The sequence below is a fragment of the Triplophysa rosa genome, linkage group LG10, assembly GCF_024868665.1.
Source record: "Triplophysa rosa linkage group LG10, Trosa_1v2, whole genome shotgun sequence".
NCBI classification, from domain to species: domain Eukaryota; kingdom Metazoa; phylum Chordata; class Actinopteri; order Cypriniformes; family Nemacheilidae; genus Triplophysa; species Triplophysa rosa.
The window spans coordinates 30,290-159,845 of NC_079899.1; the positions used below are offsets into that span (position 1 = coordinate 30,290).

General features: G+C 41.5%; 6 protein-coding genes across 9 annotated transcripts; 4 read left to right on the plus strand and 2 right to left on the minus strand.

Moving 5' to 3' along the window:
• Positions 1 to 571: 571 nt before the first annotated feature.
• ubxn4 (UBX domain protein 4) lies at positions 572 to 24,661 on the plus strand. 2 transcript variants are annotated; one of them, XM_057343190.1, is made up of 13 exons: positions 572 to 748; positions 1,140 to 1,242; positions 1,316 to 1,344; positions 17,228 to 17,346; positions 18,264 to 18,351; positions 18,437 to 18,542; positions 18,658 to 18,712; positions 19,379 to 19,543; positions 19,682 to 19,809; positions 21,205 to 21,307; positions 21,707 to 21,838; positions 22,194 to 22,396; positions 23,952 to 24,661. In XM_057343190.1, the coding sequence occupies exons 1-13, from the start codon at positions 667 to 669 to the stop codon at positions 24,088 to 24,090; spliced, it is 1,452 nt and encodes a 483-aa protein (XP_057199173.1). In that variant the 5' UTR covers positions 572 to 666; the 3' UTR covers positions 24,091 to 24,661. The 2 variants fall into 2 exon arrangements, with proteins under 2 accessions (XP_057199173.1, XP_057199175.1); XM_057343192.1 differs by lacking the exons at positions 18,264 to 18,351; positions 18,437 to 18,542; positions 18,658 to 18,712.
• An 8-nt stretch (positions 24,662 to 24,669) lies between these two features.
• On the minus strand, positions 24,670 to 35,972 carry parp14rs3 (poly(ADP-ribose) polymerase family member 14-related sequence 3). The gene is given in 30 exon segments (XM_057343924.1): positions 24,670 to 25,296; positions 25,376 to 25,398; positions 25,400 to 25,545; positions 25,634 to 25,697; positions 25,699 to 25,780; positions 26,191 to 26,832; positions 26,918 to 27,091; positions 27,168 to 27,347; positions 27,429 to 27,491; positions 27,583 to 27,702; positions 27,789 to 27,888; positions 28,006 to 28,178; positions 28,261 to 28,437; positions 28,548 to 28,610; positions 28,758 to 28,922; positions 29,651 to 29,941; positions 30,018 to 30,194; positions 31,539 to 31,601; positions 31,672 to 31,776; positions 31,886 to 31,940; positions 32,051 to 32,140; positions 32,143 to 32,412; positions 32,415 to 34,117; positions 34,210 to 34,443; positions 34,573 to 34,797; positions 35,103 to 35,183; positions 35,272 to 35,311; positions 35,520 to 35,647; positions 35,650 to 35,694; positions 35,788 to 35,972. Coding segments are annotated over 30 exon segments (6,147 nt in total). The 5' UTR covers positions 35,960 to 35,972; the 3' UTR covers positions 24,670 to 25,000.
• A 175-nt stretch (positions 35,973 to 36,147) lies between these two features.
• nmi (N-myc (and STAT) interactor) lies at positions 36,148 to 39,972 on the plus strand. The gene is made up of 9 exons (XM_057343193.1): positions 36,148 to 36,301; positions 36,411 to 36,470; positions 36,561 to 36,719; positions 36,786 to 36,902; positions 38,138 to 38,300; positions 38,456 to 38,562; positions 38,687 to 38,873; positions 39,382 to 39,485; positions 39,582 to 39,972. The coding sequence occupies exons 1-9, from the start codon at positions 36,266 to 36,268 to the stop codon at positions 39,783 to 39,785; spliced, it is 1,137 nt and encodes a 378-aa protein (XP_057199176.1). The 5' UTR covers positions 36,148 to 36,265; the 3' UTR covers positions 39,786 to 39,972.
• A 916-nt stretch (positions 39,973 to 40,888) lies between these two features.
• gpr39 (G protein-coupled receptor 39) lies at positions 40,889 to 43,104 on the minus strand. Its single transcript, XM_057343925.1, has 2 exons — positions 42,324 to 43,104; positions 40,889 to 41,921 (listed from the first exon to the last, which is right to left on the minus strand). Exons 1-2 carry the CDS (start codon positions 43,102 to 43,104, stop codon positions 41,398 to 41,400), a joined length of 1,305 nt encoding a protein of 434 aa, XP_057199908.1. The 3' UTR covers positions 40,889 to 41,397.
• Positions 43,105 to 54,205: 11,101 nt separating this feature from the next.
• Positions 54,206 to 63,090, plus strand: actr3 (actin related protein 3). Its single transcript, XM_057344155.1, has 12 exons — positions 54,206 to 54,349; positions 55,238 to 55,293; positions 55,422 to 55,546; positions 55,797 to 55,907; positions 56,056 to 56,151; positions 56,301 to 56,408; positions 56,710 to 56,853; positions 56,931 to 57,104; positions 57,232 to 57,324; positions 61,183 to 61,308; positions 61,397 to 61,480; positions 62,375 to 63,090. The coding sequence occupies exons 1-12, from the start codon at positions 54,306 to 54,308 to the stop codon at positions 62,468 to 62,470; spliced, it is 1,257 nt and encodes a 418-aa protein (XP_057200138.1). The 5' UTR covers positions 54,206 to 54,305; the 3' UTR covers positions 62,471 to 63,090.
• A 4,855-nt stretch (positions 63,091 to 67,945) lies between these two features.
• LOC130559888 (inactive dipeptidyl peptidase 10-like) lies at positions 67,946 to 109,038 on the plus strand. Of its 3 annotated transcripts, none has more exons than XM_057343206.1 (26): positions 67,950 to 68,213; positions 78,988 to 79,102; positions 79,707 to 79,802; positions 82,666 to 82,760; positions 83,039 to 83,113; positions 83,405 to 83,457; positions 83,597 to 83,678; positions 85,634 to 85,754; positions 87,025 to 87,179; positions 92,468 to 92,565; positions 92,753 to 92,876; positions 93,192 to 93,230; positions 93,366 to 93,473; positions 101,519 to 101,610; positions 101,874 to 101,921; positions 102,142 to 102,263; positions 103,010 to 103,054; positions 103,162 to 103,260; positions 103,382 to 103,451; positions 103,762 to 103,956; positions 104,081 to 104,135; positions 104,227 to 104,326; positions 104,418 to 104,476; positions 104,555 to 104,627; positions 107,016 to 107,089; positions 107,744 to 109,038. In XM_057343206.1, exons 1-26 carry the CDS (start codon positions 68,148 to 68,150, stop codon positions 107,879 to 107,881), a joined length of 2,397 nt encoding a protein of 798 aa, XP_057199189.1. In that variant the 5' UTR covers positions 67,950 to 68,147; the 3' UTR covers positions 107,882 to 109,038. The 3 variants fall into 3 exon arrangements, with proteins under 3 accessions (XP_057199192.1, XP_057199189.1, XP_057199190.1); XM_057343207.1 differs by lacking the exon at positions 67,950 to 68,213 and adding an exon at positions 75,659 to 76,066; XM_057343209.1 differs by lacking the exons at positions 92,468 to 92,565; positions 92,753 to 92,876; positions 93,192 to 93,230; positions 93,366 to 93,473 and having other exon boundaries at positions 67,946 to 68,213.
• Positions 109,039 to 129,556: the final 20,518 nt, after the last annotated feature.

Sequence of the window (129,556 nt, forward strand, 5' to 3'; positions counted from 1 at the left end):
AGTCTGCTCTCGCGGAGCTGTGATGTCACATGAAGATCTGTCTGCGCAGCGCCACACACAGAGACCTAGGGCGCCGTGTTTAATCGTGAAATCAGGATTTATTGGCCATTTCGATTTTTTAATAAACCTACAGTGTCAATCAGCACCCGGGCTGTGCTCTGATTTTCACAAAAATTAAACTAGATCTTCTTCCAAACATGATTAAAACATCCGAGTTCCACAGCGAGCATATCGAATTGGACGCGATGTTGAATCTTGGTCCGTGAAACGCTTTGCTTTATTGTTCATTGGTCAGCCATTTATCGTATAGCGTATTAATTACATTTGTTTTATTCGCGCAATAGCGTATCGTCACGAAACGGCTCAATGGTAAAAGAAGTAACGAAATTAATACAAATGAATAGTATTAATAATGGCCCATTTGAGTTGGTTATTGCTTTTATAGTCGCTCCCCCGTCCCGTCCACCATTTTGAGTTTTATAATAATATAGTCGCGTATCATCTGATCCGCTTTATTGCCACTGGTCTCGGTGGAAATACATCTCCCATGGTTCCCCGCGTCATTCTACTTCCGTGTTCTGACTGCAGGTTCCGGTGGCTGTGGGTTCTCGAATCTTTCGGAACGTTTCAGACTCAGAGGCGTCGCGAGCAGCACTCGTGGACATCATGCGTTGGTTCGAGGGTTCGATCCCGGCGGCCATCGCGTCAGCTAAACAACTCAGATGTGTGTTTGTGGTGGTGATTACAGGTAACTGTCACACAGATCCGATGTGCGTTTGACATCACAGGTGACTGACTCGCATTAGCACTCATGCTAGTCAGCAGATTATCAGATCAGATGAGATGTGTGTTTGTGGTGGTGTCACAGGTCGGGACGATCAGACTCTGCGGTGATTTTATTATACTGATGTGATGTGCAGTCAGTGCTCATATTGACGTGTTACAACATCAGCGAATAACCGGATCGTTTCCTCAAAGTTATGAAATATTTGCATATTGTGCCATTTGTACAGTCGGTCAGCGCTTCTGTTTTTGTTTGTTCGAAATGTTTTGAATACATTTGTGTGGTCATAAGTCAAAGCTTTTACACCTGAGCTCCACACTGTGTGTTGATCCATCATCGGACTGCTCCTTTACAGGAGATGATGACCAGTCCACTCAGCTGATGTCCAGTTGGGAGGCGGACAGCGTGTCGGGTGCAGCTCACAACTGTTGTGTTGCGATTCGACTGGACGCTCAGAGGTCAGATGTGTGTGTGTGTGGTTGCAGATTAGACTCAAGGGAACATCACTCATCTCTGTCTTTTATCTTCCAGTGAAACATGTGTGCAGTTTTCTCAGATCTGTATCCTTCTGTCTGTCTGTATGTTTAATGAGATTAATGAGGACGCTGGAGAAACTCTTCAAAACATCAAATCACAGTCCTCATCATCCATCCCCGCTTGGTGAGATATCAAAGTATTTTAAGGACCACTGCGGTCTGCCAGGTGATCATTTTCTGAAGTGGCAACCTTTTTCCAAGGCTTATTGTACCTAAATGGACAAATAGTCACAGTGTTATGTCATAAACTTGACTCAACTCAATTTTATTTATATAGCGCTTTTTACAATTTTCATTACAAGCAGTTACAAAGCAGCTGTACATGAGACATATTGACTATAAGCAAAACAATTAAAGTTGTACCTGCAAAAACAAGAAAAAGGTGAAAACACAGAAGACAGACATACCCACACACGCACGCACGCACACGCACACACACACACAGGGATGGGTACCGAGAACCGGTACTTACACACACACACACACACACACACACACACACACACACACACAGGGATGGGTACCGAGAACCGGTACTTACACACACACACACACACACACACACACACACACACACACACAGGGATGGGTACCGAGAACCGGTACTTTTTTGGACCGGTGTTCTGCCAATTTATGCATCCCTATCAAATTTTGCTACCTCCATACAAAACAGGACTAACCCCTCCCCCAACCCAACTCTTACACCTAAATAACCCCTCCCCCAACCCAATCACAACACGAGGGTAGCACAAATTTATGGGTAGCATAAATTGTCAGAACACCGGTACATAATTGGGTCGATACCAGAGTATGGATAAGCTTCATGACAAACGATACTGTTATCGATACTTGCGTTGTTTTATCTCTGTGTATTCGGGTGTTAAATGGCGAATTAGAGGAAGTTTGCTCGACGTATGTGTGATATCTAGGGCCATATGATTTCCGCGATGTATTTGTAATCTGCTTGTTTTGCGTGTTTATGAGTGAAAGGGTGGCATGGTTGCGCTTGTGGAGCTTTCACAGCGTCCGCGTTTCACAACTAGGAAGCTTCCGTCAAACACCCCTTTGCGGCAACCCGTCAAAATAAAAGTCCTTTATTTGAGAACAAGTTATAACATTGTTTTTAATAATTCGGCGTACATTTACTTACTTTAGTAAATTGAAAGTAAATGTGCTAGTAAAATTATAAAAAATAGTACATATAATTAAAAAAATATTGCTTGCTTAGAAAATAGTACTTAAATTTATGTAGACCTAAAACCAGAAAGTAAAAAGAAATATGGTCTACCAGCCAAATAACCATAGTGATGTAAAGTAAATATGTTGAATTACATTATGATGTGCTCCTATGCACATGCTAAGTGCAGTAAGTGGTATGCTAAGGAACACACGCATGTTTTGTTATGTGGCATTTTCTGTTTGCTCAGAAGCATTTGTAAACTGCAGTTCTAAAGCTCAGCTGTAATAAAGAAACTTAACATGTTCTTTTCATCATTCAATCTTTTCACATGATGTGTTTTTGCATCAAATTATAGAGCGTAGTATCGATAACAGTATTGATAAGTACCGGTATCGATAAGCGGTATTGATATCGATAAAATCTTAACGATACCCATCCCTACACACACACACACACACACACAGACAAACACACAGACACACGCACAGTGAAAGCACACATTTAAGATAAAGGAGAGAGAGAAGCACAGGTCAAATATTAAACAGACTATAAATTCCTATATGCAATATTAAGCAAAACTTTAAATGGGACATTTCATGAAAATCTGACTTTTTCAATGTTTAAGTGCTATAACCGGGTGTCTGGTGCATCTACCAACTCAGAAAACGTGAAAAAGGACAATCCAGTAACTTTGTTTACGTGAGCCTATCTCTGCAAGCCTGTGAGAAAACGAGCCGTTCAGATTTCGCTCGCTTTCTGACGTAGGTAGTTGTTCTTATTATAATATTACCGTCCCTTTTTCTGAACGTGTCCACCATGGCGCTGCCGCCATTTTTGTTTTCGCAAGCAACATATGTGAATTAGTTCCGACACCATGGCAAAAGGAAGCAAAGCATGCTAAGTGTTGTGTTGTTGGCTGCACAGAGCAGCACAGAACACTGTTCTCAGCCTGACAGGAGAGCAATGGATTTATTTTGTTTTCAATGGAAATCCACCAGACTGAACGAGGCAAAGCTGCAAATAAAGATATTGTAAGTACCGTTATTTTTTAAGTAAGACCTCGGGGACCTGTGGCAACTTAAAAGTAGGTAAAACGTCATTGTGAAACGTTTGTCTGTTCACGCAAAGAAAGCAATGTGTATGGCTTGTAAACCAGAGGTGTAAAGAATACCTGAAAACCATACTTAAGTAAAGGTACAGATACCTTGCAGTGAAAATTACTCCATTACAAGTTACAAGTCACCAATTCCAAAACGACTTCAGTAAAAGTCTTTGAGTATCTGATTTTAACAGTACTTGAGTATTTTACTCATACTGAATGTAGGCTCTAAGCAGCACTAGTCCTCAACACTTAAGAGACATGTCAGTGAAAAACTAGAAACAGTCGATTCGTGAGGAGAGCAATCGCATTTATTTTCTTAAATCATAATAAGACTGAACACCTCAAAATTGCAACAAATCATGGTCGACACCATAACCTACATCTATTACAAACACCCAAGTCTTATTTAAACTCAAGTGCTCATAAGTAAGCCAACATTCTTCAAAAAGGTCTCTTCAATATAACGGATAAATAAAATAATGTTAGGTAAAATTAAAAAGTCAAAGCCAGCGATTGTCAACTACCTGATAATGCACTCGTATTCACATAAAGAAGTAAGGGCAAAATTCACAAGAAGTACCTTCAATGCCCTTTAAATGGCAATATTAATTCTTCTGTAGCAAAAATAAACTGCTGCAAAAAAAGATAGGTGCCATGCAAAATGTAATGTGTAATTGCATTAGTCATTACAAATGCAGTGGAGTAAAGAGTACATATACTTGTGAAAAAATGTAGTCAAGTAGAGAGTAAAAGTTGCTAATATCTTTAATACTCAGTACAACTACAAAGTAGCCAAAAAGATACTTAAGTAAAGTAACTAAGTACATTTACTCCAATACTTTACACCACTGTTGTAAACACGCGACGGGATTGTCCTGTGTAACGTTACTTTCACTTAGAGAAAACGCGATGCGTTTGTCTTGAGTACCTTCACTTATAGAAAGCAGTGTGTATGGTTTGTAAACATGCAACGGGTTTGTCATGGTAACATGATTTCCCGCCACCCTCCCGTTTTGTTATTTCACCCGTGAAACCCCGTGACGCGATCGCGGGTCTCACTCCCGAAAGCAGTCGTGACCGGAGCGCCTTCGCGAATGGCCCCGGGGGAAACGGGTGCTTATAGAAAACAATGAGCGCTTTTCCACCATCGCGCCAAATCGTTCTAAGCACAGTCTGAAACGGTTAAGGGCTCAGCATACTACATTCGAAATCGAAAAACGACCGTCTGTGACCTGATTTCGAACAAAATCTGGTCCAAACGTCAATTCGTTTCACTAGTTCGCGGCAGCAAACCAAACAGAACTCTCCGGGAAAGTTCGTGTTGGCCGGTAAACACACTTGAGCCGCCATTGGTCCATGGCCATTACGTAATAGGTGGGTGTGTTGTTTGTGTGGCCACGTGCGCTGAGGCTATTTGGATACGTCATGTAAACCCCGCCTCCAGAAACAAAGGGTGTTGGATTGTTCGAAAACACTATACTGTCTCTTTTACTTCTACTGTCATTTTCGAGCTTCGTTTTACCCCAAAACGCAGAACTCAACTCAACTTTATTTATATAGCGCTTTTTACAATTTTCATTGTTACAAAGCAGCTGTACAACAATTAAAGTTGTACCTGCAAAAACAAGAAAAAGGTGAAAACAAAGAAGACAGACATACCCACATACAAAACACTCCACACACACAATATGCACACGTACTAACACACAGACACACACACACGGACGCGCACACACACACGTACACAGACAAGTACGCGCACACACAAAGACACGCACGCACACAAAAAGACACGCACGCACACAGTGAGAGCACACATTTAAGATATAGGAGAGAGAAGCACAGGTCAAATATAACAGACTATAAATTCCTATATGCAATATTAATTAAGTAAAACTTTAAAATTCTAAAGCAGCCCCCCCCCGGCCAGGCAGATGCAAAACAGTATGCAAACGGTGGCGAGGAACCCAAAACTCTAATCGAGAAAAAAAACCTCAGGAGAACCCAGGCCCAACCAGGGGATTCCAGTTCCCCTCTGGCAAAAGCTGCTGCCTCTGCACAAGCTCCAGAGAGCTTGCACAACAAGGCTAAATAAAATAAATAAACTTAATAATAAAATAAATTATAGTTTAAGATTATCATTAATAATCTAATAGCATTTGAAATTTTGTGGTGAAGACATGTCAAGAGACCGCGTCCTTCTTTATCCAGCTCTATCATCTCAGCTCTTGTCAGGTCCCCACTTCCCATTCTCCGCTCTACCATCAGGTCAGGCCATGAACTGCATCCTGCTCGCTGTGGTAACCTTGGAACAATGAGACAAGACTGGCTGAGAGTAGAGTACTGTTCTGTACTCTTTGATGCAACAAGTACATCAGTTGTGTTTTTGGTTCCGGTTGATCTAACTAATGCAGCCTAAACCCTCTGAAGATTTATATTATGGAAGAGTAGTGTATGCAAGATTAAAAAGATGCGTCTTTAGTCTAGATTTAAACTGACAGAGTGTGTCTGCCTCCCGGACAGTGCAGGGAAGACTATTCCAAAGTTTAGGCGCTAGATAGGAAAAGGATCTACCACCTGCACTTGATTTTGAAATTCTAGGTATTACCAACTGACAGGACGCCTGAGAGCGTAATGCACGTGAAGGACTGTAATACAAAAGGAGTTCATTCAAGTACTGAGGAGCTAAACCATGTAAGGCTTTATAGGTAATAAGCAAGATTTTAAAGTTAACGCGATGCTTTATAGGTAACCAGTGCAAGGTTGACAGAACCGGGCTAATATGTTCATACTTTTTTGTACGTGTAAGAACTCGAGCTGCCGCGTTTTGGACCAATTGGAGTTTTTGTAATAAGCCTGCAGGGCAACCACCTAACAGTGCATTACAGTAATCTAGTCTTGATGTCATGAATGCATGAATTAACTTCTCTGCATCTGAGATTGACAGCATATGACGTAGTTTAGATATATTCTTAAAATGGAAAAACGCAATTTTACAGGTGTTGGCGACGTGGCTCTCAAATGACAGATTACTATCGAATAGAACGCCAAGATTCTTTGCTGACGACGAGGGTTTTATGGAACATCCGTCAATAGTTAAACAGTATTCTTGGTTGTTACTTATAGCAGTTTTCGGTCCAATAAGTAACACTTCCGTTTTGTCCGAGTTCAGTAATAAAAAGTTGTTACTCATCCAGTTTTTTATATCGACTATGCATTCCATTATTCGATGGAACTGCTGTGTTTCATGAGGCTTCGAGGAAATATAAAGTTGAGTATCATCAGCATAACAGTGAAAGCTAACTCCGTGTCGCTTTATTATATCTCCTAGAGGTAGCATGTATAATGCGAAGAGCAGAGGCCCTAAGACTGAGCCCTGTGGTACACCGTACTGGACTTGCGATTTGCGTGACACCTCATTGTTTATTGCTACAAATTGAAAACGGTCGGATAAATAAGATTTAAACCATTTCAAAGCTATTCCCTTAATGCCGACATAATTTTCGAGTCTATGTAGGAGTGTGCTGTGGTCAATGGTATCGAATGCAGCACTAAGGTCTAGCAGCACCAATAACGAGATACAACCTCGGTCAGACGCCAATAGCAGATCATTTGTAACTCTGATCAAAGCAGTCTCTGTACTGTGACATGCTCTAAATCCAGACTGGAATTCTTCATTGATGTCATTCCTTTGGAGGAAGGAGCATAATTGAGTTGAAACTACTTTTTCCAGAACTTTAGATATGAAAGGTAGATTCGATATAGGCCTGTAGTTCCTTAGTTCTCTAGGGTCGAGTTGGGGTTTTTTGACAAGGGGCCTTATAACAGCCACCTTATATGCTTTAGGCACATGTCCTAATGTCAGAGATGAGTTAATAATACCAAGAAGAGGATCTATAATTTCTGGGAGCATCTCTTTCAGTAGATTTGTAGGTATAGGGTCTAGTATGCATGTTGTTGATTTAGATGATCTAATAATTTTAGACAGCTCATCTTGATCTACGGTATAAAATAATTGCATTTTCTCCTTAAGGGCGCTGTAGTTAGTTTGTTCAGCGGGTTTCACTTCTGATTGCATTGTTATAATTTTTTCTCTAATATCTTGGATTTTATATGTGAAGTAGTTCATAAATTCATCACTGCTATGCTGATATACAGGATCAGAAGTCACTGACGATTTATTTTTTGTTAATTTAGCCACCGTGTTAAATAAAAACCTAGGGTTGTGCTGGTTTTCTTCTATTAGTGATGAAAAGTAGGCGGATCTAGAAGTTATTAGGGCTTTCCTGTATTTTCGAATACTATCCTTCCATGCTGTACGAAATACCTCTAATTTAGTTTTCTTAAAGTTGCGCTCCATTTTTCGGGCCGCTTTCTTTAGAGCCTGAGTGTGTTCATTATACCACGGTGTGGGGCTGCCATTTTTAATCTTCTTTAAACGTAGTGGAGCAACTTTGTCTAGCGTTACCGAGAAGGTGGAATTAAAATTTTCAGTGGTAATGTCAAGATCTTCAACGTTATTTCTCATGATTTGAGACAATTCGGGCAGATTATCGAGAAACGCATCTTTGGTAGTTGAAGTTATTGTTCTACCATATTTGTAACAATGAGTTTTATTTGCAGCCGTAGGCCAGTGAAGCAAACATAATACCAGATAATGATCCGAAATGTCTTCACTCTGCTGAAGGATTTTAACGTCGTCCACATTTATACCGTAAGACAGTATTAAATCTAAAGTATGATTACGAAGGTGAGTGGGTCCTGACACATGTTGACTAATGCCCATGGAGTTAAGAGTGTCTTTGAAAGCCATTCCTAAGGCATCTGTAACGTTATCTACGTGGATGTTAAAGTCACCAACGACAAGGAGTCTATCTGCGGCCAGTACTAGTTCTGATAAGAACCCACCAAATTCTTTAATAAAATCTGTGTGGTGCCCTGGAGGCCTATATACAATAGCTAGAATCAATTTAAAAAGTGTTTTATCTTTAGTATTAGGTGTTGAAACATGAAGAACCATGACTTCAAAAGAATTATATTTAGAGTTCGACTTCTGGGAAATGCTAAGAGAGTTATTGTAAAGTGCTGCGACACCTCCCCCTCTGCCTTTTAGACGAGGCTCGTGTTTATAATAATAATCTTGGGGGACAGATTCATTTAAAGCAATATAATCATCTGGTTTTAGCCATGTTTCTGTCAAACAGAGCATGTCTATTTTATGATCTGTTATCATATCGTTAACAAAAAGTGCTTTATTAGAGAGAGATCTAATATTTAGCAATCCGAGTCGTAACAGTTGATTATCTGTATTTTGTTCATGTTTAGTTTGTTTAACGTTTATTAAATTACTTTCAAGAGGTTTACGCATTATTTTATGTTTGCTAATCCGGGGGACAGACACAGTCTCTATTTTGTGATGTTTGGGAGAACGGATTACTACATGTTGTACATTTTGTGTATTCTGCGACGTGAGACGGCAAGCAGACAGTTGGTTAAGCCATACTGTCTGCTCCCTGACCTGGGCCCCAGCGAGTCAAGTTTTAGCATTAGCATTAAGACTTTTTGCCATATTTCTAGACAGGATGGAAGTCCCAGCCCAGGAGGGATGGAGACCATCTCGTTTCAACAGGTCAGGTCTGCCCTCAAAACTCTTCCAGTTATTTATAAAAACTATATCATTCTGCAGGCACCACTCAGACAACCAGCCATTTAGTGATGATAATCTGCTATAAATCTCATCACCACGATAAGCAGTGAGGGGGCCAGAGAATATTACAGTGTCTGACATCATGCTTGCGAGCTCACACACCTCTTTAATGTTATCTTTTGTGATCTCCGATTGACGGAGTCGAACATCATTTGTGCCGACGTGAATGACAATCTTACTGAATTTACGATTAGCCTTAGCCAGCACATTTAAATTTGACTTGATGTCAGGCGCTCTGGCTCCCGGTAAACATTTGACTATGGTGGCTGGTGCCTCTATGTTAACGTTCCGAACAATAGAATCACCGATAACTAGGGCACTTTCAGCAGGTTTCTCAGTCGGTGCGTCACTGAGGGGGGAAACCTGTTCGAGACTGTAATTGGAACGGATGAGTGATGTTTTGTCCTGCGACTACGCCGTCTCACAGTCACAAAGTTTCCCAGCTGCGGGGGATTTTCAACCGGAACCGAGCTGTGTGCGCTAATGTTGCTCGCATCCAAAGTGTTTTCTATCGTCGTTAAACTCTTACTATCCTCAGATAAAGATAGGATGCGAGACTCTAATTCTAAGATCTTCTCTGTCAGCCTAACTATTTCCCTGCATTTATCGCATATAAAACCCTCGCAGCTGACAGAGAAGGCTAAACTAAACATATGACATGAGGTGCAAGTAACAATAATAGGAATAGAAGCCATAACTCACCCGGTTTGAAGTGCAATTCCAACTTACCAAGGTTGCTCAATGAATCGTAGTATACTCGCTTAAAAAGAGAAACAGTTAGCACACAAGACAAACCAGAGGCAAGATGATATTCCACAGTGTAAACAGAAAGCAAGCTAACACGCTATTGCTATGCTAGCGGCGTTAAGTTAATTATCACTTTTGGTTTAGAATCTTCAAGTAAATGACAAAAGCAGGGTTATTGAGATATCAGGATAAGTTAGCAACGACAATGATAAGTAACGATAATAAAATACACTAATATTAGAGCGAAGTGTGGGGATACAAACAAACCGCCGGCAGCGATGCAGACAGGAACCGGAAGCAACAGGAACCAGAACGAGAGGAAACAGAACAGGAAACAGAACGAAAGCACAATTCGCCTGGACTATGCTGAGCCCTTTACAGTTATGTTTCCACGTGAGCCTGGTTCAACACGACACGATTACAAACTGTTTGTGTTCTCGGCTCGGAATTTTCAGCACGGTTCTATAAGGGGCTGTGTCCACGAGGCACATTTACGGGGCTGTGTCCACCGAGGCGCATTTACCGAGGTGCATTTACGCGGCTGAAAACGGCAGGAGCTTGGCTGAAAACGCCAGCTGCAGGCAGAGGTGTATTAAGGACCTCATGGTGCCCCTGGGCAACAGCCCCAGAGGTGCCCCCCATCAACCCACCACCCACACGCAAGAATCCACTCATTAAAAGATTTATATATTAAAATATTTCATAAGAATGAAACTCAGCAATTTACAACATACTATTTTACAAGAATTACACATTAACATGATACTTTTGTAGAATAGAACAAAAAAAAAACTATTTTCCATTAAGTATTTTTAACAATTAGGCCTACTGTAGTTAAGGGGCACCTGCTTTCTGTTGTAATGTTACATTTCAGGTTTTGATGTAATGAAAAAAAACCACTAACATTTTTTAACAGGTGTAAATGTTGTGCGTGCCACAAAGTGGGGGTACAGGGACACACACACACACTATAGTTTGCATGCATGTATTCACATTAGGGGGACAATGGAACAATGTACATATTTTCAGGACATTGGGACTTTAATTCACCAAAGTGGCATTCACCAGATTACAATGTATAGCAAGGTTATTCATAAAAATAACATGAAACGTTACGTTATTGTTACTATTTTAACTGCTATACAGTTATTCAAACGCTCTTTTTAAGCACAGTATGTGTATATTCTTCTTACTAAATGATCACATAAGTACTGCGATAAAAGTGTACTCCACTAAAAAGGACACATATGAATTGATTGCTATAGTGATGACACCGTTCTTCACTTTCACATTAAAACCCAGGTTTGGACCTTAAATAGTGGCCTTACCTCCACGTACTATTAGCATATATTATCGGCACTATAACATCTTATTTCTGACGCATGCCATGTATATACAGGTGCTGGTCATATAATTAGAATATCATCAAAAAGTTGATTTATTTCACTAATTCCATTCAGAAAGTGAAACTTGTATATTATATTCATTCATTATACACAGACTGATATATTTCAAATGTTTATTTCTTTTAATTTGATGATTATAACTGACAACTAATGAAAATCCCAAATTCAGTATCTCAGAAAATTAGAATATTATTTAAGACCAATACAAAGAAAGGATTTTTAGAAATCTTGGCCAACTGAAAAGTATGAACATAAAAAGTATGAGCATGTACAGCACTCAATACTTAGTTGGGGCTCCTTTTACCTGAATTACTGCAGCAATGCGGCGTGGCATGGAGTGGATCAGTCTGTGGCACTGCTCAGGTGTTATGAGAGCCCAGGTTGGTCTGATAGTGGCCTTCAGCTCTTCTGCATTGTTGGGTCTGGCATATCGCATCTACTACATTTATTTATTTTTACATTTATTTATTTCTACATTTATTTATTTATGTATTTCTTTGTCTGTATGCTAATGAGTGGGGGCGTGTTTCACCTCAGACATTAGCAATCGATCTCAGAGCGGCGGTGCTGAAGCTTTGAGGCCACAGGGACACCTTGTCATTTAATATCACCCTAACTGTATGTAGATAGGGTTACCACACATAGCCTACATACTCTTTATTAGGGACATTGCCGTAAAACATTATTCGGTCGAGATTTCTAAAATGTCTTTGCACACATGAACAGAAACTGCACAACAACAGGTCTGCTATGAGACACTTGGAAGAATACACTTGGACATGGAAGCGCGTGAAATTATCCACTAGTGATCACATTTATTGTAAATGCGCTGGATGGAGCTGATAAGAACTTGAGTTGTTTGTCGATGAGACTCGCACAAACCAGCTCAGAACGCCGAGAGAAACCAGCGCATTTCACTGAAGTCTACGCAAGCATTATGATCAATGCGTTTGAAACGCGTCTGCAAATACAGTTTACATTCGCGTTTCCTAACTTTGCAATGCATAACACGTGGCATTTCGAATGCTTAAATTATAACGCATATTTCCATAGGCGTAATTTGCGGGTGGACGGGTGGGTCATGTCCCCACCACTTTTTGCCAAAGTCAATTTTGTTGCTTTGTAAGCAGAGGCAATTTCTAACAACTCCGCCCATCAGTTTCAGATTGGAATAGACAAAGTGTAAGAAACGCACACGAACATCAACTTCTCCAGTGGCGTAGAGCGTAAAGCGTGTGTTACCTACTTCATGTCGTCGTGGGTTCGGAACTGCTGTCCGCTGAACTTTTTCCCTGTCACATATCAGATTGTAAAGGTATTTATTTGTAATAAACGATGAAAATATTTGAAAATGGCTGTTCAAGTCATACATGTACCAAACATTTTGCGCTTAATTGCACTTTGATGCTATATATTCGTCCTTATTGTTCTCGACATGCCGTTGCTATCGTCTATTGCAAGATTAATTACATTTTGATACTTGATAGAAAACTCAAATAAATGGAAAAAGTCACAACTTTGTAGTTTCATGAGTTCAAAACAAAATTTAGAAAGTTTGTTGTATATTTGTAGCCTATCTGGCAATGCCCGTATAATAAGTGAAAATAAGATTTTTTTAAAGATATTATTTTTCCATCTGTTTCCCCTGTATAACTTACTTGAATGTTTGTCCTTATTAGCAGGGGGTTCCCAAACGTCTCAATCCTTGACCCAGCAACAGGTAATCTGTGTTAAACACACATTTTTAACATGGGGAAAATACATTCGTTTCAGTAGTTTTTATTTTATCACAAATTAATACGTTTAATTACGTACGGCAACAGCCATCCTTACATATAATAAAGCACAACATGCTTTAAATGATCTATTAATGAAAACATGATATAGTTTAAAAACAAATGGAAGCAGATCTGATATGTGGAAATTTAGAATAGTGAGTTTAGCGGATTCGTACGGTGGCGTATTGCTGCCACGTATTTTTCCACTCAATTATGTCGTTAAAACGAGATAATATGTCGTTTAAACGAAATAATATTTCGTTTTAACGACATATTTGAGTGGAAAAAATAAAATGTAAGTGGCAGCAATACACCACCGTAGTAAAGGGATAATATGACGTCTCATAATAATTACACATTAATCTATTACGTGAAAGTGACATGTTTTCTAGCTGGACATAGGTAAAATGTCATGTTTTCGAACCACGGCCCGCTGTACGGTACACTAAAAAAATCCGTAAAAATAGGGCACAATATACTGTATTAATATGAAGGAATTTTCTGTATTCATTTTTACAGTTGTTTTACCTGTATTTTACATTTTGCACTGCATTAAATTGCATTTTAGCATTAACGGAAATGTCCATAAAATAAAGGAAAATGTACTGGTAATTTTCTGCAACTACTTTATCCGTTTTTTTACGGGATTTCTTTTTTACAGTGTAGCCAAAATCAAGAGAGCGATTTCTCTTCTGAGTTGTGCTTACGGATACAGAATATTTAATAAATGTTTGACTGACAACAAATCCAGCCTGAATACATTTCAGATGTAGTAGTTTATATCCACGAAGCTTCCCATAACGGTCTAGTTCATCAACGAGGAATAATGCCACTTCCAATGGGTCCGCTCAGCTACCACAGTGACGACCGGACCATATTCGTTGCCACGACGTACCAAATAACGTTTATGGGACGTGACGAGTACATCCCAACAACCAAACAGTTAAAATCGTTTTTATAATTGTATTTAAACACATCGTCCCTCGCATGGAGGATTAAATTAATTTGTGATTTAATCTGTGCATTAAAGATTCAATTTTATGCATAATTTAAATAATTTTCTAGTTAAATATGTATTATACAAAATATGACGATTAATAAAACTTAACACAGCACTGTACATCAGCATCAGACACTTTATTCAGATAGGCTACTGAAGTAAATGACATAAATAACCAAAGACTTCAACTCAATGTAGAGGATTCAAAGCAGATATTTATTGACAAAGATTAATAAATATTATCTTTAAGCTTAATATTACATTCTTGTTTTACCACAAGTTTAGCAGGATGTCCGTTTTTTAGATACAACTATCAAAAGCTTCTTCAGTCACACTCGCAAACATCAGGGTCCGTTCATTTAAACGCGCCAAATCGATCGAAAATGTGTTTACTCTCACATCTGTGAGGTATAAAGAAAAAAAGTTAAATAACCGTTAATGTTTTAATGATGCCAGAGTGTGGCTCTTTGCAGAACAGAGAACGCGCGTGCTGGACAAGCGCGCGCATTAAATAAATAGGAACAGTTTTAATTGTTTTATCTTATTAAACTCCAGTTTAATAGCTCAGTTAATAGCACCAGTTCAGTTAATGAACCATCTCGTCAAAAAACTGAATTAATTTACCGAATTCATGCAATTCCGTTTGAATTGTCTATTAATGAAACCAGTGAGAAAAATATGTTGTTTAAAATGATATAATATCTCGTTAAAACGGGAAAAATATGACGTTTACACAAGAAAATTATTTCGTTTAAACGACATATTATCTCGTTTTAACGACATAATTGAGTGGAAAAATACGTGGCAGCAATACGCCACCGTACGAATCCGCTAAACTCACTATTCTAAATTTCCACATATCAGATCTGCTTCCATTTGTTTTTAAACTATATCATGTTTTCATTAATAGATCATTTAAAGCATGTTGTGCTTTATTATATGTAAGGATGGCTGTTGCCGTACGTAATTAAACGTATTAATTTGTGATAAAATAAAAACTACTGAAACGAATGTGTTTTCCCCATGTTAAAAATGTGTGTTTGACACAGATTACCTGTTGCTGGGTCAAGGATTGAGAGGTTTGGGAACCCCCTGCTAATAAGGACAAACATTCAAGTAAGTTATACAGGGGAAACAGATGGAAAAATAATATCTTTAAAAAAAAATCTTATTTTCACTTATCATACGGGCATTGACAGATAGGCTTCAAATATACAACAAACTTTCTAAATTTTGATTTGAACTCATGAAACTACAAGGTTGTGACTTTTTCCATTTATTTGAGTTTTCTATCAAGTATCAAAATGTAATTAATCTTGCAATAGACGATAGCAACGGCATGTCGAGAACAATAAGGACGAATATATACAGTAGCATCAAAGTGCAATTAAGCGCAAAATGTTTGGTACATGTATGACTTGAACAGCCATTTTCAAATATTTTCATCGTTTAATACAAATAAATACCTTTACAATCTGATATGTGACAGGGAAAAAGTTCAGCGGACAGCAGTCCCGAACCCACAACGACATGAAGTAGGTAACAGACGCTCTAAGCCACTGGAGAAGTTGATGTTCGTGTGCATTTCTTACACTTTGTCTATTCCAATCTGAAACTGATGGGCGGAGTTGTTAGAAATGGCCTCTGCTTACAAAGCAACAAAATTGACTTTGGCAAAAAGTGGTGGGGACATGACCCACCCGTCCACCCGCAAATTACGCCTATGGAAATATGCGTTATAATTTAGGCATTCGAAATGCCACGTGTTATGCATTGCAATGTTAGGAAACGCGAATGTAAACTGTATTTGCAGACGCGTTTCAAACGCATTGATCATAATGCTTGCGTAGACTTCAGTGAAATGCGCTGGTTTCTCTCGGCGTTCTGAGCTGGTTTGTGCGAGTCTCATCGACAAACAACTCAAGTTCTTATCAGCTCCATCCAGCGCATTTACAATAAATGTGATCACTAGTGGATAATTTCACGCTCTTCCATGTCCAAGTGTACTCTTCCAAGCGTCTCATAGTAGACCTGTTGTTGTGCAGTTTCTGTTCATGTGTGCAAAGACATTTTAGAAATCTCGACCGAATAATGTTTTACAGCAATGTCCCTAATAAAGAGTATGTAGGCTATGTGTGGTAACCCTATCTACATACAGTTAGGGTGATATTAAATGACTCGATTGCCTTCTCTATGCAACTTCGTCAACCTCGTTTCGTTTGGTCACACCACAAGGTGTCCCTGTGGCCTCAAAGCTTCAGCACCGCCACTCTGAGATCGATTGCTAATGTCTGAGGTGAAACACGCCCCCACTCATTAGCATACAGACAAAGAAATACATAAATAAATAAATGTATAAATAAATAAATGTAAAAATAAATAAATGTAGGAATAAATACATACATACATGAATAAATGTGGAAATAAATACATGTATAAATAAATAAATGAAAAAATAAATAAGCGTGAAAAAATATATAATTACCCATAAATAAGGAAATAAAAGTATAAATACTCATTTATTTTTGCTTTTTTACATTTCTTAATGGATTTATCTTTGTATTTATTTATTTTTAATATTGTCACTTTTGGAATTCCATAATGTGACCCTTCTTTCTTATTTTGTCGATGGAAGCACAGGCTCTAAGCCCTGGCTGCGTTTTCTGTGAAAAGGGGGCGGAGACTAGCAGCTCATTTGCACTTAAAGAGACGCACACCAAAACAGCGCGTTTCTCCTCTCCTTTAAAATTCTAAAGCAGCCCCCCCCGGCCAGGCAAATAGTGCAAAACAGTATGCAACAAATGGATAAGAAAATTCTAATGCTGTATATGAACACTGCACAATTATAAACGTGGGTTCTTTACAGTTGACATGTATGCGTTTATATATGTCTATTGTTACGTGTGATGATTCCTCACATCAGCACTGTGTTCTGTGGATCTGTTCTAAATCACATGAGTCATGTCCTTAACTCTGAGCTGATCAAGATCCAGTCGTGTGTATCCCGTCCTGCTTCTTCATCGGTGAGAACGGCGTCCCGCTGGAGGTCATCGCTGGCAGCGTCACGGCAGAGGAACTGACACAGAGAATCAACAAAGTCAGACAGGTGTGAGATCTTCTAAGCTCTGCCTTTCATGTGCTTCACACATGTACGTTTATTTAAAGCCATAGTTCAGCCCGGAATGAAAATGTGTTGTTTATTTACTCGCTCAGAACAATAAAGCAGATTTTTAGGTAAAGGCCTCTGTGGTTTAATGGGGTCTTCTACAAGCACATATATCCCGCGGCTCCTGGCTGAAAAAGATGGGCGGTATTCTACAGCATCTGACAAACGTCCTGATCTGATCGCATGAATGAGGCATGTGCGATCTCAAAGAGGATCGGACAGCGGTGGGTTTACATAGTAGAGGGAGGACACGTGTGCAGATGTTCAGATGCGTGCGTCATTAATGCGACAGGAGGTTTGGCAGAAGCTGTAGAATACCGCTCATCATTTTATAATTGACGTTCAGTTTATTGGTCACCAGGAGCCGCGGGATCACGCTTGTGTTGGATATTTGTGCTATTAGAACTCTTGACCCCTAGAACCAAATTTACATCCATTATATGAAGCACAGAGGGCTGCGGATTTACCTCAAAATAATTCTTTATTGTTCTACGCGAGAAAAAATGTCACCTGCATCTCGGATGACCTCAGGGTGAGTAAATAAACAACACATTTTCATTCTGGGCCGAACTATGGCTTTAAATGCACTGCTGGTCGGTGAGCTGTGAGTGATGTGCTGGAGGGAGATGCTGCGTTCCTGTAGTTGTGTGTTAACAGATCAGCGCTCGTGGCTTTGATTCCAGGGAAATGTACGGCTTGAATGTAGTGTAAATCACTTAGAAAGGCGTCTGCCAGATGCAGAAATGATGAAGGGCAGATATTACCAGGCAGATATGGAAGTTTACAGTCGTAACACTCGACCCCAGCACAAGTTGTGAGTGTGTTAGTCGTGCTCATGTTTAACTGTGTCTGGACAGATGCACACGCAGCAGATGGATGGAGAGAGACCCCATCAGCCAGCGCTCGTCTCCCATGCATCAGACTGCAGCTCTGCCACATCTAAAGGTGACGCTCCAAACCAACATACGTGTTTGAATTCATGATTTGATTGCTTGTGGTGGTCCAGTGGCTGACGGGCGTCTGCTTGCAGAATCTCTGTCTGCGCCGGTGGAGGAAGCATCTGGACACCATGATAAAAGTCTCTCCTCAAAGGACATCCCTCAGTCTGAGGAACCCTTAGATGCCAAAGTGGAGAGGTGGGCGGAGCTACAGTGCACATGGATGCCTTTGACAGACATTTGTCTGCTGGCGTGTCTGAAGCTCAGACTAAAATGTCTTGATGGTATCTGTTTTCTGAATCCGCATCTGTAGGTTAACAAAGAAACTTGAGGAGAGACATAAAGAGACGAGAAAAGTAGAAGAGGAGGTAATGTTGTGCTCTGTGTGTGTGTGTTAGGATGGGCGATATGATATAGTTTGTGAAATACCGGTAGAAGTTCTCCCCACGATAGGACTTTGTCTTCCCACGATATAAAGCCTAAAGCCTAGTTGATGACTCATTTCTGCATGAGACCCATTCACAGCTCTTATGCTGAGTGAAAACAGGCAGCGGGTGGCGGGTGGGAAGCTGAGGATGAGTCTTGTGAAGGATGGCACTGTAGATGCGTCCCAGTTAATGGTTTCTTTACTGCGTTGGTTAAATATGTGCTGATGGTCATAATACATTAAAACAGAGCAACATTTCATTTGGTCAAAAGTTCTGAGGCTCTCAAGACTACATGCAGCTACAATCATGGCCTCCTAATAATCCCCACCCTCTCAATTCTCTCAGTCTCTGGCTTTATTTATCCTGATATAGTTATGAGGCCGTATCGCCCACCCCTCCGTGTGTGATGTAACATTCTACATCATATGATCTCACCAAAGGAAACTTCCATCGCCTGCTGACTTCATTTCCTTGTTTACGTTGTCAGTTTTCTGACTGCGTTTCTTTCTTGGTGGTATTTTTATTTGAGCATGTTTGCGTTGTCTAAATGTTTGCTGGGTTATGAGGTTGTTTTCAATTCTAATGCTGTTCCTGTCACATGTGCAGAATGTGCTGAAGAAGGAGGTGGACAGATGGAAGTTAGGCAAAGAGGTGCTGGACTACAAGAGGAAACAGGAGGAGGAGAAAACCAAACGTCTGCTGGAGGAGAGAAACCGTGAGAAAGCGGAAGAGAGAGCGGCCAGAGAGCGAGTCAAACAGCAGATCGCTCTGGTGACGTCTTTGTTTCGTGTCACGTGATAAAGTTCATTCACGTTCTGGGGATACAGAGAAACGCAGCATTGAAGGGGTCTGTTTGTGGTGTTGTGCGGTCAGATGACAGCGGCTGATGTTTGTGGTTTTGTTCTACAGGACCGTGCAGACAGAGCCACCCGTTACTCTCAGGTCCAGCAGGAGGCAGAAGCGGCCAGATTAACGGCTCTACAGGCCAGAGCGGCCGAAGATGAAGCCAAGAGAGAAGCCACACATCGAGAGAGAAGGTGCCTAACCACTTCTGTAACGCTGTCTAACAGTAATATTTGTCAGCGTGGAGGCAGCAAAACGTGAAAATCCAAAGGATTCATTTCTTCCATGAGTTTACTGATATAACGGGAGTGTTGTTCACCTGCTCATGTGAAAGAGTCTTCTTCTAATGTAAACACGCACATGGATTGATGATGCATTGCACTGTCACTTACTTCCTGTGTGTGTTGTAATGAAGAGTGCACGGTGAATATTAGGGCTGTGTATTGGCAAGTGCCTCCCGATACGATACATATCACGATAGATGGAGTTTGGGTTCCTCGCCACAGCAGAGCAGTGCAGTGTTGGCTTGCTCACCGGGAGACTGCATTTATTCATTTATTCATTTATTTATTAGATATTATTTATTATAATGATCTTGCTTGGTCTATAAACACCATGCACTGTGCTGTGTTTTACCTTTCTGTGTTTTTCTTATTTGCTCCTGTAAAGCTGCTTTGGAACAATGCACATTGTGAAAAGTGCTATATAAATAAAATTGAATTGAATTGAATAGATGGGTCACGATATAATATATTGCTATGTATTTCGATACGATACACATTTGCGATAGATTGCAATACTTTAAATAGAAACTGTAAAAAGTAGAGGTAGAAATACAACATGCTGTGCACCAGCGGGGGTTTTCTGTGAGGATAAGTGTAAAAACATCCCTTACCTCTGCAGAGTGTGCGATGCATGGACCTTTAGATCAGAGGTTTGGCTTCTCAAACTGTGGGTCGCGCCCCTCAAGTGGGTAGCACAGGGGAATAAGGCGGCTCACGCAAGTCACTTGTCTGTTGTGGTGCATTACAGTTAAAACACTGAACATGGGCAGAATGAAACCTCTGCTTCATCCGTGCTGTAAATGTGCTGGTGTCACATCCGTGAAAGCACAATAAATGTCATTGTTACTTTTCTTAATAAACTTTTTATCTAATGCGCTGCAGTAGCCAAGTGACTTGTGTCATGACTTGAGATGCTACAAACAGCATTATTTGATATAACTCATTACTCCATGACTTCTTTTGAAAACCAAAGCACACCCACACATCAGCTCGGAGAGATCGAAGTGTTCTTATATTTTTCGCCATGCTCGCTTCCACTAACTTTTGGCCGTATGTATATGACATGATTTAAAAAAAATTATCTATAGTAGAGGTATCACTATCGATACATTATTGAAAAAATATATATATGTATCGATATTTTTGCACAGCCCTAATGAATACATTGTGACGGTGAATAGTTTGTTTGTTCACTGTCACATTTTGTGTTGAAGTTGCAAATACAGTATTCTCCCAGCGCTTTGAAATCAGTGATCCAGAGCAGCTGCTTGTATGTTTGATATTTCATCTCTGCTTCTCTTTCAGCGCTGTCGCCAGGATTCAGTTCCGTCTGCCCGACGGCTCATCCTTCACTAACCAGTTTCCATCAGAGACGCGCCTGCAGGAAGCCAGACGATTTGTCGTGCAGGTCGGTTTCCATGGTGATGACCCGCGTTTGGAACAGACAGAGCAATGTTAATGTTTCTCTTTAAGATGACTCGGAGAAGATTATTAAAAGTTTTCATTGGATGACTCGACACAGAAGCACATTTAGAACAAAATCACGTTGAACTATTATGATGATAACATGAGCTAATAGAGTAAAACTGACAGTTACATAAATGCATAACCCACAACGAGATTTATATCGGCATATTATTGTATATATTGTTCTTCCTTTACATGGATATTTTCTTCCTTCTAACTGCGTGGATTAGCTCGATGTTACTGTTGTTTTCTCCAGTGTTGTCTTCACTGCCGTCACGTGTTCTATAAATATCATCTGACTTTGGAGTTTTCATCACGTCTGTGTTGTGTCCTTTTACAGGAGGTTGGAAACAGGTACGGTCATTTCTCACTGGCCACCATGTTCCCCAGAAGAGAGTTCACAGCTGAAGATCTGGTGAGAAGTTTACTGGAGCTTGAGCTGGCACCCAGCGCCTCCATCGTCCTGCTTCCTGTGAGCAACACACCACCGCCGCACACCCATCAGTGTCACTGACGGCAACATTACAATATCACGACACGTAGTCCAGTTAAACTACAGACATATACACTAACGTCATCATTAGGATATATTACATCCAAAGATCCAATGAATGTCTGTTCATAAAGACATTACATTTGTACTCGTCTGATTTGATAAAAAGGAAAGAGAGACACGTCACTTCAGTCTGGTTGTTCTAAATTCATGTAAATGATTCATACGTTATTCAAGAGTGAATCAGTTTTGATTCAAGAGTAGAATGAGATGAGCTGTGTTTGCAGCCCAGTCTCTTTAGTCACGTGACATGAGATTATTCTGTTCCCAACAGCAGTCCAGTCGAGCATCCAACACTGTGATCCACTCGTCTGAGGGTGGGGGCATCTGGGTTGTGCTGGGATCTTTACTCTTTCCCCTGCTGGCCGTCTGGAGATTCATCACCAGCTTCTTGTTCCGGACGCCCCCTCCGCCTGCGTCTCCTCGCCCTCAGAATCAACACACGCCTAGCTCAGGCTCCTCCTCAGAACCAAAGCGGTATGTCTGTCTTTTCTGAATCCTGTTTAAAGTTCACTCTGATGAGATGATGTAAAAAAGCTCTAACTTTATTGAATGAATAAAATGCTGGATGCAACGATCCGATACTCTGGATCGGAATCGGGGCCGATACGGGTCATTTTGCCGGATCGGGTATCGGACTGACGGGTTCCATTCAAATCCAGTCCGTTGCGTTACCTGGGGGTGTTACTCGTAAGCTTCAAAAGGACTATAAATCAGGAAACACCTTAAAAGTTCTCATGCACTGTATTACACGTCATGTATTTCGATAGCTTTATGCGAGGAATAAACCAATATAGCATCATTAAGAGACTCTGACCTCCGCTGGTGCTGTCATCTGTCAATCTCCAGTCATCATGCATGTGTCCGGTAACAGACAGGATGTTATCATTATTCTTCATAATCACTAGATAACAGTCTATGGTTTTGTTTAAAATGCATTTTGCCAGAGACGGTACTCGCTGTATTATATATATATATATATGATAAGTGTATTAGATTAAAGCACTGGAAGTGGTCTATGTTGTGCGTCATTCATACACAATAATTCTTTTTTTTTAACTGTTGGATGGATACGATGCACTATGTGTAAAACACACAACATATCTCTTCTCTTTGTGTTATAACTGTTTTGAATTTGAGGAGCAAAGGTCCTCGCGACATCAGAAGGATCATCATCAGGACGCATCATTATGCGTTCGGGATGCTCGTGAGTGAAGCGTGGGCATTAAGCGCATCGTTCTGCATCCGCAATGTGCATGAGCGAGTCTGTTCCACTATGCATCGGAGACTTTTATACGGTGATAGTTGTGTGCAATAAACAGAGATTTTAGTATTTTACTCAAGTACATTTTTTAAGTATCTGTACTTTGAGACTTCATTGTAAGGCATTATATCATACTCCAGTGTGATATAATACAATTTATAAATACATTTGTATATGTTTTTTTACCTTTAATACAGTACTTAATTACATTAAAAAAATCCTACTTTTCTACATTTAAAAGCAAAAATACTTAAATAAAAGAAAGTGGTAGATTTTAATGTACTCAAGGATTCAAAGGTTAAAAACAACATTTATTTATGAAATGTAGTGGAGTAAAAAGCATGATGTGCTTTATAATGTAGGGAAGTATTTTTTGTCTGAAGTAAAAACACTAAAGTACAGATATTTTAAAATGTACTTAAAAGTAAAAATGCTTAAGTACTATCCACCTCTGATAATGAAGGATAAAAATATATGCAATTCTACGTTGATCAAGAAAAACAGTGCTAGTATCGGATGAGGATCGGTATCGGCCGATACTCAGAATTCAGGTATCGGAATCGGCAAAGGAAAAAGTGGTATCAGTGCATCCCCATACGAGACACACACCCTTAAAGGCACAGCTAATAGCTGCGTATAGGTTAAGAATGATGATGTCCGTTTCTGTGTCTTGACTGAGTTTATCTCCTGCTGTAATTAAATACATCTGCCTTTTCCATGTAACCCACTTCATACACAAATAACACTTTTGGTCCTGTGACATTTCAGAGATGCTGTTCGTAAGAGAGTTCTTGAGAAAAGACCCGAGGACTTTAAAAAAGACGGTAAAATATATCGACTCCGGACACAAGAAGATAGTGAAGACGACAACAACACCTGGAATGGCAACTCTACACAACAGATGTAGTGCAATAACCACATGTCTCTCTCTCTCTCTGATGAAGCGTGATGGTTGAGAGTGGGTCAGTCTTAATGGTGGGTTTGAGTAATTTAGGGCTGTGATTTCATTTTTGCCCCTTTAATCTGCTTCTTCATCACATCCCCCCGCATGGGTTAATGTAATCAGGATAGTGTCATTTCTCTCTCCGCTGTGTGTGCACTACTTCAATGAATGCTGACTCTCATTGGCCTGAAAACTGCTGCTGATGAAAAATGCTTCAAGGACCTTTGCTGTTTATTTCATATTAAATGCCGCAGGTTTGTTTCTGCGGTTTTGACTCCACAACATCATAAAATGCCTTGGCAATATAATGTCTTTACCAGTCATGCACAGAGGAGACTTTATCATAACCATCGAGACTTTAACAATAGATGTTTTTCAAGGTTAACCCTGAACTGAAATTATTTTTCTCTTTGAATTATTTGTGTTGGTTTTGTTAACCCAGAACTGTCTTCATATTTTCATGGACATGTAACTGAAATGAACTGTAATAAGACTCATCTTTATGACTTCTAATAAATATTTGGTGAAACAGTCAGACTGCGGTTATGCTTTTAATATGTAAACATTTATTTCAGTCACTAAATCAAAGTTTTAATGATTAAAAACATCAAAAACTTGGCTTTAAAACAAGAGTTAAAAATGCATTTGTAAATTTGTCAATAGAAAAGTTGAAGATATGATGTAATCCCCTCACAATGAAAAAGTATGTGCCTTTTTTTTGCAGGTGGTGTCAACAAGACCGCAGGTTTTAGATTGAATGAGAATGCTTAAAAATGTCTGCTCTGAAGATTTCTTTGCTTTGTATAAACCTGCTGGTGTGAAAGTATGTTTGGTCTACAGTACACTGCATATTTCCATCAGGTTTTGTGTCAGTTTATATGTTTTTAAAGATGATGAGGTATTCAGGATAAGCTCCTGCGTCACAGAACACCACAAAGATGAAGGGGGTCTGTAAGCAGTCTACTGCGCAGTCGTGCAGACCGGCCTGAGGGTCCTGAGCGTTGGTGGGATTCGGCTCCTTCATGCCCTTTCTGCTTTTACACAACGAACCAGTCACAACTTTTGCTCTGTAGACGTACTTGAGACCTTTGTCATCGAGGTTTGAATAGAGGTCCTGACAGGAGTACCACTCTTCTTTAGCAAAGTGTGTTCCATCACCATGTACGACAGCTTTGAAGAGATCAGTGTTACATTTTAGTATAGCAAAGGTTTGAGACTGATATGGTTATGAATAGAATCTGTGACGTACCGTTTCTCCCACAGAAGCTTCTGTCCGTTCTTGTTGATTTTTTGACAATTGTCTTTAGTTGTTCCATGATAGAGGAAACGCTCATTCATTTGTTTGGGATATTTCTTATCCACCGCCTGCTTCAACACGCAGTATCTGTGCCATTGAGATTGACTCTGTATTCTGTCGATCTGTAAAAAAATCATTTATGACGTCAAAATGCATTGACACCCCCCCCCTTCATCTGGAGACATCTTTTCATGTCCTGCCTGGTTTTACCTGTATGACCTGAACCTGGGACACATCCGAATGTATACTGGACTTGAGAAAGTCTTTTTCTATCTTCTGCCGATTCTGATTTTAATGTGATTATTTCTAAGTCCTGTCCATTCATCTTGGTCCATGTTGGGGGAGTATGAATTATTGCTGAGAAAAATGAAAGAAGGGAAATCACTTTACAAACACTTTCTACCAATATCACATTAATCATAAACGCAGATCGCAAGCTTTACTCAAGTCTTCATGCCAGGGATTAGAAATGATTCAGAAAAACAGCACAAATTCCATTTCAGTTGAAATGCTGGTTATGATGCACACTGAACTTTCGGAACATGAGAAGTTCACCTGTGCTGTGGTAAGATTATTTTCTTTATATTTATTATATATTCAAGTGCATTAGTGTGTGTAATGATGTGGCTCATATCAGTTGGAAGTTAAATCTGAGCACCTGAATTAACGGCATTATCAACAGTATTCTGATGTGATGATGATTCTGTTTTTGTGTGAATCTAGATACAAATCTTTGTTTTTTTTGTGTGATCAATGCAAACATTTACCCGTATCACAATCGCCGAGCAGAGTCCTCTTGATCCTACAAGACTCCTTTTTGCCGTCGTTCATCAGCATCATCTCTTTGAAGTCAACGGTGTATGTCTGACCGTTCTCCTGATATTGAAACGTCTTGTTTTTCTTGTGATAGGACAGCTCTACTTCGTAGCTGATGCTGGGGTCCAACGGCTGCCAGGTTTCTCCTCGAACCACCTCCCAACACAACGTCTGCCTCAACCTCTTCACCTCACCATCTCGAATCTCTCGGTCTCGCGCTTCTTGGATAAGGTTGTTGATCTTGAGCATGGCATCGAAGACGTCGTCTTTTTTCCCTGATACGGTCCACCTGTCCGGGCCAGCCACTAGAACGCTGACCTCATTGCTTTGACTGAGGTTCACTATGGTCTTCTGGTCACTTACGGGAAGTTTGGCGAGGTGACTCGACTACACATCTTTACTGATGCACTCTTCGGAGACGAGGTCGTCCAGATATATTTTCACCTTGGCAGCGTTGGCGGAAGACATCCCATAAATCTCGACAGCCATAACGGGGAATGACACGGAGGCCGTTTGCTTGGCCAGACAGAATGGCGGCCGCTGCGGGGCTTTGCTGGACGCAGGGGTCCGTGGTGGCACTTTGGTCTTACATGCTGTTCAAAATGCACAAATTCCAGGAGGCACATGAATAAAAACGCAGAAAGTCGCTGATGCTAAACACGTGAGTTTCATACCTACCGGAGCTACTGATCTTCTTCAGCTTCTTTATAGCGTCCTGAAAGTCTGGCAACATTTTACTTTGGAAGATTACAATGTGGACACATTTCAGATGTTGTGGCGATTCTTTCACAAAGTCTGCCAGAGCCTCAGTCATGGCATGTGCTACCTGTGTGGCTGCCAGGTTTCCTGCTCCTGAAAGACATTGAAAGGTGAATTTCGGCATCGTTCAGTACAGCCCTGTTCAGATTTCTAAATGAACGCTTCTTACCGGTTCCAAGAGCCGGGAATGAAATGGACTGAATGTGGTTTTCTTCACACGTCTTCAGAACGTTGAACATGGAAGTCGTGATGCCTTTCACATTGGTCTGGCCGACCATATGAATGATATTTCTAATGTCTGTGAGGTTTCCGGCTTTGGTCAGCACCACACCGTCATTGGGCTGAGGTGCTACATTCAGAAGAGAATGAAGAAATAAGCCGCAGCAATATTAGCAGTGTGTGCATATATGATAAGGGAGAGATGTCATACCTTTTGTTTTGCACTCATTCACAACCGTTCGTCCTGCAGCTTTAAGAATCGCTCCTGATACCCCTGCACACACACAACACCGATCAACACTTTGTACATATGAAACCTTACAATTTTACAGAGGGAAGTGCTTACATTATGAGAGAAAACTCACCCGTGTTCAGGTCAAGACTGGTCGTCGTGCTGTTAACAATCGCATCCACAGTCTCTTTGGTAATGTCACCACATGTAACCTTCACTTTCACTGGGCCGATTATAGCCTCAACAGGGTTTGCTGTAAATGACAACAACATGTAAACATTTCAGGCAAATATGAAATCTGTTTTTATTGATGATTTCTTTAGGATGTTATTTCAGCACTTGTATCAGGTTCAGAGTCAGATGACGTGCTGTCTTCATCCACGCTGTAGTCTGAATCCTCACGCTCCGACTGATCTTCATCATCTTCCTCCTCACTGTTCTGCTCGGGTGTTCACATCATTAGTGTAGGTAAGTGATGTTATTCATCTGATGATGCTTGAAACATTTCATCCTAACCCAACAAGAACAACATCGGTAATCCTTGTGACGTGTGTACCTGTGTGTTTGCAGTCCATGCTTTGAGACCTTTCTGAAACTCCTGCAGGACATCGTCCCGGTCTATTACTAAATAGATGAGCTTGATTACTGTTGAGCTGTTTTGAGCTAAATGATCTTCAAATCCTTTCAGCATGGCATGAATGGCATCGACACTCTTAACACCGCCACCGCCTTGGAAAAAAGATGAAAGAAGAAGTGAGATGTCTGCAGAGAACATAAAACGATCGTGGGTATATGCGCTCTGTGTCTGTACCAGTGCCGACAGGAGGAAAAGAAATTGTGGTGATCTGTTTCTCCTCACAGCGCTCCAGGACTCTCTTCATGCGTGATCTCGTCTCTGATGCCGAGTGCGGTCCGGTCACGTGAATGATGACATCACACTGCAGGTTCCCTCCGCTGGTCACTGCAGGGATGTCGTTTTGGAGTGGACCTACCGAGGAGAACAAAGCGCACAGTAAACCTGTCTGTCTGCCTCTCTCTTTCTCAAATGTTGATGAACGTTTCTGGTTTTACTCTGAATTTGATATTCAACGTCCTCACCGTGTTTTTGACACTCTTGTTGCACAGAGGCTCCAGCGGCTTTAAATATGGCACCTGAAACTCCTACAAGATATTCATTTATGTTTTAGTGTTGCATATAAACAAATATCAAAGTGGCCATAAAACACACTAATGGTGGTCTTGTGTTGTGTTCAGTTATCTGCTTGTATAGTTTCGATCGTGTGATAAATAAAACAAAATAAAACACACCTCCCTTCAAGGTCATCTCCCTGTTGGTGCTGTTGACAATCCCTCGGACTGTTTCATTAGTAATGTCCTTCTTTAACTCAATTCTGACACTTCTGATTTTTACTGTAGAGGGAAAAGATTTAAAACGCTGTCTTTGAGCTACATGAAATATGACCATAGTCAGATGCATTTAATTTGCAGCAGGTATATTGTATATAAGGTCTGTGGACAAGCATTAAAAGGTCAAACCTTGATTTTCTGGCATTCTGCCATATGGGCACGTCTGCTGGAGGCCTGAGAGCAAATATGAAATGCAGGGAACAAACTCAAAATATTGACCGATAATTATTATTCATGAACGTGACCATAGGCGCCGATCCTGTGGGTGCTCCGGGGCTCGAGCACCCACGGAAATTGCCGAGCACCCACGGAAAAACGGCATATGTTTCTCAATCAATTTTAACCAATCAAAATGCTTTTAAAAATAGGGTGTCTCTCTGATTGGTTGATCTTACGAGTCGTAATTCAGATAGAGTGGTTGGCCTTGCAAACAGCAGTGGGCATTGTTAATCGTTGGGATAATGTCAATTTGTCTTTAAATTTCGAGTACAAATGGACAGGTTCGTGATTAAAAGGAAAACTTTAATTGACCCTATCTCTTCAGTAAGTAGCAGTGTTGCTAATACTTCAAGTGAACAGCTGTTGTCGTCGACGACATCATCAAGTAATGACAGCAGCAGAAGTAAAGGCGGGAGGCAGAAGCAGTCTCGAACATATCAAGAAAACTGGAAAAAAACATTTCCCTGGATAGCATACAATGCTATCAAAAACAAGGTATTTTGCGAACTCTGCGGTAAAGCAAAAGACATGCGTGCCCCACTCCCATCTACCACACACGAGCAAGAATCATATGCGGCATTTGTAAAAGATGGCTTGGTTGGGGCCTGTGGGGGTGGGGTTTGGTTTTGGCGACGTGAGCACCCACTGGCGAAAAAAGAAATCGGCGCCTATGAACGAGACAGTAAGACATTGAGTATTTACCTTGCTCCATTCACTGAAATATTTCGGATAAGTATCCAGAATCTTCTGTTCAAATGTCACTATAGTAATTTCTTTGAGACAGCTTGAGTTCAGCTCAGTTAAGTGTTTCTTAAGTGCTGTGAGAATAGCTTCAATAGATTTTTTTGGTCCAATTGCACCTTTTCCTGTGAAACACATGCCGATGTTACAGCTCAGGACCTGACCACACCACACAGGGAAACAGTCACCGCCTTCTTTTACCTGTTCCAATCGCAGGAATTGCCAGTGTACTGGCCATCTTGTCCTCACAAAGGCTCAAAACCTTTCCAAGAGACGATGTGATGTCAGCCGAACCCTCGGGACCCACCATCTGGGAAATGTGCCTACATTTAAGATCCCCACCACTGGTCATTACTACACCACCTGCTTTCAGAGGAGCTGGACAAGTAAAACAACAAATAAACAGCTGCACTAGAATTATAAGACAAACTGTTGTCTATTGTAACAAAAACAAGCATTTCCATCCCATGTGTTCAAGAACCATTGTGATTATCTGTTTTTTTTTATTGTTCGTTATTTCACAGGACCAGTGTTGGGCAGTAACGCGTTACTGTAGTTTGATTTTTTTTGGTAACGGAGTAATTTAATGCGTTATAATTCCTAAAATAGTCATTAGATTATAGTAGCGAAATAGCTTTTTCAAAGTCTGGATGCCTGCCTGTCGCACCCGCAACATCATCAAACTGAAACGCGCCTGCGCAGAAAGTACTACCAAAGCCACTCCATGGAAAGCCTGCCACCTTAAGCTAAAATCTCGTAACGGCCGATGCTATCGCCGCACAAGGAGACTAGACACCGGATATGATTGGCTGAGGTGCCTCTCGTGATCCATGTTAGCCTTTATGCTCTAATTGTAAGTATTCCAGACCCATACATCTCCCTCTCACAAGACAATATTTGGTACTACCAGCGAAAACAAACTCAGCATGGAGAGAGAAACGTATGTGTTCTGTAGCTGGAAATACAATCATTATTCTGAGTTTATTTCTGTCAAAGGCAAGAACATTGTTGTGCGTTGTCGGTCATGTGGAGGTAAGCAAAACCCTCTCTCCCACGAAAAACAACCTGAAAGGGTAGTACAGCATGGTTACACTTCTGGAGAAAGTGACGTCACCGGGCACGGAGAGCAATGAATCAACTTCTACTGTCCAGTGCCAGGCTGCTATTAGCAACATGTTGTGTTTTGTCAAACTAGTTTTTGCTGCTCTAACGCTGTTATATTTGTTAAATGATGAAGAAATCATCATAGAAATATGCAGAAGCACTAGTTAAGATATACAAGTTATAAGAAACTAAGGAGAGACTTTTTACATTATGGAGTATGCAGGTTTAGAAATACTAGTTAACATATGAAAAAAATGTTTTAAGTTAAAATGTCACAGAGTTTAATTATTATTATTTATGACAGGCTTTAGTATGGAATAAGCAGAAAGAATGTATTAAAATAGTAGAGTATGCACTTCCAGTAAAGTTTAGTCTTGAGAAGGCTAAAGAGGTTATTTTGTGTTTTTGAGGGGTGCGGGGTAGTAATGTAACGAGTAGTAACAGACCAGTAACTTTTCCAGAGTAACTTGCCCAACACTGCACAGGACTACAATCTACACATGTACTCGATACCCGTTTCTGTCATATGTAAGTGCTAACAACAATCGACCTCAAGTGAATCAGATGTGCGTTTGAATTATGCATTAAATGTGTGAAATGAAATCCAACTGCTGGTACCTTGTTTTGCGCATTCAGCAACAACTGATTTCCCAGCCGCTTTCAAGATGGCACCAGAAACACCTGCAGACACATGACCAGAGTGAGCGATGTAACGTCAACCTAAAATATTTCTGTACCGAGAAACACATACCAGTGTTGAGATTTAAATGTATGCTGTTGGAATTCACTATGACGTCTGCTGTCTCTTTGGTGATGTCACTCTTTTTCAGGTATATCGGCACACCGTTGATAAGCGCTGTTTGAATTTCCACGCGTGTGAAAACAACAGTGAGTATTGTCACATGGACTCTAGGGAAAACCATGTATTTTGTGACATGACAAAAGCTAAACTCATCTATATGTACCTCTTGTTCCCTGTTGCTGCCTCTGGGATTGGACGTTTGAAGAGTCAGGAAAGCCCTGAGGGAGAAACAGGACAAGCAATGGAAACAAAGATATTGATGGTTTATTGATGTAAGCTTTTCATTGGCAGATATTAGATGGCATCTGCGAAACAGGAGAATTCATACCAGTTCCTCGATCACAGCGTTGTACTCTTCAACAGTCTTCCTATCAGAATGCACTATGTGAACATCTCTCATATTTTGGGGGAATTTTGATGGTCAGCGCAGAACTGTAGTATTGCTTCTCTGAGTGAAGTCCAACTTTCTCTGACAGAGAATCCAAAGATTTCACAAGCAAGTGCTGGAACGAGAATGGAGGTGCAGCATTGTTCCTCTGCTTTCAGAAGAGCGTTGTGTATGGCCGATTGAAGGTAGCGTGAGTCTAGGGCTTGACCCTTATGGGGCAACACGGCAAAAATGAGGCTCTTGGCGTTGAGTTGTCCAGCATCACAGAGAAGCACATCTCCAGGCAGGAGAGACTGTTTTTCCCCCTCTGGTGCTTTTTACAAACTTCTGCGATCTGATCCCCTCCAAACTGGAGAATCCGCTTGGCCACAGGGTTATCAAAAACCAGACTGCCGTTCATTGGGCAAATCAAGGCATTGGCACTTTGATGGTACCAGTCACCCCTCGTGATCGCCAGAGTGACGAAACTGCTTATTTTGTGTGTAAAACTCTGTGACGGGTCAGGATTAATCACTGGTTCTTGGGATAAATACAGGTTGCACTGGAACTCTTTAGCTTTTGCCTTCACACTGGCTTCATGTTTGCCTAGAACCTTGGCTTCTCCGGCTTTGCGGTACTCGTGTCTCTCCACAACAGTGGCTAACAACTGTTTCTTTATGACACTCACAGCCTCTTTAACGTTGTCTTTGGCAGCGGTGACCTTCAGACAAGGGCAAGCCGTGGTACTGCAGGCCAGTATCGTAGCACCAAGACGCTTGATTTCAGGGCACTCGGACAGGTTTACACAAGAGTCCACAAATTCAACCTCCCGCACAGACTTGAGAGGAACTTCCTCAGTTATTGGTTTCTTGTGTTCCAGGTAGCCGCTCACTTTGCTTGCTACTTCTGCGACTACATCAGAAAATCCACATAACGTGAGCTGCACGTCTGTCTGTGCGATCCTGATGTTGTGAGGGTTCTGTCTCGATTCCACTTCGCCTTGAAGTTTCATGAGAAATTTTGTCCAGTTTTCATCAGTTTGATTGGGAGAAAGTTGTATTAGATCCTCTCTGAGGATCTCACGGATTTTGTCTTCGGCTCTCGTCAGGTTGTCTTTCTCAACAAAAATTCTCACCAAATCTTTCTGCTTTGAGAATTTAGCTGGAATGTGATTGGAGGAGAAATGGACTCGTTCAAGCTTGTGAAGGTCCAGAGACTGAAGAAAGTGAATCAGATGAGATGAGAGCTTTAAGTGATGCAAGATAATGTTCTCATTCACCTGCTCGATGAGCATCTCCACAGAAGTCACTTGATCCTTCAAACCTCTGAGGTGAAATTTGTGCTGATTCTCATCATGTGACAGAGCAACTTGGCCTAGTTTGGACTGTACACGTTCTTTTAAAAGTTCACATTTCTCCCCGCAGTCCAGTTGAATGATCACATCGATGGTGTTCCTTTGTATTTCCATCTCAACAGCAGTGATGTCCAGCAGCCGCTTGATCTTCTCTGAGAGGACAATCACCTCCTCTTTCACACCAGCGACCATGATTTTAGAGCTGAACTCTCTGAAGAAGACGACAGCATCACCTGTGCTGAGACTCGTACAGATGCTCTTAACTCGCTGCCAGACATCCTTCTGCACGTTCAGCTCGGCTGTGTGGTACTTGCTCAAAAAGGTTTGGACTTTCCTCACTGTCTTTGTCTCCCAAGTGGGTCCGATTTGCAGTGCAGTCAAAGACGTTTTGTCAACGTCCATCTCCAGTCTTATCGCACTTGCTTCCACACTTCTGTCGATAAGAATTTTGGCATGAAGCGGTTTGACGACACTCTCCAGCGCGTTTCTACACGGGTCATTGTTTTCAATGAAACGGAGCAGATCTTCATGAACAGAGATGTTTATTCTTGTAGGGATGTCAGTCAAAGTTGGCTTTTCGCCGGTCAACGCTTTTCGTAAACTCGAGTAGAAGAGTGATGCCTTCACCTCAGTGCCACAAACACTGTGCTTCTGTTCCACCACTTCATGGGCAACTATTACAGTGGAAAGTGAAGTTCAGTTACTATCGAGTTGAAATGACTGCAACACAGAGTTCGTTCTCTTTGGTTTAAGGGTGAAAACTCACCGTCAGACTGTTGAAAGGTAATGAGAAGACTCTGTCTGTTGATCCAGATCAGAGACTTGATATCTCCTCCGCTGCTCTTCGTGGTGTTGCTGAAGTGAAGGTTGAGAGCGTCTTCACTAATCTTTCCCAGATCTCCCTGAACCAGGACCGAGTCTGTCAGCTACAAGCGCGTGACTCCAATCTCCCGACCCTGCATTGCTTTTGAGGTGCATTTGTTTATAAATGATGTGACATCTGTGGATAAAATATAACAGAAGAATGCAATGATCTGCTCATGTCGACAGAATCTTGTTGAGTTTGTTATATACTGTATATATTGTGTTAGGTGGAGATGATGTATTTGTACTGTATACACACACACACCAATATCTTGTCTGAAAGTCACAACAATCCCTTCTTCATCCAGTATCTCCCAGTCATGTTCTGTTGTCTTGCTACAGTTGCCAATGAACAGTGAGATTTTCATCCATTCGGTGCTTCCATCAAACCCCGTCAAGATGAAGCGACGAGGGTCCAACTTTCCTTCTTTATACACTTCTATAGATATATCCAACTCCTGTTTGTTCTGTCCGAGAAGGTTCTGCAAATCTGGGAAAAGAGTCAACATTTAGTTTAGATCTTTCTGGTCTTGTAGATGCATTACATGTGGATGGTTTTTGTTTCATAGCTTTTTTTTCGTTAACTGAACAAAAACGTCACACCGGTGTCTAAAAATAAGCTTGCAAAACCTTGTCTTGTTTGTTACGTCCCTGCACTTCTGCATGACTAGAATTTCTAAAGCAGGAAAAAAGTGTACAGAAGGTTGTAAATCACACCTGACTGGTTGGAAAGCTTCAGGATCCAGCTGTTATTTCCATGTTTTTGTAGCACAAAGTGTTCTGTAAATCACTCGCAATACATTTGAAGCATTTCCTTATCGACAGTATGAGGAGCCGTGATTAGCAGATCAGATATTTCGCGATCCCCTTCATTGTCTGTATTATAAACAAAGACATGCGCAAAATTTCATTTGATGTTTTGAGAACAGTATTTCTTTTGCTGTAAGTTGTGAAACCATCAAACCTTTATGACTTGTGGTTGTAGGGTTTGTGACCGGACAGACCTTGGCACAAAAAGGAAGACGTCTTCAAATCTCATTTTAAGAAACTTTTAATAATGACTTATATTCTGCCCAGCTGTTATAACAGAGTACACATTTAGTTACGCTTCCTTGTCTTTCAACAGACATCTGAATCACGTGCGTCGTGATGAAGAAGCGGTCTGATGATGACACAATAATCATAATTGTTAATAAATCTCTAGCAGATCACCTGTGTGTGTGAAGCCTGCAGAACTTTCACCACTTTCTCCAGTTTGGGTTTTGGCAGCACTGCTGGTTTCATCTTTTTGTTGCTGGTACAGTCGTCAGGTAGTTTTACGTTCACTTCAACACTTGCGTCTTGAAATCTAGTTTATGGATTCGTTTGTCAAGCACCTTCTTCATATCTGAGAAACAGAAAGTAAACTTTCTTCTCTCTCTTTCTCTTCATATTGATCTCATATGTAATCGTGTACAGCTGCAGCTTTATGTCTTCTTACCTTCTTCTGTCACAAAAATGAGACGAGCTTTTCGTTTGTCATCGGGATGTTCTCTGATCTGCAGGACTTCACCTCCTGACCTTCTTTTGTTTTTAAAATAAAGCTCGAGCTTTGATTTCACGCGATCGAAATGATCCGGCAGATCGTGAAGAATCAGACTTCTCTCTTCCATCTCAACTGATAACTAACGTTAGTTAACCTCCTTTTTACTGCATTGACATGAAAAGCGAATGAAGAGTTTCTCTCAACTCTCACCGGAGACTTTTGTGTGTGAATGAAAAGTTTCTTTCGTGTCTGTCAGCGAATCACTTTCACTTTTGCTTTAGGATTCATCGCTCATGTCATGTGACTTCTGTTAAACAAGGTGCAGCTTCAGGAAGTTCGGCAATATAAATTCGACGAATATCTGCTGCTGTTTTACCTCAGATTTGATATTTTACTTCAGGTGTTTGTTTGTTTGTTTGTTCTGTTTGTGGTGATGTCTGACATCGCGGCAGATCTGCTGAACGGCGAGGCTCGTCTTAACACACACACACGCACACTAAAGTTTTAAAGCTAGTGAAATAATTAGAGAATTTAGAGAAATGTTGTTTTAAATCTTCAATTTATGAACACACGAACAGCCTGAAATCCTCGACGAGGAAAAGATGAGCGCTGCGGCGGAGGAATTGCAAAAATACAAGGTAACGTTAGGCCCAAAATCAGTTAAAGCGACAAATATATTTGCATAAAATTTCGCAAAAAAAATCTTTATTACATTGATGTTCAAACAGGATCTCATTCAGTGTGCAGACGACGAGAAGTCCAGATTGCTTCTGGAAAAAGTGGAAGCAGAATATGGAAAGAAAAAAGCCCAGAAAGAATTCGAAGATCTGGCTGAACTCGAAGACAAACTCGCTTTACAGTTTAAAGGGGATCTTGATGAAACACAGGTAAATATCGACCACACAGCACAATAAAAACGCACAATAACAGATGATGAGATTTTTGCTTTTCAGGAGCAGATGAAGAATCTGGATCGAGTCAAACGGGATCTTCAGAGAGAACTGCAGGATCTCCAGAATAAACTTCACATGATGAAAGCTGAAACTGCGTCACTCCAACAGAAATTCAAGGTTTAAATGCAATATCACACACTGTCTATATTTATATTGAACAGATAAGACTGCAAAGCAAAGTAGTTCTTTGCATACATTGTTTAGCGAGCTATTATAAATGTATTAAAACAAAAGCCTTGTGAAGCTTTGGTGTACCACCAAAGGGCGTTATTTGTCACTGTCAATCACACGGCTTTTATAACATTGTTATTCCATATACTTGACAAGGTTTCAAAAACTAAACTCACAACAACAACAACGTATCAAACTCAAAGTCGGGAACTATTCATTTAGTAATAGAAAGTGTTTAATAATCGGGAAAACATGAAGTTAGGAGTTTAGTTTCTCTGTCAACAACAGAAGATGTTAGAAAGTGTTTTAAAGATGTAGTAACATGTCATGTTCAACTTAAGATGTAGTATTTCTGTGCTTGATACACTCCCCAGCACAACAACTTGTTTTGGAAAGTTTTTTATAAGTCTGGATCCAAGTTTCATAACAGGGATCCTGTTAGTTTTATTGGGTAATTCTCCTGGAAAAGCACGCCCACGGCAATGTGAAAGAAAGAGCCCGCCCACGCTCCAAACAGCGAGCGATAGTGAGACCCGCCTACCATCAGGATTGGCGCTGTGGGCCTGCAGCTGCAGCTCGTTACTCTTGTGCTAGCGAGAGAAGTCAGTAGTTTGTTTGTTCACTTTCAGTGATGGGTTAGGTTATATAAACAGTGGATATACAGTAACGCTGGATTTGGAGATCGTTTGAAACTGATAGATGGCGCGGTCCCATGATGCCGGACATGAACCGCACGTGGTAAATCAAACTAAGTCATACGTCTGTGTTTTGTTGGCAGTCGGCGCGTACGTGCATAATGTACAAAACACAAAGGGATTAATGCGATGATGTGTTGTGTGCTCGTGCTCTAGTTCAGTCCCCCCTGCCCGCCTCCAGCAAATAATGGTACAGCTGTATCTCTCTTTTATAAATGTGATCAAACTAAATACTCTTCGAAGATACGACGTATGCAATACTACTCTATAGGTACTCAAGATTAACATGAGATTGGCAGAAACTGCGTGTATTACCCCATCTTTAAAATGATGTAGATTAGGGGTCTTCAACCCTGCTCCTGTCCTCAGAGTTCAACTGAACTTTCTAAATCAAGTTATTCGGGGTTACTTGAAAATGACAGACAGGTGTGTTGAAGCTAAAAGATACAGGACAGGAGATGAACACACATTCTCTCTGATGTGCAGATCAAAGCTGAAATCCCAGTGAAAAGAATGAAGTTCACTCAGACTGAAGCAGAAGAGAAAGAGGACAGAGACGAAGAAGTGACCAGTGTGTTTACTGTCACCCAGAGACCCTCGTTTCTCCTGAAGGGCGGACAAGCCCTCATCACCTTTGAGGAGGAGAACGGTGCGAACCAAACTCTCCCCCGTCTCTTTATTCTGTTATATTTGAGTCACAGGTGTAAGATGTGGTATATATTTGGTTTTATTTGCACTTATCAGTAAGAGTTCTGTCACACACAGTAATGTCAGACTGTTGATGTTGAGTGTTGTGTCGTTCAGTGGCCGATCAGATCCTCCGGCTGGCCAAGTGTTCTGTTGCCTGTGACAAAATCAAGTTGGATGTGAAGCCATACTCCTTAACCCTAGAGCCGTCTGTGAAATTTGAGGTACGGCAATTTGAGAATTGACACATGAAGAAAATAAAGCAGTCCCTGTATGACGCATATGTGTTCAGAATCCTGTGTGCACGTGTAAAGAAATGCTGTTTGTGTTTTACTTGAATCTGTGCAGGTTCATATCAAGGTATCAAAGAAGACCATCAAGTTCAGCAATGCTCCGCCCACTTTACCTGAGGAGCGAATGAAAGACCGGCTGGAGATCTCTTTCTCTAAAGCCAGTCGTGGAGGCGGTGAAGTGGACAGTGTAGATTATGACCAGCAGAACGGCACAGGCCGTGTCACTTTTGTACACACCGGAGGTCTGTCTTTTCTCAACTTGCATGGATTTTATATTTGAAACTGTAATCTCGTTTAGGTCTAACCTGAACCCTAAACGAGCGTTTCTTCGCATTGCCAAAGCGAAAACTAAAACGAGTTACCTAAAGCCTAAAGTAAAAGTGAAATGTCAAATTAAAGAAAAGGTACAAGTTAGTGTAAAATTTGTATTTGAATGTGTTCTGGGCAAAGACCTGTCTGTACTCACTCGCACTGGAAAAAAGTTTGTTTGTCCATTAGCTTCATCATTCTTTTATGGATGTGATCAAAGTTTTCTTTCTAATGTTGTCTGAGACACTGGTGGTTTCCAGCACGGTTTGATTTTCTGAAGCATTTTTCCTGTATGTTGGGGTTATATTTGTTCTTACTAACAAGCCTTATATTGGTCTATACAGATCAACATGTACTAAGTTTAGTTACAAACTTACATGGAGATGAAAACATTGATGCACCTGTAGATGTTTGTCTCTGACACTTTTGTTTTGAATTTAGTTGCAGAGAATCTGGTGCTGAGAGAGAAGTTTTCTGTAGACACCGGCAGTGATCTCACGGTTGATGTGCTTCCTCTCTATGAGTACCAGCTGAAGAAATTTCAAGTGCGTTTCCACAACACATGCTCATATTCATTCTCTAGATCAGAGTCCAGAAGTAAAAGGATATTCATTTGTTGTTGTTGTGTCATGGTATTGTAGACATACTCGGGGGTCCCAAATCACACTGTGCTGCTGGGGGGAATTCAGAACCTTCTGGATGAAGAAGATCTTCAGGACCATCTAGAAATCCACTTCCAGAAACCCAGTAACTATGGAGGAGAGGTTCAGGCCATTAAATACGTCCCTTCTGGGAAATCTCTGACAGCGTTCTTCAACGAGGCCAAAGAAGAAACAGACGGCTGAAGATCATTTGCTGTGTTCAGAAAGCACACAGACATTAATGAAATAATTAATTATTAGAATATAAATGAAAATAATAAAACTGAATATCACAAAGCAAAAATAAATAGAAAATAGCATAGATGAACTATGAACATGATTTATGATGAGATTCATGTCTTGTGTTGTGATTAAAGCTCACTAAAGCTCTGCAGGCGTCACTTTTTATTGCTCTCATGAAAGGAATGATTTATTAAAATGAACTTTGATGTTTACTCACTAGATGATGATGGTGTCAGCTTGTGATTTCACAAAACTCCACTGTGCAGGGACAGGCATAACTTCCCAAAGACTTGATAGAGTTTCTCGATATTCTCAGATATTCGCTGGAAAGAAGTTTAGTTAACCTGAATGGATGTCTTCGTGTATTTTAAATGCCTCTAGTGTGTTTTGTGAAGTTGTCCACACACAGTGATGAAGTAATTGCATTTTCATTTGATAGAAACTGCAATTTATATTGCATAATGTTAATCTCATTTCTTGTGTATCCTGATTCTGTTGAACACTACACACATCTCCTTACATACTCCCTTTAGCTCTTATCATGAGCTGAACATTCTGTCAATATTATTAGTCAAATGATTTCTGTGTGAGGTGTGAGTAGAGGTAATGTCTGAATGGTTTTTATGGAAATTTATCTGTAGCCAATGCACATGAAGTGTTTAGACAAGGAACGAAATAAAAACCATGAAGAAAAAAGAGAGGAGGCCATCATGTTTTCCCACAAACTCTTGCATCATGTTTACTCTGGGAACTAAATTCCTCCCCTTATAATAAGGGTTAGGTGTGTATCATTTTTTTTATAAAAAAAAACACTGGAACGTGAACTAAGAGTTTTATTTATTTCTATAACTGGAAATATGTCACTATTTTGAAACAATTAAATCCTTAATAAATTAAGCTTTCCTGCGGCTCTGTGATTAGAGCATGGCGCGGGCAACGCCAAGGTCATGGGTTCGATCCCATGGGATTACACATAGTCAGAAATGTATAGTGCAATGCAATGTAAATTGCTTTGGATAAAAGCGTCTGCCAACTGCATAAATGTAAATCCAAGGTTAGCTTATCCACATATTCATTCATATCTATAGGGGAATTCTTGACAAAGTCATTGACCAAAACATTTTTTCATTGTTTTCCTATTTCTGTCAATAAATTCATAGATTTCTATTGAAAGTTAGATGCAGACCTGCAGCGGTGAGAGACCTGCAGCAATTAGATGCAGACCTGCACCCGTGAGAGACATGCAGCATGCAGACTCGCAACGGTGAGAGACCTGCAGCAGTCAGACGCAGACCCGCAGTGGTGAGAGACCTGCAGCAGTTAGATGCAGACCCGCAGCCGCGAGAGACACGCAGCATGCAGACCTGCAGCAGTTAGATGCAGACCCGCAGCGGTGAGAGACCTGCAGCAGCTAGACGTAAACCCGCAGCGGTGAGAGACATGCAGCAGTCAGATGCAGACCCACAGCACTGAAATATCGGTTGGTGATTTAGACCAATCTTGGGGTTCATAGAAACAGATTGCTGATCTTTGAACAGATTGTTAACTGCTACACAAGTTAACATGATATTCTTTAGACTGTTTGTCTGCAGAGCTGGATGAGAGTTTGTGTTGTGGTCCCCTGATTTGTCTCCTCAGTCGTTTCTTCCTCCTGCGGGTGAAAGGCAGGCATCTCTGCGGCTGCGGGACGTTCAGTAAAGGGCTGAATGCTTTGTGTCTCTCCTGTTGATGGACAAGTTGATCTCTCGGTGGTGGCTCTCCGTATACGGTTTAACGATCTGCGCAGCAGGGGTCTTACTGTGTTACCGGAGCGCCTCGAGCCTTGACTACTTTCCAGCATCCGTTTGTTGATGTGCTGCAGCGACAGACGACACAGGAGCGTGTGCCAGAAGGCCGAGCGGAACTGGCGTGAGGAGAGGTTATACAGCAGTGGGTTAAGCACCGAGCTCAGGTAGAAGAAAGTGTCCGCCACTGGATGAAGCTTCACGTAGCTGCTCAGATAGCTCACGGTCCACGCTGACTTGGGTACTGCTGCCGTCATCAGCCGACGAATCTGATTTGGCATCCAGCACAGAAACAAAGCGCAGACAATCAGCACTGGAGACACACACACACACACAAAGAGAAAGAGATTTAGCTAAGCTCTGTCCCAACAACTGCACTTTTATCTTCGTCTTCATTTTCTTTTTTAGTACACAATTTAAAATCATTTGTATTTTCTTTTTATCGTTATTTTAAATTCTAAAGCATCTGTGGCGTTTAATGTCAATTTAAATCAATCTCTTTTAAAGACCTTTTATTCATGATGTATCTTTTCTCTCTCTCTCTATTTTTCTAGATCATTTCTGTGTGGATTAATTTCTGTCTAATACAAACCTATTTTTACAGATGAGAAAGCAAATGTGAACCAACAGAGAACTACTGCATTCAGCTGCTGGATTAAAGAGGTCATGTCGAACATTCATTTTACAGTACCCTTATATATATACAGTCACGTACCCAAGAAGAGGATGCTCTGTTTCCGTGACGCCTTTATTCGGGCATTCTCATGTTTGGGGCCCCCCCGTCCGGCTCCATTTGCTCCCGTGTCATCGGGGCCCATCGGGCCTCGAAGTACAACAATCATTCCTCTGCACATGAAGGCCACACCACCCAGAACGAGAAGATAGAGAACGAATGCTGTGAAGATGCTGGTGCGGTACATGATCCAGTGCTCGCTCAGGTTGGTGCAGAATGTCAGATTCTGTGCCGGTGCGCTGCGTCCATCAGGAACATAGCCTTCCATCCCTGTGGCGATCAGCAGTGGCAAAGCGACAAGGGCGGAGCAGAGCCACGCAAAGATCAGGAACCTCACCGTGCGGCCGCCGCTCAAGGCTTTGTAACGAAAGGGGTGGCAGATGGCAAGGTACCGCTCGAAACTCAGCGTGGCCACGTTCATGATGGTGGCGTAACTACATGCCTCAAACAGGAAATTGTAGATCTTGCAGGCGGCGTCGCCGGAGTCGGACGTGAACGGAAACCAGATAGCGCTGTAGAGCTCCACGGGCATGCCGATCAACAGCACCAGTAAATCGGAGCAGGCCAGGCTGACCATGTGGTCTGTCACATTTTTCTGCAGATAGCCGTTCCGCTGAAGCACCTGCGCCACGTGAATGGTAACGCTGTTTCCCAGAATGCCCAGGGTGAGGATGAGGGTGTACAGCACAGTGAGGAAGATCTTCACCGTGTAATTCGGCTCCAACGTTTTCCAATCTCTGTCCGCGTTATCGTTGTTCTCCATGATCGGTATCGCTGTTGACATGACACTCTCAGTCTTTGAGTCCTGCTTATCTCACGGTTATCAAAATGATTAATCATCAAACCGCCTTGGATTTCTGAGCTGTTTTAAGCAACAAAATCATTGTTTCTGCTCTCACCTCAACAAATCTATTTCTCCAACACATCCTTACTCCGTTTGTATGATGCTCTGGCCAACAGCAGACTGGAGTTCTTCCTCTTCGAGTTGAATTGCAGTTATGTTTGAAAGCTTCAGCTCAAGTCCGAGTTAATGATTAGAGTTAAACAAATGAAGACCAGAGCATGAACAGAACAGGCCCATACATGGTGCCGTGCCACTATTTGAGGTGGAACCATTAGTCACGTGAGGCACCTTTGGAAGGCGAGGGTGTTTCTCGACAGACCCTGTGTGTGTGTGTGTGTGTGTGTGTGTGTGTGTGTGTGTGTGTGATTACACAATCTCTTACAGACACTGTACACATTTAAGAATGTCTTTACCAGATGTAAAGATAAAGTAAAAACAAGAAAGCCACTACAGCCAATGATGTTCAGCAATGAATCACCTAGACGGAGGTCAGAATAAACAGAGCACATATTATATGAGTGACATCATCATTGTCTCCACATGATCAGAGGTGTCAAACTCAGTTCCCGGAGGTCCGCTGTCTGGCAGTTTATCAAACACACCTGGCTGGAGGTTTCTAGCCAACCTGGAGAGCTTGGTTTGCTGGAGCAGGTGTTTTGGAACTGGTTGGCTCTGCAGGACACTGCAGAACTGAGTTTCACACCTGTGACATGGGTTATTATGTGACCAAATTTAGATACAACAAAACTCAACAAGCAGTGCAAAAATACATGTATTATACACATTTTAACCTAACCTATAGGTAAAAACAAGTAATGCATCATAAGAGATGGTAAGCATGCTTGTGTAACCCTAACTTTTTTGGTATAGATTCAGCGCGAGGATGAGAAGGGTAGTAAAACATGTCAGAACATATCAGATCACACATGTTTACTGCTAAACAGAGTCTCCACCTCAATGCTGATGTTTCATTGAACTTTTTGATGTTTTGCTTACATTTTCATCCTATGTTCTATGTATTTAAATAACAATGGTGTTAATCTTGAGAGTATATTTGTGATATACTGGTAAACATCACAACAGCCCATTCATTTCATAAATTCTTACTACAGCTGCACAGACTTTCTCAAGCTGATTTTATTAATTCAGTTATCAAGACTTCAGTCATGGATGTAAATGGCCGAGATTCACTGCGGGGACTCTAGTTGGGGACATATTTTGTACTTTTAGTCCATGCAGAAAATGCCAATTTATCTATGAAACGTGTGTAGATGCAATTTCATAGATAAAAATCATAAACATTTCCTAGTCACTAACTCATGTGAAGGCTGTAAATGACTTTCTGTTAATGTAAGTGGTCTCTAACCCTAATCCAAAAAAAACACCAGAGTTGTAAAACAAATATAATGAGATATCGCTTAGTCTTCTGTACACAGAACACCTAACCCCAATCCTTTGGTGAAGTTTATTAAACCTATTAGAAACATTCTGGTCATATCTATCTCTGAAATCAAATAAAGTGAAGCCTTTTAGGATGACAATTTTTTATGTTCATTTTCCCAATTTGTCAAGTATTTAGTATAATACAACATATCTATTTATTATCACTTTTAAATGTCACAATGTAAAAATCTGTTAAAACAGAGGTCATATTAGTCTTAAAACGATCCTCTTTATTATTTGAGGTGGAACATGACCCTGACTCACAGTCCAACAACTTCAACACATTCAACAGCACTTGAAAATGAACGCCTGCAGGGTGGGTTTGGGTAAAACTATGAACAAGAAAACAAAGTGATCAGATGTTAGCAACAATGTTTTCTTCTTTGAGATCTGTTTAAACAAATAAACACATGTGGAGTGAAGCACACGGTGGTCCACACAGTAAGGGATAGTTCACCCAAAATGAAAATTCTGTCATGATTTACTCACCCTTAAGTGAAGTGAATGTGACCTATTAGTCAAATATGGTGAACTAGGGGCACCTCAGTCGTTACCCACCGGCCCTGGGAATCAAACCGGCAACGTTCTGGTCACGAGTCCGACTCTCTAACCATCAGGCCACAACTGCCCCTGTTAAGTTGTTCCAAGCAACTGACATTTCTGGGTATACCATAATAGAATTAAAACATTTTTGTTTTGTTTTGTTTAACACAAAAGAAGATATTTTTAAGTATTTAGGAATGCAAACAGTTCTGGGGCACCTTTGAATACCATTTTTGTTTTTTCTATATGGTAGTCAATAATGTCCCAGAACTGTCAGTTGCTAACATTCTTCAAAATATCATTCTTTGTGTTCAACAGAACAAAGAAATTTGTACAGGTTTGGAACAACTTGAGGGAGAATTTTCATTTTTGGGTGAACTATTCCTTTAACGTTAGGAACTTCCACACCTCCACACATCAGATCATCATAAGAATCATCATAAATCATGATAAAGAATAATCGTTGTTATGGCAGAAATAAGCCCCGACAGTGTGATCAGGACCCGACACGAAGCAGAGGGTCTTGTGTCACACTGAAGGGGCTTATTTGGCGATAACAGCCGGCTGCTTGTACATTATCCCGTTTATTACACGGCTACTTGCCACATGAGAAAAAACTGGACATGAAATGTGAATTTGAAATATTTTATTAACTCATTTTTACCGAATGCAGACCTTCCGTAAGGGAAAAGCCGCTTACTTTTGGTTTTAAGGTAAGAAACGACGTTCGAACGTCACGAACAAATTGGTTGATTCATTTGTAAATATAATGTCATGTATGTTATTAAAAGACATATTTATAATTAATTTTTGTGTAATATTAAACTGCCCATCTCAAAATGATTTGCAGCATCCGGGTTACAGGGTGTTATTAGTTTTGAGCGGCCTTTGAATGTCGCGACTGGCTAATCAGAATCAAGCATTCAAATGAGCCATGTAATAAAGGAATTTAACATATAAATAATGTATAAATGTCATGGCTCTGCCTCTGTTAGTCATGTTTTCTTGGTCCTGTGGCAGAGCCATGACAAAGCCTTAGGTTTTATGTGAGAAAGCCATGAGTTGTTTACGTTTGTACATCTCATGTGTTTTCTCATGTCTCGTCATTGGCCCCGCCCCTCTCGTTTCATGTATTGCTTCTCTGCCGTGTCTAATGTTTCCCACCTGCCCTGTGTCATTATCCCTCGTTTGTCTTGCCTATATATGCCCTCTTGTTTCATTGTCCTGTGCTCGGTCATTGTACGTTTGTCGTGCTTACCTGTATTTGATGTCAGCCTTATGGTCCATGTGCTCCCTGTTTGCTGTGTTCCTGTTTCCCCTGTCTTAGTAAGTGTTTAGTTTAGTCTTTGTCTAAGTATTGTCTAGTTTAGTGTTTAGTTAGCCTTGGTCCTGGTGTTTGTATTATTATTTTGTCACCTTGTCGTTTACCCCCTCGTGGGTGTTTTGTTTCTGTCTTTTGTATTTATCATTAAAATCTTGCCTGCATCTGGGTTCTTCTCTCCCCCAAGATCTGTGACAATAAATGTATTTATACAAACAAACGTACAGTATAAATAAAATTAATGAACTTAGTACAGATTTCTTAGTGAAAACAAGAAAGCCATCAAACCTTTTAAGTCAAAGTGAGAGAAAGACTCATAAGGAAGCATTTATTATGAATATTTCGAAAAGGCACATTTCTGAGGCTTAAGATGCCATGGAAGAATTTGAACATGTTTAATTAGTGATTCAGGCCATGCAGCTTATTGTGTGTTTTACAAGCACAAACATTTACTTACAGACAGACAGACATTAGAGATCATTCCTCTACAATAACACACCTGGGCTGCGTTTCCCGAAACCTTCTTAACGCTACGTCGTTCTTAAGTTATACCTTAAGCTGTACCTTATCGTTAATATATGTTTCCCGAAACCTTCTTAGTTAAGCTATACCTTATCGCCTTTAATATTTCATACCACTATGCAAAAAGCTTTTCTACATCGCAGTTTAATTTCACATATAAAATGTAATATACAATTCTATTTAGTATTACATTTACACTTTTGCTTTAACTTAGTTTTAATTTTACAAATAAAATACTCAGGTTTAATACACTCAGTGTAGGCTATTGAAGAGTTTTCATGAATAAAATTGCCATACACTGATGGTTGTTAGCGTTTTTAATTACAGCCTATTATCCCAAGGCACATCAGCTGGCAAACCACTTGACAGGAAAGGCGTAGTCTATATAAAGGGAATGAATGTTATGGGGAGTTTGGTCAAACTATGGCAGTGAGACAGCGAATAGTTGTCTTAAATCAAAGACGGCGCTGGCCGCGGAGCCAGTTAGTGTATTTGCACAATTTCATTAGAGAACATTTTAGTGCCCTGGCTACCATGTCAGAAGAGAAAATTCTACACAAATGTAGCCTGCCACGGGAGCAAATTCTGCAGCTCTTGCATCTTGTTGGCCCAACTTTGTCGAGACAAACTCGACGGAGCTACCCCCTCAGCCCCGAAAATCAGCTGCTGCATGGCGGCTCTTCGTTTTTATGCCGCGGGGAATTTTCTGGAGGTGTTTGGGGATGAATATGGGCTAAGAAAGACCTCGGTGTGGCGGTGCGTTCACTCAGTGACAAACATCCTGCTCCGTCATGCCACCGATTACATACGTATGCCTTTCGCCAGGCACGACGTGATGGAGGCACATCAAGGCTTCTATGCCATTGCGGGTGTCCCACGAGTGATTGGCATTCTGGATGGGACACTTACCCCCAGGGATGGATTACTTACCGGGCCAATGGGGCCAGTGCCCAGGGGCCCTTGACTACCATGAGCCCGAGGGGGCCCTGGGCTTCAAGGTTGTGCCATCCAGTTTGGCACAGAAAACCCAACAACAATGAAAACAAATGTTTATCTATGTTTAATATATGCGTCCCATAGCCTTTACAAGGCCTCTGTTGATACCCTGTAAAAAATGATATGATCAACAAATCATGGCAACATATGTTTTTATGTTACTTTAACTTATTAAATTAAAATTATATTATAAAAAAAATACTTAATTAATTAAATTAAAGCACATTCAAATTGCATTTTCTTAATCTTTTGCTTGATGATGTTTACAGACGTGTGTCAGGGGCATTTTATGGTGAGAAATCATTTTTTATTTATGTGATACATTAAATACGTGTATATTTGGCAGTTAATTATAGACATGTGTTTCATATGCCTTAATTTGGTCCATTGTTGATTTTTCGCTGTGAGCTAATATTAGATTTCTATAAACCCTGTACAGATCATTTTTAATGTAGCGCAGGCATTTGACGCAGAGCAAAAAAGGTTTTAATATTCATTATTATCTTAACTTTCACTTTCTATAACTGTTAATGTGCAGTTATAAAGGGAAAGAACAGAAAAATTGTGTGGGGGGGCCTTGGAGGTAACTGGCCCCGGGGCCCTTTGAAGTCATAATCCGTCCCTGCTTATCCCTATACACAAATGAGTGATTTACGCAAATAATGTTGTAACACTCCTGGTAATAATAAACACAAGAGTAAATACAAACAAAAAAAGATAGGGACACTGTTCCGCTAAAAATATTATATGTATTATGCCTCACAACAAGACGCAAATCATCAAACCCAGCGTGACCTCAAAAACATACATACATATGACAGTTCCTTTTATAATTCAGATTAACAACAACTACCCGGGTAGCAATGAATGAGTAAGCGTCTCCTTGGCGATCTCTAGGACCAGAAAAAAAACATTCCTGATCATCCATCTGTGCCACGCTCTTTATCCTCCACCAACCCCAGTAACTTCCGCTATATCCTCACGTGATCAGGGTCACGGGTAAGTCTCGCGAGAGCGAAAAATAGGTCAAACACTTCATGAAAAGGCAAACGCAGATCATATGGGGAAAATACAACTAATCAATCAAATTAGTGCTTTTAACATATAGCAACATGTACTTGTCTTCCCATTTGTGGCTACGCCACAATGTGAATCAACACAGATCGTGGAGAACATTAACACACGACGGCAAACTATGAGAATATAAATGACCCTTTCAAAAACAAGTGAAGCCAAACAGCCATTTAATGTAGCTGGTTAACGCAGAAAACGTATGGCTGTGAGGGTGCGGGACAACGTTATCGGGAAACGCAGCCCTGTTTATTCTGTAAATTCAGACCACTGATGTTTCTGTCGTTCTATCATTTTATCTTCTATCAATAATAAAAAAATTAAAACTATTTTATTTATAATGCACCTTTCTTACACTCAAGATGCTACAACAACATAATATCACAATAAAACCGTAAAACACAACTCCATAGTAAGCAGCTAAAAGCTTCACTAAAAAGACAGTTAAACTCTTAAAACAAACAAAAGATGGAGCATTTAGAATAGAAGGCAGCAAAGAATTCCACAACCTATGTGTCATGTGTTGGGTCTCGGGTCTGAGCACTTGTTTGTTTTGTTTCCTGTTGAGCACATGGTGCAGTTTGACAGCTCACCTTGTGCTCGGTGTCTCCTTGACTACCCCACCCTCATGTGTCTGCGCTGATTACCTCATTATTGTTTCACTCTTCTCACCTGGGTTGGCTTTGGTTTTTTCTCTCTCCCCCCTGGTTTCTCATCTTCGCTCTTGATTCTTTTCCCTTCTTATATCCGCATGTTCCTCCGTCCATTGTCAGATCGTCAGTGTTAATTCTCGCAACCTACCGGTCGTATTATCTTGGGCGTTGTGTTAATCACCCTTTTTCGTCTAGGTTCCAGAGCTGTGTTTGCCACATGGTGTCTTCCTCTTGTCTGCGTCTCCCTTGCTTCAGGGAAACTGGTCTCCCATCTGGCTGGGTTGACGGATCTGGAGGATTTCCCCTTCTGCCTCCCGAGGGACTGCTCGCCAGTCTTTAGGACTTCCTCCGGTATGCTTCTCCTGTCAGTCTAGTGGATCTTACCCAAGTACATGTTCATGTTGGTCTAGTGGATCTCACCCAAGTACATGTTCCTGTCAGTCTAGTGGATCTCATCCAAGTACATATTCCTGTCGGTCTAGTGGATTTCATCCAATTGTATTTTCCCTGTCGGTCTTGCGGATTATCCAAATTCGGTTTTCGGTTGGTCAAGAGGACGTTTTGTCCTGTGGATTTCCTTCGCAGTCTGGAGGACTGCAGAGATGTTCTGCTAACCCAGCCTTGTGACTTTTCGAGCTTTTCTTGTGGATTATTGTGAGCTCTCCAGTGATATTCGTCTGGCTCTGCCTACTGGATTATTGGACAACCAGTTGTGGATTACCTTTTTGTTATTTCTTTTGGGATCTCACCCAGTGGACTCTCGGACTCTGTCAGAGCGGATATTGGACTTGACCGTTGTGGATTACCATTCTGTTTGACTCTTTTCGGAATCTTGCCCAGAGAATTCTCTGGCCCTGTTTACGGATTGTCTGCGGTGAGTGAGCGGCACGCAATGGTGCCTCGTGAATGTCTGTGATTTTTCTCACTGGATACTGCCACATTTTCCCCAGTTATTGTGGCCGAGCGATCGAGCCTTATAGCCCAGTTATCCCCTGACTCTAGCCGGGATCTCTTCCTCTGCAGAGGGTGTGTCCTATTGGAGCCGCTAGGAGGCCTTTTTTCTTTGTTGACTGTGGTATTTTCTGTGAGATGCTTAATAAATATGTTAAACCTGCTTTTGACTCTTGAGTTTCCCTGACAGTCATGACACACGGAGGTGGAGACTCAAATGTTTATGTCCAAAAACAATAACAAAAAACAACAAAAAAGTTCACAGTCCTTGGGTGACACCAGCAGCGGAATAATCCACAGGGAGAGGACTCGATCCATCGTAGACTCACAAGGAGAGAACTTAACCCACGGGCAGAGAAATCCACGGAGAGAGGACTCGACCCGTCGTAGACTCACGAGGAGAGAACTTAACCCACGGGGGGAGAAATCCACAGGGAGAGGTCTCACCCCGTCGTAGACTCACGAGGAGAGAACAACTCATGGAGGGAGAAATCCACGGGGAAAGGTCTCACCCCGTCGTAAACTCACGAGGAGAGAACCTAACCCACGGGGGAGAAATCCATGGGGAGAGGTCTCACCCCGTCGTAGACTCACGAGGAGAGAACAACCTATGGGGGAAGAAATCCACGGGGAGAGGTCTCACCCCGTCGTAGACTCACGAGGAGAGAACAACCTATGGGGGAAGAAATCCACGGGGAGAGGTCTCACCCCGTCGTAGACTCACGAGGAGAGAACAACCTATGGGGGAAGAAATCCACGGGGAGAGGTCTCACCCCGTCGTAGACTCACGAGGAGAGAACTTAACCCACGGGGGGAGAAATCCACGGGGAGAGGACTCGACCCATCGTAGACTCACGAGTAGAGAATCTGAGGTGTCACTAGCAGGAGATCCGGGGCACCAACGGGGACTGGGCAGATGAGGGACAGAGGCTATATCACTGGAGTGACGAGATCAGAGTTTAAACTAGACAAGAAGTTTAAACTAAACAAGGCAGTCAGAACTGTGTCAGAACACAACGGTCTGACACGGGACAAGAGAACAGCAGGGAATAAAGAGGGAACCTAATTTACAGGGAGCGGGTACAGGTGCGAGGGTGATGAGGTAATAAGAAACTGTTGAGAGAGAAAAGGATGAATGGGAGAACACAGGGGGCGGGGTGAGTAACGCAGACAACGAGCACATGGCGAGCTGTCAAAACAAAGTGCCATGTGCACGACAGAACAACACAAACACACCCACATAGGACAACAAAGCCCCGAAGTGATCAGGATCACGACACTAGGAGCAACAGAAGTAAATGACCTCCCTCCCATAGTTTTAAGTTTACAAGGAGGCTGGTACAGAGCAGAGCATGTGAGCGGAGCGGGGAGCGGAGCGAGCGAAATATAGTCGGAGCGCGGAGTGGGTTTTTATCCAAAGGCCGGAGCGATCGCTCTGTCTCGCTCCGGTTCCGCTCCAATACCGCTCACACCACGAGTCTAGGGCATGCACAAATCCACCCAGAATTCACCTGTGCCTTCAACAATTAACAAAACTGTCAGCCTACACTTCAAAAATCGTTCGTTGTGAAGGAGAGATGTCTGGTGTAAACACAAGCATAGCAGTGGCGATCCGTGACTCCTCTTCAGGGGAAGCAGTAATGCGAAGCTCGGGAAAACATGTATTTAGCCAGTCATGTGTGTGTCGCGTCATGTCAAAATACGTGCCTGCTGCAGACGCATTGAAAGGGTTTTTAATAAAAGAGACGCTCGCGTTTGCTAGATACTTGCTTAGTCTCATGTGTAATCAGAGTTAAGTGTTAATGCAGTGTCTTCTGAACGCGAGCGTCTCTTTTATCATAAACCTTTTCGACGCGTCTGCAGCAGGCACGTATTTTGACATGATGCGTGATGCACATAGGTTCACGTGAAGCGCTGAACACGTATTTTGAATTCCAGCTTCCCCTGAAGAGGATCGAGGCACCGATCGCAGCTGAAGCATAGACTAGAATGACCGCGATCAGTTCCGGTAGCCGCGTCGGAGCCGTAACGTGCCGCAGATGCGTGCAGTGTAAACGAGGGGTAAGGCTTCGGTTGAAAACGGCAGGTGTTAGGCATGCAGAGGAATTTTTAATTTGAGCGAGCGTGGAGCGATTTCACCGGAGTGGGATGAAATTGTAGCTGAGCGGGGAGCGGAATTGAGCGGAGTGGTCTGGTGCGACTTTGAGCGGTGGAGCGGGGGGCGCGAACACCCACGTGAGCGGGGAGCGGAAATTCTCACTGCTCAGCTCCGCTCACATGCTCTGGTACAGAGGAAGCCGCAGAGTGGAGAGACCGAGAAGGGAGCCATGGGGACCAGCCCATGAACAGCTTTAAAAGTTAAGAGAAGAACTTGAAAATCAATACGTGATTGGACTGGAAGCAAGTGTAGTTGAGAAATGTTGAGAATGTGATTGCGAGATGACGTGGACGTTAAAACACGAGAAGCTGAATTTTGTTTATATTGCAGTCTCTTGATCAAATTGCAGGTAAACCTGCAAAAAGTGAATTACAATAATCAATAATCATCAATAATCAATGTACAATGTAGATATACCCTAACATTGGATTGAGTGCTGATGTAAATCCGGGTATCATTCATCTGCACAGCATGGATAACGCAGACGATACTTCTGGATAATCTGCCCAAAAGGCAACATATAAATCAATACCAACTCTTTCATAGTTTTAAAGAAAAAAAGAGTGTTTCATTCATGAAAAAATCATTATTTACTACACTTAAGAGTATTTATAATGAAATAATTTAAAACTAAATGTAAAACTTAAATACATATTTGCTATATTATTTAGATGTTTAAAGTTAAATATAGTTATTATCAATTACATAATAGGACATATTAATATAATTGGCATTAAAAGTTTTAATGTAAAATGAAGGAATAATAAAGGTGTTTTTTATTGGTGAGTGTGATTTGATATGAACACATGAGTCAAAAATCTTTGATGGTAAAACAACACATAAAATGGCAAAAAAGCCAATGTGGCGATAATAACATGTTAATGAAAAAGCGTGTGAATAAAATGAAAACTCTTTGTTTTATGTTTACATAACTGATGGTAATTGTGGATGTTAGACGCAGATTTGTGTCAGTCATTCAGCACGAGCGCCGCCTGCTGGAGAACCTCGTGCCTTTGAGATGTTTATTTAAAAACGATCTTGACGTTTATTGTTATTGTAATATGAATTAAAGAAGAATATTTTTGTCTGTTTGTTAATGCATTAATATACGACAACCTGATTAATTATTTTATTGTGTACAGTACATTTATCATCATTGACAGCATAACTGTCTCATATATTTTCTCATCACGGTGTGCGTGTGTATTGACGCAATACCGTATGTAAAATAAATTTGGCAAAAAGTGAAGTGAAAGATAGTGCGAGTGATGCCGTGTTAAAGTTTTTAGCCAAACAGTCGCTCAATTTCTATAATGAGGACTTCTCTAGTCTGTGCATGAATGCGGAAGTGGAAACTCGCTTCCCCTCGCGCTTCCGGGTTCCGCCTCGGCTCGCACACATCCTGACCGTCTGATCACTTCACTCGGACCCCGGAGCTCACCGGCGCTTTAACCCGCTCGAGATGGCCGCACGGTTACCGGCATGCGTTGTGGATTGTGGCACCGGGTGAGTATTTGTCCCGTATCTCATTTAACTTTCTCTCGTTGACCCAAAGCTCCGTGCTCGCACACATACTCCTGTTCAGATGCTTCAAATGTCTATCTAGTTCTGGTTCTTTTTTGTTACTTGTTTTGTTTCCTTTTTGGATTTGCTGCTTCAACACACAGACGTGCAGTATTTGTTCTGAAATGTAATTGTTAATCAGTTTGAGGTGATTGTTTGGTGATGGGTGGAGCGATACATCTGCAGTCCATCGAGCAGCTCTTTACAAATCCGCGTTGTAAGCTCCACCAACGAGCATCATCATGTAATGAATTTACAGCCATTTGCTGCGTTTAACATAAAGGACAATCGAAAGCAAATTAAGTTTGATGAGCAGTGAAATGAAGACGTTTTGTGCTTCGCGCATGCGCACAAATGCTTCCTGCTACTGCACTTCCGTATTTTTTTCTGCGGCCTTATATGGGCAAACGTAGAAAAACACGAATAATTGTTTATTATTTTCCAGAAATAATAAAAATGTTGATGGGCAGTTTTTAAAGATGAATCACAACGGTCATAACATGTGATGCCGGACGTTTGCTCTTTAATGTTTAGACATGAATGTCTTTTTATTGTCATATGTAACATGCTTTGATGATAATGAGACTGAAGTGTGCCAAGAGTCTTCTGTGTGTCTGTGTGTGTTAATGCGGGTCAGATTTTTCTCCAGAAGTAAGCTACATCTCTCAGTGCACGTTTAGGAAGTTTTTGTTTGGATTTGTGTGTTGTCTCTAGTGTGACACGCACGCACGCACACAACCAGCTTTACTTCGGCGTGTTTGTTTAGTGATGTTCCGTGTATAGTGCACAAGTTAAATGAATGTAGAAAGACATTGTGTGTTTGTGTTGCAGGTACACTAAACTGGGATATGCAGGAAACACAGAACCACAGTTCATCATTCCATCATGTAAGTGTTCAGCTGTCTATAATAATCCTTTAAAATCTTTGTTCAGTGCTCATGAACTGGATTAGTGATCTGAATGATTTGGTGAAAGTGTTTGGAAACCCTAAACTGCTCACACACATTTTCATCAGGCATAGCCATTAAAGAGTCTGCAAAGGTGGGAGATCAAGCGCAGAGGAGGATGATGAAGGGTGTGGATGACCTTGACTTCTTCATCGGAGACGAGGCCATTGATAAACCCAATTATGCCACCAAAGTGAGTGAAGCATCTTCAAATGTACATTCATGTTTACACTCAGCAACAAATATAACACTTGTTGCTCAGTCAAAATGCAAAGTTTTTGTTTTTAGAACCATACTATGAATTTGTTTAAAGATCTGTTTGGATCTCCAAAAGAATGCAGTGGATGTGATATTTGTAAATTAATTGTGAATTATTGCCTTGTGTGTGTTATATTTGAGCAGTGGGTCTCTCTCATCACAGTGTCTTTTTGTTTTTTCTCCAGTGGCCAATAAGACATGGAATTGTTGAGGACTGGGATCTGATGGAGAGATTTATGGAGCAGGTGATCTTTAAGTACTTGAGGGCTGAACCTGAAGATCATTACTTCCTGCTGGTGAGTGAAAACTGCCATCAATACAATCTCATCTCATGATTGTGTCATTTTATAAGAAGAAGTATCTTTTTCACACTGTACAGAAAGATTGTGTTGTGTGCTGAGTGTCATATTCTGTAAATAAGATCAGTTCATTTCCCTCCTGCAGACTGAACCACCGTTAAACACGCCAGAAAACCGTGAATACACGGCCGAGATCATGTTTGAGTCCTTTAATGTGCCAGGCCTGTACATTGCTGTGCAGGTACACACACACACACACACACACACACACACGCACACACATTGGGTTTTTATGTCTATGGGGTCTTTCCATAGACAAAGCTTTTTATAGTGAACAAACAGTATATTGTTTTCTTTAACCCTCATATTATGGTGACGTGTGTTTGTCAGGCTGTTTTGGCGTTGGCGGCGTCGTGGACATCCCGTCAGGTGGGGGAGAGAACACTTACAGGAACCGTCATTGACAGCGGTGATGGGGTTACACACGTCATTCCAGTGGTGAGTCTCACACACACACACACACACACACACACACACACACACACACACACACACACTCCCCTTACACCATATATGAATCCAATCAAAATTTAACAGGAACATGCTTGAAAGGCTCTAAAACCACATGCAGAGATGAAGGACCGCTTACTCGCCTGTCAAGCACCCACTGTGCTAAAATGAGTTAGCTGGTTACTTTTACAAAAGATTTCAGACCTGCCAAAGTGATAGAAATGATTTGTGATCACATGGATGTTTATGTAGAGTTTCGGTGTAATCTAGTGTTTTGATTGGTTGACAGGCGGAAGGCTACGTGATTGGCAGCTGTATTAAACACATTCCCATTGCGGGGCGGGACATCACATATTTCACACAGCAGTTACTGAGGGAACGAGAGGTGGGCATCCCGCCAGAACAATCGCTGGAGACGGCGAAAGCTGTTAAGGTGAGTGTTTGTTTAAATCGCTTTGGATAAAAAAGTCTGCCAGATACATAAATGTCAAATGTGTGTGCGTGTTTTAGGAGCGTTTCAGTTACGTGTGTCCCGACCTGGTGAAAGAGTTTAATAAATACGACACAGATGGATCTAAATGGATCAAACAGTACACTGGGATCAACGCTATCAGCAAGAAAGAGTTCACCATTGATGTGGGGTACGAGCGATTCCTGGGACCAGAAATCTTCTTTCATCCTGAGGTCTGTTCTCACACACACACACACACACACACACACACACACACACGCACACGCACACGCACACACACACACACACACACACACACACACACAGTATTGATGTGACACGCTCTGTTTCTTCCTTCAGTTTGCTAATCCTGACTTCACTCAGCCCATCTCAGAAGTAGTCGATGAGGTCATTCAGAACTGTCCAATTGATGTCCGCCGTCCGCTCTATAAGGTCAGACACACACACCGGATGATATGCCAGACATTATGTACAGCCAGAATAAACCATGACAGTGGAGGAGCGTTAACAACCGGCCAGCTATACATTATCCCCCTTAATACATGGCTGCTTACCTCATGAGTAAATTATTGGACATTGATTTGAAATATTCCTACCTGCAAACTAGTCGCTTTTCTGCGAAATTCGCCAGTTTTGAATCAAAAATAGGTCATTTATTTGAGTTTATTTTTCTATGGAGTGGGGTCTACTCTCGAGCGTCTGAAACGTCTTTGGTCCAGCACCTGGATTCGTTTGGCCAACCAGAATCAAGAGAACAGTTAACAGAATCCTGCGTCCTAAACGTCATGTTTGCGCCTGTGAAAAGCATTGCTGAAAGGGACGAGCGCAAGTCAATCTGTCAAAGAGAAAATGGCGTTGATATTTATTATTCAGTTCACTCGTGTGATGGAAACGGCTATGTATGAGAGACAATTGCCAGTCTCCCTTTGGAATTTCCACTTCCAGAGCTCTGCCCTTCTAAATGAGTAAGGCACCTGGGTGCGATTGATATTCGTCTGAAGTTTCAATCGCAGAAGCTGTAGTTTACAGATGGGCAATTCCGTGAAAATGTCAACCTTACCATGAAAAAATAAAGTTTTTACCAACGGTTTTTACTTTGGTAACAGCACAGATATTAAAGGGGCGATGAATTAAAATCACAATTTTAACCCGAGCTTTTGTTATATAAGAGGGAATCGTATTCACGCGAACATCATGTAAGTGTCAGAACTGAAAACGCCCTTGTTACTGAGATTACGAACACCGCCTCCACAGAAAGAATATCAACGAATACTTCTCTAGCCCCGCCCACTGGTTCGCGCATGACAGAACCAGTGGCGCGGAACCAGATAGAGCGAGCAAGCAATAAAGAAACATGCCGTTAAAGATAGCTAAATATTGTGCCATCCCAGGTTGTTAAGAATACAGTCGCTGCATAACCTTCCTTCGGATTCCGATATTAGGAATGCGGGGTTAAAGTTTATTTTTAAAGACGTTCCAGCTCATGTGGGAAAAACATGGAGCATTTGTTCGTTTCATTTCTCCGAGGATTCCTTCGTGAACAAGGCACTGGATTTGTAGAGAGACTAAAATTAAAAAGCAGTGCTGTGCCGTCCATATTGGATCTGATAGGAATGGCGCAGCAATCTTATGTGAGTAAAACATTTTTGTACTATGCATCACTATTGCTTTGTTATTGATCGCTTGATCTACGCAGAGGTTGTCTGTGATCTTAAGCCCGTGCGAATCGGGATCTCTGTGATTTGGCGGGCTCATATATCATTTTTCAAGGTTTTATCCACCGTTTGCGAATAATGGAGGCTGTTTGAAGTGTTTAGGTATTATTTCGGGTGCTGGGTGATATCCATAAGTTACCGGGAGTCTTCCGTTTGTTTATTTCTCATGGAAACTCTCGTACATTTGAGACCTGTGATCGCGGTGATCACGGGTCTCAAATGCTGACAGGTACGGTCATATATCATTAAACGCAATACAACTATAGGCTATACAAACTATACGCAAAGCCTTGCCATCACATCCGCGAATGCGTCACATGAAATACAGATGTGGGGAGGTCATTTATAAATCACAGGAGGTCTCCAGATAATACTAATGCCCTGCAAAAACTGTGAACGTTACGTCTCGAACCAAATTCACAGAAGGCTCCAACTACGCAAACTGCTATCCAATCAAAGCGGTGGGCGTTTACTTATAAAGTCTTCAATGCGGCACGCCCATTAAAACCGAGCGTTTGCAGAGCCGGCCTCAAAGCCTGGGTAGAAAATAGCCTATTACTTATTGATTTTGATGATTTTGAATGTAAAAACCATGCGAACGTCATAAGTAGACCTCGTACAACAGTATAAAACAATAAACAACACCACTTCATCACACCTTTAACATTTGGTGGTTCAAATACCCATGTGAGGTCTCTCTTCAAATTTGTAAAGCATTTGTTTTATTTTTAGTGCATGATTTTTCATAGTCAGGTAAGTGCCATTTTCAGGATTGTCACATCCATAACGCTACATATTCCTCATAATGGACACGTGAAAATTAAAAATAAAAAACGATTTTATGTTCTATAAAGAGGCATCCCTTCTCCATTAATTGTGTATTATTGCTTTAGGATTGTGCATTTTATTTCACAGAAATCCTACAAAGTTTGTCGTCTCCCAAAAAACGCGTCCTTTTTTTGTCACATCCATATAACGCATGATTATTTCCATTTTTTAAAATAGAAAATTTGTTCATAGACTGACTTTTTTATGTTTAGACTCGTATCAACAAGGGTTTAGTAAAATATAAACGGATGGTTCAATATATTTGTAACAAATTCATTCTCTGAGCATTTTCATGTCACGTCCATAACGCAAAATGTCACGTCCATAACGTTGGAATTGCCCAGATGATATTTAATCATTATTTTAGAGATCGATCAATTTGCTTCATAATACATTAATATGTCGTCAGGAGCCGCGCGGATTACTTTAGTATTGCTTGTATCTGCTTTTTGACCTTTCATTTTTATGAAAGCTCTTAATAACTCTTTTTTTTTTTTTTGGAGCTCTTATAACTCGCATAAATCAGGTCCTGCACTTTATCTCTCTTAATAACTCTCTTAACATCAGTCTCTCACTTTATTTTCTCAATCCTGCATGTTTTAAAACCAACTTCAGACGCGCAAGCGCTTTGCTTACGATGGACACCCGTTAGGAAAGACTTAGGAAGGTGCTCCTCTCAGAAAACGTAGACAAGTGAAGATCATTTTAGATGTTTAATTACGACTTAAAGCATTGGGATCGCGAGACGAGGGCAATGTGTTTATTTTTTATGAAAATCTCAAATTCGACCAAAATCCATATTTTTCACATTTTCCTGTTGTCAAAATGATTGTCATGTGATTAGCTGCTGCTCCATAGGCGTCATGTGGTGCACTTAAAAAAAACTTGCGCAGGCCTGAAGAAAATGACAATACAATTGAATATAGTGAATGATTTGTTCAATTTCTAGCCATGTAAACATGTAATAATTATCTTGACATAAAGCACTGACAAATAAGCTTGGTATAACATGAAAGTCATTAATCACAGAAACTAAAGTGCAGATTACGTAAATATAAAACAAAACTGTGGCTTTGTCACACTCAGTAATTTGTAAATCCAGAGTCACTGTAATAAACGTATGATAAACATGTTGATTGTACTTAAACACTGTCTGTTAACTTACGAGACAATCTTTAAATAAATAAGTAAAGCCATAATAGTCCCACTCAACTGACAAGCTGTTCCTCTTTTACACTAAAGTTTCCACAGTGCCATGTTCTGTCGAGCCTGACACCATTGTACAACAGGTCAATGTACAAATTCATTATTTTAAATGCAGACGTGATGGAAGCGCTCTTAAATAGAGAGCGACGCAACGCTCTCTTCACTTGCGCGCAGGCAGTCACCACGAGAGAGCAAGCTTACGTCCAGAGCACCTTTGGAGAAAGCCACATGCCGTGCATTTTCCATGCACTTTTTATGCTTTTGAGATGGTACTGGTCCGCTACGAGCAGGGCCGGATCAAACTGTACATCCCTATAATTAATCGCAGTCTTTGCGGTTAGAAAATCAGGTTTTATCACATTGCGATTTATTCGCAAATGCAATTAATTGTTTAGCCCTAACACGATCGTTTGTAAATTATTGGTGTTGAGTGGTTGTTATTGGGGAATAACTGACCTTGGAATGTCGTGACTAGCCCATCAGAATCAAGTATTCCAATGCGATGTGTAATAGTGTTTTTAACGGCCTTTCTCTCTTTCAGAACATCGTTCTGTCCGGCGGTTCCACCATGTTCCGAGACTTTGGTCGTCGTATGCAGAGAGATTTGAAGAGAACAGTGGATGCTCGATTGAAACTCAGCGAGGAACTCAGTGGAGGAAAACTCAAGGTCACATTTACAGAAGAACACTAGTGTTTGTGTGATGATGATAGTGAGGAGCACAGCTGAATGTTTGCTTTCTCTGTCTCTTTCACAGCCTAAACCAATCGACGTTCAGGTCATCACCCATCACATGCAGAGATACGCTGTGTGGTTCGGAGGATCCATGCTGGCATCCACTGTGAGTCACACACCTCTACATATCCACCCTCTCCCGTCCCGTCCGATCTGAGCCGCTGACCTCTGGTCATTTCTGTCCGGTCTGATCCATTGATCTCTGGTCATTTCGGTCCGATCTGAGCCGTTGATCTCTGGTCATTTCGGTCCGATCTGAGCCGTTGATCTCTGGTCATTTCGGTCCGATCTGAGCTGTTGATCTCTGGTCATTTCTGTCCGATCCGAGCCGCTGATCTGTGGTCATTTCTGTCCGATCCGAGCCGTTGATCTCTGGTCATTTCTGTCCGATCCGAGCCGTTGATCTCTGGTCATTTCTGTCCGATCTGAGCCGTTGATCTCTGGTCATTTCTGTCCGATCTGAGCCGTTGATCTCTGGTCATTTCTGTCCGATCCGAGCCGTTGATCTCTGGTCATTTCTGTCCGATCCGAGCCGTTGATCTCTGGTCATTTCGGTCCGATCTGAGCCGTTGATCTCTGGTCATTTCTGTCCGATCCGAGCCGTTGATCTCTGGTCATTTCGGTCCGATCTGAGCCGTTGATCTCTGGTCATTTCGGTCCGATCTGAGCCCGTTGATCTCTGGTCATTTCTGTCCGATCTCTGGTAATTTCTGTCCGATCCGAGCCGTTGATCTCCGGTCAACCTTTTAGGAGTCATTCATGATTCATTCATTTTCTACTGAAATTATATAAAAAGTTTTGTATTAATTATAGTTCATTTGATAAATTTGTGCTTTGGTTAGAGCTACAGTTGCTTATAGCCTCATTTAGTCTCATAGTGCTACACTTTCTCAACTCTCTTTCTCTCTGTGTGTGTGTGTGTGTGTGTGTGTGTGTGTGTGTGTGTGTGTGTGTGTGTGTGTGTGTGTGTGTGTGTGTGTGTGTGTGTGTTTGTTTTTAGCCGGAGTTCTACCAAGTTTGTCACACCAAGAAGGATTACGAAGAGATTGGGCCCAGCATCTGCCGCCACAATCCTGTGTTTGGAGTCATGTCTTAAATACTTTAACACACACACACACAGTGGATGGTTGGGTGCAGACGCAGCAACGATTACTTTTCTATTGTTGGTCCTCTCAGATAGTAAAACAGTCGATGGCTGCTGGAAACAGAGTTTCTTACTTTTTTTATTTTATCTCAATGTAAACAAATCAAACAGCTTCAGTCTGGTGTGATGTTATGGAAAATAACTGATCATGATGCTATTGATGATGAAAACTGGACTGGATTGAATATTATTGTGCTGTAAAAGAAATCACATGTTAAACTGTGTGTTTGGATGAATCCTGTCTCTCTTTTAAAGTTTTGTGGAAGAAAAAACGCCTTCCAAAACAAAGCAAAGTTATTCTTTTGCTACTTTGCTACTTTCCTGTCCTTCAACATTTGTAACTAAAGGAAAATAAAAAAATCCCATAATCTTGATTTTCTTTGCTCATGGTGTTTTAGATTCTCACCTGCTTTTACTTTCATTATTGAAAAATGAATAAGACGATGATAATGATGAGCTAAAGTGGAATAATGACAGTATTAACAAGCTTGTTTCCATAAACTAAAGATGGTTTGAAAATAAAAAATGTAAAGGCAAGAACATTCCAATTAAAGCTCGTCCTTTCTAATGAATGCTGTCTGATGTGAGTTTATGTTGTTATTGAAAACAATAAAAGTGGTGATTTTATAAGTGACTAAATAAGCATTTAAAGGTAAATGTGATCTCAAATGTTCTGCTGAAGTTTAGTGCAGAATCTAAACACTGAGAATAGTAGATTGCATATAATTCAGCAGACTTTCAAATTCTTTTTATAAAGTTTGACAATAATTAGTGTCCTGAAAGGCCTGAATCAGAAAATCATCAGTAAAAATCTGAAAAATTGATGCAGTTAAATGCACCTGTCATTAGTGGTGGCGAGATGAAGCCTCATGAAGCATTGAAGCTGTTTAGCCAAGTGGTTCACAAAAGGGTTAATTTCTCGAGGCTTCATTTGCTCACAATACCATCTGGTGGCCAAAGAGGGTAAAACAAGCAGACACATTACAGATGTGCCTGATGTGGTCTGTGATGCACTGTATTTTGCGCCAGTTAAGGCTTAGAAATAACGGTGAAGAAAAAAAAATCAATTTCCACATAGACTTATCTAGTTATAAGAATATAATGTTTATTTTCTGGTGTTATATAATATAATTATTGTATAACATAACTGTGTAATTAACGTATTGGCTTGAAATAAATGTGTAAATCAATTATTTGGTCATAATAGGCAGAAGGGGCAATATTATTATTCTAAAACTGGAAAGTGTCTGGTTTCACTGGGCAGAGAACAAAAGTGGCCTGGCACAAAGAGCAAATGTCGAAATAGACATCAGACAAGCATTACAAAACAAAATAAAACAAAATAATAATTATCATATATCTTTGTAAAAACTGCAACTATTAACAGAATAATGTCGCGGCAAGATTCGAACAGCTTACTGAACCACTGGCTTCAGACGTCATCTATGACGTCATTGGTCTAAAGCGATACAAGCCTCGATACGCGCTTCACTGAAAGTTTCCAGAATTTCTCGACACACGCTCCGAAGCCTCGGCTCAGAACGTAACATCACTACCTGTCATGTCATGTGTGAAAGGTCAAAGGCAATTGGGGTCAAAGTTGCCGCTCACTGCGATAGTTAGCTGTGTCTTGTTTCAGAAGGCTGCGTCCTTGTGTCCTCCCGAGGTCTCATTCTCTAAGGATGCGGTATACGGAGGATCCTCAACTTTTTAACAAGACGTCCTTCGTAGGACTAATGGCAGAAAAGGAAACAGGAAGTGCCACGTTGCTATGACAACACGTTGCGCTTGCACACCTGTCAAATTAATTAAAATGATTTCTACATGATTTAAGAGGTAAAAGTTGGTTACTTTCTATCCTAAACAATGTCAAAAGAGTTAAACAAATCATTAATCAGAATCAGAAAGAGCTTTATTGCCAAGTATGTTTGCACATACAAGGAATTTGTTTTGGTGACAGGAGCATCCAGTACACAGAAACAGCAACAACAGTACACAGAGACCATAATTAAAAATAAAAAAATTTGATTGAATGTGCAGCTGCTGCCGTTTATTCAAATAACAGATGTTGGTCGATGCAAAGAATTGTGGGTTATCTCTAGCAATGAAGAATACACCCGTTTCTATGCGTTCTTCAGCGGTATTGTGTTCTCGCTCTACATCATCAATAACCGTCAATGTCTGGTTCCAATACTCAAGATCGAACGCAAGAGCTGTGTCCCAATTCGGGGGCTGCAACCTTCAAAGCACGCAGCCTCAAAAGTCCAAGAACTGAACTGAAATGAGACGCCCTAACCTCGTGGAGGATTTCCTGTTTCTGACTTTTTTAAACAAATACGGAGCCAGAAAAATGATATTTTATTTTAGAGAATATGACACGTTTATGTAGACCCTGAAAGCACACGTACATCTGGCAGACATCTATTTGATGTCTGAATTTTAATCTACGTACAAGACATCTGGCAGATGCTGTTTGCTCATCTGTCCTACATCTCTGAGACGTCTGCTGTCAGATGTCATATAGACCTCTAGAAGATGTCTGTAAGATGTGTTTGATTTAGAATGGATGTACAACAGCTCTTTCTAAGATGTTTAGCAGATGTTTTTACACAGCATGGGCCCGTATTCATGAAAAATCTTTGCGCAAAGAGTTGCTCCTAGTGACAAAATTCTAAGAAAATTTTTCGAAATGTGGGCGTTTCCCCTTAAAATTAAAGAAAAGATCCTAGTAAAGAAAAAAGTAATTCATAAAGCATCTTAACCCTTAAAAGAGCTCTTAACGTCCAACATTTTAGGAGTAGCGAGGAGGACTTTTAAGAGACTTAAGAGTTTCTTTAGCAGCAGAGAAAATGGACGAAACGCGAAAAGTGAGAAGTAGTGATGGGTCATTCATGAACGATTCATTCTTTTTGAACGAATCTTTAAAATGACTCGGGAGTAACGAGTGTCTCAGCGAGTGATTCGTTCATTTTGTGTTGACCGCGCATGTGCAACATTGTACCAGAAACAGTAATGAAGTTCGTCTCTCGAGTCATCGGGTCCGAGTCCTTATACCGGAAAGAGAAATGATTAGTTCGTCTCTCGAGCCCAACTTTATGGAGATGCAGATTTCATTTTCCAACAGGACTTGGCACCTGCACACAGTGCCAAAGCTACCAGTACCTGGTTTAAGGACCATGATATCCCTGTTCTTAATTGGCCAGCAAACTCGCCTGACCTTAACCCCATAGAAAATCTATGGGGTATTGTGAAGAGGAAGATGCAGGATTTTGGATATTGCCATGTGTGTGGGGACATTCAGGTTTAGGTCCCCACCGTTTAACACACACACACACACACACACACACACACACACACACACACACACACACACACACACACACACACACACACACACACACACACACACGCGGGTAAGGTAATTATTTGGCTAAAAAAGAACGTTGTTTATAGCGTCGAGAGAGCGCATTTGCTCTGCACCCTTCATGTGTTCTAAATTTGTTGCACGTTGCAATTTCACAATTAATTTCATAATCATACATTACAATAAATACAAATGAAAGAGTGGTGTACAAATTTTATTTTTTAAATATTTAGTTGTTTAAAAGATTTTCGTTTTGATGCTTTAATCATTTTAATACAGACAGTATGTCCAACAAAAAGATAACAGGAAAAACTAAAGAATTTTCTATTTAAGGTCAAAATTTAGTTTTTAAATATTTAATTGTTTCTTTTTTGGTCTGGTCCTATATTTTGTCTACAATTGAAAACCGCTAATGGTCTTACCTTTATTTATAAACGAAGTCCATGCACCTATCTATCTCCGTCACTTTGTTGTAAAAGTCATCCTGACTGTTTGGTTCATGTCTGTCCCCTTCAGTTGCGGCACGGTAACAACTTGTGCCTTTTCACTGCGGTTTTATGTCCGATTAGCAAGACTAATTATGTCACACACATTCATGAAAGATATTAGCCAGACTGTTGAAAGTGAGAGTGTATAATAAACGTGCCTGCAAACCTTATATTGGCGACATACAGGCAGCAATTGAGAGACAGCAACAGGCACGCGCCAATTGCACGCATCAACCCAGTGTGTGAGTGAGGCTCTCCTCGCCTCGTCGCTGCCACACATCGCATTTCTCCCATTTATCTGAGCAGGAAATGTGCAAATTCAGCGATTTTGACTATAAAAATGATCGGGTACTAACTTCTTTACTAGAGCCAAGAGAGAGAGAGAGAGAGTGTCATGGCTCTGTCTCACTTAGTCATGTTTTTCTTGGTCCTGTGGCAGAGTCATGACAAAGCCTTTGGTTATGTGTGGAGAGAAACATATTATTGTCCTTTTGACAATAATATGCGTTCTCTCCAGTGTCTTGTCATTGGCCCCGCCCCTCTCGTTTCATGTATTGCTTTCCTTCCGTGTCTAATGTTTCCCACCTGCCCTCGCTCGTTATCCCTCGTCTGTCTTCCCTATAAGATGTCCTCATGTTTCATTGTCTTGTGCTCGTGTATTGCGTTCTGATGTTCTTCGTATTGCCTGTGCCTCTTGTTCCTGTTTTCGGCAGTCATTGTGAGTGTTTAGTTGAGTTCAGTCTTTGTCAAGTGTATGTTTCTCTAGTGTTTAGTTAGTTTACCTCCCTTTTACTTATATCATTTTGTTCTTGCTTACACCCCATCGCGGGTTTTTGTTTTGTGTTGTTTAATAAAAGTCTTTTGTTTCCCCGTACTCCCGCTGCCTGCGCTTGGGTTCTTACGCTCGCTGTCACACCCTCCCCGGTCGTGACAGCTTTTGAGAGAGAGAGAGAGAGAGAGAGAGAGAGAGAGAGAGAGAGAGAGAGAGAGAGAGAGAGAGAGAGAGAGAGAGAGAGAGAAATATATTTTATTTCCATATTTCATTTGTTTACTTACATATACTTTATTTTATATTTCATTCTATATTTATGCCTTACTTGGCACCTTATTTTAATTTTACTCTACATTTACATGTACATTTACATTTAGTCATTTAGCAGACGCTTTTATCCAAAGCGACTTACAGATGAGGGAAGCAGTTGGAACAACATAAGGACGACAAAAACAGAAGTGCAATAAAAGAAAACTAGAGAGAGAGGGGTAGAGAGAGAGACAGAGACAGAGAGAGAGAATTTGTTTACTTACATATACTTTATTTTATATTTCATTCTATATTTATGCCTTACTCAGCACCTTAGTTTAATTTTTTTTAATCTCATGTTGTACTTAATGTATGTCTTAATGTATGTCTTTTGTTATATGTTCAATGCTTTGGCAATATTGTAAGAACACGCAATCATGCCAACAAAGTACCTTGAAATTGAAAAATTGAAAATTGAGAGGGAGAGTGAGTGAGTGAGTGAGTGAGTGAGTGAGTGAGTGAGTGAGTGAGTGAGTGAGTGAGTGAGTGAGTGAGTGAGTGAGTGAGTGAGTGAGTGAGAGAGTGAGAGAGTGAGAGAGTGAGAGTGAGAGAGAGGCAGGCAGGCAGGCGCTGCTGCTGAACTAATTTGTTTCATTTCTTTCACTAAGCCATCATTATCATCATCATCATCATAACTCTGGATCTTCTCCCTAACAGACATTTGCACGATTGATTGCTGTTCATCACTTCTGCTCGATGAATCAAACGGCCAGCGTCTCTCATCAGGTGAAATGTCAGTCAACATCATCCAAGAGCATTGCAGTAAGTGACACTAAACTAATCAAACACACATGATCAGATATTAACATGAGCTGATGTAGTTGTTTATGATAACACTCAAGGTGTTTGCTTTATTCTTTGGCATGTCCAGTATTTGTAAATGCAGATGAAATCACATCGAGTGTGTGAAACAGCAGCTGCTTTTTTAAATCAGACTATATACAGTAGAGTGTTCTACAGGCATAGCTTTATATAACACGGCTATTCTAAGATTGTGTTTTATGTAAACATGAAACCTGTGATCTGATGAGCTGTATGTAAATCACACACAATAAACTGATGAATGGTTAGATAAACTCTCTCTCTCGCCCACGGGCTGTTCACCATCATCTGTCTGTGTAGCTTATTCAAGCAGTGCTTGTTTCATATTAAATGTGTGTTTGTAGTTTGATCTGTAAGATTAATGTCCCTCTAAATGTCCCTGCATGTAAGTGAAGCTGCTATGGGGGGTAAATATACTGTATGGTGAATATTTTATGTCACAATTCATAACAGTTAAGGAGTGTTTTTTCATCTGTATAGTGGTTTCATTTACTTATATGATTCTGATATATGTTTGGCTCATTGCTTCTAGCAGTCGTGTGTGTGATATGAGATGGATACAGCACTGTTTGTTTCTATGCTGATCTTAGAACAGTGAATGATGATGATGGATGTGGATAAAAGGTCACTGATGCTCTGTGTCTATCATCGCCTGCCATCACACACACACACGAATGTCTGGTTTATTATCTCCGTGGGGACAGTCCATAGGCGTAATGTTTTTTATACTGTACAAACTGTATATTCTATCCCCTACCCCTAACCCAAACCCAAAACCTAAAGATCATAGAAAACTTTTTGCATTTTTAGATTTAAAAAAATATTGTTTTCTACGATTTTGACTTCTGTACAAAGTTTTTTTTGCCCATGGGGACCTCACAAGTCCCCATTAGTTGGTGTACACACACACGCACACACACGCACGCACACACACACACACAGATGCACACACAGATGCACACACACATACACATGCGCACACACGCACACACACAGTGTTAGTCTTAGGTATTTGCTTGGAGTCTTTATAAATGAAATGCAACATTTGCTTAGAAATTCTGTTTATTACATTTCTATATTATTTTGCTATCACCACCGAATCACAGTGTGTGTTTCCTTAATTAAAGTATTACAGGCTGTAATACTTAGTTAATATAGTCACATATTGTAAATCATTAAATGTCCTCGTATCATTAAAAGATGTAGTCTCTGGTTTGTTGCTTGTATGTGATGAATCTTGGTGGGCGGTTGTTCTGTAACGCGCTGCACAACACCCACACAACACATGCAAACACAAACTAGTTTACACCAACGGCGTGTGATGGAGGCACTTCTGATTCTGTAGTCTCATGTAAATTCATTTTCCATTTCTATTTTACATGCATGCAGTTTAAACACTATTATCAAACAACCATCTCTTATGTTTTTGTATGGTTGTATAAAAACAATGACATTATTGCAAAATTTAAACACATTAAAACCAAATGACAGTAATGTTGCATATATGCAGTTTTTAGATTACTTAAAATTTACATTACCAAATAATGTAACAAGAAATGTTTTGTTGTTCAGTTTTTATTATAAACATTAGTCTTTGGGGCGGTAAGCCTTGTCCCAGACTAACTTAAATGTTAGAGTTGTCTTGATCGAAAACAACTGGCACTGACATATCTTAAAATAGATCATTGCCATTGTTTTGTCTCAAAATGCACACAGTAAGGTTTTTTGTAAAGTATGTTTTTAAAAACAACTTAAAAGTCCTATTTAACTAAGGCCTAGTCCTGGTTATAGCTAGTCTCTGTCCAGGAAAGCATCCCTTTATTCTTAAACTATTACTCATTACAGAATAAAACACACATTTAAGCTGACTTAACTGAAAATCAGAAAATACATCAGTGCTATTGTTTTGTCATTAATGTTTTATTTTTCTAAGACACGTTCATAAAAGCTATTTAACTTCGGCGTACTCCTGGCTTGAGTTTATTAGTAATCAGTACAAGTGGCAGACGCCGTGACTGAGCTCATGATCGACAGCCTCTGGGTTTTATTATTTATTGTGTCCTTTATTTATGAAGACAATTGACATATTGTTCATTCTGGGACCTACAGTACAGACACTAAGCAAACAACAAGTCAACACAGAGTGCTAGAATAAACAATAAATATAACCGTCAGTAGAGAGGAACAGGACAAAACTTCAGACATCATACAAGCAGCTGTTGTGCATAAAGGAGAATGGTAGGAATGTCACAATACTTATGACAGGTTGTGTGTGTTTCTGTATGATTCTAGTTATGTAGTAATGTAGTGTTAAAGTGGCACAAAGTGATTATAATCATTTTCAACAGTAATTTAAAAAACAAGCAAGTTGTTTTTAAATGATTTAATATGCCTGGTTTCAAAGACAAGGCTTAAGACTAGTCCCAGACTAAAATGAAAGTTTGAGCTCTTTTAACTCAAAATAAATGGCCCTGACATACCTTAAAATATGTCATTGCCATTGTTTTGTCTCAAGATGCACACTAGTAATGTTTTTATCTAAGGCATTTTAATAAAAGCGACTTAAATATCCTAATTTAACAAAGGCATAGTCCCGGTTTAAGCTAAGCCTTGTCTGTGAAACCGGGCCATAGAGTATTAGTAAATCTTTGTACCGCTGTACAATCCTAGTACAAATGTTAAAAGTACATTTTGGTCATTTGAAGAGCATAATGACACCCATACATTTAGTAATGGATGTTGAAACTTGTAGTGTACCAGACACAGACACCGACACAGACGACACAGACACCATCTTAGTGTCTTTACTCTGAACTTGCTTGTTCTGGATGCTCGTGTTTAACACTTTGGTATCACAATGCTGATCCTACTTTTGTAGTATGCCTGTGACTGCAGACCAGACTAGATTTACTGCACTGCATTGTTATAACCACTAGAGAGCGTCTGTCTCTCATCACAAGGCCATTCTTGAAATGAGTCAAGGGGTGCTTCTCAATATGCCTCATCGTTTCCTCGCTCCTCCGTCCTCCATCCTATGACCCGGAAACCGATCGAGCTCAGCCATCTTTAAGGACATCTCAATTCTGTAATTGCATCGGGAGGAGGCAAGGATCGAGGAGAAAGGAGGCTTTCTGAGGAGTCATGAGCGAGGATACACAGGTGTTTCCTTTGCGGAAAAGTTTTATCGACTAAACGTGACGTGCGTATTATTCTCCTCCCCCTGCACATCGTCACACCATTAGATCATATTCAAACACACATAAATGTGATAATTAAGCATTATATTATTGTAAATGTAGACCTATTTCAGACCTATTTTTATAGTTAATATTCATATACTTAATTTATTAATATAGTTAATATTTATGCATAACATATATTTGACTATTTCTGACCACTTTTAAGCATGTTTTTAAAAATTTTTATTGTAGTGGGGACATCTGCCTAAAGTATGTATTTAACTTTTTTGTACAAATTTTTTGCAAATGTGTACAGGCACCCAAGTTTTCATGAATTCAATGGCAGCCTGCATGAGCTGTATGATGTTACCTGTGTAGTGTGCTGGATCCCAAGGGGAAAACGATGGCCAGACGAGACATCGCCACAAAACTAAATCAAGAAACCTACTTTAATATTCCTTTCCATTTTTACAGATTCATATTTTTATTCTATAGCTCAGTATTATCTTGTCTAGATGCAGTAGTGTTGTATTAACATGCCAAAAGAGAACTCGTCCTTCTGTTCGAGTCTGGTTTCTCCCAAGGTTTTTTCTCCACTTAGATATAGACTTGCTCAAATTTGTTGGTACCCCTCCACATAAAACGAAGAATGCACAATTTTCTCTGAAATAATTTGAAACTGACAAAAGTAATTGGCATCCACCGTTGTTTATTCCATATTTAATAGAAATCAGACGTTGCTTTTGATTTTTTTATTCAACATAATGTAATTAAAACAAATGAAAATGTCATGGACAAAAATGATGGGACCCCTAACTTAATATTTTTTTTTTGCACAACCTTTAGAGGCAATCACTGCAAGCAAAGGTTTTCTGTAGCTCTCAATGAGACTTCTGCACCTGTTAACAGGTAGTTTGGCCCACTCCTCCTGAGCAAACTGCTCCAGCTGTCTCAGGTTTGATGGGTGCCTTCTCCAGACTGCAAGTTTCAGCTCCTTCCATAGATGTTCCATAGGATTCAGATCAGGACTCATAGAAGGCCACTTCAGAATAGTCCAATGTTTTGTTCTTATCCATTCTTGGGTGATTTTAGCTGTGTGTTTTGGGTCATTATCCTGTTGGAGGAGCCATGACCTGCGACCGAGACAGAGCTTTCTGACACTGGGCAGTACTTTTAGCTGCAGAATGCCTTGATAGTCTTGAGATTTCATTGTGCCCTGCACAGATTCAAGGCACCCTGAAGATGCCAGATGCAGCAAAGCAGCCCCAAAACATAACCAAGCCTCCTCCATGTTTCACTGTAGGTATGGTGTTCACTTCTTTGAAAGCTTGATTTTTTTTGTCTGTGAACATAGAGCTGATGTGACTTGCCAAAAAGCTCCAGTTTTGACTCATCTGTCCAAAGGACATTCTCCCAGAAGGATTGTGGCTTGTCAATATGAATTTTAGCAAATTCCAGTCTGGCTTTTTTATGTTTTTCTTCTTGGGTCTTCTTCCATGGAGCCCACTTTTGCTCAAAAAGCGACGGATGGTGCGATCAGAAACTGACATACCTTCACCTTGGAGTTCAGCTTGTATCTCTTTGGCAGTTATCCTTGGTTCTTTTTCTACCATTCGCACTATCCTTCTGTTCTATCTGGGGTCAGTTTTCCTCTTGCGGCCGCGCCAAGGGAGGTTTGCTACAATTCCATGGACCTTAAGCTTATTAATAATATTTGCAACTGTTGTCACAGGAACATCGAGCTGCTTGGAGATGGTCTTGTAGCCTTTACCATGCTTGTCTATTATTTTCTTTCTGAGCCCCTCAGACATCTCTATCCTTTGCTTTCTCTGGTCCATGTTTGTCATGGTTAGGTGGAGACAGAACCCAAGTGCAGGCAGTGGAAGGGTTAAACAAAGATTTATTGTAAATAAAAATGGAAACAAAAACCCACGATGGGAAAACACGATGTAAATCAAAACAAGAGAACAAACCAAATAATAAGTCCACAATGACAGGGCACGGGAAACAGGAACAGGGTAATCCAAAACACCAGGGAGTGTAACGCAGGGCGAGACTAGATACAACAATGAACCGACAAGGACTGGGAATAAAGACAGGACTTATAAAGGGGAAAACTAACGAAGGATAATAGGACAGGGATGGTGAAGGACAGGTGACAAGACTTAACATAATGGGAACTGGCGGGAAGATGATTGGGACAGGTGAGGGAGATCAAACACTGATGGGAGACTAACGGAGAAACAAGGGGGCGGAGCTAAACGAAAGACAGGAGGACACGCGGCGAAATGTCAAAACAAACCGCCACGTGTCTCCACACAAGACGAAACACACACAAGACACGGTACTGTCACGACCCTGTCCACAAGACACGAAAACTCCGAATAGGAAGGACAGGACCCTGACAATGTTCAGTGTGGTGCACACAATGATACCAAACAGCACAGTGACTACTTTTCTCCGTTTAAATAGGCTGAATGACTGATTAATAATTAATAATAATTAACAAATTAGTTTGAAACATCACTATAATCCAATTATGTATTATCTTTTTAATACAGATAATATGTGTCCAGGCCATTTTAGAATATCTTTGTAGAATAAGCACTAATTCATCTCTTTCCACAGCTTCTTTGCTTTATTCTATGACATACCAAAGGCATGCAAGTAAACATGATACAATAGCTTTTTATTTCATCACTCTTAAGGAGGAATGAAGCATTATTTCAATGAGCTATAAGGGTACCAACAAATTTGAGCATGTCTGTACATTTACATTTACGCATTTGGCAGATGCTTATCCAAAGCGACTTACATTGCATTATACTATACATTTGTTTCTAAGTATGTGCAATCCCTGGGATCGAAGCTATGACATTGGCATTGCTAACGCCATGCTCTAACCACTGAGCTTTTGGATACATTGTTGGAATTTTGGTTCCTTGCCAATGTTGCCACCATGAGCCTGCTGACATCAGGTGTTTTTAATATAATAGACTGACTAAACTCTTATAGACACCTAGCTACTATTCCAAGGAATTCTAATGTGCAATCCATGATGTTATTGCAAATTCTCTATTTGCTTTGTGTCATGATCCTGCCTCACCTTGTAATGCTTTTCTAGTCTTGTGGCAGGGTCATGACAGCCCCACGTGTTTTGTGTGAGACACATGGCATTGTTTGTTTTGGCGTGCCATGTGTTCTCCTGTCTCCTGGTTTCCTCGTTTAGCTTCCCATCAGTGTTTGATTCCCCTCACCTGCCCATTGTTAATTATCCCTTGTTAGTTTCCCCTATATAATTCTCTTGTGTTTGCTGTCCTGTGCTGGTTCGTTTTGATTAGTTTTTATTCCTTAGTGTGTTTGTATATCTCCTTGTATATCTAGTAAAGTCAAGTTCGAGTCCACTTCATTGTATTGTCTTAAGCCTTTTTGTTCCTGCCTTGTCCCTATTTTAGAAAGCCTTGTTTGTTTTTGGTTTTGTTCTTGTTTGCCCCCTCGTGGGAAGTTTTGTTTGTATTTTGAAGACTCCTTAGTTATCGTGTTTTTTCCCCATCGTGGGTTTATGTTTTCATTAAAAGTCCTTTTTTCTTCTATGCTGTCTGCGTCTGGGTTCTGTCTCCTCGACATTCATGACACTTTGTAACCTTCCCCAACCCATTTCAATAGTAGTCAAATTTGTATGCATTGTTTGACCAGGGGCCCATTTCAGAAAGGAGGTTCTGAGTATATTAACCCTGAAATGAGGGAAACTCTGGGTTTTCCGTTTCAGAATGTGAGGTATGTCAAACCCGAGAAAGCGGGGTAACTCAAGCCCGTTTCTAAAAGAGAGGTAACTTATACTCAGAGTCAGTAACCATAGTAACTTACTCTGTGAACCTAACCTGGTCGGGAGCAGGTTTTCTTTGGTAAACCCAAAGTTTCTTTCCATCTCCTCCCCCTTTTAAAGCGCAAGTGGTGTAACTCATTCATTCATTCATTAATACAGTCATTCATGGGCACCGTATATGCGCTATAGTTCATCATAAATTGTTTTTTTTGGCTGCCTCTCACTGTCGATGTGTAAGTGCATGTGACAGAACTGCTCTTCTGAAGCAGCACTATGGACAGCGTCTGCAAACGCGCGCTGTCAACGCCAAACATAAACCAACTGTTCGAAACGAGCTAAATACACACTTGCTTAACTAAATTTGGTATTCGTGAGATTTGGGTTCCCGAAAGCTCTCTTGGTGACTGCTGTTACGGGCTTACGCGTCATCACACGAATCCTCCCGCCCCTCGAGCGCACCATCCTTCCATTTTTTCCTGCCAGTAGACGTTAGACAGAGTTCTAAACCACATCCATCGATCAGATTTAACAGAACAGATTGAACAACGCGACTGTCCGCGCGCTGCTGCAGTGGAATGCTAACGATCCGCGCGCTCGTCAGCGGACACCGACGGAGATCGCGCGTCAAGATTGAAGGATTCTGCAGTAGCGAAAACGCTTTAGAGGACGAAGAAACTGTCCATTTTAGCGTTTCGGATAATTTTTTCTTTGGATCTTTCTAAAGCGGGATTTACATCATGACGGCCACAAAAGAGCAGCAGAGCCAGAGACCGAATCCGCAAGACGAGGTAAACACGACATTTACAGAAGATCTGTGCCAGCTTATTTCATGCTAGCAACATCTCCTGTGGAATCATGAGGACAGAAATCACGACACGTTCACTGTCCTGTCATTGCATTCGTTGAGTACAAGATTGGGTTTTATAACGACATCATTCATCGCGTTGAGCTGTCAGCTCGTGATTCTTTTGTGTTGGGCAGCTGTGATAAATCTGTTTATTGCAAGTAAATAAGTTCAGTAGAGATCAATGAAGGAGGAACATCATTGAGTTTAGGCCTGAGCATCACCTGACCATACATTTTAAACACAGAATTGTAAATAGCCTACAGTGTTTGTTTAAAACAGGTGTAGAAGACAGATTGCCTACATTTTTGGTCTAATTTTACAGAGGATACTAAACGAGTTACAACATGGTGTCGCCTACAAAAACAAACAATACTGGCACATGGATGATTCACTCTTATGGCTGTATTGAATGTCTTATTGTTATCATTCACTCATCCACATTAAAAGTTTGATATTGTTTTGAGTGGTGGTGCATTACTAACTACTCTTAAACAGAAATAAGAACTGTCATATGATGTTAGGGTTAGGGTATACAGTACTAGTCAAACGTTTGGAAATGCTTGACTGAAATGTTTCTAAAGATCTTACAAACCCTTTAATCTCAAACGGTATGCTTAAATGTCTGAAATTACTTTTGTAGACAAAAATCTGATTGTGTCAACATATAATTTTTTTTCATTATTTAAAATTCTTTTGATGGATGACTTACACCAAATAATGAAGAAAAGGCAGTCAATAAGAGCCCCAAATTTGGGAACTCCTTCAATACTCTTTAAAACGCTTCCCAGGGTGAAACCTCAAGAACCTGGCATGATGTAGCAAATTCTAGTCATAAGGTGGCAACTTTGAAGATGCTAAAACAACATATAATTTTGATGTATTTTAAATGCTTTTAGTCACAAAATTCCCACAGTTACAGTCATCCTACTCCGAAATTTGTATGAGTTTACTGATAGGTGTGAAAATCTAAATAAAGAAAGAATAAGTGTTTCCTAACTTTTGACTGGTACTGTAAATCGGCTTTAGTAAATGAGCTTCAACCTTGCACACTGTATATCTGTGATTTGGTCTAAATAACACCTCGCCAGCTGTTTTCAATTATCTTCATTTTCAAGTTCATATAGCTGGAGTCGTGTTCTTTTTATAGTGTCGTTTTTGTTTTTTTTATAGTGCTGTTGTTTGAATGAAAGGCAGGTAGGGAGTCTAGTCTTGTTTTGCGCGATTCATAGATAGATCATAGACAAAAGACTAAAGTGTTCTGGTTCCTCTCCTTTCTTACAGTGTTCAGACATTAAAGAGAGCACTTTCTTTCCAAGTTGAACTTATGCTTATGTAAGTGTGTCACATTCACATTTCTCCGGATGTGTTCCACGACTCTGGAACGATCTCCCTCTTGCCACAAGATGTCTTTAAGAATCGGCTAAAAACACATCTCTTCCGTCAACATCTGACCCGTTAGTACAGTCTTCTACTTCTTCTCTACTTTCCTATCCCCCCCCCCAAAGACCAGTTTTCACTACACCGGTGCATTGTTGTTGTTTTGTTGTACAAATTGCTTCTATTGTTTTCCCCTACTTTCTACGTCGCTTTGGATAAAAGCGTCTGCTAGATGACTAAATGTAAATGTAAGTGAGTTTGTGTGGTTCATCTGTGGGTGAGAGAACGCAGGTGAACAGCTTACAAAAGATCTGGTTAATGTGTAACTGTAGGTCCTCTGACTGTCCTAAACCTGCTCTCAGCAAGGTCAAAGCAAGGAGCTTTTAAACATCTCACCCAGCTAAAAATAACATGCATTCTCTCTCATGAGAGCTTCGTTCACTTGTGCGCACACACACACACAACCACACACACTCATCTGAAGGTTTGTTCAATAATGAGTTTCTCTATTTTCAGCTACTGTCACAGCAAATCAAGAATTCTTCTTCAGATCTTCCTTTACAGAAAGGAACAAATCAGCTGACAGGACAGGGTGTGTTCACTATGTAGGCTATACAGTCCGTGTACTTTATACACCAGGGCATGAACATCTTCATATTGATGGTGTTCAGGTACACGTTAAAATGTAGATGTACATTTACTTCTTGAATCTGTGCGGAGAGCTTTTTATCTAGGGCTCGTTTGCCCTACACCCTGAGTTTTAAGATTTTTTTATTTGATCCATGTCTGTTAGAACAAACTGACAATATTATATCATAGTGTTTGTCTTGTTTTTTTGTTGTGTTCTGTGATTTGTTTGGCTTTGCTCTGCAGATCTGTTAGATCAAAGCTTTCATACCAGCATGAACATGTTTTAATAGAAGCTGTGCAGTTATCTGCTGAAAGCTCAAAGCTTACACGAAACATTTGCTCTTATGAGGACTGAGTAACAAGAGCAGAATGCATTAGTGTCTAATGCTGCTCTCATCCACGAGGGGAAATTTGTCTTTGTACTCCTTTATGGCGTAACGGTTGGGTGTAACATGAGTAAAGCACAGGAGACATTGAACCATGTGATGATGGGTCTTTTCAGAACACCAAGGCAGAAATACAAACTGGGAATTGTCCTGGTTGGAATAAAGCCCCGTGGAGCTTACAGGGGTGTTCTCTGGTTCTTCTTTCTGAGCCTCATGTGATGTTGATTTATTCCAATGATTTCAACTTGTGTGTGCAAATGAATGTGAGAGCGGTTTACACGTATAGTAAATATAACCAACATCTCACAACATTCCACATGTTAACATGAGACTGCAGTGATCGCTCACCGTCTCCTAACACATCGTGCAGATATTCAGAGTGTGTGTGTGTGCATTTATTCCATTTTTTCGCTGTTAATTGTATCGCAAAATTAAGAAATCAAACATGTTTTTTTTCTGTTTCTGGAAGGATTTGGGTGGCATGAGTCCTCCTCAGAGGAACTGGAAAGGAATTGCGATCGCTCTACTGGTCATACTGGTGGTCTGTTCCCTCATCACAATGTCTGTGATCCTCCTGACTCCAAGTACAGCAGCACATTCATATGATAAGCATGATCACTTTCATCATCATTTATTGCAGGGGTTCTCGATCTTTGAGATTGTTCTCCCCATTGTATTCAACAATATTCATAGATCCCCTCCCACTCACAAAAACCTTTTTATCCATTAAAATATTTTAGAGTTTGACAAATAATAAGAAATATCTTCGTTTTTAGTTTTTTAATGTATTTTAGACCCGGTTTCACAGACGAGGCTTACCTTAAGCCAGGACTAAGCCTTAGTTGAATTTGGATATTTAAGTCGCTTTGATTAAAATGGATAAAAACACATTACTGGTGTGCATCTTGAGACAAAACAATGGCAATGACATATTTTCAGATATGTCAAGGCTATTTCTTTTCAGTTAAGACAGCTCAAACTTTCATTTTAGTCTGGGACTAGTCTTAAGCCTTGTCTGTGAAATGCTCTAATTTCAAATGATTAGTCATGAGATCCCCTTGGAAGTCACCTGGGGCCCCCTGTTGAGAACCACTGACTTATTGTAGTGTTTTTTCTCACAGTGGTGAATTCGGCAGGGTTCCTACTGACCGTCATGTTCTTGTCTGTGCTCATGTGTGTTTGTGACAGATGAGACCTTACCGGGTAAAGACACCAAGTTAACTGTGGAGGATCTTTTCAGCACTGATTTCTTCGTGCATGACCCCGAAGCTCGCTGGATCAACGGTAAGAAAATATCACCACACAGATCATTGAATTCTAATGGCTGTGATTCATTAATATAATGAGCGCTTAACCAGCTCGTGTGGTTTATGTGTACAGATGATCAGCATTACGCTCTATGCTGCACATTACACGATTAGTCAGATTTTTGACCATTGACATCATAGGTGAGTGATGAATCACCTTTAGGTTCCTGTTATGGTGATTGATTGGTTCCTGCAGTCACAACATGTTTACACGAAGCTCCCTGCACTTGTACAGTGTTCAGGCTTTGACAGGTGCAGGTTTACAGCTGATTTTCCCTCCTGAGATAGATTCATTCTGTTATTCAACCTAAAAGTATTTAAAGGCACAAACGGGCTGTGATGTGTTTATGGGCCGTTTATCTGTAAATGAACGGTGGTTTTCTTGATGAAAGCTCTTTGCTGATGTTGGAGAGAATAGCGTCCAGTATCTGTTCCCATGTCATAAAGGTCATTGAGAGGAGGTCAAAGTAGTTGGGCCAGCCTATAGGAAATGAAAGTGTGTAAATCAATCCAAAGAGGCATGGCTGTAAATCTCTTTAAGAGCTGAGCCATGCATGATATAAAGCTTATGATATTGTAAAATATTAATGTGCTCAATACTCCAAAACAATAATAGCTTGCTGTAAAAGTACATGGTCACCTCCCTTATATGACTGACCTCAGAACAGTGAGCTCTGATCCAGCAGGCCATCTGAACGGTAATGTGACTGACGGTTTTTGAAAAAACACTCTGACTGTCCATAAATACTGTTTAGTTACTGTTAAATATTGTGCATATCGGGCATTACAGGTGCTAGCATTGCGTGTGTGAGGATGAGGCTGAGTGGTAGATGTGCTAGTTGCTATGGTAACAGCAAGGGGGAAGGGGCACTCGGGTCTTACACTGGCGGCAGCAGCATGAATATTTCATTGTGTGTGTGAACGCATCAGAATCCTTCAGCAGGCTGGACAGAAGTGTGGTTATTATAGTCTTACAGATATCCTGACACAGGAACATCATACAGAACCCTGAGAGTGAAGCATGATGTTCCTGTGGCCCATGTCTTTGATTGAGAACTGTTTTTTTATGGCAACATTACTCCCAGTCTAACACTCTTTAGTCCGAAATCTTTTGATATACTGCTGTCTGCTTCCAGAGCTACGTGTTATTCTGTTTTTTCCCCTCCTATAACTTGTAAACAAAACATTTGGCCAAGTTTCCCCTTAACACCTGAACGCAGTACTTCCTCCGGAAGCTCATTGGTCACAGCGTCCGCTCCCCTGGCAGAACTCCAGTATCCAGTATCAGCGAGAGAGAGAATCTGTAAACTGCTCCTTGTTCACAAAGGCTGCTGGGATTTTGTTGTGTTGTAAATCCTTGCACTGACAGACACAGTCACCCACACCAACATCTCTCTTCTTCATTTGATTATTTAATTAAGTTCAATTCAGCTGAATTTTATGTCTCTCGAGCTTTTCTCAATGTGTGTGGTTGCAATGCAGCTTTACAGGATTTGCTGCTGGTCATAGTTCCTGTTGCTATGTAGAGATGTAGCAATGTTTTTTTTTTATGTTAGACAAATTCTTATGAATTGAAATGACTTTTTTAAATATGCTGAATTTAAGAGCTGTAAAATGAAATATGTAATAAACATTCAATGTTTCTCTACCATTTGCCAGTGTGTGCTGCAGGACCCTCTGTGACTCGACATCTAGTGTTGACATTGATCTGATCTCACATGACTAGAAACTCTCTGAAGCTCTTGAGTGTTTCAGCTCTACACGTCAGCAGAACCTTTCTTTTTGCTCGAAAGTGTAGTTGTACAATTTTGCTGTCTGATGTGTTTTTTCATTTTAAATACTAACAGCCAGACAGGACATGTAAGCTTACCTTACTTTAATAACTCAACTGAAAACAGAGCAGTATTGGTCTGTGTGATGTGACATCTGTCTGGACAACCTTATTTCAACATCATTTCTTAGCTCTTGCTGTTTCTCACTGTGTTTTTCAGTATTTTAGGGTTAGGGTTACTAACAATTATCGTTTCATCATAATCAAGGTTGAATTAAAATTTGAAGGACAACAGTTTTAAACTTTTCTAAATGCTGTCTTTGTCGACAGTTATACAATTTTATATCAACAAATTTAGAGTGTTTTGTTAAATTTTTTACTTTTCCTGCTTTTCCCAAGTGCTTTTTGACTAGACCAATGTGAAATGTTTTTTATTTTTGTGAAAATATTTTTTTGTCAACATTGTATGTGTAAGATTATACAACTATTAACATTTATGTATAGAATAGACATATAGAGTAACATTAAGCAAATGTACGGTTTTTATTGTACAATCCTTTTTTGTGATCTACTGGACAAAAATATAAAATTCCCCCCTGTAAAATTATTGGATATAAGGATAAATATTAAATTGTTTTCCCCATTTTTCTTGTAAATTTGTTGTCTTTTTCTGTAATTTTATAGTTTTTGACTGTATTTCAAAGTTAAACTGTAAAAACAAATCTTGTTAAATTAAAAGGGAAAAGTTTCTGGCAGCTGGGGTGCCAGAAATAAACTGTAAAAGAACATTTTTTCCCTGTAAAATTACATTTCCCCCCTGTTTTTTGATTGTATTTAAAAAAATACATAAAAAATCTGTAAAATTCCCTTTTTCATTTTATGTGGAAAATCTGTAAAAATAACAAAAATTCTGTAAAACATCATATTGATGTTCGTTATATTTGGTCGCTGCACATTTTTTAAAGTTGTGCAAAACTGCGTAGAGCGCCATTAAGCATTTCACAAACACCCTTCCCACAAGTTGCTCTAATGTAAACACTTTACTCACCATATTCTTTTTTTTCATCAGAATCTGAAGTTATCTACAGAAACCACAATGGCCATGTGATCAAGTTTAACATCCTCACAAATGAAACAGAGATTTTGTTGAAGAACACCACATTTGTGAGTAAATAATTTTAAATTCATGACAACACACATTTAAACACAGTGAATATGTAGTAAAACAACATGCATGATATCGAGACATAATGTTCTGTAGACTATTTCAGAAGCAAGATAATTTTAAACCACAGTGAAATGTATGTGACCAGCAAACTAAACCTCGAATAGACAGGAATGTAACGCTCAGTCTAACTATCAGGAGTGTTGTGATTGACATCAGGTCGTTCTAGTCTCATGCAAAAATAACAATGACAACATAATTCATGCTGTTTTTCCAGGATGCTTTTAAAGCCACCAGTTACTCCATCAGCCCCGACATGAAGTATGTGCTGTTCACGTACAATGTCAAACAGGTATGTGCTGTTTTCTGTTGTCATCTTTGTCTTCACAAAGTTTCAAAAATAAAGTGTGTTGCTTGAGTAGAAAGTGATTTATTTACCCATAAATTACAATCTGATTCAGTAAAAGCACACAAACCCTTACATTGTAACCCCAACTATTGTAAATAGTTTTGATTAGATGCCTTATTTGTTGTGTAATGTACTGTTTAATTTTTTCCCTTAAAACATGATGCGGATTTACACGTGTAGAAAAGAGTTTTGTGGAAATTGTTTGTTTTTAATGTTCCCTTTCTCTCTTCACAGGTCTATAGACACTCATTCACAGCGTCCTACATTATTTATAACATTCACACCAGGTGAAGTACACAGCAGTTACTGGACATTATAAATGTACACAGTTAAGCGAACACAAGTACAGGAACTCAGCTATCAACCACATGGTAAACATGAATGTGTTCTATATGTGAATATGTTGGTTTGTGTGTGTGTGTGTAGGGAGGTTGGTGAGCTGGATCCTCCAGAAGTGTTAAACTCTAAACTCCAGCACGCTGCATGGGGTGTCCAGGGTCAACAGCTGGTGAGAATGAGCATTTATTATAGAAAATTACCACAAAAAATTATGGATATTAACATGATGCCACAGTGTTATTACTATAAATAGGTTAGTTAATAGAGCCAATCACTGAAGACTGATGACTCTCAGGGGGAGGGGCTCCAGTGTTGTAAACATTTGTGTTGTGCATTAGCTGGAACAAAATGAAAAAAGTTGGTTGGAAATATGTTGTTATCAGCCAATGACCTCTGAGTAAAATGATTTCCTTTAAAGTGACTTTTTGTACTCTAGACCAAAAGAAACATTTCAAATGTTTTAGTTCCAAAGAAACATTTAAAAGAAGGCGAAATGTAGAACATAAACATGTTAACACAATTTCTACTCCCGCGCGCACATGCGTACACGTTTCATCAATAACATGATTTTAGTACAGCTTTTATGAAGGTAAACTCATGCCTAAAAGATTTGCATGCGCAGGATAACATTTGTAAAAGCGTACGTGACATTGCAAGCATAAAATAAATTTGCATTCGCAAAAAAGTTTTGTCAAGCTGCAAGCGAAAGAAAACAAGTTTTGCAGCATTGTATCATTTTTCGTAAGCGTAATTCATGTGTTGTGAAACGGCAACTTCATATTACGTCAAATAATTATGATCTGTATTCTTCTGACCTCTACGGAGCCCGTCTGGTCACCTCTCGGAGAAAAAAAACAAGACCCGCAAATCAGTGGCCACAGTTTTGTAATTCGTTCCCTCAGTTTACAAAACCGTGCTCTCGGATTAATAAACTGTCCCACAAGTTTACAATCCGTGCTCTCCATTTTGTAAACCGTCCCCTCAATTTTTGAAATCTGTACCCACGAATTCATAATCTGTGCCCACGCTTTCGCAATCCGTGCGCACGGTTTTGCAAACTGTAGCCTACTCGCGGAATTAGCCTCTGTCTGTCAACAGAACAAGCTCCTTCCTACAGGAACATTAACGAATATTGTATACTGTTTTATACATAAATTGTCCTAATGTGTTTACACACGAGCGGGTGGCGCATATAAAGTTTTCATCTTGCCTACGCAGGCGAAAACTGTTTCTTGCAATAACTCGATGTGTACGGTTCCGTCTCGCTTGCGCTTACACTTTTGGCACGATTCTCTCACTAATTTGGGTTTGCAAGCGTGAGTGGGGAGGCGGGGCTACCTTCTTGTGACCAATCAAATGAGGTTCCTGATGACTCATCGTTTTCTCTTATCTGATTGGTTCAATAACGCGCCAGTCAAGCAGACATCAGACACTTTAATGCAGGGGTGTCCAAAGTCAGTCCTGGAGGGCCGGTGTCCTGCAAAGTTTAGCTTCAACCCTAATCAAACACACCTGAACAGCTAATCAAGGTCTCACAAAGCAGACTAGAAACTTCCAAACAGGTGTGTTGAGCCAAGTTGGAGCTAAACTCTGCAGGACAGTGGCCCTCCAGGACCGACATTGGACACCCCTGCTTTAATGCAAATGTTTTTTTCAGAATCAGAAGAGCTTTATTGCCAAGTGTGCTTGCACACACAAGGAATTTTCTTTGGTGTTGGAAGCTTCTAGTACAGACATTCAACACAATGACAATACAATATAATAAGATTTACAGTCTAAAAAATTCTAAAATATGCATATATAAAATAAAGACTATTTTACAGAAAATGGGGGATAATAACATATAAGAGACATTGTACAGGGTAGTATATAGTAGAACATACATATTAACAGATTTTATGCTTGCAATGTCACGTACGCTTTTACAAATGTTATCCTGCGCATGCAAATCTTTTAGGCATGATTTTACCTTCATAAGCTTTCTAGTTAGGAACTTGTATCATTTTTAAAGACACGAGATACTATCAGTAATCAGTCCACATAAACGTATCGTTACAATATTCTGCCATGGTTGTAAAAGTTCACTGTTGATTGATTTTTCTTCAACTTTTTGTGTGTGTATAGGTGTATATATTTGAGAATAACATTTATTATCAGTCGGATGTCAGGAGTAACTCGCTCAGACTGACCTCATCAGGGAAGGAGGGCGTCATATATAACGGGATTGCTGACTGGTTGTATGAAGGTGAGAATCTTTGCTCGTTTACCCTCTATATGTGACCCTGGACCACAAAACCAGTAATAAGGCTACATTTTCAAAATTATAAGCTTTCCATTAATGTATGGTTTGTTAGGATAGGACAATATTTGGCAGAGAAACAACTATTTGAAAATCTGGAATCTGAGGGTGCAAAATATCTAAATATTGATAAAATGGACTTTAAAGTTGTCCAGAGGCGCTGTAGCAGGCCATTGCGAATAATAAACAGGATTGTTTTACACTCTCTATTGGCTTACCTGTAATGATGTTGTGGAGAGTAGATGAACCCAAAAGCTTTACATAGATAACAAACTTGAGTGGGTAATTCCCAAAGAGCGCGCAGCAGCGAGTGAAGTTTGTTGGTGTGTTTCTGGCCATTTTTGTTCACGATTTTGCTTCATCCACTCACAAAAATAAAGTTTTGATACATTTACGGTAGGAAATTTGGAGCATGGAGCATGATCTTGATATCCTAATAATTTTTGGCATTTAGGAAAAATCTATAATTTGACCCATACAATGTTGTCACGGTTTACGAGAAGGAGAACCCAAGTGCAGGCAACGGTTCACGAATAACAAACTTTATTAATAAAACAAAACAAAATCCCACAATGGGGGGGGGTATAACTAAGTATAACTTACTTACAAAACGATAATGACACGACTAGCTAAACAAGAACCATCAAGACACGGGGCAAGGTAATCCAACGTGTAGTTAATCCACAAGGTATGGTAGCACACAGGGCAAGGCAAACAAACAAGGCAACAATGTAGACTGGAATAAAACACGAAACAAGCACAACGCAGCAGCACAGGACAGAAAACACGAGGGCATAAAATAGGGAACCAAATCAAGAGGGGAACAGGTGCAGGGCATGATATAATTAACCATCAATAATGAGGAAACGAGAGGGCGGGGCCAAGAGACAAGACCGGAGAGAGCGCATGGCAAGCCAAAACAAACAATGCCATGTCTCTCTCACACAAAACACGTGGGTCTGTCATGATCCTGCCACAAGACTAAGAAAACATGATCAAAAGAAGCAGAATCTTGACACAATGTATTGTTGGCTATGGCTACAAATATACCCACGCTACTTAAGACTGGTTTTGTGCTCCAGGGTCACATAGGAGACATATACAAGAGACAATGCTGATGAATATTTCGTCTCAGATGAGTCATTGTTAGACAACCTGTACTCTGAAATTATAATGCTCACATTACAACAACACCCACTTTGATGATTGTATACAGAGGAGATCCTGCACACTCACGTAGCACACTGGTGGTCACCTGACGGGGAGCGATTGGCATTTCTGGTCTTGAATGACAGTCTGGTGCCAAACATGGTATTGCCCACTTTCACTGGCTCTGCTTACCCGAAGGGCAAACAGTATCCATACCCGAAGGTCAGTAGCGACACCTGACCCTCAGACATTTGCATTTATTCATTTAGCAAACCCTTTTTTATTCAAAACGTCCAATATGACTAACATGCACTGACATCCTTATGCGCAGAAATATCACAAAACAATAGATCTTTAGACTATAATATTGTCAGTAGTGTCGCTCTTACCCAGCTGTTGTTTTTTGTTTCATGGTTTGTTTTTTATGCATATATACACATTACATACTGTTCTTAAGTGGAATGGTGCCTTAGGGGCCATTCACATTTCGCATCTTTTGCGCGATATAGGGTCACGACACGCATGCGGTGCGCACATTTTTCTAGGTGCGTCAGCGCCGCATCAAGATGGAAATATTTCAACTTTTCAGAGTGCCGCGCGCATCGTGGGTCATGTGACAAGAGAAAGCGGTGCTGCTCACGTTTTGCACGGGGTTTTAGACGGAAATGTGAATGGCCCCTTAGAAATTCCCTCATTGCCCAGACCAAATGCAATGGTAAGTTAGGAAAGATCTCTCTCCTCCAGCGGACACAATATACAAGTACAAAAACTCTTCCTTATTACATGTTTGATCTTAAGACAAAACAAGAGGAAATAAAGCCTTTTGTTGATCACTTGAACGATACAATACAGGTTGTGTTTTGCTGTTGATATATGCATATATACTTGTGTCTCATGAACTTGTTATTAAAATAACGCATTCCAAACAACAGCTTTGCATATGGAAATCATTGATCATGTTAGTTCACTGTACAGTATTTATTGTTAACAGTTACAACTTTTGATTTTAGACATGTATTGTTAAATGCTGAAAATCAAATGCACCAAAAAGAATAAATGTTTTACAAGTATTTTTCATTTGTGTTAGCCACAAATGAAGATATTGGGATGTTTGTGAAAGTGAAAAGTGAAAGTGACCTATTAGTCAGATATGGTGACCCGAAATGTGACCTCTGCATTTAACCTATCCAGAGAGTAGTGAACACACGCACAGCAAGTCGTGAACACACATACATCTGGAGCAGTGGGCAGCTATCACTGCAGCGCCCGGGGAGCAAGTAGGGGTAAGGTGCCTTGCTCAAGGGCACCTCAGACGTTACCCACCGGTCCTGGGAATCGAACCAGCAACCTTCTGGTCACAAGTCCGACTCTCTAACCATTAGGCCACGACTGCCCCTTGTACAACAAAAAGGCTGTCTTCAGAGACAGCCACTTGACATCTACCCTCTCCAAGGGTTCAAACCAAGATGAACAGAGGAAGGTGAGTACGAGCTGTAAGTTCCAAATGGGAAATTGAGTATTCAGGGCAGGCTTCAAATGACGAGCACCTTTCAGAAAACTGCACGCCAGACTATGAGACCCGAGAGAAGCACCCTCAACCGGAGCATGATATGCAGAAATCGCCGCTACATACACCTTCAACATAGAAGCTGCTTTCCCTTCATCCAGTAATTGCTGAAGGAAATTCAAAACCTTTGAAACCTCACAAGTCATGGGCTCAACCTCACGCACCCTGCACCACACCGAGAATAGTCTCCAGCATGCAGCATAAATCAGCCGTGTTGAAGGAGCTCTAGTACTGGAAATAGTATGGATCACAGCAGGGTCACAATGCTGCAACAAAGGGTTTAGCACAGGGTCCAAACCCACAGCGGTAGGTGAGACAGATGCCAAACGCTGCCCTCTAACTGTGAGAGGAGGTCCCTCCTCCGGGGCAGCTGCCAGGGGTGGCCGGACAGCAGAGACAATAATAGATGGAACCACGGTCTGGCCGGCCATTGTGGAGCCACTAGCAGCACTCTGTGCCTGTGCAGGGAAATCCTGTACCGGTTGTTGCCGAAGTATTGTCGGTCTTCACTAGCACATGTCGGCCCGTCAGGACCGGTAAGAAGTACTGTAGCACTAGAAACACTGCGCGTAGTTCCAGCAAGTTGATGTGCTCTGAAGCTTGGATCTGCGACCAATGACCGCAAACTCCCCTCTGGTTCCAAGTAGCTCCCCATCCCGAAGGCGACGCATCGGTCGTGATCAACTCTCGTCGAGAGGGAACAACACCCAGGGGAACTCCCGCCAATAGAAACTTCCGCTGTCTCCATTGACTCGTATGTCGACTCTGATTGGTTCGTATGCAGTTGCACGAAATCACAATAAGCCGATGACGGTGTCTGGCCGGGCTTAACCCCAAGCCATTGTGCCACAACTGGAGTGGTCGAAGGTACAGCAGGCCCAATGGAATCACTACCGTAGCAGCTGCTAGCATGCCCATCATTCTTAAATGCAACCCATACCGTACAACCATGCCTGTTCGGAAACGCCCCAGGAGCCGGAATATGTTTGTTGTTCGCTCTTGTGACAGGGTAGCCGACATTGCAACGGAGTCCAAAGTCATCCCGATGAGCGTGATCGACTGTGCAGGAATCAGGCAGCTCTTCTTCTAGTTTACTGCCAGACCCAACCTCTGTATATGGCTCAAAAGCAAGCTGGAGTCGTGAACAGCCTACTCCTCTGTGGGGACATGGAGAAGCCAGTCGTCTAGATAAGGCAGAATACGTAGGCCTTTTGCCCAAAGAGGTGACAGTGCTGCATTCACACACCTCGTGAAAACACGAGGAGCAAGAGACAGTCCGAATGGCAGAACTCTGAACTGGTATACTTGGCCTAGAAAGCCGAAACGCAGGAATTTCCTGTGGTGAGGTGCTACAGGAACATGAAAGTAAGCGTCTTTTAGGTCGACACAAACAAACCAGTCGTCTCTCGTCACAGCCCGAAGAACGTCGGCTGTACGCAGCATGCGAAAGGACAGTACCTTCAGAAACCGATTCAGATGCCTCAAATCCAGAACTGGACGGAAACCACCGTCCTTCTTTGGAATGAGAAAATACGTTGAATAAAAGCCGTCCCTTTGAACTAGGGGCTGAACTGCTTCTATGGCTCCCTTCTCTAACAGGGAACGAATTGGGTCCAAAGAGATACCCGGGGACAAAAGGAAGGTCGCTCAGAGTTTTTTTTACAGTCCTCCGATAGCCGTGCCTGAGCAAGCCATACCTGTCGGCATGCTGCCAAAAGTGTGGCCATAAGGGCACGCAGTTCTCGGGTCACATGCCCCATGGCCATAAGAGCCGCCTGCAGGAACTGAGAAACGGAAGGATCTACATCTGCTGATTCCAACGAACTGGTAGTGGCAAGAAGTAACTGACAGATTGTGTTCTCCGTCCGAGTTATGTAAGCGGTGGAATCGTAAGCCTTTTTTAGCAGAGAGTCCGTGCGACCACACTGTGCACTAGGGCATCGTACATTGCCCCGTAAGGCCTCATCAGTGGACACCACTAAGGCTGCGACAAGCTGTTCTACTTCTGGGGTGCGCCCAACCCCTATGAAATCAGCTTCCGCCATAGATGCCAAAATGCGAGCAGTTTTAGGCCGCCGTCTATTTGCGCCAGAAGCCGTAAGTGCATTAGAAAACTCTGCCACAAAATCGTTTGCATGGTGGCATGGAAAAGGAATTCTCAGCCGGGGGCTGTCTGAAAAACACATTAGGCTGAGTCGCCTGAACAGATGTATCCAGTCCCAGACGGGCAACTGCCATACGGAGTACAGCTAGTGTATCATCAGAGATGGCCTGGCTATGCTCCGTTGATCAAACTGATCCCCCACTTGAAACCTCAGCCGCTAGAACCTCAGAAAAGGCCTCTTGGGGGGGAAGGTGGAAAAGTACCATCCACATGTTTTCCATGAAACAGGGAATCAGAAGCGCTTGTAGACAGTACATCCAATTCAGTATGACGTGACAGAGACAGGGATTCAGCATACTCTTCGCCAATTTTCTGACCTGGGTCGATGCCGGCCCCATCATCCTGCATTGGGTCCACAGGAGCGCCACGTTGCTGTAATGAATGGAGGAGATGCTTAAGCTCCGTCATTTCTGAAGATAGCACCGCAACCGACTTAGAAAGTGCGGTTTCCTTCTTCTTTGACGGAGGGGCGCTCATTGTCGCGGATGCGCAACGTTTTATGCCTGCCGAGTTGGGGTCCAACTTGGCGAGACGGAGCCACCGTTCCAACAGAGGTAAGAGGCTGCAGTGCACACTTGGATCCGTCAGCGCATCCTTAAGATGCTGAATACCCAGGCAAGATAGGCAGAATTCATGACCGTCGTCCGGGAGCAGGTTATTGGGACATAGTTTACACGTCAGTGGGAAACCAGTGACAGTCGGTCCGTGAGACATGATCTCTCGTAGATGACACCCTCGGTTGCACCGTAAGGTCAATAAATGATGAGCAGATCAATAGGCTGGAATAAATGAGAATATGTGTATATGACCGCTGGTAGGACCAAAGCGGCTTGAAGCAAACGAGGAAAATAGCACTCGATACAAATGGCAATGCGGGAATCAATGTTAGCAGGGCACCGCTAACAGTTAGCGCAGAAAACACTAGCCACCGGGGTACCGAGAGGCACAGAGTGTAACCAGTGATAAAACCCCACAATGAGCACAACTCACGAGATGTGAAATATAAATCCCAGAACGTTGCAGAAGTGCGCCGACACAGCTTGCGAGGACGAGACTTCGCTGCTCTGATAAGCTGCACTTGCCAGCGTGAATATCAATGACCTATCTCTAACAGACGAGAAAGTGAAAGAGACAGAATGCTGAGCGTCACGGGCTTATTACAGTGACGCTCAGCATGTGTCACCATGTGACTTTGTTGGTATATTTTCTCGACCTATCTCGCTGGCGCTGCGATAATCCACTAGTGTTACACTGCCTCTGGCGGTCAGTAGGAATGAAACAGAACTTCAATTCAAAACTATTATTTGCAAAAACAAAACTTAGAAAATTGTTAAGAAAAATAGCAGTTTATTTGAAAATCATGTCACATTTTTGCAATTGAGTTTATTGTTTTCATTATCAAAGTGTTTTTTTTCTACCTGAGGCCGAAACACGTACTCTGGGTTTGGGCCAAAATACCGAGCTCGGAGCACTCTCACCGGGCAGTGCGCCAAATATGCAAACTATTCACTATATTATACTTATTTGAAAGGGCGAACTCGTACCTGTGCAGACACTCGTTTTGTTTCAGTACAGTCACTGACAGGAGTTACTAAAGTTATGGCACAGAAATGCTTAGAAACATTTATATCTTTCTTATCTAATGTTATCTTTTGTTATCTAAAATGTCACTCAAATATTGTACTGTACGAGGTCACTGTATGTTCTAGAATGTTTTGTGTCTCAGGCTGAAATACCAGATATTTGTGTGATTTAAATGTTGTATATACATTTCTGCAGGCTGGACAACTTAATCCCATGGTGAAACTGTTTGTAGTCAATCTATACGGGCCGACACACACTCTTGAGCTCACTCCACCCGATGAGCTCAAACTGAGGTAGTGTGATACTGGAGAGAGAGAGAGAGAGAGAGAGAGAGAGAGAGAGATTACTTGAGTCAGTTTCAGGCCGGTAAAAAGATCTTTCATTCTCTCTCTCTTTCTTGTTCTCTCTCTTTCTCTCTCTATTTCTCTGTGTGTGTGTGTTTGTCTGTTTCTGTCTCCTTTTGTCTATGTCTGTCGGCAGAGAGCACTATGTGGTGATGGTAAAGTGGATCAGTAAGACTAAGACAGCAGTGCGCTGGTTAAACCGAGCACAGAATGTCTCCTTTCTGACTATATGTGACTCTACTACTGGAGCGTGCATCAAGGTACACACACACACACACACACACACGCACGCACACACACACACACAGACACACAACACCACGCACAAGCCCACAACACACACACACACACACACACACACACACACACACACACACACACACACACACACACACACACACACACACACACACACACACACACACACACACACACACACACACACACACACACACACACACACACACACACACACACACACACACACACACACACACACACACACACACACACACACACAGTATCTTAACAGTAGCAATATCGTAAAGATAATGTTGATGATGATGGTGTTTCAGAGGCATGAGGAAACATCAGATGTTTGGCTCTCCAAACAGGTGAGTCATCACCATATATGGTTAGAAATTTTACTGCAGATGGGTTTTGTTTAGTGACACGTTGTCTTCAGCCAGGAGAGATGTGGAGATCTCAAGTCTTTGTAAACTATACACATCTCATTTTACATGCTCCAGAACCAGGAACCGTACTTCTCTAGGGATGGCAGTCGATTCTTCCTGACAGTCCCTGTGAAGCAGGGCGGTCGCGGAGACTTCCAGCACATAGCAATGTTCACCTCACAGGTACACACTCTGTCAAAAGGGTTAGGTTCAATTTATATTAGGGCTGTCAACATTAACACGTTAACGCATGTGATACATTTTTTTCAGATTATAGCGTTAAAATATTTAAAGGGAGACTCCGCCCAAAAATTTTTATTCTTCCATTAATTACTCACCCTCAAGTAGTTTTCTCGCGTGCAGTGACATCATCGTCGATAGTCTGTTTAGTAATTAAAAATGTAGCTGGAAAACGGTCAGAAGCTGTATTTTTATATCTCTTCTCATGTCCGCAGAAAATTTATATAGAAATTTATAGTCTGTTATATTTGACCTGTGCTTCTCCTTTATCTTAAATGTGTGCTCTCACTGTGCGTGTGTGTGTGTGTGTGTGCGTTCATATTTGTCCCCGGTGGGGACCTAAACCTGAATGCACACCAACACATGGGCACTCGTGTCACTGTGGGGACCAAAATTGAGGTCCCCATGGGCAAAAAAGCTTATAAATTGTACAGAACAATATTTTTAAAATCTAAAAATGCAAAAAGTTTTCTATGATCTTTAGGTTTAGGGATAGGGTTAGGGATAGGGGATAGAATATATAGTTTGTACAGTATAAAAAACATTACGCCTATGGACTGTCCCCACGGAGATAGTAAACCAGACATGTGTGCGTGTGTGTATGTGTATGCATGCGTGTCTTTGTGTGTGCGCGTACTTGTTTGTGTACGTGTGTGTGTGCGTGCGCGTCCGTGTGTGTGTGTCTGTGTGTTAGTACGTGTGCATATTGTGTGTGTGGAGTGTTTTGTATGTGGGTATGTCTGTCTTTGTTTTCACCTTTTTCTTGTTTTTGCAGGTACAACTTTAATTGGTTTGCTTATAGTCAATATGTCTTATGTACAGCTGCTTTGTAACAATGAAAATTGTAAAAAGCGCTATATAAATAAAGTTGAGTTGAGAGTTGAGAGTTGAGTTGAGTTGAGTACAGAAATACCCCAATCGACCATTTAGTAGTGGCTGTGGAAAATTCGTTCATTTAGCTCTTCAATTTGTATTTCTCTTCCGTTTAGGTGCTGTGTCCGCTGTGAGTGAGTTATACACCCATTGTTTACTTGGTTTTAAAATAAATGTTTTTTGTTAAATCTCATCCCTAACAAATGTTTTTTTGGGTGTATTGATGACTTTTTTACTACAGTAACCACCGTTTAACTATGGTTTTTAAAAACATGGTTTTCGTGGTTCATTTTTGTAAGGGAGGTGATCTATTTCTTGGTAATGTGCCACTGTTTACATTTTTAATGAATTTTGCAGATATTGTTCTTATTACTAAATCTAAGTATTATATTATTATTATTATTACTTGCAATTCTTCATAGTCTTGTTAGTACTGAAATTACACACTTCAACTTTAAAGGTAAATCTGAAAAGCAAATCTGTAAAATAATTAAAAATTTGCCAAATATCATACATATAATACTTGAGCCTTTTTTATTGCAGCATATCAGCAGCCATATCTCATTTTAAATCATCATTTTTCTACAGTGGAAATGAATAGGGGTGTGTAGCCCATCTATTTTATGGTCTATGGGTTGAAAGTGTAGCTTGAGAGTAAACTCTTTATTTACCTTGCTAAAATACTGATACAAGTATGAGAGAGTTCTGGGGATGATCCCTCGATCACTGTAGCGCTCTGCACCTCCTGTGATAGTAAAGGTCTTCCCACTTCCTGTTTGGCCATAGGCGAAGATGGTGCCATTGTAACCTGACAGCACACTATTAAATAGAGAGTTATTAATGATCTGTTGCATCTTGCTTTTAAGAAAACGTCTCGGTTACGTTTGTAACCTCGGTTCCCTGATGGAGGGAACGAGACGTTGTGTCGAACCGACAGATGGGTTCGTCCTTGAGAACCAATCCTTCGACTTCTCTAGAAAAGGCCAATGAAAATTGGCGAATGAAATTTGCATGCCGGACTCCGCCCCCGGATATCCGGGTATAAAAGGGAGACGGCTGCCTCATTCATTCACCTTAGTTCTGAGGAGCCTGAGACCTCTCACGACTGCTGCAGTGGACAGCACGTGTTGTGGCAAGAGGACACAACGTCTCGTTCCCTCCATCAGGGAACGAGGTTACAAACGTAACGAGACTTCCCTTTCTTCGGTCTCTCGACGTTGTGTCGAACCGACAGATGGGGTTCCAATGGAAAACGCCATAACACTGTGCCCTGTCACAATCTCAACGAAGCGACGGTGACTGGCCTGGGCGTGTCAGCCGTGACGCTACCGCGAAATTGTAACCTACCAGTGGGTAGGTAGGGGGTCCCAGAGCTTTCTTGAAAGGTGGGAAGGCCCCTACCTTCGGCCTCACAGGCGGCGGCCTTGTTTCTCTAACAGCGAGAAGCCGCCCGGAACCGTAAGGCCACTGGGTAAGCGCTACTTCCTCAAGCGGGGGATGCGCTACAGAGACCACTTCCTACCACAGGGAGGAGACTAGTGGAGATACCAACATGGTCTCACCGATGGGGGAGAACTCATGGGAAGAAAGTGCGGACTGAAGGAGTTAACCGCGAGGTGGAGGTCCACCTAAGGAGGTCATGGGTTACCAAGGTGGGAACCAGCATGAGGATACATCAGACGGAACCGCCCTGCTGGGGGGTTGCAACGTCTGGTAGCACTAGGTCCGGTTAGAGCTATGTTGCGAATAACTCAGGTGATACCCGGCCTAAGGGGCAGGGCTGCTCTGCCCAGCCCGCCCACAGGAGGTGCTTGCTAGTGATGGATGGAGTGCCTGTTCTTCACCCAGTGGGGGAAGAAGGGAGGCTAGTTAGTACGCTGACCCCCTTAGGAGAAAGGGGGGGAAGGTACTGTCAAGGCGTACACCCTACCGGCGCCGGTCTTGCCTGATGCCGCAAGACTCGAGCTGACTGGTTTTACGCGGAGGCTGTAGGACCTCGCGAAGGTGATGGGTGTAGCCCAACCCGCAGCTCTGCAATGTCTGCCAGAGAGGCGCCTCGAGCCAGTGCCCACGAGGAGGCTGTACTCCGTGTGGAGAGAGCTCTCACCCAGTGGGCGTAGGCGATCTTAGGACAGGTACGCCATGAGACGCCCATGATCCAGTGCGCAATCTCTGTTTGAGACAGCCCTCCCTGCTGATCTCCAAAACAGACAAAGAGCTGCTCAGAGCTACTGTGGCTCTGCGTGCGGTCCAAGCAGAGGCGCAATGCGCGTACTGGACACAACACGGATGAGGGTTGGGTCTTCCTCCCCGGTGGGGAGCGCCTGTAAGTTCACCACCTGGTGTCTCGGGGGAGTGGTGGGAACTTTGGGCACGTAGCCGGGCCGGGGTCTCAGGATAGCGTGAGAATAACCGGGCCCGAGTTCTAGGCAATCTGTGGACACGGAGAATGCTTGTAGGTCCGCTACCCTCTTGAGCGTCCTCCCGAGAGCCGTCTTCATCGTGAAGTGAGAAAGAGCGGCATCTCCGAGGGGCTCCAGGACCGCATCAAGGTCGTAAGAGGGTACGGAGCGCGGGATATGTCCTTCCCGCCCCCCTAGGAACCAAATGATCAGGTTGTGCTGTCCTAGAGACTACCAGCAACTGGGTCGTGATGAGCGGCAACAGCGGCTACATACACGTTCAGTGTGGAAAGGGAGAGATTATTCTCGAGTCTCTGGAAGGACCGCAACCGCTTGATCAAGCAACTCCGCAGGTCTTCTCTCGAGAAGAGCACCAGGAAGAGAAGAGGCACCACTAGGCGTATCGTCACCTAGTGGCCAGGGCCCTAGCCTGAGTAGTGGTCTAAACCGCCGCAGGGGTTAGGCCACTCAGGACCTTCTCGCTCCGTCCAGGGGCCAGACATGGAGGTCCCAGAGGTCTAGCCTGTGATGCCATAACGTGCCCTTCGCCTGGGAAAGCAGGTCCTTCGTCAGGGGAATCGGCCAGGTGGGAGCTGTCGTCAAGAGCATTAGCTCCGAGAACCAAGTCCGGTTGGGCCAGTCTGGCCAACTAGTACACTTGATGCTCCTCTTCCCCGACCTTGCACAGGGTCTGTGCAGTGAGGCTCACCGGGGGAAGGCGTACTTCCGCATGTCCCACGGCCAGCTGTGCGCTATAGCCTCCGTGCCGAGGCAGGGAGTACCTTAGCGGCAATGGGTGGTGTCCAGGTAGGCGAAGGGGTCTACCTGAGCCTGCCCTGACTGTCCCAAATGAGCTGGCTACGCGGGGGTGGAGTCGCCACTCTCCGCGAGGCGTAACTGACGAGAGAGCACATCGGCTGTCTGGTTCAGGTCACCTGGGATATGTGTGGCCCTGCGGACTCCACTGGAGGAGGCGTTGGATGAGTCGTGTTAGCTGCCATAAGCGAACGCCACCCTGGCGGTAAAAAACGCTACAGCAGTTGTGCAGTCCGACCGGACCAGCACGTGCTCGTTCTGCACAAGAGGTTGTAACCCCTTCAGTGCGGGTAGCACATCCAACAACTCTAGGCAATTGAATGCCTGTGCAGGCGAGGGCCCGTCCATCGCCCTGACACTGCGTGCCCATTGCACACGGCACCCCAACCCTGCAGGGAGGCGTCTGCCTGACGCGTCTCGCCTGCCCGAGAGGGACCCCCGTCCGTATAAAAGGTCATTGAAGACCAAGGGGTTAGGGTGCGTCGGCAGAAAAGCGTAATCACCATCCGCCTGCTGCCGGTGTGCCACGCTCTCCAGGGAACTCGACTCTGTAGCCAGTGTTGGAGCGGTCTCATGTGCATCAACCTGAGGGGTATCACCACCGTCGAGGATGCCATGTACCCAGGAGCCTCCTCCCGCTGACTGCTTGAAAAATTCCAGGCAGTACAACACTGACTGAGCGCAATCGCGCTGTAATGGAGACAGAGTTGAGTTCCATACCAAAACAGAGTATGCTCTGCACAGAGGAGAGCTTGCTCCCTTTCGGTTGACCTGTGGTCCCAATCGATCTAGGTGCCGGAGCACTAGGTCCCTGTGTGTACATAACAGATCTCACGAGTGTGTCAAATGAGCCAGTCGTCGAGATAGTTTAGTACCCGCACACCTCTCTCCCTGAGGGGAGTGAGGGCGGCTTCCACGATCTTCGTGAAGACTCGTGGGGACAGGGACAGACCGAAGGGGAGGACTCTGTACTAATATGCCTGACCCTCGAAAGCGAACCGTAGGAAGGGGCGATGACGAGGGAGAAAAGACATGAGAGTAAGCGTCATTCAGGTCGATTGCCATGAATCCATCTTGACATCTGACAGATGCCAGGATGCGCTTCTGCGTAAGCATCCTGAACGGCAGCTTGAGTAGGTGCCTGTTCAGGGTACGCAGATCTAGCGACCCCCGCTCTTGGGGACGATGAAGTACGGGCTGTAAAACCCGTTGAACATCTCGGCTAGAGGGACGAGCACGATCGCTTCCTCACCAGAGGGGTGGCGACCTCGGCCCGAAGCACGGGGCATCCTTGCCTCTGCTGAGGTTAAGAGGATGCCCCGAAACTTGGGCGGGCCTCCGGGGAGTGGATCGCGTAGCCGAGACGGACCGTATTCCGTAGTCACCGTGACAGTTTGGGAAGCTCTTGACAGGCTCCTAGGGACCGACAGGGAGGCTAGGGGTACGTTCTGCTTCATCGACCTCCCGGGGGTGGTTCGATGGCTGGCAGTACGGATCCCTCGCCGTGGGGGGGACCCCCGGGGAGGAGATCGGCTCTGCAGTTTTACCTGTCTGGCGAAGATGTAGCACAACGCACCATCGAATGAGAGTGCTTGGGCTGATGATTATCCTCGACATTGAGTCCCGCCGCAACGTCGAGTTGCCGAACACCATCGTGCAGAGGGTGAGAGCGGCTGTGATAATACCCAGACGAAATGCGGCACAAAGCACCGTCGAATGAGAGTGCTTAGGCTGCTGATTATCCTCAACATTGGGTCTTGCCGCAATGTCGAGTTGCCGAACACCATCGTGTAGAGGGTGAGAGCGGCTGTGATAATACCCAGACGATATGTGGCACAAAGCACCGACGATTGAGAATGCTTAGGCTGCTGATTATCCTCGACATTGGGTCTCGCCGTGACGCAACGTCGAGTTGCCGAACACCGTCGTGTAGAGGGTGAGAGCGGCTGATATAAACGCCCAGAGAGGGAGAAAAACTTTAGAAAGGTATTCTCGAACTCCCTGGGGTCTTCCCATGAGGGCCGCATTGGCTTTCGCCCCGGCTGCTGATGGGGTGGTGGTCTCCTCTTCGATGTCTCGAAGAGGACCAGGGCTGCTGGGAAGCAGACGGTGCACGGGATCTCGGCGGCCAGAGGGCGGTCGAGTCGCGGCTGGGGAGGACATACGTGATATCCTCTATCTGCTCCCTAACTGTCGAACCCGACAGTATCACCAAACAGCCCCCCCTTGCGAGATGGGTGCATCGAGAAAGCGGACTTTCTCAGAGTTACTCACCTGTGCAAGGTTCAGCCAGAGGTGTCTCTCCTGGACCAAAAGTGTGGACATCGCCCGACCCAGGGCCCGCGCGATCACCTTGTTCGCCCGAGAGCGAGGTCGGTGAAGCCGCGGAGTTCCTGCATAAGCGCTGGGTCGGTCTTACCCTCGTGGAGCTCTCTCCGCGTATTGGCCTGCAGGAAGGCCATAGCATGGAGAGAGGGGACAGCTTGGCCCGCAGCAGAGTAAGCTCTCGACACCTCAGATGCCGAAAAGCCTACGTGCTTTGGACGGGAGTTTAGGTCAAGCCCCGGGGGACATCGACGTATCCTCTAGCTGCCCCACCATCGAGGGAAGAAAGGGTGATGGAACTAGTTGACGTGTACGCGCCGAAGGGGGCGTTCCAGGTCGTACTAGGTTCCTCATGCACTTCCGGGGGAACACGGCACTGAGGGCGAGTGTGGCTTGGAGCCGCTCTCAAGCCCGAAGAACCGTGTATCCAGCCGCGAGCGTTGGGAGAGACAGTGCGGCGCACCGCAACCCAAAGCCGGCGGCCCGGGAAAGCATGGCTGACATTTCGACATCCGCTTCTTCCTGATCTCGACCCCCCGAGGGAGGGAGCTTCAAGGAATCGTCGGAGTCTGATGCCAGTAAGTCACCCTCCGATGCTGCAACAGACACCTCATCATCACGTACCGTGTCCGATACGTAATTGAGGAATAAGACGGCGGACTGTCTTATGGGGAACGGTCAGACGAGCAAAGCGAGGTGCGAACGGTCCGCGAGCCAGTGGCTGACGGATTAGCGCTCACAGTAATCCTCATATCACCCTCGCTGCTCGCCGTAGCGGGCGGCAGGGCCGTAGTCCTGCCGTCACGGAACGGGAAGCAGACAAGGTGGTGGCAGTGCGGGCAGGACGTATCCACAATATCTGCCCCAGCGTACTGAAAGCAGATATCGTGTCCGTCCCCCTCCTCGATGAGTGTGTTGCACCCAAGAGAACAGCGGGACATGCCACGCTGGAGAAATTTGCTCTTTTAGAGAAAAAACTCGAACACTTCTGGAACCGCCGAGACGCCCAGGGGAAGTCGCTGCAGGAAGGGACAGTCCGCTGCACCACGTCGTAGAGCCGGCAGTCTTGTAGCGAAGTCTGTTGATCACGAGCGAAGGCTCCGAAGAACAAAAGGTGAATGAATGAGGCATGCCGTCTCCCTTTTATACCCGGATATCCGGGGGCGGAGTCCGGCATGCAAATTTCATTCGCCAATTTTCATTGGCCTTTTCTAGAGAAGTCGGAAGTGATTGGTTCTCAAGGACGAACCCCATCTGTCGGTTCGACACAACGTCGAGAGACCGACAGAAAGGGAACTGTTGTTTCTACATTAATTTGGAGATTATTAGTATGTAAAAGTATATTTAAAAACATTGACGTTATGTGCAATTAATCATGATTAATCACAGAAAAAATGTGTGATTAATCAGATTAAAATTTTTAATCGATTGACAGCACTAATATATTTGAATTATGTACACTTATGGCTTTTTTCAGGTTTATAATTTGGTCTGGAGAGCTGCAAGCATCATATGTTGCCATGCTCTTTGTGTGGAGATTGCAGCTTGTTATTGTGTCATGTGGTTGTTCAGGTGCGGGCGGATCAGAATGAAGTGCGACATCTGACATCAGGTAATTGGGAAGTGTCACAGATTCTGGCTTACGATGAGAACGCACACAGCATGTGAGTAAAACCAAATCGTGACCATATTTCGTTGTCACCAAATGAATTCATTTCCATTCAAATGTATTTGTATAACACTTTTCACAAAACAACTTTTTTCTTCTGGGTACAAGACATACATATTTCTCATCAATGTTTTAGGTTATTTTATATGATTCAGCTAGAATTTTGATTGTGTCTTTTCTGCCCAAGAGAGCCCATGTGTAAACATAGCAATAAGCTTTGCAAAGTCTTGATTCTGTTTTTTAAATGCATGCATTCAGATATTTCCTGAGCACTGAAGGTTCGCCCTGGCGCAGACAGCTCTACAGGTGAGAGCGTAGAGTTCATATCATCTCATAATCACATAAATGACATATTTATAAAACGGCAACTGTGATTTCTACGTGTTTCTAGGAGTGAACTATCAAGGAGTGATTTTAAAAGGGTTATACATCCTAAATGAAAGAACACGCAATTAAACTGCAGCTGAAATATGTTATTGTTAAAATAATCAGGCATCTGATTTGTAATTTTTTTGCGTGTCAACAGCGTGTCAACAGTGGGATTGTTTCCACGGCGATGTCTGACATGTGAATTGAATAAAGCTCATTGCACGTTCTTCAGTGCAGTTTTTAGCCCCAACAAACAGCACGTCATACTACACTGCAAAGGTATGAAGAAGGGACACCATTATTCATAGTTGACTGTATATCTCAGCCAGTCAATCAAGTTTTAACGAAATGCAGATTTATTTAAGCCTATCTCGAGGGGGAAACTGTTCTCACTTGTAAATGTAGAGTTGTGTACTCTACTTATTGTTGGCTCTTAAGGCTAAATGTAAAATGCTCTCTCATTTGTGAGTTGATGTGGATTAAAGTGTCTGCTGAATTAATACATTTGGAATATATGAGTATTGTATTGCATGCTATAGTGATAGTTCTTCTGGTCTTCTGTGGAAGGCGCAGGACCTTAAAATGTTGCTTGTGCAGACAATGCTCTATCATCACTGCGTTCATGTGTTTTGGAGGAGCCGTGGCTCAAAGCTACCTTACTATTGCTCTCCTCTTCGAAACAGTCAACCCTATCTTTAAAGGAGTAGTTCAGTATAAAATTTAAATTTCATGATAATTTACTCACCCACATGTCATAAAGACATATAACGTGTCATTCAACATCCAAGAACTTTTGAATGGTCTTCTTTCTCCACACTCATAAACACTGGGTCGGAACTTCCATTGATGTCAAATATGAATAACGTGAACTTTATTTCAGGGAAACCTACTGTAATGACTCTGTAATGAAAGGACTGTGAGTCTGTAGAATCAGCATTAGAATGGCCACTTATGATTCTACAGCGAGCGTCAGGACATAGTAGTGTTGATGCTGGATCTCACTGGTTGATGTGGTTAATCTGCAGGTCCAGGAGCGCCAGCGGTGATCATACACACTTTAAACACTGCAAGTGAGTTCTGATCTCTTCATCATCTGTGTTGTGATTCAGATGTTTCTAGATCATTCCTCCACAGCACAGTTGTACAAAAAAGTCTTATGCTTTTAATCTCTTGTCAGATTATTACATATTAGAAAATAACGCAGTCCTCAAAGCTGCTCTCAGATACAAAAGAATCCAAGTGACGGAATACAGAAGCATCCAGACTGACCACTTCGGTAAAGTTTTTATATTCAATTCAATCCAATTTTTTTCATTTCTTGTGCTTTAAAAGCATTAAATTGATCATTAAACATTTACATAATATTCTTCCTGTGAAACCATCTGCTGTTCTTTCAGAGTTGCCGCTAAAGATTGCATATCCACCCGACTTCTCTGAGTCACGTACTTACGCTCTTCTTCTGCTGATGTAAGCAGATCTTTGTGTGTGCGTGTATGTGTGTGTGAGTGTGTGTGTGAGATAACAGCTCCATGTGATATTCACATTCATATGATGGCAGTTTTGAGGTCAGTTTCATATTTTGACAGTGTTTTGTGGAGACAGGATAATATTTGTTGCCACCCTTGCCTGGAAGACAACATGAGTAAAAAAGTACTACAAAAGTGTGGAGTGTGACAAAATTCTATTTTTTTGACACAATTTTAGTCTGTAACTGTTGTATGTTTACAAACAAAATGTGATTATGCACCTGAAGCCGTGTTTTTTCTGTGTGCATCAGTGATAGTGCCCCTGGTGGCCAGCAGGTGAATGAGCAGTATTCACTTGACTGGGACTCTGTGCTGGTCAGCTCCGACAGCGTTATTGTGGCCCGTCTGGATGGCAGAGGGAGTGGCTTCCTGGGTCAGAAGGTTTTACAGGAGGTGCACAAGCGTCTGGGAGTTGTGGAAATTCAGGATCATCTGACTGCTGTTAAGTAAGAATAATGCATGGATTGGTTTTGCACTTAAGAAAGTTAATTATGTCTTTATTTACTGACCGTTATATTGACATTAGCAGCATGTGTACACTGCTTTGAGATGCTTTTTCTTCTTTTTTAGTTACCTGTTGAAACTGCCTTACATTGACCGATCCAGGATTGGTGTGTTTGGTCAGGTAAGATGCAGTTTGATTATCGTCTGACCTTTAGGTCACATTCCACTCATGTAGGCATCATCGCTATTGTTGCTGTTGTGTCTTTCTGCAGAACTATGGCGGAAATGTCGCACTTCAGCTCATTAAATCTACTGAGAATTTGTTTCGCTGTGCAGCGGCCATGTCACCTGTCACTGACTGGACTTTGTATGGTAAATTCTCCACCCTAATGCTTGTAATGGAAACAGAGTTAAACATGAGGATGGAGTAAAACTGATCAGTGGCTCTCTCTCTGTCTCTCAGCCTCTGCATTCTCTGAGCGTTATCTAGGATCTCCTCTCCAGGATGACAACAGATATCAGGTCTGTTCTGGTCTAATGTTTCTAAACTCAAACTCTGATGAGAGGTATTTGAAATGTAACATAAAGTTTTATTTGTAGTTATCCAGTGTGCTTCAGAATCCACAGGGCTTTAGGGACCAAACACTAATGTTATTACATGCTACTGCAGATGGTAAGTGCTATCAGTGTGTGTGTGCGTGTGTGTGTGTATGTGTGTGTGTGTAGTAGGGTTGTCACGGTACCATAAACATGTCTTACGATACTATACCAGCTGAAGTATCTCGATACCAAGTAGTATCACGATGCTGTGCCATATAATTCAAATCTATACAAAAAACACAGATTTACATGAAACATTTGTATTTACTATAGTAAACTGTATTATACTTTGCACTAGAATATGTTGTTGTATTAACTGTAGTAATTGGATAAATTATAGCAAATACATTTACATTTAGTCATTTGTAAATACTATAACTACTGTAGTATACTTAAATATTTACTCTGATAAGACTCAAAAACACTAGTATCTATGAGTTTTAGTAGTTTACTGTAGAAAATACTAAAGTACACTAGATCATTTTTCACGTAGGAACTAATTCAAATGTTGGACAAATTTAATTGATACAGCAGTCTTTATAAAGGGAAATATTAGGCTTACTTTAAATGCAGAACTAAAACGGCCAGTAGGTGGCGTCAATTTTCCACTGAGTTAGTGAATCATTTAACCAACTCGTTCAAATCGCCAATTTGAATCATTAACTCGTCCGAGACATTCAAAACACACATTCATTTTGGAGATAAACACCGCAAAAAGGCAGATGTAAGTGTTCAAATAAATATAATGCGCATATGCAACATTAACTACGATACTACCGTTTCAAAAATAGAGAGGCATCGCCGGTATTTTGAAGCTTTAGCATCGCGATGCTACCGCAGCACCGGTACACCGTGCAACCCTAGTGTAGGGAGGGGAGGGGGGTGGGGGTAGCTGGCTACTATCATAAACCTCGATAACACGACATTTGAACACCAACGCTTCTACTTGGCCATCAAACACAAAAACGCCCCCATACAACAAACACTGCAAAACCGGACACCATCAACACTCAACAGCGTAACCAAAGACTCATATGGCACTACTATACCGCATACCTTCACTCCACCACTTACACATTGGGAATTGAGCTTTGATCACTTACAGGTTCTCATGTAGTTTTGGACATGAAATCGGAAAATGCCTCTGTCTTGATGCTTACATACTCCAGAGGTGGGTAGTAACGCGCTACATTTACTTCGTTACATTTACTTGAGTAACATTTTGGAAAATATGTACTTTTTAAGTAAAATTAAAAGTGTGTACTTTTACTCTTACTTGAGTAAATTTCTAATAGAAAATCTGTACTTTTACTTCGTTACATAACTTACATTGCGTGACGTTCCTTCGTTCCTTCATTTTAAAATATGCTTTTTAAAACGCGTTGTTTATTTCAAGGTTGTCGTCTCTTTTTACGGGCATTCCCGAGTGATCGATTCTTTTGAGTCGATTCTTTTGAAAGCATTAATTGAACAATGGGCAAAACCATTTGAATAGGCTAATGAATCAGTTCAAATGATTTGTTCAGTTCGCAGCACGATCTGAATCATCTGAAGCAGGATTACTCACTCCTCGTAGCGCGAAACTTAAGAACACGCAGAACACAAAGAGCGTTGGATGAAGTGGATATTAATCTATATCTATACAATCAAAACTGCAAATGTGTCATATTGTTTGCCAGCAATGATAAATGCCCGCCATATGCGCGCACCCGCGCGACCTGTTCGTCAGACACGCAACATGCGCGTTACCTGTCAGACACAGAGACGTGGGCTTGCAGAAATATACATTTGAAGAACAGAAGGAAGAAAACTTGTTGATGGGCGTGTGGTTCACTGTTTACTGTTTGTTTACAAGTAAGAGCGTTTCACAACACACACGTGACACAACACGAGAAAACATGAGCTTTGTTCAAAAATGTGTATTTCATTTAAGAGAGCACTGCAGATGTTCTAGATCATCTTAGGAAATGCTCTGAGTTTAGTTCATGCTTTAGTTTGACATGGTCTATTATTCTAAATAAGTTGTGTAAACTACATTGACATCAGGACTAGATGAAATTTACAGAAATGCTTGTCTCTTCTGTGTTTGTCTATTCTTTAGTCTCTCTAGTATGTTGCAAAGATATCTGTTCATGATAATTAAAAATATTGATTAAAATGTAATATTAAATTATTGGCGTTAATATTAATTTTATGTAGTAGGCCTATATAATCAGATACAAAGTATCTAAGTAACTAGCTACTTGAGTAGTTTTTTCATTGCATACTTTTTTACTTTTACTCAAGTAGTTTTTAAACTAGTGACTTTTACTTTTACTTGAGTAACAATTGCTCTAGTTACTTGTACTTTTACTTGAGTAAAGATTTTGGCTACTCTACCCACCTCTGATTACTACTATTGCAACCGATGAAGGCATACTGATTTTAGATTTTCTAACGAATGCCATGTTTTTCCCTTCAGCAAACATTCATTTCCAGCACACAGCTGAGCTTATTAAGAACCTTGTGAAGGTTGGAGCAAACTACACTCTACAGGTACTAAAACAAGCTACAAACAGATTTAACTTTCCACTAGCCATGCATCATAGGCATGGTTTTTCACGCATTGTTGTATTTTTATTGACCATGGAATTTAGATTTAATGTTGATTATTTTAACCACTTAGGCCAAAGTCAGAATGAGCGCAGGCACATAGTTATCATCTGTTTAAAACAGGTGTGTGAAAGCTGCTCCTGGAGGGACATAGCTTGTCTATGGAGGGACGTAGCTTTGTTTGTTTGTTTGTGTTGTTTGCTCTAGTATGTCTTTGTCATTGCTCAGTAGCAGCAGATCAAGTCCACCACCACCAAACCAAAAATGTTGTTTCATAGAGTAGGATCTAATAGAAATTCAGTATTCCTGCTTCAGTGTTAGTTTTGAACCCGTGAGAAAATGCTGCGGCTGAATCTAGCAGACCCGCTATTGAGGATGCCTTTATAGTAGTGTTAGACAAACTTGATGGACAAAAGAAGGGCTTTTATTTGAATGAAAAAGGAATAAACCAATAGACAAGTTGTTTTATCAGTCAGACTTTACTGTAGGGGTCCCAAAACTTGTTCCTGAAGGGCCTTTTTCTTTGTACCTCAATGTACTTTTAGCAGGTTAGTGTGTTGAATGTGTAGCTTGAACTCACTTGAACTTTTTGTTTAGATTTATCCAGATGAGGGTCACTTCTTGTCCAAAAACAGCAGACGGCACGTGGCGGCGACACTCAGCAGCTACTTCAGATCCTGTCTGCAGGAGGAAATGCTTCCTGTCAGCGAGGAAGAGGAGGAGGAGGAAGAGTGAAGATGACATGCACGCACACGCACAATGATACAACACATACACATTGGGACAGTAAAACACACTGGACATTGAGACAAACATATAAAGCAGAACGCACAGACACACACTGTGTGCACTGACACCTACTGCTCTGAGAGAGAGAGAGAGAGAGAGAGAGAGAGAGAGAGAGAGAGAGTATACTGTATATGCATGTGTGTGGATGGATGGATGGATGTGTTAGGTATGTCAGAGTGTGTTTCTGTGTACCTGGCTATTAGATTTGGGTTGGAAATGGATTGAAATTCAAAGACACTAATGGAATAGTTCACATATCACCAAGATCTTCAAGTGGACTGGGCTTCTCTGATTGGCTCATCCACAGCACAGACTCGTCCATCAGCCATTGCATGCCATTTTGCTTCACTCTCCATCTACCTGTATATCATCCTTCAGAAGGAGCACTACATTCTGACTGTCATTTCACAGAAAAGGCTCACTGTCTCCATGACAACGGCTCGCTGAGAAGAACTGTAAATCCATCCAGCAAAGCCTCAAGGATCTGTATGTCTAGTGGATTCTGCGTTGCTGGTGTATGTTGTACAGAAGGTTTTATGTTGGATTACAGGAGAGAGTTTTCATTCATCACAGATTTTCTGTCTCTGAAATGCTTTTATATGGGCTCTATGCATGCGTGACTTCCGCGTTTCACGGTCAGAACCTAGACAATTTCCAGTTGGGGAGACTTAAAGCGGAGAGAAATGGAAAAATGAGAAAATATTTAAATTTGGCAGATGCTGTACATTGCGACACACATTAGTGGTATATAGAAGTGCTGTTCTACCATATTTGAAATGATACTTTCATAAGTTAACATTTCGTTATAACATTCAAATATGGTAGAACGCCACTTCTATTATCTATTGTACTATTTTCTAATTTTTCCATTTCTCTCTGCTTTCTAATTTTTCCATTTCTCTCTGCTTTAAGTCTCCCAACAGGAAACTGCCTAGGGTTCTGACCGTGAAACGCGGAAGTCACGCATGCATAGAGCCTATTGCTGACTGTTTAGTTTTGCTGTCGAGGTGGGGAGTGAGGGTGAAGGGGGTCTGGTTGATAGTTATTGTGCTCTAGTTATGACATTTATGATTATAAATAAACGGTAGTCAGACCCAACACTGGCTAAGTTTGAAGTGTGTTTCATTTGCAATAGCAGTACTGTACTGTACTGTAGATCTGCTGATGGTTTGAGTGCTCCTGTAGGCCACAGAAACATTGCAGCACAGAATGCAATGGTCCTGAACATTTCCTTTCGTACTCAGTCATTGTAATTAGGTTCCAGTGAACTTTGTTTAAGATTTATTGTAGTCAAGATTTAGTCTTAATACCTGTCCAGGAAACCGCCCCTAACACCATGTCTACACCGCAACAAGCAGCGCAACATGACACGTCAAATGCATTTTTCTAATGGGTTCGTCGTGTCGTGTCCAGTGTGGACAAAATGTAAAATTATAACCGGTTCTAATGGATTCTATTGTCTTTTGTCAAATTGCAATTACAGCTATTCGAAAATCTATACACAAATACACACATAGCTAAGTAACAAATAACCACATAGCCTCATTGCTACAAAAAAATATTTACAGGAGCTTTAATTTACAGTATGTTGCTTTGGAGAAAAGCGTTTGTAAAATGTTTATGCATATCATAGTAATAAATGTAATATTTCTGCTATCATATCTTTTCTATAGAATTTCAGACTTACAACAACATTAAACCTGAACCACTTCAAGAAATGGACATGCATATAAGACAATGCATCATAACGGTATAAAATTTACTGAGTCTGTAAGATAATTTAGTCAGTTATCATGACTAATGACGGCTATTAAATTTAACCAGACATGATTTTCCAACTTACGTGGAAACAGACCAAAAAGAGGAACTGATATAAAACAAGAAAAATTAAAATCGCAAGCTTAGCATAAAATGTACAATATAATTGTTATAACAATTATGTAATATAGTAAATAAAATAAAAGACATGCTCAAAGTTAAAATATCCATGTGATGAATAAAGAAGAGTCTAGACTACAAAATGCTAATGCTTAAAGATTTATTTCATTCAGTAGTCAATCATAAGTTAAATACGTGTACTAGAGAAGGAAATGACATGCAGATACAAAACATTCAGACATAACTTATATTGTATATTCAGGGGTATCTGGGAGGTGAAGTGTGACAATAATTATTGATTAAAATTAGAACATCATCTGTATATATATATTATTTATATACTATATCAAATTAAGCCAACTTTATTTATATAGCGCTTTTTACAATTTTCATTGTTACAAAGCAGCTGTACATGAGACATATTGACTATAAGCAAAACATTTAAAGTTATACATGTAAAAACAAGAAAAGATGAAAACACAGAAGACAGACATACCCACATACAAAACACTCCACACACACAATATGCACATGTGCTAACACAAATAGACATAGACACACACACAAATGTGCACACACACGGACGTGCAGACACATGGACACACACACACGCACACACACAGACACGCACGCACACATGCACAGTGAAAAGCACACATTTAAGATAAGAGAGAGAAACACAGGTCAAATATTAAACAGACTATAAATTCCTATATGCAATATTAATTAAGTAAAACTTAAAAATTCTAATTCTAAAGCAGCCCCCCCAGCCAGGCAAATAGTTCAAAAGAACAGTATGCAAACGATGGCGAGGAACCCAAAACTCCAATGGAGAAAAAAAACCTCAGGAGAACCCAGGCCCAACCAGGAGATTCCAGTTCCCCTCTGGCAAAAACTGCTGCCTCTGCACAAGCTCGACAGTGCTTGCACAACAAGGCTAAATAAAAATAAATAAACTTACTAATAAGGTCAATTATAGATTTAAGATTATCATTAATAATCTAATAGCATTTAAAATTTTGTAGTGAAGACGTGTCAAGTTGCCACGTCTTTCTTTATCCAGCTCTATCATCTCAGCTCTTGTCAGGTCGCCGCTTCCCATTCTCCGCTCTACCATCAGGTCAGGCCATGAAGACGTGTCAGGTGACCGCGTCCTTCTTTATCCAGCTCTATCATCTCAGCTCTTGTCAGGTCGCCGCTTCCCATTCTCCGCTCTACCATCAGGTCTGGCCATGAACTGCATCCTGCTCGCTGTGGTAACCTTGGAACAATGAGACAAGACATCTGAGAGTAGAGTACTGTTCTGCACTTTTTGATGTAACAAGTATATCAGTTGTTGTTGGAAGTGTTCCTGGTTCCAGTTGATCTAACTGTGTAAGAACTCGAGCTGCCGCGTTTTGGACCAATTGGAGTTTTTGTAATAAGCCTGCAGGGCAACCACCTAACAGTGCATTACAGTAGTCTAGTCTTGATGTCATGAATGCATGAAATAACTTCTCTGCATCTGACATTGACAGCATATGACGTAGTTTAGATATATTCTTAAGATGGAAAAACGCAATTTTACAGGTGTTGGGGACATGGCTCTCAAATGACAGATTACTATTGAATAGAACGCAAAGATTCTTTGCTGAAGACGAGGGTTTTATAGAACATCCGTCAATAGTTAAGCAGTATTCTTGGTTGTTACGTATGGTGGTTTTCGGTCCAAGAAGTAACACTTCTGTTTTTTCCGAGTTCAGTAATAACAAGTTGTTACTCATCCAGTTTTTTATATCGACTATGCATTCTATTATTTGATAGAATAATGGCACCTCAGTCGTTACCTGCCGGCTCTGGAAATCGAACCGGCAACCTTCTGGTCACGAATCCAACTCTGTAACCATTAGGCCACAACTGCCCCCTAATTCACGACTGTCCCCTAATTGAGTTGAAACTACTTTTTCCAGAACTTTAGATATGAAAGGTAGAATCGATATAGGCCTGTAGTTAACTAGTTCTCTAGGGTCGAGTTTTTTTTTTTTTTACAAGGGACAGCCACCTTATATGATTTAGGCACATGTCCTAATGTCAGAGATGAGTTAATAATGCTAAGAAGAGGATCTATAATTTCTGGGAGCATCTCTTTCAGTAGATTTGTAGGTATAGGGACTAGCATGCATGTTGTTGATATTGAGCGCTTCCACCATCGCGCCGAATCATTCTAAGCACAGTCTGAAACGGTTACAGTTATGTTTCTACGTGAGCCTGGTACGACACGACACGATTACAAACTGTTCTCAGCTCGGAATTTTCAGCACGGTTCTATAACCGTGCTGAATTGTGCTAATGAATGCGCGCAGAGCCGTTATAGCTCAGTCTCTTGTGTTTACCAAGGCAGCGCATGACGCGTTTGTGTTTACAATCTAAACATTTCCGTTATCAGCCCTGCGGTGGAAAATGAAACCATTTACGGTACCGGCTGGCATGGAATGGCATGGAGTGGAACTATTAAGCAACGAGAACGATTCGGCGCGATGGTGGAAAAGTGCTCATAGATGATCTAATGATTTTAGACAGTTCATCATGATCTACGGTTAGGGTTATGCTGATATCCAGTATCTGAAGTCGCTGATGATTTATTTTTTGTTAATTTAGCCACTGTGTTAAATAAAAACTTAGGGTTGTGCTGGTTTTCTTCTATTAGTGATGAAAAGTAGGCTGATCTAGACATTTTTAGGGCTTTCCTGTATTTTCGAATACTATCCTTCCACGCTGTATGAAATACCTCTAATTTAGTTTTCTTAAAGTTGCGCTTCATTTTTCGGGCCGCTTTCTTTAGAGCCTGAGTGTGTTCATTATACCATGGTGTTGGGCTGCCATTTTTAATCTTCTTTAAACGTAGAGGAGCAACTGTGTCTAGTGTTTCTGAGAAGGTGGAGTTAAAATTTTCAATGTTAATGTCAAAATCTTCAACGTTATTTATCATGCTAGAGATTTGATACAATTCAGGCAGATTATCGAGAAACGCATCTTTGGTAGTTGAAGTTATTGTTCTACCATATTTGTAACAATGAGTTTTATTTGCAGCCGTAGGCCAGTGAAGCAAACATAATACCAGATAATGATCCGAAATGTCTTCACTCTGCTGAAGGATTTTAACATCGTCCACATTTATACCGTAAGACAGTATTAAATCTAAAGTATGATTACGAAGGTGAGTGGTTACTGACACATGTTGACTAACGCCCATGGAATTAAGAGTGTCTTTGAAAACCATTCCTAAGGCATCTGTATCATTATCTACATGGATGTTAAAGTCACCAACGACAAGGACTCTATCTGCGGCCAGTACTAGTTCTGATAAGAACCCACCAAATTCTTAATAAAATCTGTGTGGTGCCCTGGAGGCCTATATACAATAGCTAGAATACATTTTAAAAATGTTTTATCCTTAGTGTTAGGTGTTGAAACATGAAGTACCATGACTTCAAAAGAATTGTATTTAGAGTTAGACTTCTGGGAAATGCTAATAGAGTTTGTGAAAGTGACCTATTAGTCAGATATGGTGACCCATACCCGAAATGTGACCTCTGCATTTAACCCATCCAGAGAGTAGTGAACACACGCACAGCAAGTCGTCAGCACACGTACACCCGGAGCAGTGGGCAGCTATCACTGCAGCGCCTGGTGAGCAAATAAGGTGCCTTGCTCAAGGCCCTGGGAATCAAACCGGCAACCTTCTGGTCACGAGTCCGACTCTCTAACCATTAGGCCATGACTGCCCCATATGTTATTGTAAAGTGCTGCGACACCTCCCCCTCTGCCTTTTAGACAGATTCATTTAAAGTAGGGCTGTCAACATTAACGCGTTAACGCATGCAAATAATTTTTTCAAATTAACGTGTGAAAAATATTTAACGCAATTAACGCAGCATCCGTTTGTTTTGACATTCTTTGTCTAGCGTTACATTATGTAATTGCGCTCTTATTCGTGTACAGCAGGGCTAGTCAACTGGCGGCCCGCGGGCCAAATGCGGCCCATAAATCATCTTTAACTGGCCCGACTTAACATTTCAAATAAGTGGAGAGACTTTAAGAACGGTGTGCTTTAAATGCACGTCCTCCTGAGATGTCACATCTTTAAAAGCCCAAAACGCTGCTACATAATTCTCGCGGCTCATAATGTTTTACGTCTTATGAAGCGATTTGATCGGTCAGTCCAAGAAACTTAATGTTATTTAAACGTTATAATCAGCAACGCATTGCACAGCCACAGGCAATTGGTTTGCGCACGCGATAGGTCGCGTTCTAAAACGCATTTTCTGCCCTTGAAAGTAGGCTAACTGTAGGAAGGGTACACCACGTGAACGGTTGTTTCAGATAAGGGGAAAACGGTGTTGTTTTTATTACTGCATTCATTATGAATAATGGCTATATTTACGAAAAACAGCTGTTCATCTCCCCCCAGAACTCGCACTATACAAAGGCTCTGCCCTATAAGTGCGTGGGGCACATGAATGCGATTGGAATTCACCCGAAGATGTGATAATAGCGTTCAGTTTCTTGCACAGATCAATTGACTGATTTATAAGACGCTTATTTAACGTCACAAGGGGCAGGGATTACTCTTGTGTTGAATGTATTTGCGTTTTTTACTTTTATTGATTTAACTTTAATTAATTCAACCAAATATCTTCTTGAAAAAACAATGCCACCCACATCTTGGATGTACTGGAGAACTGTGGGTGAGTAAATTAGTAGCAATTTTTGGGTAAAGTAATGCATTAAGGAATATAAAATACAGTTAAGGGTTAATCATTTCCTTTTTAATTTAATATCATGAAAAGGCACAAATACTGGATGCAATATTTGTGTGCATGTTTTAATATATGGCCTATAAGTAACAGCAACAAAAACAGTGTAAAAGGAACAAAACGAAATAAATAACAGAAATACAAAATAACAGAAGAAATGAGGATATGGTAATAAAAACTGGCCCGCATCCTATTTATACTTTTGGAGTCTGGCCCTCAAAGAAAAGTAGTTGAAGACCCCTGGTGTACAGGCTTTTAAACCACTTAAGCGCAATTTTAAACAGTTGCTTTGACGCGTTCAATGAAGATAGACAGCTTCTAAACTGTGGGATGCGGCAAAACGCAACGCGAGGTCCAGTCTGGTGTAAACGGTTATGGGCTGAAGGCTGCGTCGGTGAATCTCTGTCAGACAGCGCATCCGTGTTAAGTTCTCTTTCGTGCTTGAATGGATAAAACCATTCAAGATTATGTCAGAAAGCCCGTTTTGTATAGCATTTTCTTAAGCAAGACTTCAAAGTGTAAAATAAAATCTTAAATGAATGCAAAGAGTTGTGAAAATGGGAGTGCGGTGACGGTCAGATCTGCGTACTGAAACAGCTCTTAAAGGGGCCACGTTCTTAAACATGCTGCTGTGACTCCTGTCACTAACGTTAATCAAAGAACAAAATAAAAGAAGAAATCAATGTGATTTTGTAGCTTTAATGAGAATTCTTCTGCATTTAATTTATAATTTAGCATTAAAGACTGTAAAGTGTTTGAGAACTTCCTTCAATTTCTGTATATTTCATGATAGCTCTCAATTATATTGTTGAATGGCTATAATTAATGTTAAAATAATCAATTTAATCAGTTACAGTACTAATATCAAAATGTTTTCTTTCATTCATAAAATGATGCTGTTAAAGAAATATGTTGTTTCTACATCAATTTGAAGATTAAATGTGAAATTATTAAAATGTAAAAGTATATTTTAAAATATTATTATTATGTGTGATTAATCGTGATTAATCACAGAAAATGTGTGATTAATCCGATTATTTTTTTAATCGATTGACAGCACTAATTTAAAGTAATATAATCATCTGGTTTTAGCCATGTTTCTGTCAAACTGAGCATGTCTATTTTAAGATCTGTTATCATATCGTTAACAAAAGGTGCTTTATTAGAGAGAGATGTAATATTTAGCAATCCGAGTTGTAACAGTTGATTATCTGTATTTTGTTCATGTTTAATTTGTTTAACGTTTATTAAATTACTTTCAAGAGGTTTACGCATTATTTTATGTTTGCTAATCCGGGGGACAGACACAGTCTCTATTTTATGATGTTTGGGTGAAGGGATTATTACATGTTGTACATTTTGTGTATTCTGCGAAGTGAGACGGCAAGCTGACAGTTGGTTAAGCCATTCTGTCTGCTCCCTGACCTGGGCCCCAGCGAGTCAAGTTTTAGCATTAGCATTAAGACTTTTTGCCATATTTCTAGACAGGAGGGAAGCCCCAGCCCAGGAAGGATGGAGACTATCTCGTTTCAACAGGTCAGGTCTGCCCTCAAAACTCTTCCAGTTATTTATAAAAACTATATCATTCTGCAGGCACCACTCAGACAACCAGCCATTAAGTGATGATAATCTGCTATAAATCTCATCACCACGATAAGCAGTGAGGGGACCAGAGAATATTACAGTGTCTGACATCGTGCTTGTGTAACCGGTCCTACTCGCCCCGCTCTGCGCGGGCCTCGAACTGGCGTCGGTCCGGATGGGAGACGGGCGCTCTAACGAGGAGGCTAAAGACCGCAGTCTCTAGCATCTGTCGCTAGAGCGTCTCTGTTGGTCGGGGAGTGAGGTTCACACACTGCACAGCTCTTCACTAGCTGGCCTCCGTTACACTCAGCCCCCTAAACCTCACTCCCATCCGGGTCACCGCACCAATGTAACCGGTCCCACTTGCACCGCTCTGCACGGGCCTTGAACCGGCGACGGTCCGGATGGGAAACGGGCGCTCTAACGAGGAGGCTAAAGACAGCAGTCTTTAACGTCTGTCGCTAGAGCGTCTCTGTTGGTCGGGGAGTGAGGTTTACACACTGCACAGCTGTTCACTAGCTGGCCTCCGTTACACTTGCGAGCTCGCACACCTCTTTAATATGATCTTTTTTGATCTCCGATTGACGGAGTCGAACATCATTTGTGCCGACGTGAACAACAATCTTACTGAATTTATGATTAGCCTTAGCCAGCACATTTAAATTTGACTTGATGTCAGACACTCTGGCTCCCGGTAAACATTTGACTATGGTGGCTGGTGCCTCTATGTTAACGTTCCGAACAATAGAATCACCGATAACTAGGACACTTTCAGCAGGTTTCTCAGTCGGTGCCACCAGGGGCCTGTACCATGAAGCCAGTTTAGGTGGCTAGCCAGGTAAATTTAGGATTAGTTTGCACCAACCCTGGGTTTTAGGTACCATGAAAGTAACTCAGATTTAATCGGTGTTCATCGCCATGGTAATTTACACTGCACGGCTAACCTGCTCCGGAGCAGGTTATGATCTAGATTAGAGATCTCACACCGAAAATGAACCAATCAGCAGCGAGCAAATTTACATATAAGTGATAAACTCACAGTGCGTGTTACAATGGCTAGTTATTTTTAATAATGTTTAATAAAATAAAAATACTAATATAAAATGATGTAAATATATATTACAAATATAAAATCAAATAATATTACAAATATAAAATCAAATAATGGTTACTATATAGGTAAAATCTGATTTTAGAGATAACATTTGCTGGCTTTCCCTTACACTCACATGAAATTAAATGTATTTATATTCCATTCTTTTATTGTACTACAATATGTATTTCTTTGCATTGCATTTTTTACATTCTTGTCTGTGGTGCAGAACATCTAGGGACACTTTCAGTTTCACTGTGTTGGGACATTTATCTTCTTTGTCCACTAAAGTAACCTTCTATTAAACAGCTACAGTAAGATACAGACAAAACCATACATTGACAGGTGACATCACATATTTTTAAACACTGCTATTTTAATCTTTTTTTTATCAAGTTACACTTAGAATTCACCTAAATAATGTATCATACCGTAGGCCTACATTTTAAAATGTATAAGATGTTTTTATTACTTTAATACCTACAACATTCCCTAATGCATCTGTGTTGTGTCAGTGCTTTAAGGAAGGTAAAGTAAATGGGGAACAGTACAAAACCCTTTAAATTAATTAAATATGTGACCAAAACTCAATTTCAAACTTCAATACAATCTTCTCTTCTTTGTTCAATGACAGGAGTGTTTGATAGCCTGTTGGTGGGAGACAGGGGTTCTTATGTGTGCCAGAGGTTTTTACTATCCTGACCACAGAACCACTTCAACATGGCCCTCAGTCAAACCAGAGTCACGATTGAGATGAGCATCAGATTTTTTTAAATGTACACTTCAGCTGACTACTAAGTTCACATACTGGCATTTTTTTATTTAGCCTTCTTTATTTAGAATCAGCTTCTCTAGTGTATTTTGTTCACATTTCTTCTGTAACCTATGGAGGTAGACACTTCAGTTTCTGGGGAAGGTTGTGAAATGCCCTACAATAACAGAGGCACCAGTAACGTAAAATATAATCCTCACATTCACACGTGTGCCATATTGAATAGAAGCCTACAGTACACTGATCTCTTTAACCCTGTCAGAGCGCACAGATAGTTTCTATTTATCATTTGCTTCATCCTCGTTAATAAAGATAAACTAAATGATAACTAATATAAGGCAGGATATTTTCATCCACTGTGGGGGCACAAGCACACATTATACACATACATCATATTACATTACTGTAATATTTACCTTACTATAGTATAAGAACAGTCCATTGCTGGGATGGTTGAGGTCTTATACTATCCTCCTGGCCTTGGTCAAGCACTGTCTAGTGTAGATGGTGTGCAGGTCAGGAAGCTCAGTTCGGATGGAACGCTCAGCTGATCGCACCACCCTCTGGAGTGCTGGTGTGTCCTGCTGGGTTAGCTAAGATAAGTTGATATTTAAAATCACAGCAATTCCATTTACTGGTAATGAAGGTCGCACACCAACAACCACTGTTCCATTTACTAATTCTGACTGAAGAAAAATTGTGTGTAATGCAACTGACAAACTGTGTAATCCAATCCCCATTATCAGTACCTCCTTACCAGTACCTGAGTCAGTAGAAAAAGGTAAGACAGACCCCAAAATAAAGGTCTCCGAAGCACCTGTGTCCCTCAAAATTTTAACTAGAACTTTCTCTTTATCCCCTACCAAAGACACAAAACCATCTGTGATAAATGGTGCATACATTTGTTTTTCATTACACCAAACTGTTTGTTCTTGTTCAAGCACATTATCGTCCCCATTTACAAAAGTCTTAGCCATGTCAAAATTTACTGAAGACACTAACAGAGCTGGTTTTTGGTCAAACCTACCACAATTGAATTTTGCCTTCAACATAGGACAATCCTTCTTCCAGTGACCTCTTTTAAAATAATAAGCACATCGATCACTGTTCTCACCTGAAGGTTTTACTTTTCTTTCAAACTTATCACCAGTCGGATAAAAACAGGTCTCAACATTCTCTGAAGAACTAACAGTATGTCGCCAGCAATTTTGTCTAACCTCACTTTTGTGTGTTAGTACATACTCATCAGAAAAAATTGAAGCATCCTCTGTAGTTTTAACCTTATTTTCTATTACAAAAACAGCCACATCTTCCGGAAGGACATTTTTAAATTGCTCCAATAACATCAATTCGTAAAAATCACTGTACGTAACTACCTGAGATGAAGAACACCACCGATCAAATTGTATACGCTAATCTCTTGCAAACTCAGAGAAAGACTGTTTCATTCCTTTACTTAAAGCTCTAAACTTTTGTCTATAAGCTTCCGGAACTAGCTCATATGCCTTCAACACTACTCCCTTTACTTTTGCATAGATTTGACTATAGAAGTCAGGAAATAAAAATAAAGTATACTATAAGTATTTTAAAACTAAGGGGTAACTACGTATTTTAATATAACGTGGTATGCATGACCTGCAGTATGGTATACAACAATCTTAGCGTGAACATACACTACATTTTTGTAATCACAATGTACCCATAAATAAGATACTCTGGGTATTAATTAAGTACGGGGTTCTTTTTTTTATTACACCTTTATTTAACCAGGTAAGTCAATTGAGAACCAATTTTTCATGAGTTTTTATGAGAACCAGCTATGATTTTGCTATCATAGCAAACATGAAATAAGGGGAAATTATGTGTTCAGTTTTTGCGCAAGCAAATCAGCACGAACGAAGAATGCAGACTGTCTGTCAACTGTAAATTTGACAGAGTTTTGATTTTAGGATAAATTTTTATTTGATAAATTTTAAGATTGTTGGTCACTATGAGTTATTTTGATGAGTTTTAATGTGTAAAATCAATGTTGATCTTTTGAGACTATAATCAAGTAGTTCAAGAGCGGTTTGGTTTGGATGTTTATATGGCATGCAGTTACCTAATAAATATATATTTTTTATTTATTCCCCAAATTATACATATTGTTCCCCTTACAACTACTTATTGTTACAAGTAGTTATGCTTTAAATCCTGTTTATTTATGCGGAACATTGCGGGTTGTAATGTAAAGCGTTACCCAATTTTTTAATCAAGAACGTAAGGAGGAATAGTCCTCTGAGTTGTAAGGGTTTTGTGTTCTGTTCCATGGCTTTTATTTTGAAGTTGTTTTTGTAGTCCTGGTATCATGGTCTCTGTAGTCTTGTGTTTCCCTGCCCTGGTTGTTTCCAGGTGATTCTTGTTATCCCTGATAGTCTTGTGTATATATACCCTTGTGTTTGCCATTGTCTTTTGTTGGTTATTGAATGTGTTTATCATGTAATTGACTTTTGTCTCGTTTATTGGTTTGTCTTGTTTTGCCAAGTTCGTGTATCTGTTTGATGTTTTGGATTTATCTAACATCTTTTAACTGCATTAAGATCCATTCCCTGCCCTGTGTTTTCGGACTGTACATCACAACAGTAAACCACCTCGGGCATTATTAGGTAAGTGAAAATTACATTTGATAATATGGCTGGGAAAGACTTATTTCTCTTTCTGAAATGTTTTATCAGAGTGGTGATGATTCGTGGACATTGTAGCTGGATGTGAACTGTTTAAATGTGAACGGATCTCTTTTGAATTTAGCCTTTAATGTTATCCTTGTTTGTTGTTTAACTTTCTGCTGCCATATTTTCTGATCTGTTTTTGGTTTACTGCTCTACTTGCATCACTTGCCAATGCACAATTGTTAACTGGCTCTGCTTCTGATTCTACAGGTTGCTCCATTGGATATTCTGATAAAAATACAATCTACAGGTCTGATGAGAAATTAAATGGCTGCATCCCATGTCTATCTTCTGCTGTTTCTACAGGTCTGGTAAGTGAGTGTTACACTTACGCAGGTCAGATGAGCCTGTAGGATGTTTGTATAAATCATGCAAGTGAATTGGATTGTTTATTCAAGTGTGGTGGAATGTTTCAAAAGGTGTTGTGAGTGAATGATACGGCTTCAACAGGTCTGGTGAGTGAAACATTTTCTACAGGTCTGATGAGAACGTTACTGGAGCTCTGATAGGCAAGTGTGATATTTCTACTGGTCGGGTTGGTTGAGCAGAGCTGTTTCTACAGGTCTAGTGAGCAAGTTGGTGGTTTGTAAGTTGAATATTTCTTTAGGTCTGGTGAGGAACTGGGGATGTTTTATCAAGCCTGATGAGTCCGTAATGTTTCTTGAGGTCTTGTGAGGAATGGGTGATGTTTTTGCAGCTTGGAGGGAGTTAAATTTTCTACAGGTCTGATCAACGAGTTGAATATTTTTGCAGATCTGATGAGGATGTTTCTACAGGTCTGATCAACGAGTTTAATGTTTCTGCAGATCTAGTGATTTTCTACAGGTCTCTTCAACAAGTTGAATATTTTTGCAGATCTGGTGAGGATATTTCTGCAGGTCTGGTGAGCAAGGGGAAATTTTGCTTGCCTCTCCTCATAACCTGTCTGTTAGGCAAGTCTGATGTTTTTATAGGTCTTGCAAGTGAGTGGGCTGTTCCTACAGGTTTGGGAAGTTGAATGTTTCAACCGGTCTGAGAAGTGAGAGGTTTTTTTCTGCTGGTTGGGAGAGTGAGCGGGGATGTTTCTACAGGTCTGGTGGGTGGGGGGAATGTTTTTGCAGGTCTGGTGACTTACTGGGGATCTTTCTACAGGTCTGGTAAGTGAGTGGAGATGGTTTTTGGAGGTTTGATCAGTGAGTGGAGAAGATTCTTCTGGTTTGAGTGGGTGGGGATGTTTATGCAGGTCTGTTAAGTGTCTGGGCTATTCTACAGGGCCTAACTTCTGTCAGCTGCTGATCAGTGCAGGTACTGCAGACTATGAGGATTACTGTCAACTCCTGAGCATCACATCTTCTGCATCAGACTTTGACACGAAGACACAATATACAGTGTAAAAAGTATAATACAGATATTCAGCTTTGTCTATAATGCAGTTTTTAATGTATCAACCTTGTGCCAAACTAAGTTTAATCCATGAAAAATAATTTTTGGTGTCGAGTGAATGTAGTGTCCCAATTTTCAAAACCCTGCTTATCTACGATTTACTCTAGTTTTGTTGCTCCAGTGCTTGAGTAAGACCTGGAGATCTACCTGTGCGTTTGAGCAAGATCACAGACGACATTTACCACCAGGAATGTTATTGCCATTTTTGTTGTCCTTTACTTGTGCTTCAGTGCAGCTTTGTTCACTTTAGGTTTGTCTCCGTCTCCTTTAGTGGAAATGTGGAACTGCCCCAGTCATCTATCAAGAAAGCTGTCTTTTCACGGGTGTGCAGAGGAACCACTGCAGTGACACATTCTTCATCTCAGACAATTTTTGAACTGGAAATGCCCTCTTTGTAAAATCTTTGTAAAATAATTACACTGTAATTTAATTTTGCCCTTTTTGTTAGCTAGTTGTATTCATTGAACAGGTAGTTGTCTGTACCAAATTATTTGTCTAACATGTTAGGGTGGTGATTTAGGATTATTTAAGATTGGAGATCTACCTTCCTGAAGAGTCTTGCTCTGACCCTAAAAAAACACACCTGAAGCAACCAATCAGCCTTACATTTTACTTGTTACAGGCAGGTGTTAAATTGTGCTTTGAAACTCTTCAGGACTGTAGACATCAAGATTTTAATGTCAGTGGTCTTTCTGCAGCTTATAAGAATATTCACATTTAGTATTCATACAAATGTTTAAGTCAGCCTTATGTGGTAGTAGAAGGTATGCTTTATTGAACTGTCATGCTCTTATTTTGCAGATGGCTAAATCTGGAGGATACACTGAGAACCAAAGGAGTGCTATAACTGTTCTTAGTGCAGTCTGCAACTGTTACAGTAAGTTTCAATGCGAGTCTGGTTTAGCATGGCACCATTACAAACAGGGCTATTCAGTCTTGCTTCAGGAGAGCCCTAAACCAAAACAAACCTACCTGAAGCCTGATGTTTGACGTAAACTCTTCACAATGATAGAACTTGGGGTACATAAGCCATACTGTTTATTATTTGTACCGTTTGTGCATTTCAAGGTTTGATTGTAGGAATTTTCAATTTGTCCTCAACTTGTTTACTGATTGTTGTCAGTTCAAGCATTTTGTCCAGAAACTCATTTGTGTTGTCAACAGAATGACTGCCTTGAGTACTCAACTCGTCTACAGGCCTGCATGTCTTTGGTCTGTATTGTTATTTCAAGGTCTGACTGAAGTTAGGGTTTTGATTGTGCATTTACTCAATTACACTACGGATATTCACTGGAATCAAAGTAGTTTTGCATAAGTGTCTACCAAATATGTAAATGTAGTGCATGCAGTTATTTGCTTCAAAAATGTTAAGTTGTAAGGCAAACTGTTTCCCTACTGCTTAAGGTGCTCTTGTTCCTTTTAACCCTAAGCTGCAGCTGCCTTGATTGCACAGGAAGAATTCTGTCTTAAATTCATATGGCTTTTCTTATGTCAGATGTAAAGTGGCATTCTCCTTATGGCTTCAAAAACAAGTTTTTAAAAAGGTAGTGAATAGAAAGTTGTCTTGAGGTTTGGTTTTTCTGCGGTTTTACTCTGATAATTTGGACTTGACAAACAATTCCTAAATGTCTGTTTCTTACTGGAGAGTGTTTGAGATTGGATTGTATTCTATTTGGATTTTCTGCAGTATTTTAAAAAGTATAGTTAAGAACTGAGGACTTTTTCAATTGGGTTGTTTCAGATTCCACATCCCTCCATAACACATTAAGCTCCGTTGTGTGTCTGTAACTAGTGGATATCACTGTAGTAAATGCTTAAGAGATTACCATTGCAGTGTTAAGTTGTGGTATGTCATCAGGGTGTTGTCTGGATTGCGTTTGTCATGTTTATTTCTTCATTATCCATCCCAAACAAAATTCCTGTCCCATTTCTCTTGTGGAGGACTTCGATGACCATAAGGTTGTGGTTGGCATGTCTGTAAATGATACTTTTAGCACTCTCACTGTAGAATGAGTCAATTTATGGGTTGTGCTTTTGCACTGGTGCAGAGTTTATGAACCATTTGCCTCAGGTATTTTGTCAGTTGTTTTGGTGCTTAAGTTATAGATTTTAATCTGTTTTGTTTGAATTTAAATTCCTTTTGCTTGCTCTGTTTGAACTTCAAGTATTTGCATTGTGGGCAGAGGAAAGTGGTGTATCATCTCTCATGGCAGTGTCATTGATGGCCATTTATATTGTCAATCTTTTAAATGTAATCCGATGATTATACATTATGTAGCAAGGGTAGTTCTCTTAATATTGTGTGAAGTAGGGCTTATGACTTTTTAATACTTCAGTTTTTAACATTTTTGTGTTGTGTAGACATTGAGTGCTGAATCTGGATAGAACAGTGAATGGGTGTATCTTAACCAAGTCAGATTTAGTTTCAAACACTAATCTTTTGTTCAAAGCTTAATTAGTTTTTACTAATGTTTTTGGTAATCTAAAAAAATGCACAGCAAAATCGCCAGTGTTAAAAAGGGTCAAATTAACTGTGTATATATAATCCACACTCAAAGTGTGGATTATATAAATGGTTAATTTGACCCTTTTTAACACTGGCGATTTTGCTGTGGTTTTATTTATAAAGATGAATTTTCCATTGATTTGCCAGTGAATTTCTTTTCTTGTACTTTCAAACGGTGTATACATGAATGATGTGCTTACTGGCAGTAAAGTTCTGCCTTTTGAAAAAATTTAATGAATTTGTCGTGATGGTTTTTGGGTTGGATTCAGAAATGTTTATTTTCAACCTTAGTACAGCAGTCAATTAACATTCAATGTTAAACAGATTTGTCTTGCATTTAACCTTCTACCTTATGTTCTTAATATTCTGTGTTGTACTAAAGTATTTTTTATTTGTTGCATGTCATTGTATGCAGTTTTGTATTAATTGTTTTAATCCGCTATGCAGCTGTTTGTTCGTATTACCTTGTTTAACATCCTTGTTTTTATCTAACCGTTTTACTTTATATTGTGTTAAACAATATAGTTTTTTGTTTTGTTTTTGCAACAGTAGAAATTTTTACTTTTGTCACTTAGGATGTATTTTTCAGACTTTGGATGTATATTGTGGTTAAAGATGTCCCATCCTGTCAAATGTTGTGGCTTTTTAACTATACACACTAGGTATATACTTAAGCGTATCTGGTTTTTATCACTTGTGCTGTAATCTTGTTTCGCCGAAGTTTCATGATTTGCAGTATGAAGTGTAGTTGATCTAGCCTAAGCCATTTTACATGTAACTGTTTCTGCGGTTTTTTTATTAAATGTTGCAATTTATTTTTGGTCTCTTGCTTAACATTTTAATGTGTTCTGGACTAAGCTGTAACACTAGACTAATCTGTGATCAAGCTTGGTATGTGGTGTTATACACTGCAACTAAAATATTTTGTTTGCATAATAACTTGCTACACCAGAATAGCCTCGATACCTTGCGGTGTTAACAAAAGGCTTTGAGGAAGAGTTGGTCCAATTAAATTAGTAATTAAATTTAAAAACGAGTGTTATGTTATCTTGGTATTCAGAGCAGTTTTTTTTGTTTAAAGTAATCTTCTGCCAGTTCCATTGTTGGCAGAGAATCTCTAGTGACGTGTTATTGATGGACATTGTATTGCCTCTCTTACTATAGCACAAAATTGTATGATTTGTTCTCAAAATACACCAGGCTGATGCATTTACCTTAATGTACTTTTTTTTTTAATGGGAAGATTCATTTCTGTGTTGTAAATTTGTTTAGGGTTAGGGTTAGGGTTAGGGTGTAGGTTAGGGTTAGGGTTAGGGGAATGAAAATCTCACGCTCCCAACGAATGTTAGGGGATGAGTTTTGCTCGGTCCATCCCCAGTCTGCAAGGCACCCCGGTTCTTAATTCTTAAGTTTTAGGTTTGGCAGGGTGGGTGACAATTATTGTTTTAAGATTTTGGGGGGATTTTTTCCTTTTAAGGGTTAAGTTTGGTGTTTGGTAGGGTGGGTCCACATTATTGGGTTTTTATGGAAATATTGTGAGGATTCCCGTTTAGGTTTAGAGTTTTTGTAGGTTAGGTCCAAATTATTAGGTTTTAAATTTTTTGGGATTCTCCTTTTAGGTTTAGATTCGGTGTTTGGTAGGGTGGGTAAAAATTATTTGGTTTTTAAGAATTTTATATAGGGATATTTTTTTATGGGGAGGGGCTTCTTATTTAGGGTTAGGTTCGGTGTTTGGCAGGATGGGTACAAGTTGTAGGTTTTAAAAATTTTTTGGGGGGTTCTCCCATTAGGGTTAGATTCGGTGTTTGGTAGGGTGGGTACAAATTATAAGGTATTTGAGGATAAAATTTAGGGAATAAATGTTAGGGTTAGGTTTAGAGTTTGGTAGGGTGGGTCCAAGTTATTAGGTTTTTAAATTTTTGGGATTCTCCTTTTAGGTTTAGATTCGGTGTTTGGTAGGGTGGGTACCAATTAATAGGTTTTTGAGGATTAATTTGGGGATTAGGGTTAGGGTTAGGTTTAGTGTTTGGTAGGGTGGGTACAAATTAAGAGGTTTTTTGAGGATTAATTTGGGGATTAGGGTTAGGTTTAGTGTTTGGTAAGGTGGGTACAAATTATGTTTTTTAATATTTTTTGTGGGGATTACTCCTTTTGGGTTTAGATTCGGTGTTTGGTAGGGCGGGTAAAAATTAGGTTTTGGAGGATTAAATTTAGGGAATTAGGGTTAGGTTAGGGTTAGGGTTAGGGTTAGGGTTAGGGTTAGGTTAGGGTTAGGGTTAGGGTTAGGGTTAGGTTAGGGTTAGGGTTAGGGTTAGGGGNGGGGGAGGGACGGGGCCCCCCGCTCCCCGCTCGGACGTCGACCGGAGCGGACCGTCCTCGGTCCGCCCCGACCGCGCCGGGCGGCCAGGGCGGGGACAGGCCCTCGACCAGGGCGCACGGGGTCCGCGGCGAAGACGGCCACCCACCCGACCCGTCTTGAAACACGGACCAAGGAGTCTGACGCGCGCGCGAGTCGGAGGGCGCGAGAGAGCCCCCGAGGCGCAACGAAGGTGAAGGCGGGCGCGGGCCCGCTGGGGTGGGATCCCCCCGCCACGGCGGGGGGCGCACCACCGGCCCGTCTCGCCCGCAGCGTCGGGGAGGCGGAGCGAGAGCGCGCGCGACGGTACCCGAAAGATGGTGAACTATGCCTGGGCAGGGCGAAGCCAGAGGAAACTCTGGTGGAGGCCCGCAGCGGTCCTGACGTGCAAATCGGTCGTCAGACCTGGGTATAGGGGCGAAAGACTAATCGAACCATCTAGTAGCTGAATCGTACCCGGAGATAGTGGTCGGCGGCGATCACATACTCGAGTGCGGATTCAGTCTGGCTGCCATGGGTACACGGCACTAGGGGCGGAGTGCCGGGTAGTCACTCATACTGGAGATCGGCGGGTCTGACACGGTTATTCTAAACTCTATGGGAGTTAGCTTGCTGGAGTGGCCTCCTCCGGGGTACAGGTCTTCTAAGGTATCGCCGTACCTACCATCTTCTGACCTAATACCGGCATCCGGCGCTGGGGTTTGAGGCACCCCGCCTTCGGTCCAGTGCCACGGCACGGGCCGTGAGTGTGGGGAGAGTCGCCCCTGGTTAACGGTTCGACCCGTGGAGGACTACGGCGGTCTAGGCTGCATTGTCTCGACACGGGATTCAGAACACCCCATTGTGTGTGGTACAAATGACAATTCCGGACACGTGTCTGGATCACGGTTCCTCTCATGACCGTGGTTAGTAGTACGAGGCACGGTCCCGCTTAGGGTCCGATTCGGGCAACCGGTTTCCTCACGGGAGGCCAGAGCCCGGATTGGCCTATTGCCTGCCGAGTTCCGGTCTCGCGTTGGGCTACCGACCGTCCTTCGGGAGGGCCGGGGCCCTGCGCGGGCCGGTTTTCGACAGGGAAGCGGGCCACTTCTCGAGTAACCGACCTTCCTCGGGAGGCCGGAGCCCGAGAAGGCTTCAGCTCTGACAGTAACCGAACGTAGTCTCGCCTCGGGTAACCGGTCGTCCCTCGGGAGGCCGGAGCCCGAGACGGACGGGTCTCGGGAAAGCTGCAAGTCAGCACCGTGCTGATCAACACGGTTCTCAATCGATCGGAGGGTTTCACCCGAAACCCCCCGCGACTGGAATTTCGCAGACGGAAGTCTTCGTATTCTGAAATACAGACAGCGAGGACAGACCTCCCCCTCTTCGGAAGGGAGTCTGTCCGAGGCGATTTTAACACGGACTTGCAGGCTGGAAACCACCGACAAAGGTTACATTGGGAATAAGGGGTGACCGATCCGGTACGGGTTAATTCTCGTCACAACGGCCACCTAACAGAGCAGGGCCTGGCTCTGGCGGGCTCAGGTGTATCGCTGGGTCGCGATCCGGTAAGGGCTCTCTTCTCTAGGGGGGAGGGTTTCCGAGCCGGATTGGACGGCCTGGGGATGCTATGAGTCTCTATCCCAAACCGGAAGGTGAAAGGGGAATACAGGGGTGGCCGGCTCGGCACGGGGTAACTCTCGTCACGAACGGCCACCTAACGGAGCAGGCCGCGCCTACGAGGGTGGCCGGGGTATCTTCATGGCGTGGCTCGGTCCGGGTTCTCCTCCCATGGGGGGCGGGCTTCTGGGCCGAGTTGAGCGCCTAGGGGGTACAGTGAGTCTCTATCCCAAGGGGCTGCCAACCCCTACAGAGGCGCGACAGCGAGAGAACCCAACTCTCGGGCCTCGGACCCGGTCAGGTGTATTCCTGACAGTGGCTGAATGGTGAGCAGCCACAAGTGCGGCTCCTGTAGTAACTTGGCTCGGTCTTCCCCCTCCGCCACGGCGGGGGGGGGGCTCAAGGCCCGGGTTGAGTTGCCTATACAGGTGGCGCACCCGCCTCTTGGTCTGCCCGGGCCAAAACTGGATATGCAGAACAGTGTGACTAATCTAAAGTGGTTGTGTGTTTTCTCCTAGGAGCTGATGCACGGCGGCGGAGGAGAGGTCTCACAGACGGTATCGGATGGGGACATGGGATCTCGTAGTGATTATAACTACTTCGGACTCGCATTCTGCGCCGGTAAAACGGTTGCAAATGACGAATCAAGGGCCCCTACCCTTGCCGAGCTAAGTAATTCATGCGCATTCACTATACGGTGACAGTAAGTATGCTACCTGAATCCTGCTTAGCATTTTACTCTAAAGTAGCATGGGAGACGGCCTTCCACGCGACTGCCGGAAAGGAGGACCCCCTCCCCCCCGTCCAGGCACGGGTGGGAGCTACACTGGCTTAGGGTTAGGGTTAGGGTTAGGGTTAGGGTTAGGTTAGGTTAGGGTTAGGGTTAGGGTTAGGGTTAGGGTTAGGG

Coding starts and splice junctions, on each gene's coding strand:
- LOC130559888 (XM_057343206.1), top strand. CDS start 68,148: ATGAATCAAACGGCCAGCGTCTCTCATCAGGTGAAATGTCAGTCAACA. Junction 79,803..82,665: donor CGAAGCTCGCTGGATCAACG/GTAAGAAAATAT, acceptor TTTTTTCATCAG/AATCTGAAGTTATCTACAGA. Junction 101,611..101,873: donor GATGAGAACGCACACAGCAT/GTGAGTAAAACC, acceptor GCATGCATTCAG/ATATTTCCTGAGCACTGAAG.
- ubxn4 (XM_057343190.1), top strand. CDS start 667: ATGCGTTGGTTCGAGGGTTCGATCCCGGCGGCCATCGCGTCAGCTAAA. Junction 19,544..19,681: donor TCAAACAGCAGATCGCTCTG/GTGACGTCTTTG, acceptor TTTGTTCTACAG/GACCGTGCAGACAGAGCCAC. Junction 19,810..21,204: donor GCCACACATCGAGAGAGAAG/GTGCCTAACCAC, acceptor CTTCTCTTTCAG/CGCTGTCGCCAGGATTCAGT.
- gpr39 (XM_057343925.1), bottom strand. CDS start 43,104: ATGGAGAACAACGATAACGCGGACAGAGATTGGAAAACGTTGGAGCCG. Junction 41,922..42,323: donor ACAGAGCATCCTCTTCTTGG/GTACGTGACTGT, acceptor GTGTGTCTCCAG/TGCTGATTGTCTGCGCTTTG.
- actr3 (XM_057344155.1), top strand. CDS start 54,306: ATGGCCGCACGGTTACCGGCATGCGTTGTGGATTGTGGCACCGG. Junction 55,547..55,796: donor AACCCAATTATGCCACCAAA/GTGAGTGAAGCA, acceptor TTTTTTCTCCAG/TGGCCAATAAGACATGGAAT. Junction 56,152..56,300: donor GCCTGTACATTGCTGTGCAG/GTACACACACAC, acceptor TGTGTTTGTCAG/GCTGTTTTGGCGTTGGCGGC.
- nmi (XM_057343193.1), top strand. CDS start 36,266: ATGTCTGACATCGCGGCAGATCTGCTGAACGGCGAG. Junction 36,720..36,785: donor GGGATCTTGATGAAACACAG/GTAAATATCGAC, acceptor TTTGCTTTTCAG/GAGCAGATGAAGAATCTGGA. Junction 36,903..38,137: donor CACTCCAACAGAAATTCAAG/GTTTAAATGCAA, acceptor TCTGATGTGCAG/ATCAAAGCTGAAATCCCAGT.